This window comes from Paroedura picta, chromosome 4, assembly GCF_049243985.1.
Source record: "Paroedura picta isolate Pp20150507F chromosome 4, Ppicta_v3.0, whole genome shotgun sequence".
In the NCBI taxonomy this organism is placed as follows: domain Eukaryota; kingdom Metazoa; phylum Chordata; class Lepidosauria; order Squamata; family Gekkonidae; genus Paroedura; species Paroedura picta.
The window spans coordinates 86,725,006-86,833,442 of record NC_135372.1 but is presented as its reverse complement, the minus strand read 5'-3'; the positions used below and the strand labels follow the sequence as shown (position 1 = coordinate 86,833,442).

Here is a 108,437-nt window from a genome sequence, read left to right as displayed (position 1 = left end):
TTCTTGTAGTGTTGCCAGTTCTGGCTTAGGAGATTTCATAGAATCATAGAGCTGGAAGGGACTCCAGGGTCATCTAGTTCAACCCCCTGTACAATGCAGGAACTCATAACTACAATTTGTAGGTGGAGTCTTCCTAGGAAGGGGGCTCAACAGGATATGATGCCATAGAGTCCACCTAGTGATGCCAGCCTCCAATTAAAACTGGAGTTAGAAATCTCCAGACTACACAGAAATTGGATGCTTTGGAGGGCAGACTCTATGGCAGCCTTTCTCAACTTTTTTAACAATTTAGAACCCCCTGGCACATTCTTCAGGCTTCAAGAAACCCCAGAAGTGGTGCGATCATGCAGAATATAGCTGTGTAATGCCCACCTGGGGCCCCTCTCCTTCCCACCCCCCTCCAAGCCCATCATTAGCCATTTGGGAAGAAGGGAGGTCATATATGGTGATATATATGTTTAACAAATTTTAAAAATACATCAAAAAATAATGAACTCCCACTCATTCAGAAAATCCTCCCAGAGCCATCAAGTAACTCCAGAGTTTCACAAACCCCTCATTGAGAACACCTGCTCAATGGCACTGTGCTGCCCTGAGGTCCCTGTCCTCCCCACAATCCAGCCACAAATTTCCAGGAGTTTCTCACCTTGGAGCTCTCAGTGCTAACCCCACTCACCAAGGCTTCCATTCCCCCCCCCAAGGGCAATGACCTCTGTACTCCAGATGTCTTTCTGGGAAACCCCCATCCCTACCCAAGGCAGTTGCAATACTGGCAGCACCACTTGGCTCAGCCTGGTTCTGGCTGCTAGTAACTCTCTAGGGCAGTGGTCCTCAACCTTTTTTCCACCAGGGACCGGTCAACACTTGACAATTTTACTGAGGCCCGGGGGGGGGGGGGTAGTCTTTTGCCAATGGATGTCACCGCCGCTTGAGCCCCTGCTCCACTTGCTTTCCCGCCGGCACCCCTGACTTCCCACTGCCCACTGGGGGCCGCTGCCAGCAGCATCTGCGCAGTGCCACCCTGAGGGAGAGCTTTGAAATTCTTCAGCTGGTCTTTGGTTTACCATATTTGTCAGCTTTGCCATCCCAGCTAAAATGACATGACATTTCCTCCCCATGCCTACAGGCAACCTTCATGAACTTCATGGGGTCTTAACTGCTCCCCCCCCCCATCTACTTCAGATATTTGATATGGTGAAGCCTAGCCCTCAGGGTTCAATGGGTCTTTAATGTGACACAACCTACTCTGTTACAAAACAAACCTGATTGCCCCACTGGAATCAGTAACCTCAAAAATGTACATGGCAGATTTGTTAAAGACCTGAAAAACGAGACTATTGGATGAGACTTGTTGCTTGCAGGAGGTTAGAGGCCCAGTTGTCTAGCTTTTATCACACCTTCATTGTTCTGGCAAGAAATTTGGGCTTAAGAAACCATGCTGTGATTGAGACACTCTTATTTCACAAGGCTTATTTGAGCATGTTGGCAGGGGAGCTGGTCAGGTGGGTAGCCATGCTAGTCTGAAGTAAAAGAACAATTTGCCTCTAATGGCCCCTTTAAGACAACACAGTTTTATTCAAGCTGTGAGCTTTCTTGTCATAAGCTCGCACCTTGAATAAAACTTTGTTGGTCTTAGAGGTACCACTGGACTCTAATTTTGTTTTAGTCTCATTGTTAGGGTTATCGTGACTGTCTCAGTGTTTCCATAATGGAAGCTACCTCAGATAAAACAGGTCAAGTGGTACCATTAAGTCAGTAGAGCTGAAACCAAGGGGGAGACACTGGGCATGGACTTGACAAAGGTTCTGCTTGCCTTCCACCAGTAGAACACAAATGGCATATGAGCACAACCCCTATTCAGATTTGGAAACATGGAGGAAGGAGGTTTAATCTTTGAAGCCCAGATAGTTTCATTAAGTGACCATATTAAAGGGGAAGTTTTTAAACTCCACTCTCCCCGACCCTTTCCCCATTTCAAATGGGGAAGACACAACATAAGCAAACTGGTGTTCATAGGCAAATCCAAGCATGGTTCAAAGGGTTAGACTTCCTCTGCACAGCTGATCCATATCAAGACTGCATGCAAATACAGTGTGCCTTTCACAGAGAGCGATTATCTTTTTTGCATCTGCTTGAACTGATGGATTCTTAACCATGATAGTGAAGCAGACAACATATTGGTGTAAGCTACTCTAGGAAGAAAAGTGCAGTATAAAAATTCTGCCCAAGTCCCTTAAAAATGCTTACAGGCAGGTTCTTCAATAGGTCTCAATGATACAGGCCACCTCTCAGTTACTAGGAAGGGAAGATATTGGAAATGGTATAGGGTTTATTCTTTGAGAATATCAGTAGGCACCAATAGCTAAAAAGGGCACACTTGAGAAGGAGAGGCTAGTGGCATAGACTTACTGACCAGAGATGTTTTTGTTTGTGGTCCAAGAAATTGTGAACAGAAACCCAGAAATCAAAGGATATGAAACACATTCTGCCATCTTTATTGTTGGAAAAAATAACAACTAGACCCCTCCAAAGCAGACTTCCTTCATGCAGCCCAAGCTCCTTCCTCAGCTGCATGCATGCCATGCTCTTTCCAAAGACCCAGGAGTACCCAGTTCCTCGTTCTTCGATTGTTTGAAGGGGAATCACAGGAAAAGACGGGAAACTTCTTAAAAGTCAGACAGAGTACAGGGAGAGCCAACAGGCGGCAAAAATAACAAGTGCTCAACTACGCAGGTCTACTCAGAATCCTGCCTAGATCTATTCAGTGGGGCTTACTCCCATAAGAGTATTCTTGAATTGGCAGTAAGTCCCGATGCAAACTTCCTCTGAAAAGCCACCAACAGTTTGAACTGCCTGGCATAACCCAAAAAAGCCTGAGGGACTGTAGCTTTACCTTCTAATGTCTGGGGGTCTTGCAGAAAGAACCAGAAGAAATAGTAATAGGTAGAAAAATACTCTTAGAAGTTTCCTCATTGGTTCAGGCATGGGTATGACTTGAAAATGGAAGAGGTTTCCAGCTGTTCATGGAGCAAGGCTGCCAAGAGCCACCACAGCCCTCTAGAAAGAGATACTCTCCAGGGCCACTCCACACACCACGCAGACCCAACCAAAATATCATATGAAAGGAAATCACGTGTCTTTCCCAACTGCACACAACCCCCACAAATGTTAGCCTCCATTATTTTGTCCCCCCTATTACCTCTTCCCAGCAGCCCTGATTCAGGCAGCTTCCTGGGTCTTATAAGGACCAACAGACGGATTTGTTGGCTCAAACCAAGCAGGTTTCACCCAGCATTCTGCTCTTAAGCTAGAAAGTTTATAGCTGAAATAAGCAGCATGTCCACCGCAGCAGGCAACTCCCCCACCTCCACTGCTGTGGCTGCCACCTTCAATCAACAGAGCAGCAAGAGTAAAATGGGGAGGAGGGGAAATTTTGTTGTGCAATGCTATGATGCTTTAGGAATTCCCCTGTTCTTCATGGTCTCTACCATAGGGGCTGGGGGAGTTCTTAAAGAGTGTGGTACCATGCAGTTTCCCCTGTCTCGATACCTCAATGCTCCTGGATGGCAACACTAATAGCAAGGGCAGAGGTCAATCTATTAAAACAAACCATCTTTTAAATGTCAGTTCTTGCCGGGCTTGTACAGATCCTGTGTAGAGATGCACAGACCCTGGATTTGTGGATTTTGGCAAAGGAACAAGGAGACCTTAATCAAGGGGGATTATATACATTAGTAAATAGCAGCACAATGAAGACATTTAAGGGCGAATGGAAAGTTAAGTCACTTGTCCTCCCTGTACTTAGATGCCAGATCCAATGCATGTTTACTCAGAAATAAGTTGCACTGAATTCATTCAGAATTGCTAGACCATAAGTATGCAAAGGATGGCAAGTGCTGGGTGCATCACAGAAAGAGGCAAGGTTGTTCCACTGGAAGCAACTAGTCAGGGGTGAGCTCACACGTGTGTCTCATTACAGAGGACCCCATGGGCCTCCAACCCTGTTAAAATTCCACCTGACTTAAAATGGAGCTGGGCTGTGCCTTTACAGGCAAGGGAACATTGACTATGCCCGAAATCTGAGCAGCTTATAAAATGCTGTACCTACTCTTCAGTGTTTGCTCTATTTGACTAGGGGGAAAAAACCAACCATAGATCAGCTCTTTTCGCCACTTTCTTCTCTGTAAACAAAAACAAATACGTTTCACCCCTAAGCTAAAATTCACTAACCTCACTCTTTGCATAAATATAAAAGTTTCCCCTTGCAAGTCGTCGTTTCCATGATATCTGATGAAAGCATCATAAAATGTTTTGCATTTGGCTAGGCAGTGCAGAAGCTGTACCTATTGCCAGTGCTGAGAACACGATAATGCTCTTTTCTCATCGCACCCTGAAATGCTAAGTTTTTAAAACAATGGAGCAGAATCACCTGGCCAGCCTGACTTTGCAGATGAAAAGGCCTACTTCCAAGTGGCACCATTAACTGTTGTGGATCAAGCCTGAGTCAGATACAACCGCCAGTTCCAATGTCAGCAGCACTAGAGAACAGGCAACTGAATCAGCTAGGAGAATAGTGGAACTGAAGAGTTTCTCCTGCCATCAAAGCATTAGCAGAAAAGTCCTTCAAAATGGGTTCTTCTTGCTAATCAATTCTGGTTGGCAAAAATGGTGTATTACTAGGATTCCAGGTCCTATGTGAGCCAAGATGAGGGATCTTTAAGCACACGTAAGGAAGAGAGATCCATCTGAACACCAGGAACCTTCACATGCCCCCCCCCCCCATTTTGCACGTTAAATATGCAGTAGCTGCCTTACTATGGAAAGCAACCAACATATCTCCACAAGTTAAACACTTTTCTGAAGGGGCCCTGCTCTTCCTTTTCAAGCCATACATTTTCACTATGTATAGTCTCTAAATGTAACACACCAGACTCTCTCACTGCTTACAGTTCCTAATTTCAGTTCCTGTAAATGAACAGGATGTGTGTTTATGGACTTGGTAAACAGAATCACCAAGTGAACCAGAACTTTGGAGGCTAGTTGGCTTTCAAACCTCCCTGTTGACATATAAAGGAAATATATAGCGTGCTTATAGTTCATTCTAGAGGTTGGCCTTGTGGAGCTGATAAGTTATTCCCCTGAAGAAGGTCCCATTCCCAATTATGAATGGCATGGTCTTGAGCAACAAAGTAAAAACTGTATCATATTATCACTTAACCCACCAATTAGCTGCTTCATTCAGAGAACCATTTCATACATTACAGGATAAACAAAATTCTCATCTGACTACCATAAATCTCTGCAGAGGACTTTGTTCTGTGCATGTCTGAAAAGAATACAAACTAAATTGGTGCTGAGGAATATTTGTAGGCTGAGGAACTTCTTTTAAGGACTAGTTTGTGGTGCCTGTGGCTCCTCCACATTATGCTGCTTGCTGTGGACACATGGGGAATAAGGGGGAACTGATCTTCTGAAAAACATGAAGAGTGGCGCTGTATAAATTTCCACAGTACCTAGCAAAGATAGTGGTCATGGTAGATTTGGGTGGGTGTGGTTGGAAAAAGAATAGCTTGTGTGGCCCAGTTTTCCTACAATTAAACATGATGCAAAATGAAGACAGTTGCATCCTCTCCCCTTCCTAACTTAGCTATACTCCTGTAAATCTATTAAAGTCAATGAACTTAGATGGCTGTAACTATGCTTAGGAAGGCAATATTTATCTCAAGCAGACTCTGCTGTACTTTTACTCTGGGTCATGGGTAATGTTTACACAACAGCTGGAAGACAACCTTTTCCATAGCGTTTCTACTTCAAAAGCAAGAGGAAGAGCCAAGACATGCTCATATACCTTTACCATTTACTATACTAGTCCAAATGGAATCATCTTATAGCATCTGGCTAATAAGTGAACCAATCTGTTAGAGACAAGGTGTCAACAAATGCTGCCTTTTTTAAAATAAAAAGGTATGGGATGGACTGAGGACAGATACAAAAAACATGAGTCAATCTCTCTGTACCAACTCATGCACAGACTCAAAAAAGTCAACAGCCCATCTCAAGCCATCTCAAGATTTTGTGGTCAATATAGGAACAACAGGGCTTTAGGATTAGTAGATGTAAGAGTTTTTTTTAAAAGCTAGCAGATGTTAAACACAGTACTCCCAACTAAAGATGACTCTCCAGATCTGGAAGAGGTGGCAAAGTTTGGAAACTTAGCTATGGAAGCCTCTACTGCCTTGTGGACGGATTAAATGAACATTGTAACACTATATTGCCTACCCTACTTGTTACACCTCTTGGGAAATCTGCTCAGGGATCCAGGACTTAGACTAGGTTGGAGGAAGAGGAGAAAACAAAAAGCATCAACCAAATGGAAAGGCTTGTGTAGAACTAGAAGCCAACTGTTCTTTAAAGGGCAATACTCCTGTCCCTTTAATCGTTCACTGAATAAGTCTGAAAATTACATTCTAGATCCAAGTAAGTATTTCCTTCACCTCATAAGGCACAGAATGTGGAAAAGAAAGTGTCTGTTAACCTTATGTTCCTGAATTGCTGCTCCATTCCATCACCTCCACGCCACCAACCTGAAGTCCAGAACATCTGAAGAATTGGACACACACACATGCCTTTTCTTTGAGGAACAAGTATGAGCAATTCTGGCCTCAAACAACAAGGATGGCAGAAGTCAGAAGAAGAGACTCAAGTCCCTTAGGACCTTAGTAATGAGCAAGTTTCTTCTATGGTACCAAGAGTCAGACCAACAGCCTATGACGTGACATGCCACTGCCACAGCTCATCTGGATACAAGACCAATGATGGAATAACCACATTTCTAGGTTTGGATTTCTAAATACCAGAAAGCCCATTTCCAAAGAAACATGTAGCATTAAAGATATGGTTAGATTCATTTCTCTTCACATGTACTTTTCGTAACTGACACAAACCAAAACCTGTTAGACTACCAGTTGCTCACTCAAGGCACTTTTTGCATCTGATCCTTGGCCCTTTTCCTGGACCCCATACAGCATCACATACGGCCGCTACAGAACAGGAACAATAACAAGCCCTACATCCTCAACCTTTGCAAGACCCTGTAAGTCTTCCTCTTGCTGTGAGTTGGAGAGAGGAAGAGTTGCCTTCCATTTCCCAACAAAATGCCATGGGTAGACAGAAGCCAGATCCCTTTCTTGCATGGCATGCCCCTCTGACACAAGCTGGGAAAGGGAACAGAAGGGACCTAAGCTGGAGAATCCAGAACAGATATCCCACAGCGCTAATACGTGGAGCTTATGTCCTGACATTATAGCCTCCACCTTCAACGCAAAACTATCCCCTTGTGTGTAGGTGACCTACTTGCTTGGCCACCTATTAGCTAAGCTGCAGGTAGGTGGGCTCATCTTTTTCAAAGAATTGCCCCCACATGCTTTCAAGGGATTTGATCTGCATCAGAACACCCATCTTGGAAACCGCCTCAAATACAAGCAAGCCAAAACAGCCTGTAGAAATATGCTGACCACACAGAGTTAATAAATAAAATAAAAACATATCCCAAAGCAGCAGCGTAGGAGGAGTTCCTTAAAAAAAGGAACCAATCCCTTTCAAACAGCTCCCTCTGGCCCAGCCCCCAATTTGGGGAAAGGGGGCCACAGTTAGTAAAGCATCTGTGTTAAGAATGAGACAAACTGCATTGTTGCAGTGGCATAGAAAAATACTAAATGACACCTGCTGTGGCCTTCCCAGGGCAGCTTATCTACCCTTGACAGTAGCTGCCTCAGGGCAGGGGGAGCCCTGCAGCTCACCTGTCTTGCCCCCTCCTCTTAAGACCCTCAGACAACATGACACACAGTTCCCATGGAGTTCCATGGCTGCCTGTGCCCCTCTTTTCACAGCAGACGGAGAAAGCAATCCGAATGATGCTGTGAGTTCTGCTTCATGTTTGTTCAGCTGCTGCTGCGACAGGACCTGCTGCCTCATCCTTGGCTTGGGGCTCCATGTAGATTGGGGTCACTGATGAAGGTTTCTTAAATCTAAAAGAAAGGAGAAAAGCAACCAATGACCAAGATACACAAGATGGAGGGGAGCGGAAGGCAAGTAACAGTGGAAATGGCAAAACAATACCATGTCATAGTCTCTCTTTTGCTTGTGGCCAGTCTAGGACTACATAAACTGCAACCGTCCCCTTGCTCACTCCTCCCACTTCTTCTCAACTATTTTTCCCCATTTGCATTCTTCAAGGGATTGTCAAAGTCCCTCCCTTTCACTGCCCACAGCCATCCTGGAGGCAGAGGAAGTGCTAAACCACTTTCTGCAGTACAGAGGCCAATCAAAGAATTGCAACTGGTGCAGAATGCAGCAGCCAGGGTTCTTACCGTAACACCTTGGAGGGCCCACGTTTGGCCTATACTCCAACAGCTGCAGTTCACTACCAGATCAGGCTTAAGGTTCTGGTAATCACCTGTAAGGTCATATGCGGTTTGGGCCCTGAGTACCTGAGAAAACTCCACCTATGACCCCCCAAAAGCTTTACGCTCCTCCAACAAACTGGTGATCCCTGGCCCCAGGGAAGCTCGTCTGTCAATGACTAGAGCTAGGGCTTTCTCAGTCTTGGCCCCCACCTGGTGGAATGAGCTCCCAGAGGACATCAGGGCCTTGCCAGAGCTAAAACAATTCCGCAGGGCCTGCAAAAAGGAGTTCTTCCACCAGGCATTCGGCCAAGACGAGTGAACAAGCCACTAACCAACAACCAGAAGCCCCATAATCTGCACTAACAGAAAACCATACAGTGCAGACAGACCAAGTTGTTGTTTGTTATTGAATACTGTTGTTATATCACACTTTGTTGTTGTTCTTAATTACTGTTGTTATATTACACTGTTTGATACAAGTTTCACTATTAAATAAGGTTTATATTGAATGTTCACTGTACTGTACTGTATATGAGAGTTATAATGTAAACTTCCCTAAGCCAAAAGTTATTATTATAAATATAATAATAAATAAAAAGAAATAAATCCCAAACTAACAAGCTAAGCACTGAAAAGAGTGCCTTAACCATACTATCAAACCACTTCCAAAGTGTTCTTGTTGCCAACAAATTTGGAGAAATTGTTTTGTTTTTTTTAATTTGCAACAAGCATAAGGAAAGAATAAGCCCAAATACATCCTTATTGAAAGTCGTGGCAGAAAGGAAACTTAAAGACAGAACCATGGAATATATAAGCACAGAAGTTTGGGTTCACCATGAAAGAAAAATGAAAAGTTGGCAAAGACTTTATCAAGAGGGAAGAACTGTGGACTGGCTAACATATATGCAACTGGGCATCGAGATTGAAAGAAGAAATTAAATATTATCATGGAACATTCAGAGAACAAATTGAATTCTCGGTCCTGGCCCTGACCTGGTGGAATGAGCTCCCGGGTGAGCTGCGGGCCCTGCAGACCCTTTGTGTCTTCCGCAGGGCCTGCAAAATGGAACTCTTCCGCCAGGTCTATGGTTGAAGCCGGGTTGGTGCAGGAAGAGCAATTGGAGTCACCCTGATGCCAACAACGAATATCATTTCTGACTTGTCTCTCCTTTCTCCTCCCTCTCATAGAAGGGTAAGGGGGGGTTGAGGGTTCCACCATCTTGTTGCTGTGATTGTTGTTGTGGATGCTGTGATAGTCCATTTTAATGGGGGTCTTAATGGGTTTTTAATCGGACTTTTGTAAACCGCCACGAGCCACTCGGGAGTGGAGGCTAATAAAATAAATAAATGAATAAATAAATGAATAACAATAATAATTAGAAGAGTGGATTACCCAGGGCAAGCTACTTCTTCTATGTAAACTTCTTCTTACTTATGGGAGAGAGGATGAGTAAGTCAAAAAATGTATGGGGAAATGGATGCAAAATTTTAGTGCATCAATTATGATAGAAGAATGGGAACACCTATGGTGCCAAACAATAAAACTAAATGTCAGGCGTTTTGAGAAAATTGATATAGAATGGTATCTAACACCCAAAGTTATAAGTAAAATGTCTACTTTAACTAATGGTAAGTGCTGGAAGTGTCATGAGATTGTTGGATCTTTTTTTATATGTGGTGGAACTGTAAAGCAGTTAAAAAATTTTGGATAAAAGTACATGATAAATTGCAAACTTTATTTAAATGTAAATTTCTAATTGAGCTCAAAATATGTTGCTAAGTGTCTTTCCTCCCCAAAGATGGAGAATTCTTCTTCCATGCAACAACTACGGCAAGACTCGTGATAGCTTCCGGATGGAAGCAACAACACGAACTGCAGATGGACCTGTGGTGCGAGAAACTCAGAGAACTCGCTGGGATGGCAAAGCTGACAAATATGGTAAACCAAAGACTGGCTGAAGAATTTCAAAGACACTGGGATGAATTCTTAAAATGTTTGCAAAGTCAGACTGTTTCTTTTTTCTGTTTTCTATATCTATCAGAAAATAATGTTACTTTAAAAAACACACAAAGTGTTCTTGTTAAAATGAGATACATATGCAGGACCCACTGTGGATTACAGGATTTTACGCCCTGCCATCAGTATTGCTAGGCACTCTGAAGATACTTGCAGATACATGCTAGCAAGCAAAAATCAAAATTATCACATGTAGGAAAGCCTTAGGAAAACTAGTTGATGTGCACAGAGTGTGAAAAGAAGCTCTCAGGTAACCTTTGTGTTAGAAAAAGGGTATAATGCCATCACACGTGAAATGTGATTCCTAGTGGTATAAAAAAATAATTCTGATGCCAAACAGCTGTATTTCCAGCAAACATGGTAAAATATTACACAGGATGCATCCCGATATATTTATGGAAAATACAGGAATGATTGAGTTTTGCCAAGTTCTCTACAACTCCTTTTTTGTTTGGTTTTAACTTTAGAGAAGACGGAAAGGGCACTAGCGCAGAGTGGCAATGGCAGCAGGACAATGGACTCAGTGCTCAACCAGATGCTTTGGATGAAGCAGCAGCTCATTGAGGAAATGCTAGAATAACGTGAGGAGAGAAGCTGCACCAACTAAGTTATCTGGCTCCAAATAGATGAGAAAGGCCTTTAAAGAAGCAGCTTCTCCCCAAGGATACTTACGAATATGGTGAGGCAGGAACTCCTACTACCAAGACGTGGTTCTTCTTCCGGAAAAGCCGCCACAGTCCCTTGTGATTCCCACGGACATCCAGATCCCAGATATGGAGGCACTAAGAGCAGGGGAAAGGGGGTAGTTTCTAAGTTTATAAGCAACATGTCCTTGAGTCTAACAATAATCTAGAATCGGTGAGGCTGCCATTGGAAGCTTTTTTCTGCATTGCCTAGGAAATCATGTGCAGCTTGTAACTAATGCAATTTAACAATGGTCTTTTCTACCTTCTATATCGTAGGGTAGAAAGGAAAGACTGCAAGTTACCTTGGCAAGCTGAGTCCATGTAGTGAAATCTGCTTCTTGTTCCATCTTGATATACATCACATAGATCTTCCCCTCTGTGTCTGGCACAAAGGAATCCTCGCAGGGGTTCTTGCTGTGATCCAAAACCTCTGCCTCACTGTTAAAAGTTGGAGGGGGGCAGGGAGGAAAGAGGGCAGAAATCAAAAGAAGTAGTATTTAATAGCATCTTTAAAGCTACTGCAAAAATCCAGCCACTTTTCAAAAATTTAACAACCCAGATTGCAAGCCTGCTGGCTTAGCCTAGAACTGTCAGTCATCAAAGCTTGTTTATCGGATGTCCCTGCCCATGCGCGCACACACCCACACACACAGTTGGCCAAGAAGTTTCCAGGATTTGTTTTATACACCTGAATTATACTAGCTGCTAACATACTTTCACTTTCTCATACACACACTCACTTTACAACTGGATATACTGATTGGGTGGAAAACTGGCATAAAAATGGTTTACATTAAATAAAAATATATAGGCTGCTCTAGGAATTTCCCAAAGGCCTACTCCTTTTTTATATAGTTGTTCACTGCAAACATCTTGTTTTCCATCAAAGCACATGTATAGTGGGCATAGTTTACTGTCACAGAAGTGGCATAGGAGAGACCTGAAGATGTACACTGCCTGCCAAACAGCCTGCCAGAACTATTCTCTAACTCAGAAGCTTCTTTCTTCCTTCCCCACTTAATGGATGGGATTCCACAAAGCTATATTAGTAAGGAGAGCGCCATCTCCTAATATGTAATTTACCTGAGAAGCTGGTGAACCTCAATCTCGTATGCATCTTTCTTTAAGCTGTGTGATAAAAAAAAGAGAATTTGCCATGTGCAAGCATGTGTACAAGACTTATTAGAAGGCAGCTGAGACTGTGGGTCAAAGTCCAGCTTCAGAGAAGCAGAGAAGACATTCTGCAGGAATGGTTAAGTCATCAACTCTTTGGCCCTACTATGGGAGGAATATCTTGATGCATTAAAGTCAGGCCATTGTCTCTCCTTCCCCCAAGTCTTTTATCTCCTCCTTTATGCATATGTTTTCAGAAGGCAAGGAGCAGAGTTGCATAGGAAGCATATGTTGGTTGCAGACTGTGGGAGTCAGAGGGATAGATGCACTCCAGGGACACCCAACCCATGACTTACATCCAGCAGGTTCATCAATGCACTTAGCTGCTTAACAGATGAAAAAACTGGGAGCACAAAAAAAATTAGGAGATGGGATAAGCCACAGAGTACTCTAGATTAATAAAAGAGCCTCTAAATAGGAGATGAAAGAGAGAAAGAGCATTTGCAGAGATAAGTATACAGGGAAGACACAACTAAAATGGGGAAGAGATGTAGATTAACATTAATCATATCAAGGGGAGGGGCAGCACTCCTCCAGGATTGTTTCAGGCTGGGAAAATGGCATGACACGGAGGAAGGCTGAAGGTGGGGAAGGGGGGTTGATCTAGACCCAACATGTGTACTTTATGTGTACAGAGGCTCCAAGTGAGCAACTCCAGACTGGGTAGGTGCATCAACAAGAATGCAGTGTGTCCTGATCACAGCAAGCCTAGGATAAGCTACTAGTTACACTTTCATCACACTTACCTCTCCACATTTTTAAGCTGTACATTAGGAACAGTATTGAACTTGTGCTTTTTGAAATAGGCTTCCTAGAAAAATGAAGAGCAAAAAGCATCTTAGGGTTTAGTGCTATCTCTTCCTGGACTTGTCCTAGAGCAAAGTGAGCATGCAAGGAATCTGAGACTATGCACCCCAGAACAGTGATCATGCAACAAAGCTAATTACTAATTTCAGTAATTTTGGGGGAATGTCCATAGCATTTACTATATACTCACGTATAAGCCTAGTTTTTCAGCACCTTTTTCACACTGAAAAGCCCTTCTCAGCTTATACACGGGTATATATGGTAATTGAAATAAAAGCCTGCTCCAGCCAGCCTATCGTTGCTCTGGCAGCTTGTAGGACAGCAATGGTTTGACTGAGGGACTCTGATATTTTTTTCCCCTTTTGCCTTCACTTCTTCCTCTTCTTCCAAACTATTCTTTGGGTTTCTGTGGGAGAAAAGCGGGGTACAAAAACCAGCAGCTATTCATCCTCTTGATTTTTCTGTATTTGTTGGGGTGGAGGCTGGGTGGGAGAGCCTGTGATGACGGAGTATTTCCCACCGAGTCAATAAGTTTGCCCAGATTTTGTGGTAAAATTCGGTGCCTTGGCTTATATGTGGGCCGGCTTATATGCGAGTATATATGGTAAGGTCTTTGGCAAATGTGTATGAGGGACTGAATTAAGAGCATCCTTTAAATCAATAAAGGCTGCATATAAAGAACTGGCTGTGTCTTGCGGATATTTGCTAATCAGAGAAACCAAGGTAAAACAATTATTTATACATGAATGGCCCTTTCTGAAACTCACTTGCTCATCACCTAAAATGTAATCTTTGCATCTGTTTTCATTGTGTGAAATACAGGTTAGTTACCCCCAAATTATAGCTGCTATTTTGGGAAAAGGAGGGCAGATTAATCAAGTCAAGTAGAGGGGAAAATGTTAGAGAGTTAATGAACAAATTTAGAAACAATGTCACCAGGTCTTGAGAGTACATGCCTGGTGTTCTCACAAAAATATGCAGTACTGCTAAATACCAGCCTTCTTTCCATGGGGCTGTTAGAAAGACCAGTTTTTTAGATGAATCCAAAGGTGACCCGGGTAGTTATATGGCCATTTAATCTGATATTTACTTCCAGTAAACTGGTGAAAATTATTAAAGACAAAGCTACTATACACAAAGAGAAACAAGCCCTACAGAGGAAGAATAAGCTTAATACCCGAATTTATGGGTACCTAATGAAGTTGATGGGCAGTAGGCTCTGGATAAACAAAATTATCACTTAGAGAGATATTAATATTAATAACTAATTCACTGCCATAGGAAACAGTGATGGCCATTAGTTTAGTTGGCTTTAAAAGGAGATTAAACAAATTCAGGGCAAATAGATCCTTCAGTGGCTATGAGCCATGAATACTCAATGAAATCTTCATGTTCAGAGACAGAACCACTGTGTATATCAGTGCTGGGTTGGAGGAAAAACAGAAAGAGGCTTTGGCCTCTATGCCCTCCCTTTTTGCTGGCTTTCCAACAGCAGCTAGTTGGCAAATGTGTGGAAAAGGATGGCAGAGCAGTTGAACCACTGGTCTGAATCAGCACAAATGCTTTTATATTAAAACTAGTAATCAAGCCCGTTGTACCTGAAATGCAGCGGGCGCTAGCGGGGCAGTGCGCAGCCCCCGAGCCGGCAGGCCAGCGGCAAGGGAGGCACGGCCAGCCACGGTGCGCGCGGCTGGCAATTGCTGGCGTGCCGGTGGGCGGCCAATTGGAGGGCCCAATCGGCAGGCGCTTTGTGCCTGCCGATTGGGCCCTCCGATTGTCAGTCCGGAGGAAGGGGCCAATCGGCACCCTTCCTCATCACGGACAGAGCCCGCCCTAACTCCTCCCCCCCAGCCCTTAGCGCATTATTTAGTCCGCGGCGCCGCGGGCGGTGTTAAGATGCCATTTAATTATCACTCCGTATGAATGCTTGATCATATGGAAAAGAAGGTGGGCAGCTTTCCTCAACTGCCTTGGGTCCCGTTATGCCTGTGAGAAAGGCAAATAGATAAATATTTGCCATAAATAAGTAAAGATTAGATTTTTATTGGGCTATTCACACTTTCTTGACAGCAAGGAAGACGAAAAGCTGAACAGAGATCATGTTTGTTACCAGATTACAGAGTTAATTTACAGATGATATATTCAATTGATTCAATTTCACCTTGTGGTCACGAACAGCGCCTCTGTGAATAGGGAATTATTAACTTCCTGGTGATGTCAAAAAGGGCTCCTAACAGACTGCAATGGTTAATGGATCTGGAAGCAGGTTACAGTATTTGCTAGGCACAGCAGCTCTTCTTAGTCTCTCTCTGTGAGTCTAAATGAGTTACTCACATGGAAATAGCCATTCATGTTGAGCCCCACGATGCCAAAATGGTACGAACGTGATACGTCAGGGATGATACATTCTCGCCCCTTCCGCTGCTCTGGCATTCTCATCCACATATCCCAGTCCCAGAGCTGAAGGAAGCACAAACACAGAGCAAACAATGGAGTACTTGCCTGGAAACAGCATAGTTTCTGCAACCACTTCCCCCATAACTTCATCTTGATATGCCACGTGAAAGGTGCATGGAAACAGCAGGTCAAGAGATACAACAAGATTTCTCCTTCTAGGTCACCACTTCCATCATCCAGTGGCTGTCCTTACTCTGATAGACAGAGATCAACTCTAGGCCATAGCTGGATGAATCTAGGGCTAGCCGTAGCTTTATTAAGAATGCCACCAGGGAGGGAAAAGAGAAGTTGGCCTCAGAATCCTGAACTACCTTTGATCTCAGATGTTTCCTTTGGAATTGGAAACTCAAATTTCTTGTATCTATCTTGAATTGCAGTTGGAGGAGTGGTTCAAATATTTATCAAACATTCCTGTGTTTTTCGTAAACTACCTCTACTGGAGGTACCTGGCCTTGACCCTTTTCGATCCTAGCCCCGACCTGGTGGAATGAGCTCCCGGGAGAGCTGAGGGCCCTAATTTAGCTATCAGAGTTCTGCAGGGCCTACAAAATGGAGCTCTTCCTCCAGGTCTTTGGTTTAGGTCAGAGCCAGGAACAATGGGGGACCCCTCCTCAGGCTACACGGTAACATCTAGTGTACCCCACCCTGGGGGGTGGATGGCTGAAGGGATGGAGGGAGTGACTATGCTGCCAATCTTGTTTTATCCTCTTAGCTATGTTCTGTTCTGTTATAGGTTGGGGTTTTATCATGTTTTATGAGGGTTTTTATATTGTACCTAAAAATCTAAGAAATATCTAAGAAATAAATACATACATTTATTATAGAGCGGGTCAAAATGAGATTCGGGGGGTCTGTATTCAAGGAATAATCATGCATTCCGGGAAGGGCACTTTTTCTGTTTTAAATATTCATATTGGTGCCAATATTTAAGGAACTCCAGATATATGGAACACATGGCAAAGTTGAGATACATAAGCAAGTAAGAATATACAAAGCTGCAATGGAAAACGTCGTAACTTCAAATGCATAAAGGAGGTAGGTTGTTTATGGGTATCATTAAAATTGCTGTGGTTTGCTTAACTGTATAAACCAACCACTGTATCTGCCTCAGCCATTTGTAAATTAAAGGCACAAGAGTATGCCAATAAAAGAGGTGTGTTTCCAAGTGGCATGGACCACATAGACTGCAAAATTATAACAACATGGACTGTGTGGAGAGCATGAAACGATAATTTCAGACATAAATTTAGGATTTTTGTACAGAGTCTTATTCATGACTTTTCACACAATGAGATTCCAAATTCTAGATGTTTCAGTAGTGACATTTCTCCTACCTGCTCCTTCCCAGTGAACTTTGCAGTGGGCAACAATTTGGAAGATGTTTAGAGGTCCTTTCGATTCTTATTTTTCACTTTTGTTTCCACAGAAAAAAATTGAACGCAGCATGAAGACATCTACCTTCCCCTTTTAAATAACATGGAACTAATGCTGCAAGAAGTGATATTGTGTAGAGTTCAGTCACTGAATATCACTTTAGTAATCTACCCAACATTTGGAATTAACGAAAAAATCAGGCCCTTTCCCATAAGGTAAGCTTAATAGAGACAAGACTGACCTTTTCTGGTGTTGGCCATTTGGGCTCCAACTCATCCTTGTAGAGGGACTTCCTCAGCACCCAACCCAGACCTGGCATGGTCTCCACACGATACAAGAGGGAAGGATCCTCAGCTGTGTGCTCATAGCCCTAAGTGCCCCAAAAGAAGTCTTTTTTTAAAAAGCCCTTCCCAATAAGAGCACTTCATGACAGTGCATGTACAGAGGATTCTGATGAACCCTAAATAGGAGAGAGGGTCCTAAGGGAAGGAAAGGATAATGAAATACCAAATCACCTGATCGTTCCAGGCAGAGATGCAATACAAGCTGTCATCCTCCTCCAGCAAATAAATAGTCTGGCTTAGGAAACTGTTTAAAAAGAATAAAAACACAGTTGGAAGAATCTTGGTTAAGCTGGTTTTCCAGTCAGTAGCCGATACTAAGCTTCATGGCTTCCTTACCCCATTGTCTTATGCGCTACAAAAACATAGCACATGGAACAAAATTAGCATACTTGTTAAGCAATGGGAAAGCCCAGTAATGTGAGTGGATTAAAAATGAAGTTAAGCATGTGATCAAATGGGTAATAAGGATGTGATGGACAGGCTAGGTTCAGCCTCTCCCTAAGGGCAGCCAATGACAGCTGATGGAGTCCTGAGGGTAGGGATTGGAAAAACAGCAGCTAAAAATCAGTTAGGCTTTAGCAGCAGAGAAGTTAGTAGCTTTGGAGCTGAGGTGAAAAACATTTTGTGACTGAGGGGAACTGTGTGGCTGAAAACAGATCCCAGTTGTAGAAATAGGACCTCTACTCAAAAGTTCAATGGAGGTGAAATATTATTACTTATACTTTCCTCTCCCCCTCAGTGTTTTGCACATCTCATAAATGAAAGTTTTGATTAACCCCGTGGGCTGTGTCTTAAAGAAAGAACACACAAAATGTGATATCTCTGCCTGCCTACATATACTACAGGATATGAATGAATGGTGGCAGTGGGTGACTGAAACAGTGCTAGAGCCCCAGCCCCAATAGTACCGTGTGAGTGAGAGATGATTATTAAAGGGGGCTGGGCCGCCCCATCTGCAGCTGTCTCTGGGAGTGACAAAGAGGACCATGACTCTGTGGATTCTAAAAGGGACAAGAAGGGTGTCACGTGTGATGCCTCACTCACTTGTAACCCATAATGTGAACATGAGAGGTTTGTAGAGGGTGGTAGTAACTCCGTGGATACGGGGTGTCACAAAGAATGGCCGAAATAAATGCTCAGTTTGGTCACAGGGACTGTATCACATTCATTTTCACCTTTCATTTTGTGACCTTTGATCTCCTTTCGTGAGGATGTTTGGAAGAGCCCTATTTTCCATCCTTCCTATCGGAAGACTATCCAGCTAAACCATCCTCACACACATTTTTCCCACTAGTTTGCTGTTCTCATAGTCAGTTGATGTGCAGCAACTAAAATTAGTCCGGTCACACTGAAAAAGGAGAAGGCACCGTCTGTGTTACTTGTTAAAAGAGAAAAAATAGGATTGGGGCATGGCTGTGGTTTGGCTACAGAATCAGCGGATACCTGAAGAAATCAATGGAAATGTCCAAATCTTCTTCCAGCACCACAGCAAATTTGGCATCCTGCAGAAGGGAGAACACAAAACAAGAGAACAGGGTGAAGATGAGCAATGTCCCCACCCATATCCTGATGAAAACATTCTACAAGAGGTAAAACTAAAGTCAACAATTTCATTCTTGCCAGTACCAGACTGACACCAATCTAAATGATGGCAAGTTGAGATCCATAAGAGTCTATCAATAATAATTATGTTTCATATAAGAACTAGATGGCCCTGAGGATATAAGCATCATAAAAAACCTCAGTCACCAGAACACATTCCCCAGGGATTCCATGGATGAACATTACAAAACCGCCCAGAGCTGTAAAGAATGGGCAGTATAAAAATCCAAACAGACAAACAAACTAAACTAAACTAAACTAAATTAAAATAAATAAAAGCAGAGTTCCCCAGCTTGGAGTTTCAGTCTAAGAAAAGGACAAGAAAAAAGGGAGGAGAGGTGCTCTACATACTGGATGCAGGTTGAACGTTGCAGTCAAACTGGCCTTGTAGTGCTGTCAAAAAAGAAAAAGTAAAAGGTTATATAGAACAGGGTCTTTCTTGAAACCAGTCTTATTTCCAGAAGAGTGGCTAGGAGCTGTTTATAACTTTAAAGAGCATACATACAGTTTCCTCTTTCACAAGCCTAGCCAGCCAAGAGTAGTTCCCTGCAAACATAGCAGTGTTATTCTGCTCAGGATGAATCCTTGAAGTTACATTCTTTATTACCTCCCCACATGCAGAAATGGGTAAATAAATCCTGCCCTGTGCTGTTTCAAGCTTGGGAAACTGGCACAAGTAAAAGGCAGGAGCCCTTCCCTCCCCTCAACACCTTCCCGAACCAGAGACATTCCCCAGCTTCAGAGAGAGAGCGTCGGGTTTTGGCAATCCAGACTCAACTCTGTAAAGCAAGATAATGTTTACATTGGCCCTTGGTTATTGCAGTAAAAGTTCATAGGTGGGTCCAGGGCCACTCCAAGACATCAAACTTAGGATTTGTTCTACTGTTTATTTGGTATACTCTTTGGATTTATTAGCACAGAGGGTGAGAAAGTTATTCTTGACTTTCTCAACCTAAGTGCTAATAAAACCGAGAGTGCACAGTTGAGTCAGTGGGTCTATGCTAGGCCAGTAGCTTCTCAGCCAGAATTCAGTGTCCTGGAGGCAGGCAGACCACTTGGTTGCCACACAAAAGAAACTGCCATAATTCCAATGGGGGGAGAGAAAGAAGGCCCTCACCTGGGAGACTCTGGCATTTTTAATACTAATAGGGGTGTGTTGAATTCCTTTCAGACCAAATAATTCCACCACATCCATTGGCTCCTAGAAAAAGAAGGCAACATACAAGATTAGTCATTGGGGTTCTTCAAGCCAAGGGGAGGACTATTCATTTTCACATCCTCCATTAGCCTATTAGCAGTCAGTTAATACCAAAATTGCCAAATGGCAATCAAGCAAACTAGTCCAGTAACATAACAGCAGTAATTCTTATCAACAGTTTTAAAAGCAGATTAGACTGGAAGAGAAGGCTACCGAAGTCATGGTGACTGAGAGGAACCTCCACATTCAGAGGCCACTGAACCTCTAAAGCCACGAACAACATCAGAAGAAGGCCTCGACCTCTATACCCTGTTGCTGCCCAGCCCTCCCACCCATGAGGAACTGGTTGGCCACTGTGAGAAACAGGATGCTGGACTAGATGGGCCACTGGTCTGATCCATCAGGGCTCTTATGTTCACATCACAATTAACTGGCCTCCCATTAAATGGGGGAAAACATTGCCTTCTTGGATAAATTGAATTAACTGGAGAGAGGCCTCCAGGAAGAAGAGAGAGAGCTCCATAGGCAGAGCACCACTGCAAGAAAAGTCTCTCTTCACCCTCATCATTCTTAAGTCTGCAAGTGGAGATACTTGCCCCAGAGCTTCTCATGGGGTGAGAGAAGGAAGAAAGTGCTCCTTTAAGTATCCCATATCTAGCCTGTTCAAACCAAGACTTTGAATGGGTGTAAAAACTAGGAAGAAAATGAGGCAGAGAAGTCCTGAGATAGTCCAACTGACTACTCTGCGTCAGACTGCAAGGGGCAAATTCCATCTATGAATGTTCCTTTGCATTAAAAAATCCCCCTACAAATAGAAGTCAGCGAGGAGGCATAAGGATTTTCCCCCTCATTCCTTGCTGTGCAAACATCTCTACTTGCAGGGAAATTGTTATGCAAAGGAAAACCTGATGCTGCAGTTCCCCATCAGGAGTCTGAAGCAGAGCAATTCATTTTTTCAACATTTCAGGTCCTTCCACCTCACTCTCCTACATACGTAAACCAGGCTTCCAAACTAATAACAAGAGTGAGCAATGCTGCGGTTGTGGGTCAAGCCAGAGCTTATAATAGCCTGGATGCAACAGTCCGGACCAGCTTACGTTTCTGAACACTTTTCAGTGCCAGACACACCAACCATTTTTAATTCCACACTCACACTTTGCTTTCTTTATCAAGGAAGGAATCTTTGCATCTGTGAAGCACAGAATGAAGGACAAAGGACTGCTCTCTCTCCAGATGGGCCGCATCCTGACAGAATCAGATTCCTGAGATTTTACAAATAAGTGATTTTACAGGATGGAATGTGTATTCTTGGCTCAGTCACAATGCACCTTTTAAACAATCTGTGAACAGAAAGGGTGGGATTCATAAACCACTGGCAGAACTACGACAGTAGAGGCAGAGAGCCTTTCCTTCAGTCTTCAGATTTATGGGGACTGCATCCTCCAGTGGAATACTTCCTGGGATTTACACAAAATTGGTATCTTATGTCAGGTGGGGAAAAAAACCAACATGATGCTATGGACATGACTGCAGAGGATATGGCAAAAGAGGGATAACCCCCACACGCTCCATCTTACCTCATAATATCCATCAATGAAGACTGTAATCATCTGAGGATTAACCCCTTGTGCTGACAGCAGAGATCGAAGCATCCTGCCAGAGACACATTCAAAATTTTTGCTCATGATCTAACCCAGTTTCTAATATAATTACTACCAACATTTCTCTTCATCTTAAGTATGAGACCTAACATACCCTTCTGGTTCACTAATGATCTTACTCACCATATGTCTCTCTAGCCTAGCAATTCTTAATGCCAGTTTATATGACTCAGTAAGCCAATTAACCAAGATCGCCTTGGACTGTACCCACTTTAGGTTACAGATGGGAAGGGCATATATTTGAATCTCCTTCCCAGAAAAGCAGACACAGAAAAACAGCTTGTCGGGAAATATATTACTCTGACTTTACAAAGGAGAAAGGGGTTGTTGACAACTGGCAACCCTGTTCAGCCTAAATTTAAATTTCTGAATTTTTGGCAGAAATCATCTCTAGACTTTGGTTCACTCCTGCAATATGAAATCAAGGAACTTATTTTTATTTAAAGAAAAAAACTATTTCTACATTTTTATGCACATGTATGTGTTGCAAGTGTGGGATAAACAAATATGCCCTCTAGGTCAGGGGTAGTCAATCTGTGGTCCTCCAGATGTCTATGGACTACAATTCCCATGAGGGGTCAGGGGTAGTCAACCTGTGGTCCCTCCAGATCAGGTCAGGGGTAGTCAAGCCTGTGGTCCTCCAGATGTCTATGGACTACAATTCCCATGAGCCCCTGCCAGCATTTGCTGGCAGGGGCTCATGGGAACTGTAGTCCATAGACATCTGGAGGACCACAGGCTGACTACCCCTGCTCTAGGTGACTGGGAACCTGTTTAGCAGAAAGCCTAGAAGAAATTTCCCCCCCTCTTGGTTGTTATATACTATACACAGTCTAGGTTTGTTTGAAGATTCTCCACCCCTCTCCCAATTTCTGGCTCTTGCTTTTGTGCAGGCAGTGCCAGCTGAGAACTATACCAAACTCAGGCCCAAATTTACCTGTACAGGTAGTTTGGTCTGTTTCCTGCAATGACAGCAACTGGTACATCAAAAACTTTGTTGTCTTTGAGCTTTAAAAAAGAAGAAATATGACCATGAGCTCAAATGCTAGGAAAACTCATGCCCTTCCCACCATATTGCTTTTGCAGGCTGAAATAGAGGAACCACCATGCTTACAATCACAGATTGCTACAGGCCATATAAAAGGAGGCACTGCATCTCTTTGGTTAGTCCTTGTTGTTAAGGCTTAGGGGGATAAAAGCAAACATAGTGCACAAGGGAGGGAGGCATACCCTCCTGAGGACAGGAAGTAAGACTGAATGACAGCAAAAGGGCAAGCAGGAGAAGACTGCCTGGACAAGTTGATATCACAAAAAAATGGGTGGAGGGTGCCCAGCAGCATCTAGCCCATGCCGTACCATATTTAGGTAGCTTTACAATGATGCAATGAAGTTTGAGCATCCATTAAAAACATAAATTTAAGAAACTGATGCTGCATGGATACATTGAATATTATTGAAAGCTATGTCACCCAAGAAGTCCCCTCCCAAAACACAGCCAACCTTATGCATTTTGGGATGCTCCAGAGAAGGCTTAGTCACATCAAACCATGCCTAGTTTTCAATACTGGTTCCTTAGTTAATTAGGGAAAATTAGAAGACCTTCATGCATTCTCTTCATGTAGTAGCTGGAGAGGAAAAGGGCTTGAATATGGATTTACTCACTGGTTCAGGGTTGAATTCTATAGGGGTAGGGTCCTTACAGCTGCAGACGCTGCCATAACCTTCCACTTTGCTACAGAACCGTTTCCTCCGTCGGTTTAACTCTATGTCAGGCCAGTGACATTCAGCATCTGTGAGGACAACAGCTTAAATTGATTGTAGGAGAGGATCTGGAACCAGGCAAGTCTTTATCATTAGACTGCTTGCACCCAACACTTATGGTGCTCTCGAAATCTGAACTTCACTATGAACAGCGTTAGCAGGTCATGTGGCGTTCCTCAACATGGAATCAAGGAGCAGAAAACCGCAGAGAGATTACTTGTAAAAGCCCTTTCCCCTCTTTCCTGGACTGCCCTCAGGGCAATCATGAAACAGCAAGGAGATTTCATGAAATGGAGGGAAGAGATCAACTGCAAAGCCACATCAAGGCTCAAGCACCTCCAATGCAAGGCCTGGCATCTTTCGGCAATAATTCCAGGTCAGAACACAAAGTAAAGACAATGGCTCATACAGTGGCATTGTGTTCATGTTCAGCCTCTAATCTTCAGGCTTCCTCCCTTCCACAAATCCATGAAGTAGGATGGGGAAGCAGGGAATGACTATTTATTGACATGATCCACAAAAATTTCAGCCTGAGACAAAAAGCAAGGAAGTGCTTGCTATCTGGCTTTTAGGAACCACAATCAAATGCTACGAAGATTAGACTTCATTAACTTTGATTAGAGATATTACAATCCAAGCATTTAACTATTTTTCTGGTCTCTGTTCTTGCTCCTCATCTCTTCATTTCTTCATTCTGATGTGGTTTCTTGTATTTTTCATACTGATACTGGATAATTTCAAACCTGATCTCTAGGATTTTACACATAGTAAATTTCTTACACAGAGAATGTGACACAGTAGGAGAGATCTTGCCATGTATGCAAAAGGTCCCAGGCTCAAACCCTGGCATCTATAGTTAAGGAACATTGGGTAACAGGATTGTGAACAGATTCAATCTCTGACTGAGATTCTGAAGAGCTGGTGCCAACCAGACAATGCTAAGCCAAATGGACCAAAGGTCTGGATCGACTTTAGGACAGCTGATATAGGCTGGAATAGGCTGCCTAAGGAGGTGGTGAGCTCCCCCTCACTGGCAGTCTTCAAGCAAAGGTTGGATACACACTTTTCTTTGATGCTTTAGGATGCTTAGGGCTGATCCTGCATTGAGCAGGGGGTTGGACTAGATGGCCTGTATGGCCCCTTCCAACTCTATGATTCTATGATATGTTTGTGTTCTTGGAGTAGGGCAAAGAGCTTAGTGGTAGAGCACCTGTTAGCACTCAGAAGTTCCCAGGTTCAGTCCCTAATTTCTCCAGGTAAAAGGATCAGGTGGCAGTAGGCAGCATGAGATACATCAGAGAGCTGTAAACTGAAGCCATAAGAGGAAGGAGATGTCTATTTAGGGATATAGCAAATAGCATTGGCCCACCTGGGAAAGACGCGTCAAATAGAAATAAGGGGGAAAGGCTTCAGGTGCCTATATAACAATGCCCAAAGCATGGGCATTAAAAAGGAAGAGCTAGAGCTTCTCATGCAAACAGAGATATATGATTTAATAGGCATTACAGAGACTTGGTAGAACAATTCCCATGACTGGAATGCAGTAGTGGATGGATACAAGTTATTAAAAAGAGGAAATAGAGTTGTGCTGTATATGAGGAGAGGGCTTGCCTGTCAAGAAATACTAGAGGAGGAGAATGACATTCTGGTGGAAAGTACCTGGGTGAAGATGAGGGACAAACATATAGCAGCTGATTGGCAGCTGCTATAGACTGTCTGACAGGGGTGAAGACATAGATACTGCCCTCCTTTAGCAGCTTGATAGAATATCCAGGCATCAGGACCTTGTAATTATGGGTGGCTTCAATTTTCCTGATTTGTGCTGGGAAACAATTCTCCTAAGCACCCAATTCTGCTAAGCATTCTGACCTGCCTGGCTGACAACTTAATTTATCAAATGGTAGTACTTTACAAGAGGCTCGGCCACACTTAATAGGTAAAAGCTGGTGGATGAAGGAGTTGGAGACTCTGGGGGGTATGACTATGTCCTCCTAGATTTTCTTATGAGTGGGGGGCAAGAAAGTTCATAGTCAGACATGTATGTTAGACTTTGTAGGGCAGATTTTAATAAACTCAGAGACATGATGAGAGTGATCCCATGGATCAGAATGCTGGAAGAAAAAGGAGCAAGTGATGGTGGGCTTTCTTTAAGCAATAGCTATTGCATGCTCAAGCCATGATTATTCCAGCAAGCTGGAAACATGGTAAGAGATCCAAGAAGCCAATCTGGATAAACAGAGAATTGGAGGAGCTAAGGAAGAAAACGGAAATGGTCAAGAAAAGGAGGGAAAGTGCCTTCAGGTTACCAGGTACTGTAGGTCAGTCATCAGAGAGGCCAAAGCTGGGAGTGAGGTGAGACTGGCCAGGAAAGCCCACTATAACAAAAAGCTTCTTCAGGTATGTGAAACACAAACATGAGAAAAATGAGGCAACAGGCCTGTTGTTGGATGAAGATGGAGAGATTCCAACAGAGGACAGAGAGAAAACAGAAAGGCTTGGTATCTACTTTACTTCTGTGTTTTCCCAGAAGAATATGGACATATGTAGGGATCTAGAGATGGTAGTAGGCAAGGTATAATGCCTGGGTGACAGGTTGACATGAACAGAGAGGTTGTTGAAAGGCACCTGGCTGCACTAATTGAGTTCAAACCCGCCCTGGGCTGGATGTGTGCCCCCAAAAGTGCTGAAAGAACTTTCTGAAGAGCTTTCAGAATCCTTGTCCATTATCTTTAGAACCTCTTGGAGGATTACAGAGGTGCCAGAAAATTGAAGGAGATTTAATGTTATCACAATCTTCAAAAAAGAGTGGAGAAATGACCCAGGAAACTACAGGCCAGTGAGTCTGTCCTCAGTTGCAGGGAAGATAATGGAGCAGAATTTAAAGGGGGCAATCTGCAAACATCTGAAGGACAACTTGTTGATCCAAGGAAGTCAGCATGGATTGGTCTCCAACAGGTCCTGCCAGACTAACCTGGTTTCCTTCTTTGATCAAGTGATGTGGGCTTATCAGATCATGGAAACTCACAGTTGATGTTGTTTTGACAAGGTTTTCCCATGGTGTTCTAATGGGTAAACTGGAGGATGATAGACTGGATTTCTGGATGGTTAGATGGATAGGGAACTGGCTAAAAAACTGCACCCAAAGAGCAGTTGTCAGTGGTATTTTATCAAATTGGAGGAAAGTAAGCAGTGGGGTGCCATAGGGTCCAGTACTTTTCAACATTTTTATCAATGTCCTGAATGAGGGGGTGAAAGGACTCCTCATTTGTTTGCAAATGAGACCAAATTGGGAGGAGTAGCAAACACGTCAGAAGATAGGGTTCAATGAGATCTGAACATGCTAGAAAAGTGGGCAAATAAGAACAAAATGCAATTTAATAAGGAGAAATGCAGAGGTCTACATCTGGGTCACAAAAAAGAGAAGTATACTGGATGGGAGATACACTTATGGATAGTAGTGTGCATGAATGAGATCTTGGGGTACATGTGGACTGTAGGCTAAATATGAGCAGACAGTGTGATGTGGCAGTAAATAAGAGAAATGCAGTCTTGGGCTGCATCAACAGAGGCATCACATCAAAATCACAAGTTGTCATAGTCCCACTATATACCGCATTGGTCAGACTGCATCTGGAGTACTGTGTGCAGTTCTGGAGGTCTCACTTCAAAAAGGACATGAACAAAATTGAGCGAGTGCAGAGGACAGCAATGAGGATGATCAGGGGCCTGGGGACCAAGCCCTCTGAGGACAGGCTAAGGGACTTGGGAATGTTGAGGCTGGAAAAGAGGAGGCTGAGGGATTGCTGTTTAAGAATTTAAAAGGTTGTCGCTTAGAGAAGGGCAGAGAGTGGTTTTTGTTGGCAGCAGAGGATAGGACCTGCAGTATGTGTTGAATGGTACTGCTAGATATCAGGAAAAAAAACTTTTCATAAGAGCACTTTAGTAGTGGAATTGGCTGCCTAAGGAGTCCCCCCCTCACTGGCAGTCTTCAAACAGTGGCTGGACAGATACTTATCATGGACAGATGCTTTAGCCGACATCTTACATTGAGCAAGGGTTTAATTCTGTGAAAACATCTTCCCTTGAAACCCACTTAGAGAGCTGATGGTCATGTGCCCCTTTGTCTCCTTGTTAAGCTTGCATACTATACCTTCCACTGAGGTCAGCTGGACTTCAGTTTTCAGTAAGACTGGTTCCCCCCATGTGGAAAGTGCCACAGATTTGGCATGTTTTTCACCATAGATCTCACCTGTGAAGACAATATCATGTCAAGACCACTAGATGGCTGATTAGCACTCATCACTCATTCCTGTATACTACCTCATAGAACTTCTCTTTCTGCATTACTCTGCTTAAAAAAAACAGCAGCAAAAGGATCAACAATGCTAGATTTGCCTTCAGAAAAGGCAGGAAGTGACAGGAGAAGGTGCCATGGAAGATGAGGTATTTTGATTATTTGAATGGTGAGAGAGAATGCTGGCATTCAGAGCTTTTCTTTTCCCTATGCATGGATGTGAAAAGCTGCACCTGCCAGACATCTGTCTTCTACAGACATTAGAAACACAGGAACCCTTTTCTCTCTTTCATGTTGTGCATTAAACTATGCCAGTAGTCTTAACACTTCGGTATACCTGCAGAAGAAAGTACCTCCCCTATCCCTGCTATGCCTCACAAATTTATGCCAAAACCAGTTTCTGACCTCCTTTCTTCCCCACAAAAGTCCACATGTCCCTCCAGCTGAGGGATTCTGCAATCTGGCTTCCTAAGCTCTTCAAAAGACTTTTTGCAGTGTCTTTCAAGTGAAAGGAACCCTCATCCTGTAAAGGAACAGAAACTATGTTATTGGACATGATTTTCGCCATTTTGGAATAACTTTTCATTTTTAGTTGATTGAACTTAATGTTTTAAGGTGTTCATCATAAAGAGTAACTTTTAAATCTGCAGATATTTTGTTTCTAACTTTAAAAAATGCCTTTGATAAATTCCATAATTTCAGTACCCATTCTAGACATTACTTGATAAACTTCACTGAAAAAAAAGTAGTCACCAGAAGAAAAAAAAAAACAATTCAGCCAGAGTGAGTAATAATACTTTTAATGCTAATTTTGTTATGGTAAATCAAGAGGAAAGGTGGGATATACATGTCTTAATTAATAAACATTACAAGGGGTGGGTGTGGGAGAAAGCAGGAGCTCTAAGCTACAGGACCCTGAAAGGAAGATGTTGGTTTGGCTCATAGTGTGTAAATTGAGGGAAAGACAAAGACTAACATAGTTCATCAGAAACAAAAAGTGTAGGTCACTGTTTTCTATTGGAATTCTAATCTGGTTTTAGTGTATCTTGAACTTAAATGGACGCTGAAAGTATTCCAGGTGAACGATGTAAAATACAATGCTTGTTAATTCCTCCAAAGTAACTGAACAGCAGAAATGTACAACTAGGCCAACATTTTGGCCATCTAGTTTCCAGGAAGAACAACAGCCATAGCCAGCTGCAGCTGTTTTACTTCAGCTGGCTAGGGGATTGCTTGGTTGCTGGACTGTGAGTAAATGCGAGGGAATATGGCTTAAGAAAAACGTGGTTGATGCTCTAGTTTGATTTCATGAAGTACTAACATTAACAACCCTCTTAGATATCAAAATAGCTTCTCTCTTCCATCTTGAGTCTTCAAATGGGAAAACAGAGGGAAGAGAAATACCAGTCAATCACTTAAATGGCATCCTCCTCAGCAAAGATTTTCCCTGGGCTCATGGGAACCATGAGAAGTAGCAGCCACAGGCACTGGGAAGGAGATGGAGGTAAGAGTATTATACAAAGCATTTCTTGAAAAGAGTAAGGCTGCTGAGTATATTACTGTTTTCTGTTTCTATAGAAAGAGTGGAGACTCTAGCCCCGCTTACCTTAATAGTGAAGATTAGGATGCGGCCTTTGGCCACCATATTGAGGAATAGGACCATGGCTTCATCCTCATGTGGAGAGTACGTATCGAAAACTCGCTTTGCCATCACATGTCCCTGTTTGGCATTCATAGACATGGAGGTGGATCATGTTAGAACAATACAGTACATAAAGCACTGGCATCTATGGACACTACAAGCATTAAGGGCACAAACCCCAGAATACGTGCACCCATCCCTGGAAGGTACATCCCACATCATATCTGCCTGAGTTTTTGGGCTTAAATGTATATATACCTACATCCTTCAATGAATAATCTTAGCAGTAAAGATGTAGGAGAACTATTCTTCTCTATGGGGAAATATTAAAAAAGATCTAATTTCTTGACATGATTGTGAAAAAGAACCAAAGCAAGCAACAACTGTGAGAGATGGGGGCGACAGAATCACCCGTCTAAACCAGGCTTCCTCAACCAGAGTTTCTTGGGGTTTCTTGACAGCCCTAGAAGGGTTTCCCAAATGGGTAGGAGTCAATTTTAAAAAATTGTTAAACATTTATCGGATGATATATGACCATATATGGTCATGTCAGCTGGAGGGGGGGCATGGCCAAGATGGGCCTGGTGGGGTGGAAAGAGGAGGTCATATACACAGCTATGCTTGAGAAAGGCTGGTCTATCCCATCAGGTCTATAAACAGAACCATTGACACTTGACCAAATCCAGAGGCTGGGCTCTAGAAAATGCCTCCATAATCAATCCATTTATTCCTGGTTTGGGAGGTATCCTCAGGAGTAACCACAGGCACTGTTGTTTTACACCTGCCTTTTGAAATGAAAACAGATTATCTACCCCCCCAACCTCCCCCCCCCCCAATAAATGTAGGATTTGCTTTCTGACTTACCGTAGCCTGATTTAACACAATCACGTGGATGCCTCTGCCCTGCTCCCGGGCTTCATCTTCCAAAACCTGCACTACGATGAAAGCAATGGTGGTAAGGCTATATTTCTCCTCTTCCACTGCCTCTTCCACCCCCTTTTCCTGGGACTTCACTCAATAATTGCTAGTTTCTGGAACATGGAGATTGCCTCAGAATTTGTATTGTGCCACTGTCTCTCCCGCCTGAGGGAATAGCAATCCAACATGTACACAAGAGCTACAGCTAGATTCATTGGAGGTGAGGTATAATAGCCCCCAAAAGGAAGTTGCTAAAAAATGGGATGGAAAAGGTTGGTGAAACAGAATTGTAAAACACAATTTAAAAACAATAAGGGCCTCTCTATTTCAAAGAGGGAAAAAACCAAACACCCCAAATATCCACTCCTGTTGCATAGCACAAGCCCTCACCGTTGTCCCATCCACCGCCACATAGACCTTGGAGCGACTGGAGTACACCTCAATATCCAGAACTTTCCTACTGTTGATTGGCCTCCGTGGAATCTCCAGGTTCTGCAAGCCTTCATCTAGGAGGGAGGGGGGAGGGAGAGAGAGAGAGAGACAGAAAGAGAGAAAGACAGAAAGAGAGAAAACCAATATTTCCATGCCATTTTCAAGTTCTGCATCCAGAATAATTCAACACCCTAATGTTTACTTTAATTAAAAGTAATTTTGTTATCTATTTTACAATCTTTCTCCACCCCCGTGTTGAGGTTTGCATAATACAAATAGAAACATTTATTTGGGAAAGTACTATTCTCTACACACTTATTTTATCTGTCAATTTAGGATTTTTAACAACCCCCTCAGATAGAGTTGAATCTGACCAGGTTAGCCCAGCCCGGTCTCATCAGATCTCAGAAGCTAAGCAAAGTCAGCTTTGGTTAGGATTTGGATAGGAGACCTCCATGGAAAACTAGGGTCATATGGCAGAGGCAGGCAACAGCCAACCACCTCTAAACATCTCTTGCCTGCCCGCCAGACAATCCTACAGACAATCCTGGCTACCTTACACACAAATTATACGATAAACCAAAAAGACAACATTAAACTCTCTCACAGATCCGTTCCTATTTTCTCTCTTTGAAAGCGGCTGCAATGCATATGTAGAACCTAAGCAATACTGGCTTAGGGATGTAGACTAGAGCCCATGTTCTGTGAGATTTGAGCAGGTTACTGGGGGAGTTACAAGCTTGGCTACAGGGTCACTCTGCTGACACCATCCAGTTACAGCCTTCCATACTCACCATAGTCCTGAGCAGACTCCTCTTCTTCACTGGTTGCTCTCCTAGTGTCCAAGATCAGTTTTATGTTTACTATGACAGTCACCAGCAAGAAGAGAACAGCCCCTGTCTGCAAAGTAAAACCATCCACATCAGACCATTAAAACATTAGGACTGGAACTCTGAATCCTATCTTCCTTTTTCGAAAAATGCTGTAGGCAGAATCCTGATTAAATAATACACCATACTATCAACCAGAAAGACAACAGATTCAAATGAAGCACAGTATTACTCCCTTTTACCCTTCACAGGTTACACTTGGTCTCTGCTACTCTATTTGCATTCCAACATCTTACTATTAAATAAAAACCTTGTGTTAATAACCACCCATAGTATGTATGCTTCTTTTGCATAAGGGGCAGCAGAGGAAAGTAACCTCAATAACTACTGGAGGTTATCCCATTTTCCTTGGCAACAAGCTAGCTGTTATTCAAATTCTGCAGAACTGACTGCTGGCATTTGGAAATGGAAAACAGTTGTAGGTCAAGCCTCACGTGACAAACTTTGCAAGGCTTTCCAAAATTTGTTAATGGGAATATTATCAAAAGCCACAATCCTTTCAATGAGTTGCTCTCAGGAGAATCCTATGGCACACAAACAGGCCCAAGGAAGATTTGAAATGTTTCCCTCAGAATATACAGCATCCAAGGCATGCTTGACTTTTTGATACAGCAAAACTTCAATCAGCTACTCTTAGATTTCAAATAGAAGCTTTTCTAGCAATTCTAGGGGCCATTCCACACAACGGGCAATGTCGCTAAATCTGAGCGCTATTGAAAAGCGCTGCATGAAAAACTGGCAGGTCTCGGGTCTAGTTATAAGGATGATGTCAAGGAATTACGTCTTGTGGTGTATTTATTTATTACCTGTGACAAAAGGCTATGCAACTTCGAAACCTACACTGTGTTTCTGTGATCAGTTTGTAAGAAATGGTTCAAGGAGAAGCTGGGAGGATGGTAGCAGCTTTAAGGTTAATGTGGGGCAGAGTCCAGGCATGGCGGTCTTTACCTCCACCCCTTTTAGACAGCCATAGTTCTGAGCAACACAGGAATCCATATTCAAGGAGATTCTTGACTCCCCCGCCCCCCCCCAAAAAAAAAACAATGGTGGGGAGGGTAAGTCTAATAATAGTCTACATAGGCATGGGTTATCTTCTCTCACATGTTCTTGCCCAGGTCTCAAGATTACAGGGAAAAGCCCTCCTGACTGTTTCACCAAAGAAAGAAGTTCATCTGGTTGGGTACATGGGAGAAGGCCTTTTCAGTAGAAGCCCCATGATTATGGAACAACTTCCCCAGGGATGTGTGCCTGGCTTCCTCACTTTTGATCTTTAGGGGGAAGTTGAAAACAGTTTGATTTAGGATACAATTTGACTAATTGGCAGGTCTTCTATTGATTGGCAAGAGACTCTTGTGACGCAGAGTGGTAAGGCAGGAGACATGCTGTCTGAAGCTCTGCCCATGAGGCTGGGAGTTCAATCCCAGCAGCCGGCTCAAGGTTGACTCAGCCTTCCATCCTTCCGAGGTCGGTAAAATGAGTACCCAGCTTGCTGAGGGGTAAATGGTAATGTCTGGAGAAGGCACTGGCAAACCATCCCGTATTGAGTCTGTCATGAAAACGCTACAGGGGGTCACCCCAAGGGACAGAAATGACCCGGAGCTTGCACAGGGGATACCTTTACCTTATTGTTTGGCAACCCTAAATTGTCATTCTAAAATATGATCTTCCTATTTGTGTGGTTACTGTTTTATTTACATTGTGAGGCAGAAAAGCTGCTGATTTTTAAATAAATAACTTCAGCACTTTAAGACAATGGTTCTCCCTCCCCGCAAGCTACAAACAGGACTCTTCTCCATTTCTTAGTGTGTCATGCAGCCTGAAGAAATCTTTCCCTGAACTCCATTCCTTTGTCTCCAGGCTACCTGGGGTGGAAACTGGTGTCAGGGCTAGTGACTCTGCAGCAGGAAAAGCACCTGTCAGGGCTCCCCATGGGTCTTGTGGAGTCAGGGCTCCAGGGATACAGCAGGGATGGTCCATTGCTATAGGGAGGGGGGGGGGAAGAGCCAGCTAACATTTGGTCCATATTTGTTGACCAAGGTGAAGCCCTCTAAATAAAGCCCTCCATTTCCTATACACCTCTGAAATCTATAACTCTTTGTATGAGCTTTTCTACAGAAAGAAAAACACATGTTCGTATTGGCAGGTCTTCAATTCTCAACAGAAAGCCTTCTCTTCAGATAAGCATCTCAAGAACATTGTGAGTAAATACATCTCCTATTTGTGTCATATCCTTCCTCAGGTCTTCCCCCGCCAACATATCCTTATACAATTCCATAGGGTAGGTTAAGTTGTGAGAGAGACTGGCCCAAGACCACTGAGTTCTAAGATTCAAACTCAGCCTTCTCTCTCCAGCCTCAGTCCAATACCTGAATCACATCAGCACACTAGTTCTTTTTTTTCAAGAATCACAGCAATTTCAGCCATACCTACACTCAGAGGCAAGCATGGCAAATGGCACAGTAATCATGTGATTTCCCATAGTGCACAGCAAGACAAATGTCAGGTTGTCTGCACCAACACTCAGGTGGGCTGCTAGGCCACAAAATGCCACCTGACTTACCAGTTTTCCTTGGTAGGAAAGGTTATATCATTTCTTCCATTACACTATTGTGGTAGGGTGGTTTGCAAGAAATGTCACACTGCCACAATATGTACAATGGAGCTCTAATGAACACTCTTACTGTGACGCAGGAATTCAAGGCGACATGGGTTTCTATGGAAACCTGAAGAGCCCTGCCTGTGTGCAATTAAGGTGTCAGCTTTCCTCACAACATTGACAGTTTTGTATTAAACTTGCTATTTTGAGACATGGGATCCAGACAAGATACTGAAATATGTTTGTCATGCCACTCTACTTATCACAATGTCAGGTTCTTGAAAGCAGCTGCATGGACTCCTCGGCCTGTTTGCTTTTCAAAAACAATATCCGAGAAATTCAATACTAAAAGAGTTGCTTCCAAGGTCATCATATGCTTCTTGAAAGCAGAGAAAATGTGGGTACGGAAATCAGTTTTTTGTTCTGTATTCTGCCCCTGCCTTGATCAAATAAAATACAGAGACATTAATATTTCTGTATATTTCCTTGTTTGTACTGGGAAAGAAAAGAGAAAAGCCACAAGCTCCAAGGACTTCTGCCACAAAGGCAAAATCTGAAGGAATTCAGGGTTCACATGATTGCTGGACCCTGGCCTGGGTCAGACCTAGAGCTTCTCTTGTATTAAAACTCTTAATAAACTAAATTACCTGAACTGTAAGTGGGAGACTTTCCAGCACAATTCTAGCAGCCACCTGTAAATGGCAACTAAGCCCTACAACACTGTAATAAAGAGAAATTCAGTTATAACACCTTGTGGACATTGTAAAAGTATAAACTCGGCATTGATGCCATTGGGCCAGTGGTGAGAGTTGATGGTAGAGCGGCAGGGCTCAGACAGCATCCTAAACCCATATCCTGGGTGAAAAGACTGGTATAAATACAAAGCAAAGTCCCCCACCTACCACTTTTGGTGACCTGAAGATTTGCATGGGATTGGACAGGAGCTTTCTAGATGAGTTTCCCTTCCAAGGGCCTGGGTGATGCTTCCTTCCTTGCATGCCAAAAGGGAATACGATTATAGGAAGAGAGTTGAATCCTCATCTGGAAAGACTGCATGTATTGTGTTGTTCAAGGTTCTTATTGGGTCTGTTATACAGTCAAGGTGCTGCATTTCCTTTGCTCTGTTACGTTCATGGGCGAGGGCAAGGCGATGTCAGGAACAGGTGCCAGCACTGCTGCATATTTCTTGGCTCCTTCCATATATGGCTGACAGAGGGGTCTCTGTGACTGGTGTGGGGAGGGAGTATGGTTGCCATATTCACATGGACTTGAAGCTGAGTATTGATTGGAATTTCTTTTCTGAGCTGAGAGCCTAGGATACCCATGCCAGCAAGGCACCAGCATCCGGGGCTCAGGACTGCACTGTTCCCGGCTGAATGCGCCCTTCACTGGAATAGTCCTTCCCTTAAAACAAAAGGCAAAAAATGTGGATTCTGTCCAAAATGAAGGGGCAGTTTCTAATTTCCCATCCTTTAGAGCAGGGGTAGTCAGCCTGTGGTCCTCCAGATGTCCATGGACTAGGAATTGTAGTCCGTAAACATCTGGAGGACCACAGGTTGACCACCCCTGCTTTAAAGGACCAATTTAAAAGACATCTTACTTTTAAAGTGCTCTACAGTTTAGCTCCACCCTCTTATACTCCTGCCCTTGATTTTGCTCCTCTGACCATATCCCCCTGAAGCTATTCAAGTGTCTATTATACCCATTCCTAGGTTTGGTACACCTACCTGGAACATTGGATATTGCATCTGCCCCTCCCCATTCATCAAGGACCAATTTTTCCCCACAATCTAGATTCTTAGTTTTAAGTACCAGCATTAGTCCTTCTTGGGTCTCTCCTCCTCTGGGAGGGAATCTCTGCATATGGAACTCAAGGATGCCACAGATACTTATGCGCTGTATAAAAAAATGAAGGAAAATATTTCTGAGCATCGCAAAGCGCGTTTTTTTCCTCCCAAGTGCAGCCCATCCTGACTCACCAGGGTACAGGAAGCACGGCCTCCAGGCAGGAGTCTAGCCCCAGCATCTTCCCACAGTTAACTCTTCCCTCCACTCACTGCACTTTTTCTCCTCCAATACTTACTAAACAGCAAAGTAAAGAGTACTTAATTCTTGCAAATATTCGGGGGCTTCCAAGTGTTCACATTTTATTAGTAACCTCTGTTACATAAACAGATCTGTGCAGTAAGGCTTGCTAGAGGGAACACAGAGCCAATTAGTGCATCTAAAAATATATTGGGGGGGGGGAGAATAGTCTGTCGCAGACAAATGAAGCTTTCCAAGTCTCTGTCCCTCCTTCTGTTCTGTCTTTTAATTAAAACTTGTTCAGTGACATGGGGCAAAAGGAGAAACTCACCGTTTGAGAAAACTTGCATCTACAGTGCTACAAACCAGTTTTTTTAAGGCACTTAAAATGCTTATTTGTTAAAGTTGAATAGCATGCATAATCAGCATGCACACACTCACATACATTGATGAGGACAGATACACACACACACATCTACCTGCTGTAAGAATCTTGAGATTAATCTTGAGATTAAGTGGACAGAGAAGGGTTCAGTATCTAGGATTGCATTTGTTTGTATATGAAATGCTTGATTGGATAAATGGGGTCAGGACGATGGAGAAGCCCTAGTCAAACAGGCAGCATGAAAGATATCCTTTGCAGCAGACTGAATTTCAGTGAAACAGAACAGGGCAGATGCTACAGGACACAGCATTATTCTTCATTTTGCACAGTAGGTGAGAACGTCCCAATGGATCCAACTCCAATAGCTCTTGAGTTAAAAATGAAGGCAAGCAGGACATGTCATTCCATACTGAATTATTCTAACCCAAGCCTACTAAAATTAATGGACTTAGATTGGAGGAATTCTGCAAAGAACTACATCCCTCTCCCTAAAGAGATGCAAAGATACTCTAGAACTTTTTAGACAATGTCTTTATTGGCATTTTAGGCCAAGTCCACAGTGATAACTTCAGGGTGGAAAGAGCCTCTCAAGTGAGTTCAGAAACAGCAAAGCTACAAGAGTTATAATAATACAAAAATAAGAGATCATACATTTTATAGTAGAATAATTCTTTATAGTTTAAGACATTCCCAGATATTGCATCTTTTATACTCCAGCCTGGATGGGACAGGGACCCCGTCCACTCCCTACTCAAATGCAGTACAACAGCCCAGAAGCCACCACTAGCCTTTCTCTCCAGCCCCTGCAGCAATGAGCTACTCCTTGGCTCCATGGTCTAAACCAGCGGTCCCCAACCTTTTCCTTGAGGACCGCTTCTGGGGGTGGGGGAGAGCCGGCCGCCACGCATGCGCAGAGCTGCCATGCATGCGAGGAGCTGCCGCGCATGTGTGTTTGTGTCCCACCGGCGGGTGTAAACGCACACACGTGGCAGCTCCACACAAACGCACAGGGGCAGAGCAGCCACAGATATAAGTTTGCATCCGCTGGGGCCGCTCTGTGCGGCAGCTCTGCACACGCACTTTTGCATCCGCTTGCATGCCGGAGGCTGCGCCTGCCCCCCCCCCTCAGCAAGAAGCTAGCTGGCCACAAGCGAAGCAGCTGCTTTGGCAGCCACTTTGCTTGTAGCCTGGCGAGCTTCTCACTGCAGGGGGGGGGGAGAGGCAGGTGCGGCTGGCGGCAGCCCGGTATCGAGGCCTTCATGGCCTGGTACTGGTCTGCGGACGGGGGGTTGACGACCCCCGGTCTAAACCACCCCATTCAGACTTCTCCTCTGGCCAGTCTACATTGCCAGCTGGCAATGAAGGGCCAGTTTCCAACTATAGTCAGGACAGAGTGACTAGGAATTCAAGTGGTCTTCACGTTCCTGCCAGTATTCTGAATTAGGGCATCCCAGCATGAGAGACGCTCAGCTCCTTCTATACCTGAGGACCACTAATAAAACACACAGAACTAACATGCAGAGCTATCTAAATGTAACTTTAGATACTTTTTAACCATTTGGCACCTGTGATCTATTGTGTAGAGGCAACTGCTTGGATTTAGAAGATTCAGGCTCAATTTACACAGGAAGCCTTGGGCAGATCTCTAAACTCTACTGGTTTTGAGAAAATATTCCAGTAATGTTAGACAAAGATTCTTACTGAAGGCACCCCACACCCTGTACTGCCTCATAGCACAAAAGATGAATAACTCCTTAATTTGCCGAGTGCCACAGGGCTCATTGTTGTTTTCTCAAAAATACACATGCTGAACTCACTAATTTTGTGTAGATGTGCTTTTGCTTCCATGAAGAGCCACTATCATTTCCTCCTCGTTCATTTTGCAAAGTTTCCCCTTCCTTCAGCACAGAGACTATATAAACCAGAAGGATTTAAAGCTGATCGCCCTTAATCCCAGCCACAGACAAGGTATACATTATAAGTGAGCAGAAGGCAGGGTGGGCTGGAGTGGTTCTCACCTGAAACAGCCTCCGTAGGGCCCTCTGGTTGGTCAGTTTGTACTTCCAGGCCAGATACCAGCTGCGTTTCTTTCGAGGCTTGGCTAGTGGATTAGGTTTCCACTCATCCATCATAGTAGGGCAAACAGATAGAGGAGGGCAGCATCTGCTCTTCAGAAGTCACATTCTACTAAAGAGACCTACCAGAGGGATCAGTAAAAGTTGAAGGTTAGAAAGGTAAATTTAGTGAGTATGGTAAAAGCTAAATTTGAAGGTTGAAAGGTAATTTGAATTTTAAAAGTTGAAAGGTAAATTTATTAACTACATTACAAAAGTTTTGATCTTTTGATGTGTATGTCATTTTAATGCTGTTACCCACCCTGAGCGGTGCAGAAGGGTGAGATACAAATGAAAGCATATTATTTCTTTAAAGCTAGGCATAAGAATCGGCATGGTGCAACAGTTAGTGTCAAGCTAGGGTTCTGTTTTGGGGTTCAAGTGTGCATTCAAGCAGTGAAGTTCAGTGGGCAACCCTGGACCAGTCACTCTGACCTACTAACTGGCCATATGCTCTACCACAGCAGTTCAGGGTGGCTGTGAGGATATATGGAGGGGAGGCAGCTATATAAACCACTGAGCTCCTTGAAAGAAGGATGGGATTTTAAAAATCTGGTAAACAAGTCCAAGTTCTATGCCAATGCGGCTCAAGCCCTACACACAAGAACAATCCCCCCCCAAAGAAAAACAATTACAATTTGTTTAACTTGGCCACTTGTTTCCAGACAGCAAGTGGGACCCTTACAAGAGATTTACAACAGATTCTTAAACCTCAATAATTCTCCCCTTCACACTCTGAGTAACCATCTCAAATAGCTCCATAGATATCAAACCATTTATACCCTGCCTGTCCTCTCAGCTCAAGATTGTTTACAAACAGTAACTGCAACATTACAAGTTAATATTAAGAAAAATTAAGAGCCCCAGATACTGCATCCCCTTTTAAAAGATGCCCTTGCAAACCAGTAAGCCTTGCAGCACTTGCTAAAGGCCTCCAATGAAGGCCATTCCATAGAGTATTAGTCATGATGGAGAAGCCTGAGTGGTCCAAATCTGGCAGGTGAACTAACTGGCTCTTGGGAACATATGAGAGGACCGGTCTTTCAGATATGTGGGCCCTGGGGCATGAAAGGATTTAAGGGCCATAACCAGCATCTTGAACTGAACTCAGGGACTGGCAACTGATGCAATTATTTCAAAATGGGTAACATATGCTTCCTTTGGCTCATCCCTGATAAAAACTGGGTGGCCACCCAACATACACAAGGTTACAGTAATCTGACCAAAAGATTACAAAGGCATGGATCAGCATCAGGATCCCATGAACTAGCATAGGCACTGTTTATGGTATATAAAAAAAAGGTGTCTTAGAAGTTTACAATATATATAATAGAATTCTAGAAAGCAATGGATAGAAAAAGGAGGTCTGAGAAGCATTTTTCCCCCAAAGGAGAATTTATTCCCCTGACTTGGTCAAAAAGCCACCTAACAAAGCAACATGCATGCTGCAAGAATGTAAAGAAGCAAGGAGATGCTTTTTAGAGAACATGTTAGCAGGCTACCCAAGAAGCCTGACTGCTCCAGTAAATGGCATTGCTTAGCCCATGCTGCATTTCTCCACCTCTGGTACCTTAGCAAAATTAAGTCATCCAGCATCTTTTCCAGCTCTTTGCCCCAGAGATTATTAGTTTTCTTAACATACTGTGCATCCTTCAACCTGCTCACCTCAAGTGCTAGGAAGAGCTGGAAGATGAGCTATCTTGCATGGCTGCCAACCTTTACACAGATTACGTGTACTTATTGAGAGCTTCTATCCCCTTGGCATGGTCTGGCGAGGGGAGGGGACACACTGTGACAGAAAATACATAACCCCTAACCTACACCTCACTGGCTAACATTACAATCCTAAACACAGTTACTAGGAGACAGAAACTCCTGAGAACAACAAGACTTGTTTCCTACATGCACAGGATTCGAATTCAACTGGTTACCACTGCGAGCACATCACAAAACTAGGCAACGCACTATGCCTGGAGGAGAAAGGCTGCATGCAGCACCAACAAAGCGTTTCCAGCTGCCCGCTATTCCTCTCCACCTCGTCTACGTTTCACACCCCAATGCCCACTTTGACACCTTCAGGTACCCCCCCAAAAAGGTACAGGAGGGCTGGGGATCCTGGGTAAAGAGAAGGCTGCTTTCGCGCTAAGGTGCTTAAAACAAACCTCCAAACAGCACAAACCAGAGAACATGGACGCTTCTCCTACTTCAACATGCTGCCCAGGCCCGGGATTAGCGAGCAGATTTGGTTCAGAACTGATCTCCAGGAGGGTCACCCAAAGAAAACAAAAGCTCAGAAAGGTGGCCGTGATGCCAAAAAGATCATAGAGCCGTGTTAAAAGAGGGGCCGCAGGCGCTTCCCGAAGGGGTCTCTCGCTTGCCCGCCCGCACTCCCTCCCCTCCCCTCCTCTGGCCCAATGGATCACCCGAGTCTACTTACGGGCCGCCACGGGGTTCGCGCTGGGAGTGCTGCTGCTGTCCATGGCCAGGCAGGCACCGCTCAGCCTCCCGAAGCGCATGCCGCGGCACCTCCCAGCCGCCTCCGACCAGTAGCAGGCTCCGGCGCGGCCAGCCTGCAATCGACGCGCCGCTGCTTCCGGCGCGGGGTAGTCGGCTAGAAGGCCGCTCTTAAAGGAGCCCGCGAGGCTCGCCAGGCAGCCTGAAGGGCGGAGCGCCTGTCCGAAAGAACGGTCCGAGGAGGCCGCCTACGCCGTCCGCGCGCCTCGCTCTCTGGGCCGCCCGGTCAAGTTCTTCCGGCTCCTCCTCTGAAGGGGAGGGACGCTGGCGAGAGACCCTCTGCGAGCTGGCCTGGCCTGGCCGGCCTGGCCTGGCCTGGCCTGGCTGCCGGCCGAGCGAGGACGCTCATAGGGAAAGCACGGGGCAGGCTTGGGAGGAGAGAAGTCCAGGGTTAGGCGGAGGCAGCCTGAGCGTCCTTTGCCTCGAAACGCACGAGGCGTATCCCACCCGGGAAGTTGCCGCTTGCCCCGGCAGGCTGCACCACGTCCTTTGAACTGAAAGCTCGCCAAAGACGGAGATAAAGCGTCTCGCTGTGGGGCAGAGTTAAGGGCGTATCGCGCCTGATGGTTTCCGTATTTGTGTCTGTACAATTAAACCACAATACAACCCGCTGAAGATCTTGTATTAGGACAAATGAATGACACAAAACAAGCGGTTATAACCAAAGCCCCGGGCTTCCTAGCTCCAGACAGGAAAAAAAAATACATGCTAAAGACAGCAGCCTACCTTTCTATTTTGGAGAATAATAAGAAAGACGAGCTTTAAGGGACAGGGTAAAAGCTGGAACGGCCCAGAATAGGCATTGAACACACAAGAATGTAAAATATGTGGGTTCCTAGAAAGAACACCAGGCTAATTGGCAAACGAACAGCTTCTTATTGGTGATCTCAGCAGTTGAGCACATGTTGAAGGAAGCAACAGGACTAAGAACCACTGACCAAGCCCCCACTTATATACAAACTTAAGACAAAAGAATCTCCTGCGGCTGAGCCTGATTGGCTCAGTGGAGCTTGACTGGATGAAAAGGATTGGTTCCCTCAAAAGGGAACCTCATAGTGCACTGGCTGGTTCCACATCTGGTTGGATCCCACCTCAGACCTGAAGCTCGGTCTGCAGCAGATCTACCTACACAACAAAGAGTACCATAAAAAAATGATGGGATGCATTACAGACATTGGGGAACAATGGTTTAGAAATGGAAAAGTGGAACTTTCACCCCTTTATTAACCTGTTTAGGGCAAAAATGACTCTGGAACACCCCAGAGCAGGCATTAAACAAGAGTACCACAAACATGGGAATGCATTACAGACACACAAGGACAATATTTTAGAAATGAAAAAGTGGAGCTCCTGCACCTTTATTAACCCGTTCCAGGGCAAAATGTCACTGGAACAACCCAGAACAGGTTGGAATGGGCATTAAATAAATAATAGTACCTCAAAGAGCAGTGGGACATATTTAAGGCATGCCAGAATAATGTTTTGGAACTCCAAACGCAGAAATATTATAGACATTAATCTGTTTAGGGCTGAAATACCTCCAAACATCCCAGAACTGGCCGGAATGAGCATTAAACAAATCATAGTACCCCGAAAAAACACTGGGATACATTCAAGACACTCCAGAACAATGGAGATCAAAACTCAGAAATATTGTGCACAGATTAACCTTTTTCAAGCCAAAATGCCTCCAGAAGGGGAGGAAGGATTCTACAGTTGTGGCTGCATTCCAACCTGAGCAGAGGTTGCCAAAGAGGTGCTGGGTAGTTGTTGCTCATGAGTTCAGGAGTGGGCAAAACAAACCCTGGACCAACCAGAGGCTTCAGTTTCACAGTGCTTCTCCCAGGAATGTGAAGCTTCACAAAACTACAAAGCAAGCTACTACAACCTATTCTAGGTAGATATACAGACCTTCCATCAAGGGAAAAGATAAAGTAGCTGCTAAATGATAGCGGAAGCCAAACAACTGTTTACATAACTAAATTTTGTGCTGCTGCCATTAAGACACACAGCACTTTTAAGGTTAAATTAGTATTCCTATTTCATACAGGTTTCAGATCATCCAGGGATATTTTGAATGTTAAATCTTTTAAAAATCATTTTAAAATTCTAAATTTTATTAATTCTTAAATTGTTTTTTAGATAGTTTCCAATTTGGCACATATATGTTTTATATTGCTGCACTAAAACAACCTGTAGACTTTTCTGATGATTCAGACAGATTTTCTGTAATCTGCTCTTGAGTCTAATCCCGCCGAACCACAAACATTGGCTCAAGAGTCCTGTGTGATCTTAGAAACAAGCACCATGCATTTGAATACTTTTCCCCAGAAATAAATATAGCCCCATTCTGCATGAGCCTGCACAGGCAATGGAACCAGGGAGCTCATTTGAGGTGAGGGCAGAGAGAGCATCAGGGAGCAATCTCCTCAATGGCGGCCAATTAGATCCTTCAAGGAGACTTCAGGAGGCTTTGGGTCTTGTAGCATTCAGGAATCCATCCCACCGCCTCTTTCCCTTGTGTTTGCTGGGAGTTGCTTTTGTTCTGAGTGCCCTTCTTAAAGGGCACTGATCATCCTGTCTCTACAAATGTTGCTATGTTCCTTGCCATTATGCTTCAGTTTTACTCTGAGTTGTGAAGGTGTTGAGTTGACATGTTTGTTACCATGGAAACCATAACATATTGATTTTTTTCCTTGTTGAAGCAATGTCACATTTGTTTCCTAAGCCACAAGGGTGTTTTTTTTAAATTGATTTGCCTACCCCCCCCCCCCGTTGGGAAAACGTAATTTAGGAGGGGGATTTATGTAGCCAGGGTTTTGCTGGCTTACATAGACATGCATGTATACATAAACAGATTAATAAATCCCTTCTAAAGAAGACTCCAGCATGGAATGGCTGGATTAGAAATCATCAAGAAGTCTAACAGAATTTCTCAAGAACTTAATGGTCTGGCATTCCTTTGTCATACTTACAGGCATTAATCAGCTGAACAAAACTAGGGAATGGCACCAATTATTGCTATTGTGAATGGTCTCTGTGTGTCTCATGATTACTCTTGAATTTTATATAACCAGGGCTGAATCTGCACTTACTTTGCTTATTCCGTTGTGGATCCTGCTGAATTCAGATTGATTTGAATTTGGGTCTTCCTCTATCCCCCCTCCCCATTGAAACAGAAAGTGTTCTGCACTTGATTAGGGAAGCTCAGAAGGGGGGGAGCCAAGCGCAGCAGGAGCCTCTTTCTTTTCTTGAAGGTGGGGGGAGAGGATTGGAGACAGCAGCGGAGGGGGAATACGCCCAAGAGAAAGATCTCTGCCAAGAGAGGTTAGGGCTTCTAGAGCTTCTGCCTGGGAAGGAGGAAGCCTTTGAACTGACGCCCTGGCCAATTAGAGCTTTTCTACAACATTGGAGGCTTGAGGCAGAAAGTTAGTTCAGGAAAAGCAGAGAGCTGCACCTTTACTCATGCCGATATTTCAAATATCTAGGGCTATATTCACTCCAGGATATTGTGGGGGAAAGGTAGGGTCACTCCGGATCAATCATGCTTGTTGCAGATGAAAAATTTAAATCTCCCAAAATCAAAATGGAAATCACATTCAGTGTAGATGGCAGGGATTGAATAGATCTGGGATTAGAATAAAAGCTCTGTGCAGATTCAGCCTAGGTCTCACCCTGTATTTCTTGCATCTTACAGCTCTTTAGCCCTGCTCTTTGTAACTTTCTCCCTTCACATCTGATAAAAGAAACTTGTCACTATATCTCTCCCATCTTAATCTTTTTAAAGTGGTGCAACAAAATTGTGTGTTTAAGAATATATAACCCACCCACCCCAAATCTCCACCTGCAATTTGACTAATCAAAACATGGAGCAACAAGCTTCCATAGTACACAGCAGGTAGGTGGCAAGGGAGGGCAGGGGACAAGTCTAAAAGAGCATCCACCAGTAGGTGGCAGCAGAATAGCACATAGACAGATAAAGAAGGGCTTGTTTGAGAAACACTATCCTTCAGTTAGTAAAGGGAGGGGTAAATAACAGATGAGTTTGTTGAGCAGAATCTATAAATATGCTCAATTTTTTTTTCTTTTTGAATTTTTACATTCTTTTGCCTCCAGAGCACTGGAGAAAAATACAACCTAAATTGGGATGGTGAAAGGGAAAATCCTTGAAGAGTGGTGGGATTAAAAAATCTAATAATAAATAAAATATGTAATGTAATGGTTATACATTCATCTCTACCAATGGGTGGTGGTAGGAAAAGTGTTTGAGCCCAGCAGCACCTTTAAGATTTAAACAGAGTTTAAATCTGGGTATAATCTTTCATGTGGATGCATACTTCGGATACATTGAAACAAGACTTCTTCAACCATTACATATAGGGGTATGTAAGGGGGGGGGATTACTTGCCAGGAAGGGCCAATTAGAGTCACGATGCAAAAGTATCTGAGCAATAAATATAGCTAAAAGTAGATTGCAGCAGTTGGCAAGCCCTGTGAACACCAGCAAATACACATACAGATAATAAAAGAGTTAACAATCAGATGTGAGAACTAAGTTTGAGTCCAGAGGCATATTTAAGACCAACAAAGTTTCCTTCTGGGTACAAACAAGGACTCATTGACATAGCACGTGTAAGGAGATAAGAACCTGATATTTTGGGAGTTCCATTGTCCTGAGTGTTATAATAAGTTGTTATTCAGCAATCTCCCACTCCAGTCTGTTTCTGAAATTCCTTTGCAATAAAACAGCTACTTTGGGGTCCCCCACTGAGTGCCCTGGGAGGTTGAAATGTTCCCCTACAGGTGATGTCAGATTTGTATCCATGTATCCTTTGGCATAGGGTTTGACCTGTTTGGCCTATGTGGCAAACTGAAAGGCATTGTTGGCATTTGATGACAAAGATGAGCAAGTGAATGTGCCTGAGATGGTATATTTGCTGCTGTTAGGTCCAGTGATTGTCTGGCAGCAAAGTTGGCATCTAGGTTGCAAACTGGTACCAGTGCCCATGTTCAAATTAGATTCTAGGTGAGGAATTGCTTAAGATTGGGAGGCTGTCTGTGCACAAAAAAGGGTTTCCCTCCAATTCTTGTCCCCCTTTGCCCCCAGTCCAAGAGAGAAAGGTGGAGTATAGATAATGTAAATAAGATAAATGAATATAAATGGCTTGGGCTTGTTTATATGAGCACTGGAGAAATCCAGCTCATCGTCCTGCCTTGACAACAGCCACTTCTGGATATGCCAGTTCCATTCTACCAAATAGTGATGACAAGAGGAGGACCCTCCAGGGTGCACATCTCCATTTTATTTTTTTTGCTGATGGTGGGTACCAGCTTCTCTGTCTCTGCCTGCTTTTCTGTAGCCCATGCTCTCCAGTCTACCACACAAGAATCTCAATGAGACAGCATGCATTACAGTATTTGCACTAAGAAGGTACCCATGTTGTGCAAACATACTCATAAAAGGGCAGGAGCTGCACGGGCCTTAGTGGCATGTTGTGAAACACAGGAGAACAATATTGTTTGGGTATGTTAAAGTGAATGCAAAGCATACAGCTAAATAGTTGGCTGAATTCAGATGAGAAACTCAGGCTTGATCCACACAGGTAGAGGAGTAGTGTTGCCAGATCCAGGTTGAGAAACACCTGGGGATTTGAGGGCAGGGTTTGGGGCATAGTGCCACAGAATGAAACTTTTAAAGTGGCCATGTTCCCAGATAAACCACTCTCTGTTGCCTGGGATCAGTGGTAAAAGCAGGAGATCTCCAGCTACCACCTGGAGGGTGGCAGCCCTAGAAGAATGTGGCGGCAACCAGGTGATTGAGATCTGAAGCAGCAGAATGGGCTGCAGGTGGAAACTTCCTGCAAATAGAAAACCAGCTCAGCAAACCAAGAGAGGGGACAGGCCCTTTCTCCATGGTCTACCATCTTGCACCTTGCATGGGACTGACTGATATGAATGAACCTTCAGAGCTGGAGTCCACCACCCACAGCCCCTTCTAGTGCAGAGCTTGGCTGCCTCACATCCTTCATAAACCAGCTCCTAAGCCCCACTTCCTGCTCTTATGCCTCATTGTACTCTTAGGGGTGTCAGGAGGCAAAGAGACCAGAGAAGCCACAACTAGAGCTGCTACCCTCCAGACATATTCAAACTAGAATTCTGAAACATAGATCTTGCATCAAAAACAAAATATTAGATTCACCCTTGATTTAGAATTTTCTTGAGAATCAACACTCCTCTGAAGACCTCCAATTTCTGGTCTTGAAGAAAGTTGTAGCTCATAAATATGATAAGACAAATCTGTCTAAGATTTACTTCAACAATAGGATTTTTACATATATAGATCACAATCTCTATCATCCGGTGGCCTAAACTCTAGTTTTGACTTGCATCCTTTTATATCATTTGTATTTTGTTCTCCATGTTTCTATATTTATATGTCTGCTATTAATATTGAGCGCACCTCCAGGTGCTACCTGGAGAACTCCAGCTATTAAAAGTCATCTCTGGAAGACCAAGATCAGTTCCCCCGGGGGAAATGACTCCTCTGGAGTGTGGAATCGATGGTACTGTGCTCTGTAGAGGTCCTTCACCTCCCCCAAAACCCCACTATCATGTGACAGTAGCAGACTTCTCATGCCCCCTTAGAAACTCCAACAGGGGCATAAAGTAATGGCTCATCTAGAGTTAGCCCATCAGCGCTGGTTTTTACTTGCCTTAAGGGCCAAATTCAAGGTCCTGCTTCTCACAGTTAAGGCCCTAAATGTCTGGGCCCTGCATTCCTATGGGAGAGCCCCCTTCCAAATGCCTTCCTCTACAATAAGATAAATAAATAAAGCTGTTTCAACTTTCTGTATCAAGGGATCTATGAGAGCATGCAGCAGGGTTTTCTCAGTGGTGGCACTATCTTCTTGGAACTGTTGTCTTAAGATTCAGTTAGCTTCCTCCTTGAGAGTACCCTTTTCTGACAAATAACTTTTAAAATGTTCTGAAGCTTTTGCTGTTCTAAGCTGAATTATGTATTATGAACAAGATACTGGATTCCACACCTTTGTAGCAGCTTAGTTTTTAAAGATGCCATTCTATCACTTTAGTATGTTTGTGATTAAACTATGGAATACACTTTATATTTCTCTGAGCATCTGTTTTTCAGCTGGAGAAAAGTCATTCAGAAATGTTATCAAGCAACCAAATGCACACTTAATCTCAGCCAAATGCACAATTTCTCCTCTCTTCTCCTCCACAACCTGAACTGTAGTGGCTAGCTTTGTTCCTTGATTAGTAACATAACCTCAGGCTTCATTGCAGTAATGCAATGCAGTAAAGAAGGGTGTCTCAGACTGTAAAGGATAGGGTTGCCAATTCTGGTAAGGAAATTCCAGGAGATTTAGAGGCAGAACTTGGGGAGGGTAATGTTTGGGGACTGGAGGGAGTTCAACATGTGAGGCCCTAGAATCCACACTTCAAAGCAACTGTTTTCCCAAGGAAAACTTTGTAGCTTGTGAAGAAGTGATAATTCTGAGAAAACTCCAGATCACAACTAGAGGTTGGCAGCCCCACTGGAAGACACTGTCTAGGTTAGCAGACAATCACCAATTATGCACTGGAGGTTTCATGCCAGGCTGCAGGCTGGAGTTTTAGTCGTGGCAGGTTGTCCCTCCTCTTCCTGCACCCACACGGGGCAGCATTTAGCCTCGTGTGCCTCTTCCGTCCCTGATTTGTGCTCCTGCACGGGAGCTGGGGCAGTGAAGTTCCCAATGCGTAAATAAGGTAAAGATGTCTGATCACATTTAATGTTATAGATATTTGCAGTTGATGACCACCTATTAGATTGTAAAAGTATTTGGTTGGCTCACACACAAAGAAACTCTCTCTTTCTGTAGTAATCACTGGAAACAGTAAGGGCTTTTCCGCACATTGGGCATTATTGCGCGAAGCCTGCTCTCTGGCAAAGAGCGAGACATTATAGTGACTCACTGGCACTCCACACCTCTCGAGCTGTCTTGAATGTTAACAGCTACATTTTGTTCATGTTGCGCTCCTCGCTCGCTGCCAGAAACGTGAGGAGAGAGAGCAGTGTGCTTTAGGCTTGCTGTGTTTTCCCCTGCCTACCACTGTCAATAACTTTGGCCAACCAAATCCCCTCCCAGCATGGCTGATGGACATGTGAACTTCTGGCGATCACCAATATTTAAATTTTTAAAAAATATATACTTATTTGTTTAAATGCCGCATATTCATAGAGGCACAGACAATCTCAGGCGAGGCGTGTGTCCACCTATTAGTTGTTCCAGGCTGTTCTCCATTTTTAAAAGGCACTACCTGTCCCCCGGAAGAAGGGAGAGGGAGGCGGGTGCAAGGGTGGGACATTGGAGGTGGAGGTAGCACTTCTTTGCCTCCATACATTTCTTGTGCTGGTGGACTGCTGGTTGTCCACCAGGGGATAGTGCTTTTTAGGTTGGCGAATCCACTTTTTGGGATTCACCAACTCATGCTTTAAAATGGCAGATATAGCAAAGAGTTTGCCAGCCAGACGCAGGAGGCTGGCAGTGTCACGCGGAGCAGCTGGAATATAGTGTCTTCACCAGGTAAGGATTATGCTAAACTTATGATGTACAGAAAAGTCCTAAATGCATATATATCGACATAGTGGCTTTTCTTCCAAAGACCATTAGAAGTGATAGAAGGGGAGGAAGGGGACCCATGGCCCTGTGAGGGGTTGCCTCTGGAAGGAAGAGCTTGGAAAAACTCTGACAGGAATTACCTCAGTGGGACATGGCAACCATATGGTCACACTGCAGTGCCTGACATGTGCCAGCTTGTTGCTCAGAGCATTAGCCCACAGCTTGCAATGTGCAGAAATTGATCCAGTGTGGGAAAGCTGATACCTTCATGCATTATACAGATGTGCAGTATCAAGGAAGAGAAGTGCCTCTTTCTCCTTTTCTCCACGTATTATCTAACTTGTCAGCAAAGGCTCTACATAGGTCTCATCAAGAGGGGGTATCCTGTGCTTACCTAATATCCCCTCCTCTAACGAAGACAAAGGTAACACTCCAGGAATTACATATTAAGTAGTGACTACATTTTTTGGCTTAGGGTTTTGTTTTTTGCATCTTTCAGATTTTGGTGCTCCTCCCCCCCCCCGCTGCTGGGGGCTGCTTGTTAGCTTTGTAAAGCAACATCACCAGGTGATCCAGAAGGGCAACACTGTTGCTGCCCCAAAAGAGTGACACTAGTGCTAGAGGGTAGCCCCAGTGGAACAGTTTAGGGGTGAATAGGAACTAGGTATGGTTTGCTCAATTCACAACATAGCACACATGCACACACACTCAAGATTCCCCCTCCTTAGCCAACCCATCGTCTGGTGGAAGTGGTCCATACCCACTATGAATAGATCATTTTAATCTTCTGATGAGATCTTGTTTCATGCGTGCACTCTGCAGTGCAAAGGAGCCCATATCTCTGTTCTGGTCAACTGAATTTTCTGTTCTCTTTTTGGCTGCTTCCACACACTGGCAAATCCCTCTTTCCTATCATTACTTACAGCAATGGCCATGTTTTCCCCTTCAGTTCTCTGTCTCTCCTGCTCTCCATTTGCTGTCTTAAAAAAAAAAACCCACAATTGTTTTTTTCTACTTTGTATCTACTTTGGGGCTGTAGGAATTTATCCTATGGAACAATTACAAAAGAGACTCTTCCTCTATAAAACAATGTTTATGGGGGCGGAATTCAAGTATATTTCAAGCAAGCAGCCTTCTTCGGCATGAGGACTGGCAGTGGCATTAGTCTCTTGAAGAATCACGGCAGTCCTTTGTGTGTAAACATCGGGTGGTGCCAAGCATAAGTAAAGCTGTAGTGGAGGATGCAGTTGAAAGCACAAAATGGGGGTTGGGTCAGGGTGCTGAATCTTCCTCTCCATGCCAATTATCTCTCTGCTGGACTTACTTGCAGCCGAGAGGGCTTGATTTGCACATGGGGTGGGGTGGGGGATTGTGGCCAGCTCACCACTTCCTTTTGTAGTTCAAATGTGTTAGAGGTAGGCCCAGGTTTAAAAGTATAAAACTGTTGCCATCATGTAGGCTGCTCAGAGGCATATGGGCTTTCATGGATTTGGGGGCACTTACTTACTAGAAGCCACATGTGTAGAGAAACACATGTGGGTTTGTTGCAGAGCCAGAAGGGGCATCTAGGCTACCACCCAGGGTGCCTGACGAGGAGGAGCTCTGATGGCTGATGGATAGACGGGCCTTCCCATGGGATCAGGTGCTGCCTTCCCCTGGCTGGTTGTGGCTCATCCAGGGCAAGTCAGGCTGCAGTTCGAACTATGGCATCCCACAATATTATTGAATGGATGGGAGGAGGAAAAGATATAATAATTTGCACTAAAATCCTTGGCCTGGTCATGGTTCTTTGGAGAGCTATTTCCTTGACAAATTGTGTTTGTCTAAAATAGGTCTGAATTCTCTCCCCCCCCCCTCAAAAAAAAATTCTTTTGCATCATTTTGGATCTTTTCCTCTTCCTTTGTGTATTTGTTCATGCTTTATAGTGAATACAGCCTCTTATGGTGGTTACTTTCTTTTGAAATCAGATTAGTAAATGTCACTCTATAAACACCGCTGGCCACCGGAGCTAATTTCTAGAGAGAGGAGCTTGGACTCAAACTTGCCTGGAAGCTGCACCGGATGCTCAAGAAGGCCTGGCCTTGGATCCTTGCTTGTGAGGCCAGAAAGGCCTTTTGTTCATGCCACGTGTACATACTTTGCTTTGGCTTCATACACTCATTGTGGTAAAGAGGAGTGGACAAAGGCAGACAGAAGGATGATGCTCAAAATGTGACTGTTACAGCTGATGCACCCGTGGCAAGGGATGGGCTCACTGCTGCTAGATGAAAGTCTCCTTTGCAGAGTGGGCACAGAGTGGCAACACCGATGTGTGTGTGTGGCCCCACCCACTTTTCCAGAGTTTTCAAGTGGGTGATGGGATCAACATTATTTTTTTTGAAAAAACAAAAGCAGGGTTTGCCGGCAAGGGGAATCAAAGCTTGCATTCTCTGTGACTTCAATTTTTACACATTGATTCACCCTCTCTAAACCATGTAGACTAGAGGACAAACAGCATTTTGTTGAACCCTGCCCCCCCCCCGGATATATTCAGAAAGCATAACAAAGTTGGGGGAGTGGGGGGAGAAGCAATTTAAATGTCTTTTCTCCTAGTGCTCAAAAGGGAACAGACCTGATACCAGGTCAAGTGCAGAGGGAGTTCCAAAATCTAGAATGACAGCCGAAAAGCCCCTGTCTCACCCATCTCATGTCTGCAGAGCCTCAGCTGCCAGTTTCCATCACAGGCAGGTTCATGTGAGAGGAGATAAGTCCTTGCAGGCATCTAGCAGTCGCTCTACCATGGTTTGGATAACGCTTTCAAGCAATCTTCCAAGGCAGCTCCACACAGAGTGCATTGTGGCAGTCTATTCTGGAAGTGACCAGACCCTGGGTAACCATAGCCAGACCCTGCTTCTGTCTCAAAGAAGGTGCTGGAGGAGGTGGGGGAGCCAGAGTCTAGCCAGCAGTCATTACAGTCTCTCTCCTCCCACTATCCCTGTGATACAGAAAGAAGAAAAGATGTCCTTGTGCACAGTGGCTGAAATGCCACTGCTTTGTGCTCCTGAGCGGCGGGCAGGATACAGTGACCAGTAGCTCTTTCCACCTCCGCCTCAGCACCTGTTTGCCACACAATGCAAGCAAGCCGTGTGCCTGTCCCTTTGTCTCTCCGCAGGCAGCCATGCTGGCACAGATGTGGTCCAGATCAGATCTCGGTACTCTATTTTTGAATGCATAGCCCTAGAATGCACGATTGAATACTCTTTGTCACATTTCACCAAGCAGAACCAATGGCCTGAGGCTCCCTTGATGTGATGCTTGGGCACATTCTGCAGATTGGTTTAGTGACCCTTCATCCAGTGCTGGAAAAGAAACCTCACCAGATGTCTAGTTCTGGCATGGCTGGTTCAAGGCTGCACTTCGGTCTTGGACTTTGTTTTCCCCTATTAGGATGAAAGTCTATTGGCTGAGATTATTGCTAGCATAAATAGGAACTTCCTGTGCCTCCAAATTGAACACAGTGGCTTAGGAGAAGCACACTGTCCCTGGAGAACGAGGTCCTGGGAATCATATGGTATGCATGAGAAAATAGCAGTTTCTGTAATAAATTCAACCAGAAGTTCATTATTTCAAACATGGCAACAAACTTTTATCCTTTTGACACATCCTAAATTGTAATGGACAAGTCTCCTTCAGCTCAGTACAGAATCCCTTTACGGATGTTATTTTTAAAGTTTCTGTTGGATATTTTAATAGCTAGATGTTTTAGGCTTTCTGTATTTTATATAGCTTTTAATCTGTTATCCACTTTAAGCCATCACTGCATGAGAGAAAGGCAAGTTTATAAATGTTACACACACTTGCACATGTGCACAAACGCAAGCACACAATATATTTGGTGACCATTTGGGGAAAGCTCATCTTTTTCCAAGAGATTACTCCCAGCTCATAATACTGAAGCATGCAAGATGTTGTTGCACTGTGTGTTTGTGTGTGAGCGTGTGCATGATCACGAACAATTTAATATGATCCAGATTACTGCTAAATTCTGCTAGAGCCAAAGGAACAGCCCACAAGTTTAGTATGAGATACATTTTCTTTAGTTGCCCACAAGCCCCAAGTACTTTCAGAACTGAAGTTTCAGCTGCCTCCCTGAAAGCCTGCAATGCGCCATCCAGAGAGATGTCTCTTGGGAGTGAATTCCATGGGGAGAGTTCTGTTACAGGAACTCCTCAACAACACTGGCCACTCCCCTGAAGATCATGGGGCACTCAAGGGCCCCTTAAATGACTGAAGACATCTTGGCCTTGGGGAATGCTGAGGGAAAGACTGTGGTTGACAGAGCACATGCTTTGAATACAGAATGTTCCCACTTCACTCCCCAGCATCCTGAAAAGATGTTGGGTCCTGGATCCTGGGAAATGTGTTTCTCAGACTGAAAAACAAGAGGGTACCCACTTGAACCTGGTCCCAGCCTGGTTGTTGAATGCCATGCACTTCCAAGTAGGGGTGACCCCAGGAATCCCACGAATTGACAAGTGCAGAAAAAGTAATTTCTTAGCAGTGCAGACCCATTGGATTCCTAGGGACACTCCATTTTAGTGTCCCCCCCCCATGAGGTTTTGGACTGGATCCCAGTGTATGTCCTTTTGTAGGGCATAGTCTTCATAGTGTGGGGGTGGGGGTTCAAAACTTATTTCAGAGGCAGCTGGACCTGGTGATATAGCAGTCAGAGTGTCAGATTAGGCCCTGGGGGACCTGCTTGGCCATGGAAATGTCCTGGGTGACCTTGGGCACATGAATCTCTCTCTTAGCCTAGCCTGCCTTATATGGCTGCTGTGAGGATAAAATGGACGCAAGGTGAACAAGAACAAGATGAGGGAACAAGTTGGTTTGGGTCCCTGATGGAGAGAAAAGCAAGGAATAAATTGCTAAACACTTTTTTTTTTAACAAAATCAGTATTTGTTATTGGGCTGGAGAACTGGAAACCAAAAACAAAGAACTACGAATCAGCTTCGGGTTCCTGAGAAGCAAAGCTTCTCTGGGCCCGCTTCCAGGTTAAGAGAGGGTCTGTCTCTAGAGCTCTGTTGACAAACACCTGACAATGAACATGCATGGTTTTCCTGCATGCGTGTGCGGAGTAATGTGGTTGAATGGGTGATTCAAATCTCACATTCCTCCAGGTCTTGGCCTCCAATTGTCGAGCGAAGCAAACCGGTGCATGCAGGCTGCACCCACATCCACTGTCCCGTGCACACAGACAGGGCTCCGGGCGGAAGCGTGCCGGGCAAGATCGAGGACTGGCCGTACAGGACGGCGGAGAAGCCGCCGTCCTCGGGAGGGCTCGTGGGCCGCGTCAACCTGCCCCCTCCACGGGCCGAGCTCTGTCCGACTGCCCTGGGCTCGGGGCAAGAAGGTAAGGCGGAGGGGAGGTGCTTGTACGAGGCGCTTTACGGTAGCTGGCGCGGCGCCCTGGGCGCCTCTGCAGCGGGCTTGCCGCTGTCCCGGGCAGGTGGGAGAGGCTGGAGCAGAAGGCGCGGCGGGGCGGCGCAAGCAGCAGCGCCCCAGCCCCTCCTCGCCGGAGGCCGCCCGCCCGCCCGCCCGGCTGCTGCTGCTGCATCCCCGAAGCGGCGCTTAGGCAGGACGAGCACGCGGAGCCCCGGCACTCTGGCCCGCCGGCCGCCTCGAGCAGCGGAGGAAGGCGAGCGCCAGAGGAGGGGCCGCCCGCGGAGTTTCATGATAAGAGGCCAATCCGGGATCAAGGCGAGAGCGAGAGCCAGCCCGTGGGCAGTCGCCCGCTAGCGCCGGGCCGAGGCGCCCTCCACCCACCCGCCGCCTGCCTCGCCTCGGGCCCCCGAGCGCCGTGGCGATGGAGGCTCCGGGCGGCGGTGCCGAGTTCCCCGACCTGAGGGACCTGGAGAGCAAAGTGGGCCAGAAGCCCCCCGACGGGCTGCTGCGCTGGCTGCGCGAGGACCCGGCGGCTCATCTGCTCGCCGGCAGCCCGAGCGGGGGGCTGCTGCGCCAAGGGCTGGGCGAGAAGATCAAGGCGCTCAAGCTGGACCTGGTGAGTGAGTGAGTGAGTCGCCGCGCCCAGCCCCCCCTAAGCAACCCCCCCCTAAGCAACCCCCGCGGCCCCAGAGACCCTTTCCCTGGCTGTGCTGCCTTGGCCTCTGAAGTCCCCCTCCCTCCCCCCAAGCAAGGGCAGAGCCCTCTTCTCTGCCCCGGCGGTACCTGTCCTCCCCCTCTCCTTTGGCCTGGGTGAGACATTTATCTGACACCTTCCCATCAACACCCCTGGGAGGGTCTTGGACAAGTTCAACCCACCCACCCCTTCCATGGGGCAGAAGTGCCTCACCGTTTTTCCACATAGCTCACCCTGCAATGTGGAATGGATAACCCAAGTGTTTAGTCCCATGTGTGTGTTTAGGGGGGGGGGCAGTAGCCATATGCTCCCTCCTCTTATTTGTTGACTCTCTGCTGGAGCCCCCCTCGCTTTCCCCCCACCCTCCTGTTATGACAGATCAGCTGAAAATTCTGGGGCAGTTCAGGTGCTGGAGGCATGGAAAAGTTCAGTGTGGATGCAAATATGATTTCAGTGGGATAATTTGAAGTGATTCTGCTCAAGTGGTCTCTAGGACTAAAGCCACAAATTCCTCACAGAATCTGGTTAAACTGAGACAGGGTGAGAAGTGCTTAAAAAGCAAAATTATAAATATTTTTTGCTTTTGTAGAATATATTTGAAGGATTTGGAAACAGTATGATCAGCAATGTTTTAATTGTGTGTGCAAAAACCAAAACCCAGATATTTCCCCTGCTTCTTGTCTCATTTACACTTGATTTGGTCAGTCCGAGGAACTGAATTAGGGGCTATAAGGATAGGCTGAGTGGATCTGTCGGGCATCCAGCATCCTCTGAAGAGGTCCTGGGATTTCTTCCTCAGGTATACAAGTTGGAGCCTGAGTTACGTGGGTGGTGGATTCAGCTGGGTAGCCTTGTTGCAGCAGAACAAAGTCTGAGTCCAGGGGCCCCTCTAAGACCAACTAAGTTTTATTCTGGATATGAGCTTTCTGAAGAAGTATGCATGCACACAAAAGCTTTTGCCTCTAATAAAACTTGGTTGGTCTAAAGGTTGCCACCAGACTCAAACTTTGTTCTGTTGCTACATAGTCTGGAACCATTTTTATGGTGTCTTTGGATCATCCTGACTGCTTTGTAGTTCTAGACAGTTCACTTTCTCTGCCACAGCCGATATGACTGTGCTGGTTGGCTCTCAGGGGAAAATGGAGACGTGGGAAGGAGTCTTCCCCTCCACATGTTCTCTTTGCTTTGAAATGTTGGATCTGCTGGGATTTCCTAGGGTGAACTGATGCTTAAGAGCGAAGAGCACTTTTGAGTGCAGTGGAGAAGCTGGGAGTTGCTCGCAGCATCAGTGCAGGCCTTTGCAGCACAGCCATGACTTCCCTGGGCAGCTTGAGGTCTCATACCCACCACATTCTAAATGATAATTTGGACTTGTTTTGTGGGGCTGCTGTAAAGATTACTATGCAAATTGCAAATGATATCTGGAATGAGCATCTGAAAAAAATCCCAAGTGTCATTGTTCCCATTATTTGCAAACTCACTTCCAGTTGGGGGCAACATGAGAAAAAAATTCCCTACATTCCATTTGCAAAAGGCTTTGAGGTGGGGAAACAATTTACTTTGTTGTCACATCTGGCTTTGTTTCCTCTTTGTTTTGCGGGCACCTCTAGCATGTTGTGCAGCTCTCACTCCTTCTCTCTGTCATAGAAGAAGAAGAAGAGTTGGTTCTTATATGCCGCTTTTCCCTACCTGAAGGAGGCTCAAAGCGGCTTACAATCACCTTCCCATTCCTCTCCCCACAACAGACACCTTGTGGGGTGGGTGAGGCTGAGAGAGCGCTGATATTCCTGCTCGGTCAGAACAGTTTTATCAGTGCTGTGGCGAGCCCAAGGTCACCCAGCTGGTTGCATGTGGGGGAGTGCAGAATTGAACCCGGCATGCCAGATTAGAAGTCCGCACTCCTAACTACTACACCAATAGATGCGCACAACTATGTGGGCATGAGCTGGGAGTGACTGTAGAAATGGGAGACTCTGACATACATGGTTTGGGACTAGGAAGCCTTCAGATCTTCTCTCGTTCCAGGGTTCCATGAATATAGTCAGTCAATCCTATGCTTTATGAGTAGTTTTCCCCAATTGCCTGCTAATGCGGAGAGACATCATGAACAAGGAAGACATGAACATCACTTGACTCCATCAGAATGGTCTAATTTAAAAAATTATTTTCCATCTGAAATTTGGCATTCAAATGGAAGCTTCCCAGAAGTCACACCAAAAAAGAATAGTGAGAAAAATGGTGTTATCTTCAGATTGATTCTCCTGGGTGAAAAGACTACGTGGTCCCTGTTCCTCCAGTTGGCTTTTTGCTGAAGGGACACTTCTGTTCCCAAGCAGGACAAAGATGCTCTCAGGGTCTCTGAGCCTTTCTACTGGCTGGATTTGGAGTTTATATTCAGATTGTTTCAGATTTTGGTTTCTAAAATTGTACAAGGATACTGTGAAATACAGAAAGAAAGCAGTCAGGATGCCTGAGAGCCCGACAGTGCCACACAGAGCAAATTTAGGAGACTGATTTCCATATACTCTTGGGGTGTGGTTGAGTGGCTAGAGTGTTACGCTAGAATCTGAGGGGCCTGTGTTCAAATCTGCTCCCTGTTTTAGGGAGCAGATTTCACTCTAACACTCTCACCCTAACCTACTTCAGAGGGCTGTTGTGAGAGTAAAACAGAGAAGGGAAGACTATTGTAACCCACTTCCGATACTCAGTAGGGACAAAAGTGGGGTACAAATGAAGTACATAAAAAGCAAATAAATAATATATGGGCACAAAATCCCCAACCAACCTTATTGCTAGTCAGAGTCTGTCTCTGCATACATCTGTGTGAGTAGTAAGTGACCTGGTCAGCTACATGCCCTGAAGGGATCATTACTAACCCCAGGCAAGTACATGGTGGTCATGGGTTATAAGGAGGGATGTCAGCCTCCAGGTGGGACCTGGGGAATCCCCTGGAATTACAGCTCATCTTCAGGCTAAGGGATCAGTTCCTCTGGAGAATATGAATGCCCAGAGGGTAGACTCTGTGACATTCTACTGAGATTCCTGTCCTCCCCAGGCTCCATCTCTCAGTCTCTAGGAATTTCCCAACATGAATCAGGCAACTCTACCCCATCTCTCTGGTGGCCAGGGAGGGGGCCTGGCAACTGTAATTATGAGGAGGTTGACATGTGGGTCATCATGGTCAGTCTTAATATCAGATTTTGTCTGTGACCTACTAGGGCTTCCATTCAGAGGGTAGAACTGTATGCTAAGTGTAGTTCTGTAGAAGAGGAGGGTTTTTCTCCTTATAAAAGGCAGCATCCCAGCCTGTACTTTAAAAGACAGACTGGGGCAGGGAGGGAGGACTGTCCTAATCCTTTTGCTTCTGGCCATTCCCCAAGGAAAGGCCACAGGGAAGAAATTTCAGCAAAAGGAACAGCTTAAGTAACTCCCCCCCCCCCAACAGTCAAGGCTGCATTTTGCAAAAATGACCCTAAGAGATGCACTTCTGTGCTTAGCTCCTGTGTTATGCATTAAAATCAGTAGAATCACTGCCATTCCCATATATCTGAAGTCAGGGTGTTATTTCTATGGAGCCTAATAGGACTAAAACAACTAAGCTTTAAGTAAGTTGTATTGCTGATTGGGCGATCATCCCTTACAGCTGAAGGATCTATGGATTCACGTTTACTCCATGCCAGCCCAAACAGGAAGCTTGTGTCTGTAATCCACCCAACTACAAGCAAATCTGCTGCCGGATTGCCATTAATCACTAATTAATCTTAAATGTTCCCTACGAAGTGCTTCCTGTGCAAACATTGTTATTGCTCGGTAGTACTGCAAAGACACAAACCCAGGGGAAATTAAGTCCCAGGGCCACTTGTTATTCTACCATATTTTAAAGTAGGATTTGTGGCTTGAATATGCTGGATCAAATGCATGCTGAATGCAAAAGCACAGAATGTTATGGTTCGTTTTATTAGTTGTATTCTAGCAAGCTGTCCTTAGCATTCTTCTTGTCAGTGGAGAAGCAGACAGGTAAGGAGTTGTCAGTGTACAAAAACAGGAGAATAGGGCTCGTCCAGAAATGCAGCATTCAGTGGAGCTTGCATGTAAAACACAGTAAGCCACTAGATTGTCAGTATTCTGTTTACTGCTCTGGAAGTGAAATTGTGGAGGGCACACTGGGCTATGGAGATTCTTGGCTGTGGTAGCAGAAAATCATTATGCTGTAATGAAAAACAATTGGAAGCCTAACTTGGGGTTACTCCGAGAGTTATCTTCAAAGCAGTTCACTTGACTTGGGAGAGACGTGCCAACAAATCTTATGCTTTATAGATACACAACACACACTCCTCCAGCAAATATGTCATGTGGACTGTCTCTTGCAATGCAGCGCATAGACCTCATCAAGTTTGCATGTGGACCAGTTTCTGCATGTTGGCTTCAGTGAGTTTAAATAACTGAAATTTAGGCACTTTAACTTTGTTTCTTGAGGGTATCAAATTGGTCCACCAAATAAAACAATGTGCAAAATAATGTTTATTTTATATGTGTTTAGAGTGTTCAGAGTAGTTTGCATGTATTGTCTTGACAGTCCTTAAAACAATACAACTTACAGTCTTTGGGTAATCTTTATGAAAAATTATTGCTGCCATAGTAGCATCAAATTTGGTATAGAACTGATTTGGTTGAAAAATGTTGTTTTTAATTAAAGCAGAAGAAAATTAAATATTTTATATCTATCTGAAAGAGCGAGATAGATGTTATTATATTTAATTTACTTATAGTCCATTTTTCTTACTGAGAGAAGGCAGATTAAAACCAATGAAAAAAGAACAGTATACAAGCAAAAAGGCAGTGTTCAAACCATGAAATGCAATCAGATGTCAGGGTGAAGAACAACACACTTGAAACCATGTACAATGAGCAGTGCCATGATTTGTCTAAATTTTCAGAGACATTACTGTAGTCTTAGTCCCTTTACAAAAATGCTCTCCTGAATGTTTCCATTTACACATTCTATGGAATGATGAAAGCACTGGAGCCTTCTGGACCTCTTCCAACAGGCCAATCCATAAAATGGGTGCTGTAACAAAGAAAGCGGGAGATTAATTAGACAAATACTGTACATTCAAAAATAAGAATTCATCAAAATGATAGTATTTAGCTCCATAATCTTTCCAATGAGTCTATATTTTACTGATCTATCTTCTTGCATACTTGGTAAGTTTTGCCAGATTTATAATTCTGCTAGAGAAGGTGCACAAGAATGCTGTCATTTGCTGGCGATGAGCATCATGGCACTTTTTAGAAATTCCCAGCTTAACTAGAAAGTGTGTCCTGTCCTCAATGGCACTTTGGTGCTATAAGCCATTCTGACCAGGTTCATTGCATGGTGCATGCATTCAGGGATAAGCCATGCAGCACCTATTTGCATACTGAGCTCCTTAGCCTTCTGGGCCATGTAGTTTTTGATTTATAGTTGGGTGTTCAAAGACAATTATTTGTATGGTGGCATTGTAGAGGGTGCTTGACTGGTGCTCAGTGCATTAGGCAACTACATATAGTCATAGATCCCCTTGCTGGCAGTCAGAAATTATTCTCCTCTTCCCCAGTTGTATTCCTGGAGCAGTTGCTGTTTGCTCGTTTTCAGCCTGCCCATTTATAAAAGGTACAGTTGAGTTGCAGCTGACTCTTGGTGACCACATGAAGATGTACTTCATGAGTTTTCAGGCAAGAGATGAGCAGAGCTGGTTTGTCGTTGCTTTTCTCTGCATTGCAGTGCCAGTTTTCCTTAGTGGTCTCCCATCCAAGTACTAATTGTGGCCAACCCTGCTTAGCTTCTGATGAGATCAGGCTAGTTTGAGCCATTAACTTGCAATTAGGTTCCAACAATTCCAATAGGAATTAAATAGGCTTTTCCTGGAGGATAGTGGCGTTTGCTTCCTGAAGCCTGTGTGTGCTGTCATACCCAGTTTCCTTTATTTTGTCAGATCTTTCTGTATCATGAATGATTGTGAGGTGATCCTCAGTCTCGTCTCCCATATTACAGTTTTAAGTTGCTTTTCTTTCTAGTATCATCAATTGCATTCTTAAAAGAGCTTATGTTAAATCTAGATCCTCCCCCTCATCTCTAGCATAGATGATAAAAAATGGGCATCTGTAGACAGCTTTGTAGAGCACATCTGTATGGAGGATCTTCAGACTGGTCTCCCTGTCTGCACTGCAGACTGAGCAGCTAAATTCAAGCATGACAACGATGCGCGTTCCATCTGTACCACATTTTCTTTAAACCCATAGCAATTAAGTCTTAGCTTATTTTCAAAAAGACACATGTTTTCAAAGATGCTCATAAACTATAGGAATGGAGCCTCTAAAGAACCGTTCTGAAGCCTGTCCCTGCCCCTGCGTGCTGCTCTCAATCTGACTCCAAGATGGATACATTCATTCTGCTCATTGGGAAATGCAAGTGCAAAGAGGTCACAACCCTTTAAAGAACACCTGCTGGATGTTTATTTGATTTTTGTTGAAATTCAGAAATAGAACTATAACTTTGTGCAATGGGATCTATGTCCTGCAGACCAACCATTTGTTCTAAAGTCTTTTCCTGAAGTTTATAAAAAATGCTTCCCACACAAGTGTTTGCTTAGACACAATTCTTCCATCTGCTCATTCAGACTTCCCCTTTCTGAGATCTATCCATACAATGGTGATAGAAACATAAACTAGTCATTGTAACCCCCCAACCCCGGCCTTTGTGTAATTAATTGAAAGGTACAACTCAAAGCCAGCTGTAAAGAATGACCAGAAGAAAAACATTCATGGTTAATTTTTTCCCAATCCCTGCCAAATTCCCATCCAGACACCATGACCAATTTCCACTTCCTATAGTTGTGGATCTCCTTTTCTTTTGATCAAACTCATGTACAACATATGACACTATGATTGGGATATAAAGCATTCACCTGTATAAGAAAGGGAGCTGGGCTGCCCCCAATTTATTTCCTCCAATTTAGATGTAAACATTTAAACATATAGTAATGAGGGCATACCTAGAAAGCTTGCATTTTTGGATCAGCACTAGATATTTACAATTGCTATTGAAAATGGAGTTATCACCCTACAATTTATAAACTAACATAAATGTATGTAAGAGACCTGACTCCAGCAGGGTTCCCAGTCATATGTGCTGTATATATATATATGTATTTGATGTTTAGATGGTTACTGCAGGAAGGAGAAATACAATACACACATCCTTAAATACCTGATCCTGGAAATACCAGTTAGGCAGGGTTCTCAAAAGTGTGTCCACATCACTTCACTAAACATAATAAAGCTCAAGTTGATAACTCACTCTGTACCCAATTGGCACTTCCTGGGGATGTGCTGCCAATAGGGAGAAAACACTGCCCCAATAAGGGCTAATAAGTTCAAATTGCATGCAGCTAGGGAGAGAGAACAGTCCTGATGAAGGCCAATCACTTACAATTATATGCAAATAGGGAGATAGTGCTGTCCCAATGAGGGCTAATTAGTTCACATTGCGTGCAGATAGAGAGAGGACTGTGCCAATGAGTGCTGCCAATAGGAAAGAAAACTGCCTCAGTGAGTGATGCCAATAGGAAGAGAGCACTGTCCCAATGAGCGCTGATCAGTTCAAATTGCATGCAGATAGAGAGAAAGCACTGTCCCAATAAGGGCTAATCAGTTCAAATTGCTTGTAGGTAGAAAGAGAGCATTGTCCCAGTGAGAGCCAATCTGTTCAAACTGGATGTAGATAGGGAGAGAGCACTATGGCAACAAGAGCTAATAAGTTCAAATTGTGTGCAGACAACTCACTCCCTACCTGATTGTCCCTCCTTGGGAGTGTGCTAGCAATTGGGAGAGAGCACTCTCCCAATTAGGGCCAATTGTGGGCCTTCTTTGTCTTCTTCTTCCTCCTGCTTGCTGAGAGGAAGAGGTGCTGGCCTCTCTGAAAGGTCCTGCTGCTGGTAAGTTGCCCCTTCCCACCTTTCATCCTCTCCCGGCAAGGGGCGGAAGCCAGCCATTTCCTTTGCCCACTGTCATGGTCTCAGGTTTCAGCTCCTTGCTGGAAAGAAACACAGACAAGCTGACACAGGAAGGCAGAGAGAATCAGTATTTCAAAAACAGAATGCTAAGGAACAGAGAGAATACAATGAATGTCTTAAGTCAGTCTAGGGAGTCAAGGGTTTGTTCAAGCAGTCCAAGGGCATCAGCAGATGGAGCAAGTCCACAACCCAGGCCTCCCAGCCTCAAGTTAATATAGGCTGTCAATAGTCTCTCAGTCCTCACTTTGTGATGACTCACATTATTCCACAGTCATTAATTGTTTTGATAACATGGGGTGGTGCCTTTTAGACTGGAATTCTCTTCCAGCACATAACTGACATTGCTTAATTGGCTCAGGTGAACCAAGTGGGCTGGCAAGGCAGGAAGATGCAGCTGGAGACTGGGCAGAGGAATGAGGAGCTCCTGCAAAAACTTTGGAATCTAAGCCCTGATTTGTCAGCAGCTCCATTACCTCCTTCTGGTCAGAGCTCTCTGCCTGTTGGACATCTAGCTGGCCTGAGCTCTCATCCAGCTGAGGCTTGGGTTTAGCTGGGAGTGCTTGGCAGGCTTTTCCTCTGAGGACTCCTCACTAACAGGACCTGGGTTCACAACTTCATGGCCCTGCAGCTGGCCATTTGAACATTCTTTGCTTTCCCCTACCTTCCCTCTTCTCAGGGCCTGGAGGTGATCTAACCTGGCCTTTGAAAGATGGGAAGGAAGCAGCCCCCCCCAGCCTTACCTGTCTAGCCTGTCATTTGGGAAATGTGAGGAGGAGGCAGTGCCCACACCCCTATGGTCTGTCCTGCCTAGCCTGCCCTTTTGGAAATGGATTGGGTGGGGAGGAGGGAGCTCATCTCCTATGGCCTTCCCTGAGCAGCCTGGCCTTTGGGAGATGTGGGGAGCAGGAAGGTGGTAGCCCACTCACCTCCTTGCAGCCTTCCTGGCATGGCCTCTGGAAGATTTGGGAAGATGGCAGCCCACTCCTCCATGACCTGCCCAGCCTGGCCTTTGGAAGATGTGGGGTTGGATGGGAAGGTGGGGATAGTGGTGACTAGTGTAGATAGTGTTCTATGAGGTGGGGTAGGAGGGCCAATACTCCTCCAGAGCAGCTATTTTCTCCAGGAGAACTGATGCCTTCCTCCCCTCCCCATCTCTCTTTCTCTCTCTTTCATCTTGTCTTTCCTGTTCCCAGTGGTTTCCAGCCCCCTTCCCAGGAAGTTGGAAACCCAGCTAGCTGCATGTGGAGGAGGAGTCAGGAATCAAACCAAGCTTTTAGAGTCTGCTATTCTTTAACCTCTCCACCACACTGGATCTCGAGTGGGAAGGGCAGAGGAGGACCAGAACCCAGGAAGGTCACAGCGCAGATCCATGTGCTAGTGCCTGTTTTATATATAGTGCAGATGCATGTGCTAGTGCCTGCAGGGAGCTTTGCCTCTATTATATTATCCTGTGCACATGTGCGCATCACATTCTCTCTTTATATAGTTGTATGGGAAATGCTGTTGTTTCCTGCAGCTTTTACAATGTACAGAACTCTCCTCATAACGGAGAGTTATGTAACGGAGCACCAGAGGCCAACGAAGGCAAATCCAGGGAAGGCAGGAACATAAAAATCCATGTTCCTGCCTTCCCTGGATTTGCCTTCGTTGGCCTCTGGTGCTCCATTATTTCTAGAAAAAAACATTCCTCCAATTTGTTTTCACTTTTAGCTACGCCCTGTTGGATCTGTTCCCCTCTGTCCATGGTGCTCATATGCCTCATCAACTTGCTCAGTGGCATCCGGTCCAACTGGAATAGTTTAGCAACACCGCAGTCTTTGAATACAGTCTAATAAATCACACATTTCTGAACAAGTCCTTTGCTCGTCTTTCAAGATCCTTGCCTCTCTCCTGCCCTTTATGACTGCATCATGCTGGCAACATTCAAGAGCAAACATGCCATACAGATGTGAATACTTTGGCAGATCTGAGTTTCTTCTACTAAAATGTTATGCCTCATTCATGTAGACACACGACTGCTTTAAAAGTCATGTTGGACAGTGCTCTTCATTGGGAAGTATTTGACTTCTTATTAAACACTTGATACCATGCCAACCCTGAGGGAGCTTCAAGAAGGGAAGATTAGCTGTGGCATGATGCAAATGGGAACTTTTATGTGGTGACAACTATACTCAAATTGTTCCTGGTAAAATTCCTACTGTCATCTGGTACCTTTCTATACTAACAGCCCAAATGAAAGTGAGATATTCACAGTTTCACATTCATAGGTTAGGGAGTCTGGAGAAATGGGAGATGTATCTCACATGCCAATCCTACAAGGAGCATCAAGCTGTCAGTTTCTGGGAGCATTTACAGAATAAATAAAAACCAAACCAAAGGATGAACTTTCAGATTCAGCTATCATTAGGCAGTGATAGCATCACTTAGGGCAGCCTTTTCCAACTTTTTTACCACTGGGAAGCCCCTGAAATATTCTTCAGGCTTCAAGAAACCCCAGAAGTGGTACAATTGTGCAGAATATGGTTGGGAAGCATATCTGTGTATATACCCACCCAAGGCCCCTTCCCACCCCCTCCAGGCCCATCACTGGCCATTTTGGGAGGGGGGATGGATCAACATGACCAGTTATGGTCATATCATCCAATAAATGTTTAACAATTGTATGTATGCATGTATGTGTGTGTTTGTGTGTTTGTGTATACACACACACACACTCCCACCCATTGAAAAAAAACACAAGGCCATCAATAAACCACAGGGTTTCCCTGGTTGAGAAAGCCTGGCCTAGGGTTTTCCATTGATATTTATTGATTTTTCTAACATGATTATTCTCAGTTCTATGAGAATTCTTTTCTAATACAATGAATAGTATGTTCTAATTCTTGATTTAAAGGGAGCATCACATTTCTGCTTGGTGTTATAAACCTTTCTGGAGTGCCATGTAGGTCCTAGTTTTCTGGGGGAAAGGCAGGCTTATAATTTTTTAATTTAACTATAAGCCCCAAGGGCAAGAACCACCAACATTTTAATTAATGTGATATCTGCCTTTTAGGACAACCAAGCATAACTTCTTCTTCTTGTGCTTTTCCACAGAACCTTTCTTTCATTCTGTCTTGTTTCCTCTTCTAGTTGACAGGTAGCCAACGGTTATATGGAGTCTTCTTGCCTCTCCCTCAGTACTTCAAGAGCAAACTGAAACATTGCCTGTTCAGTGTTAATAATCAATAAATCTTTAATGGCATAATGCCTGTTTAGTACCTTCTGTGTCTCTGCTCTGCATTATAGCTGCACCTTAGCCTTTAGAGGGGTAGAATATAATTCCAGTGAAGAATGTATATTTGGTTTCTTTTAGGACAGATGGTCTCCTTTTTGGATGGCAGATCAGAGCATAACTCTTTTACTCAAACGGAAAACATCACAGTAGCTGAATCACCATACTCTGGTTCACTGATCGATCAAATAGCACTAAAATAAAATGGAAGAGTATAATTTTTGCTGTTGATTAGTGCCCCATTAAAAAGACCAGAATGCCTCAAATTGTATACAGCCTACCTCTACTATTAGTAAGAATTAAAGGGCTCCCATTCTCTACAATCTTAGCACTGCAAGACCACAGTTGTAAACAGTCAGCAGGAGATGAAGGCTGCAGTCTTTAGGACGCTTTCCTGGGAGGAAGCTCCACTGAATAACATGGAACTTACTTCTTAGTAGACCTGCTGAAAATTGTTCCCTAATTGCTCCCTCATGCAACTGTAATAACTTGGCTGGTTATAATGTAACATTTTTGGAATGTACGTACGCTACTTTAAAATTTCAATAAAATTGTTCACAGTATTGCAGATTTTGAGAATGAGACTAGGTTCATGATCTTTTTGTGAACTGTTGAGTAGGAAAGAATGGCATGGAGGAAAATTTCCTGATATATTTTTATTTATTTATTTTTCAAATTTAAATGCTACCCTTCCCCAAGGGTAGTAGGAAGGGAATGTGATATATTGTTTTAGATGTTAATAGACTCATTATTTGTATTTACGTTTGTGTAGGGAGGCCAGCTTATTGATTGCATTTGTAAGCCTCAACCAAATAATTACATTTGTTCTGCATATCTATTGGCATCAATGGAAAATATACTGTTGTCTGTAATTTTTTCTTCCTCTTGTGGTGCAGTGTGGTAAGGCAGCAGACATGCAGTCTGAAGCTCTGCCCATGAGGCTGGGAGTTCAATCCCAGCAGCCGGCTCAAGGTTGACTCAGCCTTCCATCCTTCCAAGGTTGGTAAAATGAGTACCCAGCTTGCTGGGGGGTAAACGGTCATGACTGGGGAAGGCACTGGCAAACCACCCCGTATTGAGTCTGTCATGAAAACGCTGGAGGGCGTCACCCCAAGGGTCAGACATGACTCAGTGCTTGCACAGGGGGTACCTTTACCTTTTACAAATAGGAACTGTAGTCCTTTTCCTAAGGATCCTCCCAGCCGAATTTCAGACAGCTAGGAGAAAGCTTCTCCATTTCATTTGGAAAATTCTCACTTGTAGGTAAAGTGAATATTGGCACATATTTTGTAACCCAAAACAACAGGTAGCATGAATAATGAAGAAGAACAGGGAAGAACTTAATTCATGACTCCACTTGATCACATGTAAAGTAAGTGGTGGGATTTATTTTAAAACAAAGATGGACCTGTAGATGAGGGGAATCCTGGCCTCTCCTATGCCTTGCTGTGCTGGGTACTTGAAGTGGTTTTTTTTCTTAGCCAGGCTTTGGTACCTGAATAGAGCCAGGAGAAAAAAAATGGAATGGTTGGCTCTTGGGCTATGTTCCCAGCTGGTAAAGTATTCTGGTTCTTCAAGAAGGTAGGCGAGGGCCAAGTTCTGGGCCAACACTTATGCATTCAATGGCTTTTATCTCAGAGAATTTCAGTAGGAGAATCCATGTCTTAGTCATGCCTGGGTGGCAGCCAAGGTATTTCATAATGACCAGACTTGTTTTTTTGTCTTATGCACATAATAGCTATCCTTTCCTTTCCAACTCTAATTCCCTCTGATTTACAATATTGCACTACAATGTATGTTTCTTCTGTCATTGTCAATATGCCAGTTGTTGATATATGCCCCTTTCAGAGGATGTTCCTTGTGAATTGTAGTAAAGGTAATGAGAAATCCTACTCTGTCATATGTATTCAGGAAGGTATGAGGCACATAATTTCAGGAGAAGAGCTCCATCTAGGTCAGGCTTTCTCAACATTTTTACCACTGAGGAATCCCTGAAACATTCTTCAGGCGCCAAAAACCCCCCAGAAGTGGCATGATCATGCAGATTATGGTTCAGAAGCATAGCTGTGTACATGCTCACCCAGGTCCCTCCCCTTCCCACCCCTTCCTGGCCCATCATTAGCAATTTTGGGAGGGGATGGATCAACATGTCCATATGTGGTCATAACACCCAATAACTGTTTAACATATAAAAATATATATACAAAGTTAATTAACTCCCATCCATTTGGGAAATCCTTCCAGGTCCATCAATAAACCCCAGGGTTTTATGAAACCCTGGTTTAAAAGGCCTGACCTAGGTGGTCCAGTGCTAAGAACAATCCTGGAGATCTGATTTTTTTACTGTCATTATTATTACCAAGGGTCCTTTGATTATTCTTCTTAGAAGCGCTCTGTGATTGCATATGAGTGCAGTAAAATCAGTCAGGGAAATTATTTAATAACATTGAGAGCTAATGGTCTTGACACATATGCTAAATTTTCTCTCTTCTTCCATAGGCCTATTTGAGAGCAATAGATATCAAGATCCTGCAGCAGTTAGTAGCTGTGAATGAAGGTATTGAGGCAGTCAAGTGGCTACTAGAAGAGAAAGGAATGCTGACCAGCCGCTGCAGCAGCCTCACCAGCAGCCAGTACAGCCTGGTAGAGAGTCAAGAGACATCTCGGCGGGGCAGCTGGAACAGCCTTCAGGACCCCAATGACAAGCTGGATAGTATCTCCATTGGCAGCTATTTAGACACACTTGCTGATGATACAGATGAGTATGGACAAGGCTCTGGCATAGAGCCCATGATGACATCCACACCAGGCAGACCAATGGTCAGAGTTGAAAAGAATGACCCCAACCAGGCCCTTCCTACAAAGATGTTAATCAAAGAACAGGACAAAAGCAAAGAGGATCAGGAGAAAGTCCAAAGTTTGGTTGAAAACCAAGGAGTCAGTGAGGAAATCAAAGCTGCCAGGCAGCCAACAGCAGTTACCAATGGAATTCTGGGTAGACAAATTCCAGAGCTGGAGCAGGGCACTGAGGCTACATTCACCTCACCAGTTGCAGATATCCCAGCCAAAGGTAGCCCCGCAGCAAGGGCCTTTGGAAACAAAAAAGTTGACTTGAAGAACTGCAAGTTGAATAGCAGGTTGTACCTGGAATATGATGCCCATTGGCAGTGGGTTCAGTCTCAAGATGATGTGACGTTCTTGTAGCCTGTAGGATATCCTGTCTAGATTATCAACTATAGATTCAGCACCTCTTACAAAAAGTCTTTTGCACTTTTGACTTAAAGCACTACTGTTCTTGCCAAAATGTCAGTTTTGCTTGACCAAGTAGGCTGGGTGGAACACAATGAGTGGCATTGATTTCCCTTGAAATGCCATTGATCTCCCAAGAAATGTTGTCATATCAAGTGTTGCCACATCTCTTAGGGAGAAGCCCTATGGCTTGCTATCCTCACATCCCTTAGCCTTGTGCAATAATGGAAGAGATGCCACTTTCTATGGGAGCTGGGTGGTGGTCAGTAACTGTTGCACATAGCTGTTGACATATGCTAATACTCAAGCATTTGAGAAGCATGTTCACCCTTGATGGCAATAGAGAAAAAAACATCATTTGTTCTTGAAACAACATGCTTTTTTGTTTTTGCTTTTTTCTGTTCATGGTAATTAAGACTTATCTTAGACTTTGTTGACAGTATTTTCACTTTAGCCCATTTCATTATTGTTCATGCAGAAGTGGGGTCATCACCATTTCTTCTTGGTTTAAGGAAGTAATGGAGAAGAGACCTAGGTGTAAACTGCATGGAGCTTTTATTCCAACCCCAGATCAATTCAGTCCCTGCCCTCTACACAGAATGCGATTTGCGTTTGGATTTGGGGTGATTTAAATTTTCCTTCTGCAGCAAGAAGGATTGATCTGGAGTGACCCTACCTTTATTGTGCGATATCTCAGAGTGCTCTTAATCCTCAATATCCATACTGGGAAAGAAAGCTCCGTGGTAGAGAACCTCTGATAGGCTACACCTGGTCATGTGACACACTTGCCTTAAAGGAGAAGCCCCTAATTTCTCTCAACTTCTGTCGGTCCTGGATTTTTCCTCCCTCCTCTGCCTTTTTCGATCCTCTCCCCCTCCCCTCCAAGAAAAGAAAGAGGATCCCTGCTTGGCTCCTCTCCCCCCACCCTTCAAGAAAAGAAAAAAAGAGGCTTGGTCCCCCCCCCTTCTGAACTACCCTAACCACGTGCAGAAGACTTTCCTGTTTCAATGGGGGGGGGGAGAGGAAGACCCGAGTTCAAAGCGATCTGAATTCAACAGGATTGACAATGGAATAAAGAAAGTAAGTGCAGACTCTGCCCTAGACTGCACCATTTTGTTCATTGCAGTCACATTATGTCCATCTCTCTCCCTCTCTGGCAAGCCTGCCAGGTTTCAGCCATTATCCTAAGCTTGAAACTATAGTTTTGTCTTTGACTTTTTGCTGAACTGTGTACACAGTCTGAGTGCTTCCAATGCTCAATATGGTATCAAACAAAGCTCTGTTCATTGTCTTCCACCTTCAACTACCGTAGAAGTGTAGGTAATTGTGGAGAAACAAATTGAAAGTGTGGTCCAAATTTTGATATCCAGAATTCACAGTTGGTTAACATATACCTATGTCAACCCGTTGCTACTACCATTAGAGCTCTTCATATTTGATATATTAAAACTTATATGGTCAAGCAATAAACATGTTGGTAAAGGATACCATCATGTTTGTTTCCTTAATAGTGACAATTTTAATGAACAGCATTCAGGGTAAATATAGAGGTGCTGGCAACTTTAAATATTACAGTCTTAGTTCTCTTCAGTGCTTCCACTGAATTTATTGTACACCATCATCTTTCAAAGCAATATTTTTTTAAGGTATGGAAATATACTTTCTGGATTCTGGTTACTTTCTCTGAAATTCTTTTTAAGCAAACCATCTCATCCCATTCTGAATTTGGACAACGTATTCTTGTTTTCTTATGAAACTTTTTGTGCCAAACAATGTTACCTACTCCATATAATTTTTCTGTGAAGACCCATTGAAATATTGCATGCTTGTCGCTTTCCTGTCATTCTTAAAGTCTATCAGTGCTGCATTGCAATGTATATTCAAGGTGAATATTTTATGTCATGTGTTTGTACAGTGACTTTGGGGGCTTCCACAATGAAGAGAATTATCTATAACTTCTGGCATTTCCTCCCATAAACTTGAATCTTAAAAGAAGTCTGCATTTAAGGAAATAATTGACTACATAGCAGTAGCCATGTTAGTCTATTGTAGCAAAATAAAACAGAAGTCCAGGGGCACCTTAGAGACTAATAACATTTATTTCTATTTAGGCTATTGTGAGTCAGAGCAGACTTCTTCATGTATATAGTGGAAATAAGTCATGGCATACTTCTTTTGCGAGTCACAGCATGCTCCTTCAGATAAACAGCAGAATATATATCTGAATATGTATCTGTGGTACTAAGATATATGGGTACACTGATTTTTATCAGTCCCCCCCAGACATGGGAGACCCCAGAATCTACCCTGTTTGGTGCCTGGGGCAAGCAGGTGGGTAGGTCTGGGTGGTGTGGGGGCTAGGGGTGGGGCCTCCACAAAGAAAATCTTGCCTGGCAAACCAGGCCTGTCCAGCACATGATGTCCTACCACCCGTATCAAGCCTCCTTGGGCTACAAGTCCTTTGACTCATTCCCACCATTGGGAAGTTAGCAGGGGCCGAGCAACAGGAGCAGGGCATTGACGCTTGTCAACCCAGAGGAAAGGCTGTGGAGATTTGTACTAGGCAGCCATCAGGTGTTCTATCATTGCAAGCTACTGCTGTGTCCAGTCTCAGATCCACGGTGTCTCAGGACTGGACTGCCTGGGACTGGCAGATGCTCTTCTGAGCCATCCTCCGCCTCTCAGGACAGGTGTCAGGGGCATGGGGCGGTTGTGGCATGTGGCTCTCAACATCCCTGGGGGCTTGACCAGGCCCAGTGGAATTCCTATCAAGTAGTTCCCTCCAAAGGTGCTGATACTTGGTACCAATGAGTACCATCCCCCCCTCCACCCACATATTTGAAGGAGTGAGCTGTAACTCATAAGAGCTCACATAGAATTAAATGTTAATTTATATGCTGCAACTGGACTTTTGTTTTATTGTGAAACTAGCTTCAAAGCCCATTCCTAAGAATGGGCATTGAAAGTGTCCCCTCCCCTGGCCCCCAGCCAGGCAGCTTAGGTGGCTTTGGGCCGCCCACAGCCAGATCAAGTGGGGCGGGTGGCGGCTGGCCAGCTCATTAGCAGGGCCAGGACAGAGCTCCTTAGCAGGCAGTCAGCAGGCCAAGAGGCCTTCATTATCAGGCCCTCCACCACGACCCTTTGCCCAGGGCCCTCTCCCCTTACCTACTGCTGGCTACAGGCACTGAGCTGCATCTGAGAGCAAAGAGGCTAGAGTCCAGGGACAGAGGGCGGGAGTTGAAGTGACAGGGCCAATTAGGGTGCAGCCAGCCGCACCCTGATTGGCCCTATTCCAACTTGGACAGCTAGACAGGCTGTTTCACAAATATATACAGGAACCATGGATAAGGATAATAAAACTGGTAATGCCAGTTTGGTGTAGTGGTTAGGAGCGCGGACTTCTAATCTGGCATGTCAGGTTCGATTCTGCGCTCCCCCACATGCAACTGGCTGGGTGACCTTGGGCTCGCCACGGCACTGATAAAACTGTTCTGACTGAGCATTGATATCAGGGCTCTCTCAGCCTCACCCACCTCACAGGGTGTCTGTTGTGGGGAGAGGAATGGGAAGGCGACTGTAAGCCACTTTGAGCCTCCTCCGGGTAGGGAAAAGCGGCATATAAAAACCAACTCTTCTTCTTCTCATCTGCTGGTTTTGAGATAACCCTAATTTTGACATACTCTGTCAAACACTAATGCACCAAACTCAAACCAGATTGGTTCGTATGGTTTAGAACCCAGTCTCTGAGCAAGAATAGCTATGCTGGGAGCACTCTGGCCTATATAACATACACATTGGTGCTGCACTCCCTATTAGAGCTTTCCAATGTATGTCAATATACACCTTGAGGGGATTAGCAACCAGCTTCCAGCAGTGGTGTGGACTTGATTATGAATAGACTCTCATAATGGCTCTTCTTCATTTGAGTATCTAAATGTTGTTTGGCCCAGAGGTTGTCTGAAGGATGCACAATCTACCACTTAGCTATCTGAATGGTTCGGTTTTCCTAAACAAGATCATCAAAGGCTGCAACAGATGCCTGACACACAACAGAAAATACCTGTAAGCAAATAGTTGCAAATAGGCAAACAACCAAATGAATCACATACTGCAGGAGAAGACAAATAAAGCCAAACAGTCCAAGTCTTCTGGCCAGGAGGGAAAACTCCAGACATGACATCTCTGAATTGGCAAGGATACAGAATATCATTAGTTTGGGCAATTTCATGTTCATAGTGCAATCCTAAAAAAGTTACATGTTTGAAAGCCTTTGGTTTAATAGACTTAGAAGGGTGTAATTCCACTTTAAATTGTATATCAGTTTAATATTCATCTGGCAACAAAACACATCTTTTGGAATGTAAAGAGACTGATCATTTTATGACAACTCTCATTCCCATGGCAAAATTGAAAGCAGGACATTCTACTGCTCAAGCCTCAGAGAATTCCTGTACTGCTTCTGCTTAGCAGAGAAAAAAAATACTTTTTGAATTAATGAAGATCTGTCTTGCTGAGCTTGTAAGAGCAAGTCTGCCCCTTTGACTATTATTATAGGACTGGCTTCCTGAGGTTGGTTCCTTTAAAACCACGACAATTGCTCATAAAAATACAGCAAGCTCCAAAGATAATGCAAATCATATTATCAAATAAAAATTTTCAGTCTTACATTTCTTTGCTTTCATATATACATGATCATTTGCAGATGGAATCTAAACTATTAATAGCAGTGAAGCAGTGCAGTTGTCTGGGATTTCCTTTTTTTTTCCTTTGGAAAGTTATTACATTTGAAGTGGTACCATACTCTATGAGATTCTGATTTGGTTTTTGAGGGAAATGTGCCTTCTGGGGAACATAGAACTGCAAATAAAAACCTTCCCTTCCATACTCAGGCTTTGATTCTTGCCCATTTGTTACCATATCTGCTGTTGCTTCAGGGCATGAGGAGTCCTGCTGCTTAGACAACTGAGCCAATACGTCCTTCTCTGTCATGCTGTGCTGGCGCTTTCATTGCCTGCTGGTGCTACTCAGTAAGGCTATAGTTTGGCCCCAATTCAGCTCAAGACAGGAAAGACTATGCATGGCTAGCTGGGACAGAACGTGGATGGACACCTACATGTGCATGCCATGTAAAGTAATATGGAATGGATGCAGTTTAGACACCTGGATGTACGTATTGTCTTTCCACACTACTATCAAACAGGATGTGTATCTAACAGAGCACTCCTAAGCAGAGTTATACCCTCCCAAATCCATTGAAATCAACAGGGAGAGGCTATGGCTCAGTGGTAGAGCCAGTTTGGTGTAGTGGTTAGGAGTGCAGACTTGCCAGGTTTAATTCTGCGTTCCCCCACATGCAACCAGCTGGGCGACCTTGGTCTTGCCATGGCACTGATAAAACTATTCTGACCGAGCAGTGATATCAGGGCTCTCTCGGCCTCACCCACCTCACAGGTTGACTGTTGTGGGGAGAGGAAAGGGAAGGCGACTGTAAGCCGCTTTAGACTACTTCAGGTAGAGTAAAGAGGCGTATAAGAATCAACTCTTCTTCTTCTTTTCATATAGGAGACCCAAGTCTCAGTCTCGAGTTAAAAGGATTAGGTAATAGGTGATACCTGCATTTAAATGAGTTGCAGATTACACCTATATTACTGCAATACACTCTATAGGAGGCTGCCCTTGAAAGTGTTTGGAAATGTCAGTGCTGTAGCCAGTATGCTGACTAAGGTTGCCAATCTCCAGGTGGTATCTGGAAAGTTCCTGGGATTACAACTGATCGCCTGCAGCAAACAGCCACTTTGAGACCCAATGGCATTATACCCCACTGAAGTCCCTCCATTCACCAACCACCCTCCTCAGCCTCCAGCCCCCAAATCTCCAGAGCTGGCACCCATAATGCTGACTGGAATGGGTCATAGGGACTATATCATTGCATTCTTGGTATATCTTCACAGGCTCCTAACCTCTCAGACTAACTCTTTCTGGGCACAATTCAATGTGCTGACAGTGACTTTGTCACAGGAGAGTGACAGTCCTATGTGCTTTTGAACCAACATATCTGAAGAACCACCTTCTCAACCACTGTGGTCATTTTCTGAGGTCCTGCTTCAGATACTCCTGCAGGCAGAAGCAGGGAAAGGGACTTCTAGGTTGTGGCACCAACATGCTGGAACTCTTTGCTCGGAGCAACTGGTCTTCTGTAGCCATCTTCTACCAGCAGGTGAAGACTTAAGTTTATTTGATGTACCCTTATTCTGACAAATGTCTTTGTTGTTGTTTTTATGTTTTTGTATGTATTCTTTGGCTGTGGTTTTAATTGTTTTAATAACATTTTGTCAGTTTTAATAAGTAATTTTAGTTGATAGCTGCATTGGAGGCTCTTAAGAGAACAAAACGATGGGATATACATATCCTTAACACGCCCGCGGCGCCGCGGGCGCCGCGGTCTAAATAATTCGGTAAGCCCTCAGGCGGAGGGCTTTGTCCGTGATGAGGAAGGGGCCGGATTGGCCCCTTCCTCATGACAGACCATCGGCTGGGCCAATTGGCAGGCGCAAAGCGCCTGCCGATTGGCCCGGCCGAGTCCTAACCTACTGAAGGAAGCAACTGCGAGCCGCACGGAGCGCCGCTCGCAGTTGCTTCCTTGAGAGCGGCCTGACGCGTCGAGAGGCGCAAAGCAGAGCGCGGCTGCCAGGGACTCCCTGCCCGGCGGGCTGAAGCGGCGAGAGGCGCTTCGCGCCTGTCGCCGCTTCAGCCCGCCACCAAAGGGAACCCTCGGCAGTCGCGCGGAGCACGGCTGCCGGCGGCTCCCTGCCCGGTGGGCTGAAGCGGCAAGAGGCGCAAAGCGCCTCTCGCCACTTCAGCCCGCCCGCAAACGGAACCCCCGGCAGCCGCGCTCCGCGGCTTTCCTGCCCGAATGCCGGGGGCTCCATCTTCTAGCGCCCGCTGCATTAAGCTGCAGCGGGCTTGATTTCTAGTTGTAAATAAATAAATATGAAAGAGTTGGATGAATCACTGTCAGTCAGAGTAGATGATACTGACTTTGACAGATCAATGTTCTGACCAATCAGAAGGCAGCTTTGTATGTTCATGTGCACACGCCATCTACATTCTACCCAAAAGTTGTCCAGAGATGGACTTGACTGATTGGCATTACCTTGGTGATGAGGGTGTTTTCTCTCCGCTCAACACCAGTCTCTCTAGCTATGCTGCCAAGAGGGGAGCTTGGGGAAAGGGGGATTTCCTCCATGATGAGGAAAGGGGTGTTCCCAAACAACTCAAAATGGTGGACACATGGAAAGACCCGACTGCATGCATTTCCACAATTGACAGCCTTAAATTAGACCCTGTTAGTTTCCGCTTAAAAAAATGAAAACTGGTTTTCTGGGGATTCCTTTGCTGTGCAGCAAGTGGGGGGCAATTTGAGTCTGTGCCTGAAGAGGCGAATTTCAGTGCCGAAATGAACAAAAAATTCAGCCCTTTAAAAGTGCAGATCCAAATGATATTCCTAGTGTGGAAACAGTCCCTGAGTAGCCAGCCTTCAGCTGGTATCTCAAAATCTCCTGGGATTAAGACTGTTTTGCAGGCAAAAGAGATCAGTTCACCTGGAGTAAATAATTACTTTGAAAGATGAACTCTGTGCTATTATACTGCATTGAAGCCCCTCTTCTGCCCAAACACACCCTCCTCAGGCACCAACCGAAAAATCTCAAGTATTTCCAAACCTAATCTGACAACCTTAGGGAAACCTGAAGAAATGGCAGATAATAGTAGGGTGGATGATGGATGGGAAGGAGGAAAGAAATCAGGAAAAGGGGGGAGGCTATTGGGGCTTCAAAAGAAAGGAAAAAGAAATAGTGATGGAGGGGGTCCTTGTGGGTATCCCTGTCAGCCAGCTCATGATAGCCAGTTTCTTAATAGGATTTGAAAACCCAGATTTGATTTTTGCCATCACACACTCTCAGACTAACCCACCACACAGGGTTGTTTTGAGGATATAATGGGGGATAGGGGAATGAGGGTAGGGAAAGTGGCATGGTCAGATCTTGGTAGCCAAGCAGGGTTGGTACTTGGATGGGAGACTGTTAAGGCACATTATGTGGAAGAAGGCAGTGGCTGGGGTCATCAGCAATTGGCTGTGACTCGATGGCACTTCACACACACATACAAGACATACAGGACACTGATGTAAGGTGCTTTGGGTCTCCATTGTGCAGCAAGAGGTGGTATAAATGAGACAATAAATACAGTTGAATATACCTAATACCTAAAAAGTAGGTTGGTTTGTGGATGGGGAGGAGAGAAGGAAGTGGAAGAAGAAGGAATTAAATGGGGCTGCTATGAGGAAACAGGGAAGGGCATAGAGAGAAAAATGGATCTGGTGATATTTATAGATTTTTCCACTTAAACATTTATAGCGTTGCCAGCACTGGGTTGGGCACAACCTGGAGACTTTGGGGATGGAGCCTGCAGAGGGCAGGGTTTGGGGAAAGGAGGGTCTTATTATGGGGAATAATGCCATATCGTCCACCTTCTAAGCAGCCATTCTCTCCAGGGATCTGATCTCTGTTGCCTGCAGGTGAGCTATAATTCTAGGGGAATCCCCAGATCCCACCCTGCATTATGCAGAATGACCTAAGATATCCCTGACAAATAATGGTCAAATCTTTGCTTAAACACCTCCAAGGAGGGAGAACCTGTAACATCTCTGGGCAGCTGATTCTACCATTGAACTGTCCTTAGTGATATAAGTTTTTCCTAATATCTTGCCTGTATCTTCCCACCCCAAATTTAAATGCATTCTTATGAGTCCTGGCCTCCACTCTCAGCATGCTACCCTCCTCTAAATGGCAGCCCTTCAAATCCTTTAAAAAAGTAATCATATCCCTCCCCCTTCAACCTCCTGCTGTCCAGGCTGAACATTCCTTAATTCCCACAGTGGAACTATCTCTTCTCGTGTCCCAGACACTATGCATCTATTGAGAAGTCTATGATTGAATTTGCCTCCTCTACTGTCATATCACACTGGCTACTCATACTCAACCCACAGTCCACCAAACCCCCTGACCACACATGCTATTACACAGAAGCTTATCCCCATCCAGTACATGAGCATATTTTTATTATCTAGATTAAAAACTCATACATTTATCTCTATTAAATCACATCTTGTTCACATCTGCTCATTTCTCCCATCTATCTATGTCCGATTGTATTTTCTATCTTCCCCACCCAATCTGGTGTCATCTGCAAATGTAGTGAGTAGTCCACGCCTGCCAATTGGTTCACTCCATGAATATTTATTTTATTTTATTAGATTTTTATACCGCCCTTTCCATACGGCCCAGGGAGGAATAGGGAGTATAACTGGATCTTTTTCTGTAGTTAACATCAACATGAGAGGATCCTTATTAACCAAAAATATACTTTAGAAGTGGGTTTGTGAATCCTATTCTTCAAAAGCAAAAGACATCCCTGGGGACAAGTACGTGTTCAAGCTTCTAGTTCCTTTGATTTTGCTTTGCTTCAATATCATGAGTTAAAAATAATTCCACCCACACATCCTTGGGGAACTGATGTTCATGCACAGTTAAACAGACACTGAGGCATCCTGTGATGTCCTTCTATACAGAAAAGGGACAGGATATTCCTCTTGGGGCCCAGTCCTAAACAGCCAGGGCTTAGATGTAGAGGCAAGTGTTCTCATGGCCTTGTGGGGCAGAAGAGGCAATGTCCCTTGTGAGCATATGACTTGTCACTTGGTTCACTGGTGGAAAAATATGGGCCTCCTTGGTTCCTAGCTTAGAATGCATGAAATTAGTGCTGCAGCTGGGAACATGAAGATGAGGTAAGCAGGGGTGACTTCTCGCTATGGCTTAGAGGTGAAAAAACTTGGAAACAAATAGGCCAGATTTTTCAAAATATTGGTCAAGGTATATATAAGAATGAATGTACCTATGCCTCCCTATCTTCTGGAGCATCAGAAAAGATCTGTATGGTTCATCTTGTCAACAAAAATATTTGTTAATTTCTAACAAATTAACATCTAATGGGAATCCAGGACCTCCATTAGAAATGCCCAATGGGGTTCTTAATGTTGGAGTGAGTGATTCAGCATGCCTGGACATCACTCTAAGTGTGTATAGGTATATTCATTCATTCATTCATTCATTTTATCTACCACCCCTCACTGTTCTCTCCATGAATGGGACCCCTCAGACCCCTCTTCTCACTTCATTTTCTCACTTGCTTCATATGGCCTTCTATGTCTTTGCAGGTCTTTCCTGTAGACACAATGCCCTCATATTCTCATACTTATGATGTCAGTCAAGCTGGCCATTTGTGATGGGGGAAATACCCTATACGTTAGGCTTCTTTCTCTTCTTTTGACTGCAACCTGAATGTGAACGGCATTTACTTTAATTAAAAAAGCTTAATTTTTTCCAATATATTTCTTGGGAGATTTATTATTATGATTTACTGAATTTTTATACTGTCCTCCCAAACCCGACTCAGGGTGGTGTACACAATTCAATTAATAATAACAGTGGTTAAAATTGACATAATAAAAATTAACATTAAACAATATAATATTAAACAATATAAAACAAATTAGCAGCATTCAGAACAAAGCAGCATCAGTTTATCAGTCACTACCCATAGCTCTTTCCAGGCTGGATCTTTCTGTGGGGTGTTTTGTCAGGGAGGGCCTGTAGATGTTATGGGTTTATTGGCCCCAACCAAAGGCTCAATCTTGCAGGCCTTGTGGAACTGTGGCAGCTCCCACAGGGCCCAGATATCCCCCAGGAGCTCATTCCACCGAGTAGGGGTCAGGGCTGAAAACATCCTGGCCCTGGTACTTCCTTGGGGCTAGGGAATTTGCAAAACGGAGCACTCTTGGGGAACATAGGCAGAATGGCAGTCCCTCAGATACACCCATACCACAAATGGCCTTAAAGGTAAGTACCAAGACCTTAAGCCTGATCTAGAATTTATTTCCTGTGCTCAGTACTATGCTCCTGTAACCGGGTAAAACTCTGCTATATTAACCAAGTATCTCAGTTCTTAATTGGGTCTGTGGAACCTCAGTTATACATGCATAGCTTCCTTCCAGACTCAAAATAATGCATAGAGGTTAGGATCTGGGACAGCATACATAGCCTCCCTTCCTTCTTCTTGTGTTGAAATAATATATGAAGAAGACCCTGTTTATGTCTCCAAATGCAGTCTGTAGCTCTCATTAGAACTATATGAAGAGGCTTGTCTCTCAATGAAAAATGAAACATACAGTGATTAGTTGGGCTAGGCCATCTCCCACCATGCCTCACTGGAAATACGTCTCTCTTTTCCCCTGAGACGTGGTCCCAGTTGTACGACTAGGTTTAATCCTGTGCCAGGAAATGTAAAAAGGGGATGTAAAAAGCACAATTGTCTAGATTATTAATGGAGGGGACCCATTTCAAGAATCTCCTTAACATGCTGACAGTGGGGGCACTAGTGTTGCTGCTGTACAGAAGCCCCTTGTCTCTGGCTAATTGGATGAAAAGGAATTGAAAGAACTCCTTTCAGAAAAAGAAAAGCAGAGGCTGGCATACTAAACATATCCACAGTGTCCTCCTAACCCCCTTCTGCAATATACCATCTAATTCACCTCCCTTCTTCCCCCACTCAAATAATTCAGATCTTTCTTTCTTTCTTTCTTTCTTTCTTTCTTTCTTTCTTTCTTTCTTTCTTTCTTTCTTTCTTTCTTTCTTTCTTTCTTTCTTTCTTTCTTTCTCTCTCATGCTCAGTGAGAATCACAGTCACACCATGTTTTCTAACCCCTGTTGGACAAAAGCAGAGCTGTGATCCTGTACATTTTAAATGCCCACCCACATATCCACTAATCTGTGCCTTCACAGAGACTCATTATATTACCAGGAGGAGTAGAAAAAAAACAACAACTTTGTCCCACAAGAACACATTCTTTCCCCTCTTGGTTAAGATTCCTTGGATTTTGGTATAGTGGTTAGGAGTGCAGACTTCTAATCTGGCAAACCAGGTTTGATTCCGCGCTCCTTCACATGCAGCCAGCTGGGTGATCTTGGGATCGCCATGGCACTGATAAAGCTGTTCTCTGACCTAGCAGTAATATCAGGCCTTACTCAGCCTCACCCATCTCACGGGGTGTCTGTTGTGGGGAGAGAAAAGGGAAGGTGAATGTAAGCCACTTTGAGACTCCTTCAGGCAGAAAAAAGCAGCATATAAAATCCAACTCTTCTTCTTCTTCTTCTTCTTCTTCTTCTTCTTCTTCTTCTTCTTCTTCTTCTTCTTCTTCACAGGCTTCCTTGTGAGGTGCCAGGTTCTCCTTCTTTGGAAGTTTTTAAGCAAAGGCTAGATAGTCATCTGACTGAAGTGCTGATTTGATGAACCCTAGGCAGATGGTGAGCAGGTGGGCAGGAAGAGATGTGCCGTTTTTGTCTCTTGTGGCCCTTCCTTCCATACCTGGGAAATTGCTGATTGCCACTGTGGGATAGTAGGTGAATTCCCTCCAGGACAGGCTGAATTCTCAAAATTTTGCTATGAAATTGGGGTCACTATGGGTAGGCAGGTAGTTGTGAGTTCCTGCATTGTGCAGGGGACTGGACTAGATGACCTTGTAGGTCACTTCCAACTCTATGATTCTATGTTCCTAAGCAATTTCACTGGCTACCTCATAACTGTGGAACCCTGTTTTCCTGGAGACTCATCAGTGCTTGCTTTGGAGCATTTCTCAGTGTGTTCGAAGTTATATGTAGACTGACTTTTAGGAGTCGAGATTAAACCAATATATAAATAGAACCGTAACTTCAGTTGTGAATGTGGGCTTGAACTGTGAGTAAAGATGTAAGCAAACAAGCGCTACCAGGACAAGGTACATGAAAAGAAGCAGGATTGCATGCCTTAGCATAAAAAGCTTTATGTGCTGCAGAATTTCCCCTCCATTATTTGCAAATCAAATTGTATTCTTCTTGAATTAATGCTGAACTACGAACTTGTGTTATTTGAATCTATATGAATATGAAGCTTGAATCAAAAACCGGCTTTCATTTTGCATACAATTATGCTGGTTGTGGGTTCCCATGCTTATTTCTTGCAGGGTACTGCTATGGACTTGCAACGTTGCACTTGTCTGTTTTTCATCCACTGGCAACTAAACACAAACCAAACAAAGCCCGGATCCATTCATTGCAAAGAAGCATCAACTCACTTCCTGTTTAGTTTCCTGCTCTGCAAGATGTATAACCACAAATAGATCCCAGCAACAAAAGCTAGCCTCTACCCTTACATGATTATGAGACATGGTGTATTTTATACAATGAAATGATGGGGTTAGAAGGAATCCAAAGGCTCCATGGCCTTATGAGCTTTTTGGCCTTATGAGTAACACTACAACTCCTTACACACTTATTGGGGACTAAGTTGCATGGAAGTCAGTGAGACTTTGGAATTCAAAGATGAAATCCAAATCTATTTAAATAAATGAGTTTACATGAACTTGAATGCAGCATGACTTGAATGCTGCAATTCTAGTGCAGCTGGTTCGTGAAAACAGCTGATTATTAACTTGACTTTTGCCCCTGTATTAAAACTGGCTTTGCTGACATATCAGCGAAGATTTAATCAAAATGGGAGAATAGATGAAGGGAGCTTGGATTCTCAAAAGCTTATATCCAGAAAATCTTGTTGGCCTCTAAGGCACTACAGGACTCAAATCAGGCAGATTGACACGGCTGCCTTCTGAAACAATCCTCATGGGAGAAGAGAGCCATAGCTGGAACTGTGAGTTCTGTTCTGCCTCATTGGACTCCTCTGGGAGCTCTGGCAGACAGAAGAATTGCCATAGGACTGATGTATGAGTGTATTCAAATTGTATCCATTACACTTCCTAGCTAGTAAAACTTATTGATTTGAGAGGGACTTACTCCTGAGTAAATGTGCACAAAGTCACATTGCAAGAAATGATTGTATGTTATGAGATGGTGCAAATAAATTTATAAAGTGAGAATGAGCAAGGAAGCCTAGCATTCTGTGATGGTTTGGTACTTAAACAGTGGTAGTCAACTATATATACACACATCTACATACATACATGAACACACAAATAAAATGTGTAGTCCAGAGCTTAAAGTGTCATCATACAATTGACTTATATCCCTACTCAAGCATGAATCTCATTGGCTGACTTTGGGGTACTTATTCTCTTTCAGCCTGTTTTACCAGCTTGATGTGAAGAGAAAATAGATGGGGAGTGCCTTGCACACCGAAGAAGGGTTAAAGAAGCAATGCATTTTTTAAAAGGCTGTCCTAAATTAAGAATATCTTGTTTTGTTCTGAATCTTTACTGCACGAGACTTTGCCCCCAGTTTCAAATTACTAGAGCGCCATAGACCAGATAGGCCAGCCTTATGGTATATTTAAAATGTTGCTCTGACAACATAAACAGGTCTAAAGTTCAAAATTGTATAGGGCATATTGTGTTATTCTATGAATTACCTATGGGCTTTGTGTAGGTTTTTAATTTTGTAAGTTGTGCACAATAAATGATTATATAATTTTATGCTTTACATTGCACAGACATCTAAACTTTCGGTTCTTAACTGTCTTTCAGTTAGTGTTTTTTTAAAACAAAATTTGAGTCCAAAGGCACCTTTAAGTTAAGACCAACAAAGTTCTATTCAAAGTGTGTGCTTTCTTGTGCCTTTTAGGGTTGGGGGCAGGGAAAGAATGGCTCAGAGGGCCTTCAAGGACAGGCCTGTCCCTTTTATAGCATATTTCCAATGTACAGACTGAAAAATATATTACCTCAGCAATCCTTTAATAGTAAACTGAATACAATCCTCATATCAAATATAGTGACTTGCTTCAAGGAAATCCGATCTTATCCACATGCCCACTGAGTTACTATAAATATGCTAAGTATTGTTATTATCAGGAGGGTGACAACTCCCAGATTTATTTTAAACTGGCAAACCATCTGGATCATCTCTTTAAAGGCTCATCCACTGCTTGTGCACTTGCATTCCCTCACACTCTGTGGGGTGAGTATGTGTGTGAGCGTGAGAAAGAGCATCATTGCAGTAGGAGAAAAGGATATATGTTTAAAAGCTGGACTAGAATTCCCTTTGAGTGAGCTCACAATGGCCTATAACATTTAATCTCTGACCCACATATGCATTTTCCACCCCTTCTAACCAGGATGCATTTGCATGAAGCCTTGGGTAACAGTGAAGAATGCAGTGACTCTCAAAACAAACCAACCTGCCTCCAGCTCTTTGCTGGCAACAGCATGGGATGACCTCATCAGACTATAAAGGGGACCAAATTGTTCCTCTGGCAGACGTGAAAGCTGCTGCACACATACATAAACGTTTTTGAGCTTTGGGAGCATTTTTCATTACCATTAAAATGCATAAGTTGCCTAGAACCCTTGCCCCAGGTGCCACTTGTACCTTACATGAATGTTGACTTGCTGCAAAGGTGAGCTTTTCTTTAAAGGATACACCCCCCCCCCCACACACACACACACACTGTAGCAAGTTTCATGGCTCAGTGAAGTTAAAACCAGCCAGCTATCAAACTTGGTTTTCTGGGAGCAAAGTTCAGAACACATTATTTTCAGTTAGAGGCATAAATGATGCTTTAATTCTTGCAGAAAAAGAATTAAAACACAGGTCCAGATTAAGTTATGTGTGCACAAACATACAATTAATTGAGAATAATTTCTAGGTAGTCAACAAACCTATGCTTGATTCAGGATAAAACTATACGTGATCCCTGAACAAAACAGCCACGGGGGCATTTCTACACATTGGTGAAAATAGCATTATGCCGCCTGAATGGTGTAGCGCTAAATATTAATACTTTTCCTGGCCCCTCCTCACCTTTTTGCTGTCTCGCTCTTGTCTGCTGCCTTTTCACACTTCTCACCCTCCACAAGTGCTGCTGGAGATGGCGGAAGAGAGCAACGCACTTTACAACATCCAGAGGCACCCTGGAGGTATACAATACCTGGAGCCAACCCTCCAAGCAACATTCATGCCTGGAGCACGTGCACTTGGAGGACCTGGAAGAGGATGAGGTAGACCTCATGTATGCCAATATATCTGCCTGTTCCAGCCAGCACTGTTGAGTCATGGGCCCCTGCACAAGGTGTGGAAATGACCACACATGGAACATCTGTACATTCAGGGGTGCTAAATGACTGAACTGTGGGAAGGTGGGCTATCTTACCATGCTCTGCTGTTCCTGTGGTCCACCTTGCACACTGGCTGTACTCAATTCAATAAATACTCCAAGCAAGTCAGCACCAGTTCCTTGATGGGTGAAGACAAAACATAATTCAGTGGGGTCTGTGTTTGCCAACACCTTTGTCTGCACCACCAAGACTGCCGTTCAAGAACTCCAGTTTCTGGTCCAGTTGAAGATCCAGGTGACATATCTAGGACTGCCCGCTCACCATGGAGATTGACTTGGGGTCAGCACTCTCCATCATATCCTGTAACACCTTTGCCAAGCTGTGTTCTGGGAAGATTCCAAGGCAGAAGCCACTGCATCTGTGCCTCACTGGCTTCCAGGGGAAGCAAGTTCCCATGTGGGGTGATGGCACAGTCAAGGTCATCTTTAAGGACTTTACTGGCAACCTCCTGCTGGTGATTGTCAGAAGGCTCTGCATCAGTTACTTGGGACTGAACTGGTTTGATCCTTTGGGCCTCAGCATCACTGACATCAACCTTGTTCACCATGACATCTTGAAAAAACACCTGCACTAAGTTCACAAACATTTTCAACCAGTCCCTCAGTCGCTACACAGGCCCACCAATGTCTCTGGCCCTTGACCCTGGCCATGCTCCAATTTGCCTCAAGGTCCAACATATTCTATTCGCCTTGAAGCCCAAGATCAACATGGAGCTGGACCTCCTGATGGACAAAGACTCTTGGAGCCAGTGCTGTTTCCACACTCTCACCCAGTTGTCATTTCATGATGATTCCTGTTTTTAAAGTTTGGGGTCCTTTCCCAGACCATTTCTGAATTCTGCATTGGAAGTATTTGCCTCCCCCCCTTCCCCTCATTTTGCCCCCAAATTGAGCCGGAAATGGCGGGATAGGAAGTGGAAACTTCCCAGCAGCATTTTTTTTAACTGTGTTCTGGCAATTTAAAATATCTGCTTGTTTCAGAATAAAAGTTCTCATTCTCATCCCAGGTCTGTGATCTAACAGCTGTAGCTGCATGAATATGAAAGGTTCCAGTTACCTTCTCGCAGGGATTCACCACAACTGTGCAGTTTCTCACCCATCATCTGAACCTCCTTTGAGCTTGGCAGAGCATTTACTTAGCAATCCCTAGCAAACTTTATGAGCAGAGCAAGGCAAAGGCTGCTATGGGACACAGGCAGCAAAATGTCTCTGGCACACCCTCTGCCCCAAATAATGGCCCCAACTTAGTGCTGGCAACAGCTGCTCTTATCTAGGGCTGAAAGCAACTGAGACCAGATAGACTACAGTCTAGAGTACCACCAACAAACAGCAATTTCCAGGCTGCCCAGATAAACCATGCAAATAAATTGTGAGGCCTTACCTGCACCTTAATATTTAGCACAATAGGATCAGTGTACTTGAGTTTTTATCCCCTTTCATTTCAACCTCTAGGAAGTCTTAGCTTGCTTCAGCACTTGCCAGTTAGGCTTGCAAGCAAACAAGGAGCTGATTCTTTGGTTCATCTGGCCCTCAATTTATTTGTGACTGTTCAGCAGGTTGTTTCATTATGTTCTTGCCTAACTGTGGAGCACAACTAACTTTTTGCATATGCATGTCCTCATGCATTCCAATGGGGTTAGCTACCAATTTGTTTGGACCGGCAACATTTTTGTGGATGAACAGTTTGGGGTGGGGGTGGGGGGAAAATTGATGCAAACCTCTTCAGAACAGATTTAAGTCATTTGGTGCAATGTGAACAGACTGATGACTGGCTTAAGTCTGGTGGTCACAACTCAACATGGTAAGTTCTAGAGTTGAACACATTAATGGAAAAATCGTCAGGGGCCTACTAGAAACAAGGTGAAGCAGATGTTTCAAGTGGCAAGTTATGGAGGGGGCATCTTTTACTCACTTACTGTGTGAACCACATTTGATTTTATTCTTAATTACTTAAATTATTTAATTATTTAAATGTGTATATCTCACCCTTCCTCATAGCTCAAGGCAGCATATCAGTCACAATTAATTACTCTGACTGGGAGGTGGCATCATTTCAAGTTTTCATTTCAGATGTAAAAATATCTTAGGCCAGCATTCATATCAACAGCCATACTAACAAGGAACAAAATTGTCATCTCTGACGAATGTAACCAGTACACTTAGTAGGGGAGTCAAATGTTTCCTTTATATCACAGAGTTTATTTACAGCCTTCCTTTCCAATCCGTATTAAGAATGTTAGGGTTCAGAGCATGTTCAGAAGCAGACACACAGCTGTGCACATCTGGTGCATAAACAGAGTTTGAGCATGGAGCTGTTGGTTGCTTATATCAATGAAGCCAATGTCTGGTAGAAGCCCAGCATCAATTACAGCAACTCTTCTGGTCTTGTAGCGTAATAGGCCAGCGGCTTTTCCTCTCCACTAACATTTCAGGATCGGTGCAAAAGTTACTGCCCCTTCCCATATAATCAGTGTCAAAAAGAATGTTCCCACACAGAAGCAACAACATCTGCAAAAATTCCATTCTGGCACCACATTTCCCTGGAGGCCACTGACATGACACACTCCATACATTTTGGGAGAAGCATACAGTAAGAAACATTTAGACATTACCATGTCTTCATCAAAAGCTTCTGTGGGAAAAAAACTGCAGGAAGGGGTTGCATAATGGCAGGGATCCTTTGAAGCATTCCTCAGATATTACAGGATGTTGCAGTGCTTGGACTCAGCTAGCAGAATGCATGTACACAGCAGGTGCTGCACCTGAAATTATCCAGTGTTGTCCTAGTGCACGTGGGGGTGTTTGGAGGCATAATGTATTCTCAGCGATTCTCATTGGTGTCCCTGACCTAGCATTAGAATCACCACCTCTGGGCTGGGAAATACTTGGAGATTTGGGGAGTGGAGCAGAGGGAAGGCAAATCAATTGGGTAAAGGGTTGCCTGGTCCCCCCTGGCCACCAGCAGGGGATAAAGGGTTATTGTTGTCATATCGAGGCTGGGAAACTCCTGGAGATTTGGAGATGGGGAGGATAGAGTCCATCTTTCAAAGCACCCATTTTCTCCAAGGGAACAGATGCTTGTAGTCTAGAAATGTTCTCTGATTATCACAGACAAAGGTTCTACCACTTTAACTACAGCAGGTTCTTAGAAACAAAAGGATGAATCTTTTCTCCTTGCTGCATTCCCATGCCTACTTTCTGTTCCTTCCAATCACTCAGCTGTTAATGGCACATAGACTCTGTCCACAGAACAAACAATAATACCTTTTTCTCCCCCTCCATCCAGAGACATGAAGGCTTTGGGAGGAAAACCCTGGAAAGGGTAACCTTCCCCTTGATTTTCCATCTGAGGCCTCCTCCCAGTTTTTCTTATGAAAAAACTGGATATTTGAAGAGTAGTAGGAAAACCCTACGAACTATTTTCTCATTTAGAATGAATACAATGCTTTTAAAGACAAGGGCTAGGAATTCAGCTGAGATTTTTGTGGCCTCAAGGAGGGGACAAACTTTACTAATCCCTCTTCTCACAGTTCTCTGATTCCCCCCCCCAAGCTATTCCTAGGAGTTCCCATTCCCCCCGCCACCCCGTGAGCAACATTTGAAGCTGCTTTAGGATGAAAGAATCTGTGATAATTTCTCCTCCCCTCCTTGTACCCATGGAAATATATGCATGATCCAAGCCAGTGTTTAACGGGCTCAAACTGTATAATTTGAAGACCTTTATGTTAAACATTAGCTATTGGGGTCTACAACCTTGCTGAGTCTGTGAACACGCTGGAATTTTGAGAAAAGATGGGCAGCACCATGAACTGGCTGCCATGAGAGTGGCAATTCCAAAATATTATTAATTTCCATGACAAGCATCCTCCCATGGTGGTGGCAGCTATTTTCAAATGGGCACTTCAAGGGGACAAAAAGGCCATTTCCACATGAGGAAAATGTTCCTGGACAGTCTTTGCATGTTGGCGGCATATTCAGTCCCCTCCACATGATGTTGCCAACATTCCGAGGCTGCCCAGTAGCCGGGTCGCAATTTGATCATTTTTAACTCATGATTTCGGGAGCAACCAGTGGGCAACTAGGGATAAGATCATATAGTGGGGGAAATGTGCAATAGTCTTGGCAGCTTTGTCCTGACCTTGCTCCTGCCCTCCACCCACCATTTCCTGCTCCAGGTAAATGGTGTGGTCCATGTTGCAGGACGTTCGCAAACCTACATTATCCAAGGTGAATTGAAATCTTTGAAATGTCCATGGTCTTTTTGAGATCAGGCAGGCAAAACACAACCCCGTTTTTTGTTTCTGGAGGTGAAGAATGAGCTGGGAAAGAGGGAGGGGGGGATAGGGATCCTTTCTCCCAATCATGCAGGGGTTTGAGCAGCTTGTTTTAAAGCCAACCATCGAAATGTCTTTTGGGCTTCAGTTACCTGTCCAGCCTTCTCACAACTCGGGCAGGCAGAAAGCAGGAAGCCAGAAATGGCCAAAGTGATTCCTCTTGGCCTCTTCAGAAGTGCCTCCTACTCCAATAATGTGGAGAGAAGTCAGGAGTTATTCTTTGGGGAAGAAGCAAGTGGGAAGTAGTAGACATAACAGTGGGCTCCCTGGCACCCATGGGCATCATGCTGAGGATTGTATTGCTTTCAAGAGTGACAAGCGGGGTCTCTCAAGAAACTTACGGGAATGGTTATCCCATTCCTTCCACCTTTGCTTCTCCCTTCTCCCTTCTCCCTCTACTTCTCTTTGACACTATCTGTCAGGATTGTAGAATCTCTGTCATAAATTAGCCTGAGTTCCTCCATGTCAGTTATACTGCTTAATTGAACCTGGCGCCTGCTAGCCCCGGCCTTGTAGTTTGTAGCAATAAAATAGAATAGTGATGTTATTCTAACCTTATCTTGTTATGGGCACACAGGGTTGTTGTCAATTCTCTCAAGGATGGGAGTTTGGAATCCTGTTGTTGTTTCACATATGTCTTTTCTCACTAACCCCCCTCCTTGGGAACTGTCAAGTTTTGGGCGGGAGAAATGTATTGATAAGCTGAGGCAAATCTGGCTTCGAGTCAGATTTGACTTTCAGTCCAATGCGTATAGTGCTAATCAATAAAACTATTTTCTTTTGAATAAGTTTTGTTGTGAGTTTCCTGTGCGTCTGACATCAAGTCAAATCTCACAACTCCTTTCACCTGCAAAATGCAGGGCGAGGGACATACTTTTTCTGAGCAGGGAGAGGGCCTGGATTGGGACCTCTCCCAGGGCGACGGCGCGAGTGCCGGCCCGCACAGCTCGGGCATGATGCGGGCAATCTCGGGGACAACCCCGGGGCCCGAGGAATTTTTGGAACGACACGTCACCCAGCGCAGGCGATTGTCTAAATACGACCGCCCTACTGGGGATGAGAGGTGGCCGGAGCACCTGGGACTGCCTAGCTACGCGCTGGAGCCTGTGGGTGAGACACAGGACTTGCAGTACAAGCTGGACAGGGTGACTACCTGGCTGCAGGATCTTTCGGGTCGGTTGGATCCGGAGGAGAAGCGCCGAACGCAACGCCTGCTGAAGGAAGTGCTTGGTGGTGGTGCGCACGATACCAGCCTGCGACGAGTGAGTGGTGGGCTTGCACTGCGGGAGCACGGCATGGCGGACACGCAAGCGGCAGCGGATGCTGAGGCGTTGGCCAGGGCCAGGGCGCAGCTGGAAATCGAGGCGGAGGCAGAGGCTCGAGCGAGAGCGCAACGGGAACAAGAAGGCGAGGGCGAGGAGCGAGAGGACGAAGGCGGCGCGGGCGGCGATGGAGCCGGAGGAGACGGCGCGGACGGAGGCGAGGACGCAGCGGCGGCGGCAGCAGCGGCGGCGGCGGCGGACGTTGCGGGAGCCGAGGCGGCGGCGGCGGCAGCGGCGCGCGAAGCGGCGCGAGCGGCAGCGCGAGCAGCGGAGGCGGCCCGGGCGGCGGAACGAGCAAGAGTGGCGGCGGGGAGAGGACGAGGCATCGGCCGCGGTGCAAGACCCCCAGCACCGGCCCCGGCACCGGCGGATTGGGGCCCGGGGCGCCTACCAGCCCACCTCCGGGGTGTGGAGATGCGGAGCACCTATAAATTCAAGGCTAAGTTTTCCGGAGACCCCTCCGATTTTCCTACGTTTCTGGTGCACCTCCAGGCCTACATGATGGAAATGGGGTTCACTTTCCAGGACGACGCTGAGAAAGTGCGCTTCGTGGGCCAAGCCCTAGAAGGCAAAGCAGCCAAGTGGTTTGTGGACTTGTACCGCTATCACCCCCAAGCCATTCGTGACTACAACCATTTCATGAGAGCCCTGCGCCAGATGTACGTGGAACCGTTCGAGCGAGAGACCGCGGAGAAGAAACTCAGGGCTCACCGGCAAGGGAAGTTGTCAGTGGTCGAGTACGCCAGGGAGTTTAAAGAGCTGGCTTCCTCGGTGCCGGACTGGACGGAGCCCCAATGCGTGCTGTCGTTTGTGGGGGGCCTCAATCCTACTCTGGCAGACAAATGCCTCCTCCTGGAAGACCCGCTTACAGTCGAAGGGTGGGTCCAATTGGCTGGGGAGATGGAAAATCGATTGGAGCGAGCTTCGATGGTGCAAGTCCTGGCAGGCAAAACCGTGGCGAAAACTTCCACCCCGGCGAAAACCAAGCCCCGAGCCAAGTTGGAGCCGTCTGAGCGCACCCGGCGCATGGAAAAAGGGCTGTGCTTGGGTTGTGGCCAAGCGGGGCACTTTCTCGCAAATTGCCCCACAAAAGCAACAGCGACCCCGAGGGCCGTGAGCAGCGCCCCGCCGAAAGCCCAGCCCGCCAAGAAAACCACTCCCAAGAAAAGTGCCAAGTCTCTCCTGGTGCCAGTGGCTGCCGTGCCAGCAGTGGACGACTCGGAGGAGGGAAGCGGACTGGAGGACGAGGATCAAGCCGAGGAGCAGTCGGGAAACGAGGACGGTCTGCTGTAAAGGCGCCCCGCCAGCAGGCCGCCAACAGGGGCAAACGCGTGGTGAGTGATTCCCCCTTACTACTCCTACCTGCCAAGCTCTCCAACCCCAAGTCGGGGAAAACAGTGGGAGTCCGGTGTATCGTGGACTCAGGGTGCACCCAATCCCTAGTGAGCCCGGCACTGGCCGAGACTTTGGGGGTGGGAAAGGTGCCGCTGAGGGAACCCTTGCCCATCACCCAATTGGATGGGAAATGTGCTCCCGGAGGGGAGGCCACGGCGAAAACGCGCCCAATGGACTTGGACATAAAAAAACATTGGGAGCAAATCCAGCCTTTGGTAGCCCCTCATTCTGCCTTCCCTTGTGTGTTAGGGTTGGATTGGCTGAAGGAACATGACCCCCTAGTGAAGTGGAAAGAAGGGACTGTGGACTTTACCTCTCCCGCCTGCGAGCAGCACGCTCGACCGCGGGACTCCCCACTGACGGGGGTTGTGGCCGCTTTGGGATCGGGGGGGGCAGCGCTCCCTCCTGAGTATCGAGACTTTGCTGATGTGTTCGCGGAGGTAGAGTGCAACCAACTGCCCCCCCACCGTAAAACTGACTGCGCCATTGAATTAAAGAAAGGGGAACCACTCCCCAAAGCCAAACTTTATTCCATGAGCCCCCGGGAAATGGCGGAGCTTAGAGAATTTTTGGATAAGAATTTGGCGAGGGGTTTTATTAGACCGGCCACATCTTCATTGGCGGCCCCGGTCCTTTTTGTAAAAAAGAAGGACGGTTCGCTACGTTTGTGTACTGACTACCGTGGGTTGAATGCGGTCTCCACCTGCAATGCCTACCCGCTCCCCCTGATAAAAGACTTGTTGGGACACTTGGGGAAAGCACGAATTTTTACGAAATTGGATTTGAGGGAAGCCTATTACCGAGTTCGGATCAAGAAGGGGCACGAATATCTAACGGCTTTTAACACCCCCCTGGGGCAATTTGAGTACACCGTAATGCCGTTCGGCCTCGCCGGCGCTCCGGGCGTGTTCATGAATATGATTAATGAAATTATGCATGATTTATTGTACCAAGGGGTGTTGGTTTACATTGATGATATTCTTGTGTATTCTGAGAATGTTGAGAGTCATGCTGATCTGGTACGCGAAGTGCTCAACCGCTTGCGGAAGCACCAATTGTTTGCTAAACTGTCTAAATGTGAGTTCCACCGCGATGCGGTGGAGTTTCTGGGGTTCCGTGTCTCCCAAGCGGGGATTGAGATGGACCCTGGCAAGGTGCGTGACTTGCTGGCTTGGGAACCTCCCCGCACCAGGAGGCAACTGCAAAGCTTCCTAGGGTTCGCTAATTTTTACAGGACTTTCATCCCCAATTTTGCCAAAGTGGCGTTGCCCCTCACGGACTTGTTGAAAACCAAACAAGGGGGAAAAACGGCGAGCCGCCCGGGGACGCCCCTTCTGTGGACTCCCCCCTGTCAAAACGCATTCGACAAACTAAAGTTGTTGTTTACGTCCGAACCAGTACTGGCCCATGCTGACCCTTCTAAGCAATTTACTGTACAAGTAGACTCCTCGGACGTAGCAATGGGGGCCGTGATCCTCCAAGAGGGGGAGGACGGAAAGTTACACCCGCTGGCCTATCTGTCAAAAAAAATTCTCAGGGGCAGAGCGAAATTGGGCAATTTGGGAAAAAGAGGCGGCTGCAGTAAAATTGGCCCTTTCCACCTGGAGGCATTGGCTAGAAGGATCCGCGATCCCATTTGTTGTCTGGACGGATCATAAAAACCTTCAGGCACTTAAGCAGCCCCGATCGCTTTCCGCCAAGCAAATGAGATGGGCAGAGTTTTTCGCCCGTTTCAACTTTTCCCTAAAGCATCTGCCGGGTAAAATGAACTTTTTGGCAGATGCATTATCACGCCTGCCCCAGTACAACAGCAAACGAGACCCATTGGTGGACACCGTTTTCACCCCCGCCCAACTAGGGATGGCCGCCGTGACGCGCAGCCACGTAAAGACTGATACGCCCATCCCAGGGGGCTGGGTCCAGAAGGAGATGTCACAAGATCCGGAGTTTGGCTCCCTCCGCCCTGATCTGACTGAGAAGGGGGGGCTCTTTTTTAAGGGCGAGAGACTCTTTGTTCCTGTTGCGGCCAGGGGAAAAGTTTTGAAACTTTGTCACGACGCAAAAACTGCTGGACACTTTGGTTTTGTGAAAACTCTGCACCTAGTCAGGAGACAATATTGGTGGCCGTCCCTGCGCAAAGATGTGGAGAAATATGTGCAGGGATGCCCTATTTGTATTGCCTCAAAACCGGTTGGAGGCAAGAAAAAGGGGCTATTGCAACCACAGCCCACCCCCTCTCGTCCATGGACAGATGTCACTATGGACTTTATTACGGACCTCCCTCCCAGCCATGGGAACACCGTTATATGGGTGGTAGTGGACGCTTTTTCCAAACAGGCTCACTTCATTCCCTGCACGGGAGTGCCTTCAGCACCAAAATTGGCGTCTCTTTTCATTGAACACGTGGTACGTCTGCACGGGATCCCGACACGTGTCCTGACGGATCGGGGCCCCCAGTTCGTTTCTAAGTTTTGGAGGGAACTCCTGAGACTTTTGGGGGTGGAGCAAGCCCTCACTTCGGGCTATCACCCTGAATCAAATGGCCAGACCGAAAGGGTAAACCAAATCCTGGAACAGTACTTACGTTGTTTCATCAATCACCAGCAGGACAATTGGGTCTCTTTATTACCGATGGCTGAATTTGCCTACAACAATGGGGTTCACGCCTCAACGGGGGTATCACCTTTCAAAGTAGTGTATGGGACCGATTTAGCAACAGCCCCCACCTGGGAGCTCAACTCCACTGAGGCTCCTGACATAAATAAATGGGCAGCCACCATCAGTACAGGTTGGCCAGAAATTGTAGCTAGCCTCAAGGAGGCAAAACAAGCCTATAAAGCTCAAGCGGATAAGAAAAGGGTACCTGCACCTGACTGGAAAGTGGGAGACCTGGCCTATTTGTCTACTAAGAACCTGAGGTGCCAGCAGAAATCAAAGAAACTTGGCCCTAAATACGTGGGGCCATTTAAAGTGATAAAACTGATTAATACTGTGACTGTTGAGCTAGCTTTACCAAAGACTTATAGGAATGTGCATCCGGTTTTTCATTCCAGCCTGCTGCGGAGAGCTCCGGTCCCTGACGAGTGGCACCCTCCTCCAGACCAGCCTGTGCCAATTTTCATCGATAAAGACACCCACTATGAAGTCAACCAAATTTTAGACTCTCGTTTGCACAAGGGTCGCCTTCAATATCTGGTCGATTGGAAAGATTTCCCCTCGGGGGACAAAGAGTGGGTGGAGGCAGGGAATGTGAAGGCACCCCGCCTTCTCCGGGCTTTCCATCGAGCATTTCCTGATTGTCCTCGCCCGGTAGATGCCGGCTAGATGGAGGAGTGAAGTTAGTTTTAATGCGGAGGGATGTCAGGATTGTAGAATCTCTGTCATAAATTAGCCTGAGTTCCTCCATGTCAGTTATACTGCTTAATTGAACCTGGCGCCTGCTAGCCCCGGCCTTGTAGTTTGTAGCAATAAAATAGAATAGTGATGTTATTCTAACCTTATCTTGTTATGGGCACACAGGGTTGTTGTCAATTCTCTCAAGGATGGGAGTTTGGAATCCTGTTGTTGTTTCACATATGTCTTTTCTCACTAACCCCCCTCCTTGGGAACTGTCAAGTTTTGGGCGGGAGAAATGTATTGATAAGCTGAGGCAAATCTGGCTTCGAGTCAGATTTGACTTTCAGTCCAATGCGTATAGTGCTAATCAATAAAACTATTTTCTTTTGAATAAGTTTTGTTGTGAGTTTCCTGTGCGTCTGACACTATCACTTTGGGGGGGGATATTTCTCTTCCTGTCGTCAACATTTTAAAAATTTTACCTCTCTGCCCCAGTGTTTTGGCTCAGAAAATGAAATATTAGAACATGAAATGTTATGCTTTGGTCTTTCAACCTTATGCTCCTATGCCTAGCCAGATCACAAGAGAGCAGGGACTTGGCACCATGCTTGCGCAGAAGGGCCTGGCCTGGCATCACCAATCAGGCCTGGGCTTCAGCTATAGCAAGTTCACTAGGCAAAAACAAACAAATGAGCTGTCCTGATCTGGCAAGGCAGGAAACCGAAATGGATGTTCCTGGGATCCCTGGCCTCATCTGCACTCTTAGTGCTTTTGGGCTGCACTGTTGGCAAAGCAGCTGCCTGCTGGAGTTGGCACAGTCACCCCAAAACTTTGGCAAAAGAGAGGACAGCAGGGGATTGAGGCAGCAGAGGCCACTCAAAATCAACTAATTAGTTGAAAAGTTTGGCTTTGTTTACAGCATCCCCAGCTCTCTTCAATGCTTTGCTGATCCTTCTGCCAAAATTTCTGGGCCCAACCTAGGAGAATCTCTTGCCTGGGTAAGGAAAGGGGCTGGAAGTCTGCAAATAAAGCAGAGAAGGAAGCATATGTTGCTCATGTAATATGATATCAGTAAAGTGTTAATTGCCTCAAGAGGCTGTGTGGTCCCTGACCACATCTTTCTTCTGGGATTATTCAGAGGGTTTTCTGCCTTTCTCTGTGGACTTCAGCCTCTCTCTTGGCTCCAGGCATCCAGAGCCCAATTCTTTGGTGCACATCTGTGGAGAAGAAGTAGAGGAGGTAGAGGAGGCCTAATAGGCCAGACATTTGCTTATACTGACCATATCATGCCAAGCAAAAAATGAATCTCCAAATTCATTCTGTGATCATCACTGTGGCCTAGAATGGACATTGAGCCAAGCTTCCTTATCAGGGCTTGAGAGATCAAGGAAATGATGGGTCTTATTCTGAGGCATGGCTCATCTGGGCTTAAGTGCAAAATGTTCCAAAACTTGCAAGAAATAACATATGGAGAGCTATTGAAAAAGAGAGTGCTCCAGTGCTCTTCTCTTAATAACTAAGGAATCCTTATAGCAATTTCTTAAACATTTGGCATGGGAAGGTTCAATATAGATGATAGAAGCTTCTCTATGATGCTACTTTTTAATGCTTCAAACAGATGGAACCAAAATTTGGGGCTTGATGCCCACTCCTTCTCCACATGCAGCCAGCTGGATGACCTTGGGCCAGTCACAGTTCTCCTAGAGCTCTCTCAGCCTCACAGTGTCGTCTATTGTGGGAAGAGGAAGGGTGGGCAATCATAAGTCACTTTGAGACTCCTTTGGGTAGTAAAAAGCAGGGTACAACAAAAAAAACAGCTCTTCTACTCATTTTGGAAATTATGCAACAAGGGGTGGAGTTCTGGAGAACTGCACTTCTTTGTTTTCCAAAGGTGAGTATTGCAGAGAGAGAAGAAATGGCATTGCAGGGATTCACCTAAGGAATGGGCAGGTCAGTGCTAGTCCCTGTAAAGGACAGAAGACAGTTGCCATCCTAAACTGCATCTAAAAGTCATATGATATACCAGTTATAGGAATTTCTGAAAATGGAGGAAACTTTAGTCTCATAGGAATCTTTGTTTTCTTTGAATAACCCATAAAGATTGAAATGAGAAAGCTCTTGAAAGCAGGCTTTGGCTCTGGTAGGGAGGCCCCCCTGGGAAAATATTCCCAGAATTGCAGAAGAGAAACAACCAGGCAATTTCATGTTTTGGCATGAAAAGGGAGGAGTTTCTTTCCTTGCAGAGTATTTGGCACCATTTCTCTCCCACCAAAAGCAAGTTGCAAGCTCATGTTTGAACTCCCGGCTTAAATTTTTATTGTCCATGTGAAAACAAAGGTTTTATTTTAAAATTGTGAAGCTCAATAGGCGGACTGCACGAGAGAGCAAACTCCTTGAGAATGGGTCAGTGTATTGAGCTTGGAACCAAAAGTAGATTGATTTCTTAACCTGAACATGCACAATAGTTTCCATTCTGATATCTCAGTTTTGAAGGCAAGTATAAACTCACAGAACATTTTATATCTTTTCTGGTCTCTTTGAAAATGTGTGTGGGGCTGCCACTGCATTTGAACATGAAACTTGGAATTGTTCCTTGAGCATGCAAAGCAAAATCTCATCCCTTGCCTCTACATTCAACAGTGTTGTCTCGCTGCAAACTTTATAAATAAATAGGCAGCCAGATGTGTTAAGTAAGCCACAGACCATGTTTTTCTCAGACAGTCAATCACTCAAGTAGAAGTGAGGTTGCTGGAATAATCGAAGAATTCCACAGGGCAGTGCTGGAAGGGGAGGGAGAAGAAATATCCACAGAGTTACTAACAGCCATGAAATCAAATCACACTAAAACTGAAATGATGCACTGAGAAAATTGGATGGAGGCTTAGGAGGGTGTAATTTGTATCCAGTCTTCCCCCTAATAAAATGTGGTTTGTGGCTGTGATGACGAACCACTTAAAACTGGAGGCGATTGACCCTGAGTGGGGGGCTATTAACCCCAACAGGAAAAAGGCAATCCCCCACTCAGGGCCAATTGCAGCTCGTCCTTGTCCTCCTCTGCTGCTGCCTTCTTCTTTAGACTTCGTGTTACTGCCCACCCCCACCCCCACCCAAAAAAAGGAAAATAAAGATGTTAGGCCATGATGTAAAGTTTTAGTCTTTTCGATGTTAGATGCAAAGCTGCTGCTGCTGCTGCTGCCCGGTAATACCCAGCTTTTGATGAGCAAGAGGCCATACCATGGTACTTTCCATGGAAAACACATCAGCCAGTGGCCCCTATGTCTGTCAGCAGGACAGGAAGCACCCTGAGCATTGAAGGCTGTGGCTGAAGTGGCTGGTTTGTGCTGTCACATGAGAACTGTGTGCTGGCATGTGTGAGTATAGCTAGTTGTGGAGAAATAAATGAAACTGCTTCCAGATTCTTGGAACAACAGTGATATCTGCTTTGGGAGTTCCCAATGAAAGTCCCACATGATTGGGTATCTCTCCTCTTCCCTGTGTTAACTTGGCTTGGGTACAGCAAGAAGCAGGAAATATTTTTATAAGTAAATTGTATCCATCAGGGAGGTCAGGCCCCTTGGAGGCAGCTCTCCAGACTGACAGCAGAAAGTACATCTTTCATATGGAAACCATTTTCACCTAGTACCAGACAGGGGATTTTTATCATTGGCCAGACTTGCATGCTAGATCTCTGGGAATCTCAGTATATCTTTTCTTCCAGAGTGACCAGGGCCCCTGGAATTTTGTCCACTTTGTTCTGCCTGGCCCTGCAAGTAAAACATAGTTCCTGCATCACTCACCTTGTTTCTCCATTAGTCCTTACCATATCCTGTGATGGAGACATTGGCTTAAAAATGGGAGTAAACAGACTCCTCTCTGGAACAATACAAAGAGGAAATAAATATGCCATAACTAGAGGAACTTTGCCACAAGATTTCCAGAGGTGGTTCACTGAACAATGTTGATGCAAACATCTCCTTCATGCCAGTAACCAACAGGTTTGATCCTCCATTAAAAACAGGCTGTAAAATAGTGCCATGTTACCTTGGTAGACTCAGAGGTGTGGGACTGTCTAATCTGGTGTGGGACTGTCTAATCCACCTTGACTTGCTGGTTCTCCATCTTCCCCTCCCATCATGGTCTGTTAAGGTTCCACTGGCCCTCACTAGCTTTTACGGGTCTAATGAACATTCCAATCCCATATGAAGGGGATTTCTAGCTGTCAGGAGATGAGCAGTATATCACAGTCCTCCTGCTTCCAGCCTGTCAAATTAGGGTCTTGCTGGATACAGAAGGTGGGGAAGGAGTAGAGATAAGGGGACCTGTACAAGAATGGGATGGGAGATACTCCAAGCTAAATTCTTGGTTCCTGTGCTAGAGTTGGAAGCACCATCATGGAGCAAATGAAACACAAAATGGGACATGCATAGCATTTTCATTTCATGAAAGGCCTTGCAGGAAGGGGAGAATCACTTTGTGACTGTCAGTTTGTCTCAAGCGTGTGACATGATACTGATGAAATATGTCAGATATTTGGTCTTCTCATAGACCGGAGGAAAGATGATGGTGGGAGACTCAGGTCACTGTTCTTCAGGTATGCCCTTTCTTTCATCCTTATTTGATAGGCTTTAGCATGCTTCTCGTGACACTAACTTGATGCTGCAGTAATCCCAGATTGTTGAAATATGATGATAAGATTAGATTGTTGACCCAGGAGACTTTAAGCAGATGAACAGCAGGAACATGACAAACCCCATTAGCAAGTCAGCAGAGACCAACAACCAAAGTTGGGATGCCTGCTTTATGGCTTCCTATTGGATTGCCTGCATAACTGTGTGCATTCACATAACCGTTTCTCTCAGTAAGTCACAGGATGTCTTTGCACAGATACTTCTGGTCTCTGTTTCGCCTGCAAGATGATCCCAGCGATGCAGCCACATATATGCACAAAACTGGTTAAATGCACATCATTGTGATTTACAATTGCTGTCACAACAACAAAGAGGGGGGTAGGGTACCTAGAATTAAGTAGTCTGTGCCAGAAATACTGTTTGTTTAGGATTTTCTTAATACTTTGATCCTCTTTTGCATCTGGGGAAGGAACCCGAGTGGGACTCTGTGCAGCATCAGTCTCACTGTCACCATTGCCTGTCCCCAAATAGTGCCTGTTGCTCCCCCCCCCCCCCCCCATTTTCACATTTGGCCTTGAACAGACAATTCCAATATGAAAAAAAATCCTTTCTGGAAAACCATTGATGTAGAAATGTATGCAGTCTGTATGTAATTAATGCAGACATGCTGGGAAGCTGCCACCAATCAGGGCTTTCCCAGCTAGAGTACACAGATAAACTGAAAAATACACATACACATTTCACATGGGATTCAGAAGCATTCCATCTGCTGGGCAGATCTAGTCTCCTGCCTCAGGCACCAGAGGGAGAGGGGTGCCAGCCATCCTTGTGGCCACCCTGTCCATGTCAGCTGTGGTGCCAGGGTCTGCTGCAGCAAGTGGCAGCAGTGTGTGTGTGTGTGGGGGGGGGGGTGCCCTGGGCCAGAGAAGGTCTCTCACAGGGAAGCTATTTATCCCCTCCATCTGTGAGATGAGGAGGGTGGATCCTCTGTCTCCTTTCCATTCCTGCTTACCTGTGGCAGTGCTGGGCTGGGAGGGTATGTGATGGCTTCCTGCCTGTCTTGTTTTGCCATGGCAGGGCAAAGGAAAGTGCGGAGGAGTCTTTAGTCCCACCTCACCTCTCTATGGGGAGGGAGGAAAAAGTGTGGGTGGCAGGCTGCTCTCTCCCCACAACAGACACCCTGTGAGGTAGGTGAGACTGAGAGAGCTGTCTCACCTGGGGTTGAGTTGTTTTCTGTTGCTCTAGATCGGGGTGCAGTTGATTTCTGTTGCTCCAGACCCAATGAAGTAAAATTAAATCAAAAGAGTTTTCAGCAAATCATTAAGAAGAATTTCCAGACAGCTAGGACAGTTCCTCAGTGGAACAAGCTTCCTCAGGAGGTAGTACATTCTCTTCTTTGGAGGTTTTTAAGCAGATGCTAGATAGTCATCTGAAAGCAATTTGGTTCTGTAAATTTAGACAGATCGTGGGAGGGAGGGCAGAAAGGGTTGAGCTCTTGTGGCCGTTTCTTACGTGCCCAAGATCACCCGGGGTCAGGAAAGAATTTCCCACCAAGCTGGATTGATTAGGGCTTCTGGAGGATTTTTTTGACCTCTTCTGGGTCACTGGGGGGAGTGGGATAGGAGGGAGGTAATTTTTTTTGCATTGTGCAGAGGGTTGGGCTAGATGTTTCTATCTCCCTGTCATCCTCTAGACCAAAGACCTTTGAGGAACCTGAGGCTGAGAGTGTGCCCTTGGTCCAAGGTCACCAGGAAGCTTACGTGGCAGAGTGGGGGTCTCCCAGTTCGTAGTCCTACACTCCAAATATTTCACCAGAGTGGCCACCCACAGTCAGTTCTGTTCGGAGAACTATTTGGGGACATTATAACGAAAGAAGAAATTGCAGGAAGTGACATGGGCCTTTGGCTAATCTGTATTCATTGCAGACTTGGGTCAGGGCAAATGCAGAAGGAAATCTACAAACAAGCAGCCCACCCTTGAGAATGATGATTGCTCTCGCATTCTGATGTTCATCAGTTAGATTGTAGTAACCCATTGAGTAGCCACACTTCTGAGTGTTTTGCTCTTTATAAGATATTGCAGATAGTTTACAAGAAACCACTCTGCAGTGAAAATCTACCCTTGCAGTTTCACTACAAGCCTGTAATTCTTACAAATTGAATGATACAAATGTGCACAGGGTGGTTTGAACAGCATATATCATCGAAATTGCACTGCTTGGGATCTTTCACAATTTGGAAAGTTTTGGATAATCTTTTTTTTTTCTGTTTGATCAAGTCCAAAGCTGAACATGGGTCCAGGTCTCAATAGGGATCCAGGATTATCAAGGGGCCATCCATGTAATGGGTTCAAGTGAGAAGGAAAAAGACATCCTAACTTCAGATAAGTGGGATGTCTACCCAGGGCCTCTCTAACTCTCACCCACCATAAATTCCAGTGATTTTAATGAACTCACACCATTATGATCCATATTAAGTGCCACAAACATTATTCAAAAATGTAATGAAGACATGTCAGTTTGCTTGAAACAGCTGTCTTCCATCTTTCAACTCCCTGTAGTTTTAACAATTCTTTTATTGTAACTAGTTTATGCAATTTCATTAGAGAAATGGAATTTGTCCCTGCAGTCTAGCAACACTTAATGGATAATGTATCAATTCCCTATCCTCAAATTTGTTTTGGTTCCCTGGAGCCTAGTAAATCAAAATGCCTGAGCCATTGAGTAACTTCCCGAAAGAAAGACTAACCATCATCCCTTCTGCTTCTATGGGAATGTCAAATGTGGATGCAACTGTACAGATAGCCTAATTTTCATGGAATGCTTTGTAAGCTCTGCAGTCTGCAGTGGTTTTCATCAAGGCTTTTCACTTTCATACTGGCATGAGAGGTGACATATCCACCATCGTGTCATCTCCATGGAGCAGTGTTAGTGGTGGGTGTACACCTTGTCTCAGGTGTGTGTTCTTCCTCAACTTTCCCATTGACTTCTGCCTGGGAGCATCAGCAGGATGTGCTGATTCAGGAATGAAATCCATACAAAATGACAACAAACCAGTTTGTGTGGGTGCTTAATATTAAACATATAAGGATGAAGCTTATCCAACAAAAACTTTGCTGCACAAGTACCTAGAAGCCTCTAGATAACATTCACATTCTAATGCATTTGCACTGATTGTATTTCAGAATCCATGTTATAATTGTTAGGATGTACTGAGGAAGCATTCATGAGCAAAACACAGTATTTACTGGTTCCTCATTTGGATTTTGGAATCTCCATGGGCATTCCTATATCTTTGTATTATTTCTATGTATTGTTTGTGTTTTCAAAGCATTTGATAAAGCTTTTCTGCACGTTGTACCAATTCTTGTTATGTTGTCTTTACACAGTAAATTTTGTTCTTTTGTATAATGCTGAACATCAGCACTAAAGGCCACCTCTTGATCTAATCATCTGATCTCTCTCGGAGCTGTGAATCTGTCATCTAGTGCTGGGGAATAATTAATGCCACTTGTTGAAGGTAATTATTGTTTAAGTCCTAAAATGGGCACCTCAGTAGCAGAGTGTGAGTCAACATCCACTGGCTTCCCAGCTGAATTCTAAGTCAAAAGGGATCCCTCTGCCCCTTTTCTGGTGGGCCCAGATCATAGCTTTGAATCTCTTTCTTTCTTTCTTTCTTTCTTTCTTTCTTTCTTTCTTTCTTTCTTTCTTTCTTTCTTTCTTTCTTTCTTTCTTTCTTTCTTTCTTTCTTTCTTTCTTTCTTTCTTTCTTTCTTTCTTTCTTTCTTTCTTTCTTTCTTTCTTTCTTTCTTTCTTTCTTTCTTTCTTTCTTTCTTTCTTTCTTTCTTTCTTTCTTTCTCATGCTCACTGAGAATCACAGTCACACCATGGAAGTACATAGTGGTGTGATGGCAGGACAGAAGGATACTCAGAGACAGCGTAAGGATTCCTAGCACAAATCGAACATCAGTGGGGAGTAGGCCTCTGATTTCCTTAAGTTTCTCAGTGCAAAGCTCAAGAAAGGTCCCTCCTCCCAATGCATGGTCATGATCCTGAAAGGAAAAGGGAATTTTTTTCCATTTCCCATCTCAGTCTTAACCTCCCTGCTTATCTGTCATGAGTAGTTCAGAACCTTTGGGATTTACAAACAGGGAACTACCAGAGCAGTGAATTTGGATTAGGCTGTTAAAAATAACCCTGCATTTCTCTCTCACATTCCTGTAAGATGCTTAGGACAGGAAAGGCAGACTTAGAACCAATCTCTGGCATTTAATAACTGCTGGATAAAGAAGGAGCTGTGATGAAGGATCATTTGTGACTTGGGTGGCAAGAGTTCTTGACCTCGATTTGTTGACAATATTTTTTGATCCTGACTTTTAGCGTGGGCTTCTAAGGCAGCTAACAATCATAGCAGAAAGCCAATGATTAAATATACAATCATACTAATATACTGATAACCTAACCCCTTTAGCCAAGGCAAGGGTAACATATTTCATCCATTAAATGCCCGGGACAACAATATTGTGTTAACAATACAGTGGAGATGAATGCTGTGAATACCATGGACAGCCAAAGTTAACAACAAGACAGTTTCAGAGAGGAGCAAACCAACTATGTCATTAGAAGGGAAGATATTACAGCTAAAGTTCACTTACTTTGGACACATCATGTGATCAAACTCGTTAAAAAACTCATTAATGCTCAGCATGGTCAGTGGCAAAAGAAAACGTGGTCGCCAAAGGATCCGCTGGCTCGACAGGATCAAAGCTGACACAGGGATGACTATGAACTGACTAAAAGAAGCAGTCAGGGACAGAGACACGTGGTGGAACCTCCTATAGAATCACCAAGGTCGGACATAACTGAATGGATGACATCATCAAAAAACTAAAAAATGAACAAAGTAAGGGCCAACTAGATCTCCCTGGGACCAGTGTACCTTGATCAAGGTGCCACCACAGAAAAGGTCCTGTCCCTAGTCACTACTTCCTTACCTGCTAGAAACAGGGGCACTGAGAACATAGCTTTTCTGAGATTGATCTTAAAAAAGAGAGTTCACATGGGGAAACAGCCATGTTCAGATATCCTGGTCCCAAGCTCCATAGGTTGCAAGTAGCACCTTGAATTGTGCTCAGAAACAAAGGAGAAGCAAAATAAAATCAGAGTCCAGTAGCACCTTTAAGAACAACAAAGATTTATTCAAGGCGTAAGCTTTTGAGTGTAAGCAATCTTCCTCAGCAAGTGAAACATTTTAAAATTGGTCAGATTCAGTCCACAATCTACTTGCCATATTCTGGACCAACTGACCTTTCTTTATAAGCTTGATGGGCAGCCCCCTATTCAACCCACAGACCCCTATCCGATCTGGACGATGTGAATAACTGTGTTGTAAGCAGCACAGATTCCCACAAATCTTTCTGTATCTTTCTTCTGGGTGTTCAGTGGCCTTCAATTAGATTGAAAAGATATGAACTTGGCATTCAGCAGGCAAAAGAAGGAGATTTTATGAGACAGGTTGGGAAGTCTGAATCAGGCATATGATTTCTATTGTCCCCACTTGGAAATCGATGCTTTTCCTTCTGTTTTGCCATAACCTAGCATTATCTCAAGCTAGATGTGTAGTCATACGTTTTTGCAATTTCCTCTGTGAAATGTCACATGCTGGCATTTTGATTACTTTCTTTTACCTTTTCCTAGAATTTAAAACTCACTTAAAGGGAGTTGCAGTTAATGATTGGCAGGCGTGGGGTAGAGGTAACAAGGTTTGTGACAGTATTGCTCACTGAAGTAGAAATGCTAGTGTAAGCTATTCAAATGCTTTGTCTTCTTTCTACTGTTAATATACTTTTGGATTTTATCATTTCATTCCAGCAACACAGAATACTTCCCAGGTGGGTGGCTCCTGGTGGATTCAGGTGAACCACAGAGATATCAGAGATATTTTTTTTAAAAAGAGTGATCGTAGTGTTTGACTGTCATAGAACAGGGTGATAAAGATTACATCAGACCATCTTCCAAAATGTGGGAGGATCTGAGATTCACTACTTGTCCAGGATGGATCCGAGAAGTCACACAAAGGATCACTAAAATTTTAAAAACTCCTCCACTGACTTTGTAGCAACTTCTCTGGTTCATCAGAATCAATGAGCACTTTCCTTATCCAAGGGAAAGTCACTGTGTGAGAGGGAATGCCGTTGCATTACAAAAAGGGAAGTCATGCCAGAGATTTCACTATTTTGACGTACTCTTGCTTTCATAGTCTAGACCTGAGGGAGGAGGACTTGTCCTGGGTGTACTCCTCGTGCATTTCATGTGAAGCTCTGTAAAGATGCAAATGTCCGAGGAAGAGAAGGGATTCCTAGTGCAGGTCTGCCCCCTCCTGGGAAACATGGCATCATTCCACAGGAGGCTTGTTCATTTCTTCTAATCATATTTATACTCCATAATCAGACCGCCCCACCATTAGGGTTGCTAGTTCTGGGTTGGGAAATGCCTGGAGCTGGGAAAGGGCAGGGCTGGGAAGGACAGGAGTCCGCCATGGAAATGCCATGGAGTCCACCTCCAAAAGCAGGCATGTTCTGCGGGGGAACTGAGCTCTGTAAC

General features: G+C 44.7%; 2 protein-coding genes across 6 annotated transcripts; one reads left to right on the top strand and one right to left on the bottom strand.

Annotated features, from left to right (window-relative positions):
* Positions 1-2,464: 2,464 nt before the first annotated feature.
* On the bottom strand, positions 2,465-42,203 carry POMGNT1 (protein O-linked mannose N-acetylglucosaminyltransferase 1 (beta 1,2-)). 5 transcript variants are annotated; one of them, XM_077333893.1, is made up of 23 exons: positions 42,022-42,203; positions 38,686-38,864; positions 36,070-36,153; positions 31,566-31,671; positions 30,730-30,845; positions 30,286-30,351; positions 29,386-29,499; positions 28,185-28,302; positions 27,636-27,734; positions 23,387-23,514; positions 22,662-22,732; positions 21,641-21,716; positions 19,983-20,066; positions 19,217-19,258; positions 18,707-18,765; positions 17,435-17,507; positions 17,161-17,289; positions 15,423-15,548; positions 13,028-13,092; positions 12,192-12,236; positions 11,411-11,546; positions 11,095-11,204; positions 2,465-8,027 (listed from the first exon to the last, which is right to left on the bottom strand). In XM_077333893.1, exons 2-23 carry the CDS (start codon positions 38,797-38,799, stop codon positions 7,931-7,933), a joined length of 2,058 nt encoding a protein of 685 aa, XP_077190008.1. In that variant the 5' UTR covers positions 38,800-38,864; positions 42,022-42,203; the 3' UTR covers positions 2,465-7,930. The 5 variants fall into 5 exon arrangements, with proteins under 5 accessions (XP_077190008.1, XP_077190007.1, XP_077190009.1 ...); XM_077333892.1 differs by lacking the exon at positions 42,022-42,203 and adding an exon at positions 41,219-41,544; XM_077333894.1 differs by lacking the exons at positions 36,070-36,153; positions 42,022-42,203 and adding an exon at positions 41,219-41,541.
* A 13,219-nt stretch (positions 42,204-55,422) lies between these two features.
* LURAP1 (leucine rich adaptor protein 1) lies at positions 55,423-75,494 on the top strand. Its single transcript, XM_077333890.1, has 2 exons — positions 55,423-55,958; positions 69,861-75,494. Exons 1-2 carry the CDS (start codon positions 55,764-55,766, stop codon positions 70,563-70,565), a joined length of 900 nt encoding a protein of 299 aa, XP_077190005.1. The 5' UTR covers positions 55,423-55,763; the 3' UTR covers positions 70,566-75,494.
* The last annotated feature ends 32,943 nt before the right edge of the window (positions 75,495-108,437 follow it).

Excerpts from the sequence above, each read along its gene's own strand:
- LURAP1 (XM_077333890.1), top strand. The coding sequence starts at position 55,764 with ATGGAGGCTCCGGGCGGCGGTGCCGAGTTCCCCGACCTGAGGGACCTG. Across the intron at positions 55,959-69,860 it reads AGGCGCTCAAGCTGGACCTG|GCCTATTTGAGAGCAATAGA; the intron begins GTGAGTGAGTGA and ends CTTCTTCCATAG.
- POMGNT1 (XM_077333893.1), bottom strand. The coding sequence starts at position 38,799 with ATGATGGATGAGTGGAAACCTAATCCACTAGCCAAGCCTCGAAAGAAA. Across the intron at positions 19,259-19,982 it reads AAAATGCCAGAGTCTCCCAG|CACTACAAGGCCAGTTTGAC; the intron begins GTGAGGGCCTTC and ends CTTTTTTGACAG. Across the intron at positions 13,093-15,422 it reads ACATGAATGGCTATTTCCAT|GAAGCCTATTTCAAAAAGCA; the intron begins GTGAGTAACTCA and ends TCATTTTTCTAG.